The sequence below is a fragment of the Crinia signifera genome, chromosome 6 (genome assembly GCF_055691185.1).
Source record: "Crinia signifera chromosome 6, ASM5569118v1, whole genome shotgun sequence".
NCBI classification, from domain to species: Eukaryota; Metazoa; Chordata; class Amphibia; order Anura; family Myobatrachidae; genus Crinia; species Crinia signifera.
The window spans coordinates 208,313,636-208,449,124 of record NC_139222.1 but is presented as its reverse complement, the minus strand read 5'-3'; the positions used below and the strand labels follow the sequence as shown (position 1 = coordinate 208,449,124).

At 45.4% G+C, this 135,489-nt stretch overlaps 2 protein-coding genes and 1 pseudogene across 4 annotated transcripts in view; 1 reads left to right on the top strand and 2 right to left on the bottom strand.

The window, feature by feature from the left end:
* Positions 1-14,869: 14,869 nt before the first annotated feature.
* KIF19 (kinesin family member 19) lies at positions 14,870-120,943 on the top strand. 3 transcript variants are annotated; one of them, XM_083148735.1, is made up of 20 exons: positions 14,870-15,218; positions 17,833-17,913; positions 31,869-31,979; positions 54,987-55,074; positions 57,135-57,271; positions 65,382-65,507; positions 68,726-68,920; positions 71,637-71,783; positions 78,981-79,103; positions 79,200-79,356; positions 84,411-84,585; positions 85,604-85,802; positions 87,627-87,897; positions 88,586-88,707; positions 91,376-91,545; positions 98,992-99,097; positions 100,298-100,385; positions 105,408-105,811; positions 113,430-113,586; positions 117,068-120,943. In XM_083148735.1, the coding sequence occupies exons 1-20, from the start codon at positions 15,180-15,182 to the stop codon at positions 117,229-117,231; spliced, it is 3,060 nt and encodes a 1,019-aa protein (XP_083004861.1). In that variant the 5' UTR covers positions 14,870-15,179; the 3' UTR covers positions 117,232-120,943. The 3 variants fall into 3 exon arrangements, with proteins under 3 accessions (XP_083004861.1, XP_083004860.1, XP_083004862.1); XM_083148734.1 differs by having other exon boundaries at positions 98,989-99,097; XM_083148736.1 differs by lacking the exon at positions 14,870-15,218 and having other exon boundaries at positions 54,962-55,074; positions 98,989-99,097.
* LOC146012771 (U2 spliceosomal RNA) lies at positions 95,081-95,286 on the bottom strand (annotated as a pseudogene).
* A 1,218-nt stretch (positions 120,944-122,161) lies between the features above and the next one.
* Positions 122,162-135,489, bottom strand: part of BTBD17 (BTB domain containing 17) — a 22,542-nt gene continuing 9,214 nt past the window's right edge. The window contains exons 2-4 of the mRNA XM_083148733.1: positions 127,761-128,020; positions 125,638-125,911; positions 122,162-123,748 (exon numbers count right to left, since the gene is read on the bottom strand). Coding sequence (XP_083004859.1) covers positions 122,668-123,748; positions 125,638-125,911; positions 127,761-127,845 — 1,440 coding nt within the window. The 5' untranslated portion in view covers positions 127,846-128,020 and the 3' untranslated portion in view covers positions 122,162-122,667. The remainder of the gene's footprint in view (positions 123,749-125,637; positions 125,912-127,760; positions 128,021-135,489) is intronic.

The window sequence follows — 135,489 nt, the reverse complement described above, 5'->3', positions numbered from 1 at the left end:
GGCTCCTTCAATCAGCTGAACTATTAGTGTCTCATCCACATTCCTCATTTCTTCTGGGTCGAGGGCTTGTATCGCCTTACTCATTTCTAGTAGGCTGAGAGCATAGTCCCTCAACGTCTCGCCCGCTCGTTGTTTTCTTCCGTAAAACTTCAATTTTAGTTCTGGGAGGCTTCGCGTCTCGAAGGTGGCGGATAGCTTCTTTAGTATCTGTGCTACCGTTGTCTTGTGTTCGGGTGCCCATGACCTCACTTCACGGAGGGCAGATCCGGTCAGTTGTCCTATTAGGATCTGAATCTTCTGTTGTTCCTGCAGGGTATACAGTAGGCATGTCGACTCCATTCCCCTCTTGAACTCCGCAAATGTGGTTCCCGGTGCCTTCTTTTTGTCTCCGCTGTAGCTGGGCAACCATGATGCCCCGAAGTAGTAAGGGAGCGTGATTTGGGTGGTTGGTGCAGCGGCGGCTTGTCCTTGTTGTTCATCCCCGGGTGCTGGTATCTCTCTGCCTTGCGCTGGCGCAGCTGGTTGCGCCGGTGCTTGTACCGCCGGTTGTGCAGCTTGTTGCTCCATCTTCCCTGCTTGGTTGTCCTCAGCCGACTCGTATCCTGTTCGGTTTGACGCCAAGTGTGATACGCCGCCGGTGGGGATAGATAAATACCTCGAGTCGCTGGATACTCCTGGTTCCACACCGGTTCTTCACCGCGTCGGCTATTGAGAATGCACCTCCCCAGGAACTCAAGCAAGGCGCCCAGAAGGTACAACCGCTTACGTTTTATTTGGTGAAAAAGGGTGAACAAACAATTGTCATAATATTTCAATGCGGTAACCGGCCTAATCAGCCTAGCACTACAATACTGACCTTACACCCGCCTAGCAGGTTACTATTTCAAATGAATATCAAAATCCCCATTTAAATACACTACGGTCTCCCCGCGTCACTGGAGAGTGGGAGCGTATTTCCCGCAGACCGACAACCTGGGTTGGGGAAATAATGCCCTCACTCGGCAATACTAATAACCCTATGTGATCACAATATACACGGCATATAACACATACAAAATACAAATATTAACAGGACATGCAATATGACCTTACAACGTATTTTACTAGCACTATCTTCAATGTGTCCCTCCTAGGTGTACACCTTAGGCTGATGTCCCTGGGCGAAGGGCGAATACTGTAAACTTAAAGATAGAACCTTGATCCTGGCGATATGAAATTGGGCCACAAGGGGGCAGTGTGTTCCCTTTTTGTGGACCTAATAATAGCAGCGTTTCTACACTTCACATTAACTTTTCAGGTAAGTATCCTGGATGGGAACTAATTCCCCGTATTTACTGGGGCTAACGTGGGGCTCCTCAGTAATGTAGGCAATAGGAAGGGCTGTCCTTACCCTGCAATGGGCCCCCTTTGATGTCCGGAACTCTGGTGCTCCAGGGCTTTACGCCCACTTGTCCTCCTGGTCGGGGCTGAGAGTGGCGTGAGGCCCGGGTGCCCGGGAGGGGATGCATAGGGGTAGTGGCACTCTGGGGGAAGTGGTGCAGTGTCCTGCGTGACGTGCGGGGTCAGCCGGGCTGAATGGGCAATGGCGTGAAGGCAGTACCTGATGCAGGAACATGATGCAAGCTCCTGCCCGTCACTCCTCCGTCCACACGTAGTCTGGCCGCCTGTCTGCCGGGTACCAGGTCTCCGTCTCAGGGTCTGCGCAGCTCTCTCCTTCCCCAGCCAGCGGGTGTACTAGTGCGGGCGCCGGAGCGTTGCCGCACTCAGTCACACCTCCGGTCACTGGTTCTTGCCCAGGCGGCGTCTTCTCTCTCCCTTCAGCTATCCCGGGGTGAGTAGCTTCCCCTCTCTGGTCGGGTCAGTCTTCTTCTTGGGCCACGCACGCTGCTCCGTCCTCCGGTCACACACGCTGCTCCCTTCTCCTTCCTTACTTCTGCGCTCCCCACATGCTGGGACCTCTGACCTCTCTCTTCCGCCCTCCTCACTTCCTCCTTTGCTCATACGTTCCCCAGGCTGTCACTCAGCCTGAGGACACTTTCCTCGCGCCCTCAGTCCTCAGGGTATTAACCCCTTGAAGTCTGCGGTCTGGGCGGCATTATCAAACAGGTCGGGGTGCCACAGATGTACTTCCCGACACATGACGTATATATACGTCATGACTTTAAACTGTCCCCGCGTCTATAGACGCGGGGACAGTTTAAACATGTCTGCTGTCCCTGACAGCAGACATGTCCCTGCATGCCCAGGGGGGGTGGCGATGCCTCCCCCCCGTCGGCGATCGCTGTGATTGGCTGTTCAATGTGAACAGCCAGTCGCAGCGTTTTCCTGTGTTACCGGCGAATCAGACGCTCGGTAACACAGGTGTCAATCACCGCCGGGTGTGAGGGGGCATGAGGGGGTCACCGGTGATGACCACACCTCACCCCACCTGCCCCCAAGGCTGTGATTGGTCCGTCGGACCGACGGACCAATCACAGCCAAGGCGCGTCATTTAAACTAATGGTGACTGCGCTGCAGACGCCATTCCGGTCTGGAATTGCGTGCAGAGCGGTCACCGGCCACTCTGTCGTGCTATACATACCTGAACCTTGCCTGATACTTACCTGATCACCGCTGATCACCGCTGGTAGCGTGCTGCCAGCAGCTGGATGCTTCCTGGATCTTGTGACTTCCTGTGTCCTGCTGCTGCAGTGTCATAGAGTCACAGATCGTGAGAGATAGTGACAGATAGTGACAGAGAGTGACAGAGAGTGATAGAGAGTGATAGAGAGTGTTATATTTTGTGTCTGCTGCACCCCTTTTGTGCTGATCAGTATATCTGTGCTGATCAGCAACTTTTGGTTTTTTTTTTTTTTTATATATATACCTGTCAGTTGCACCAAAGGTTGTGCTGCCTGTGCAACTGACTGCTGCCCCCCCCTTTTGTGCTGATCAGTTTAAATTAATTAACTGATCAGCAACTTTTTGGGGGTCCAGGTTTTTTTTTTTATATATACCCTGTCAGGTTGCACCCACAGTTGTCTGCCTGCTGCCCCTCACTGCTAATCAGTGTCGCATCACTGCATCACTGATCTGCAGTTTTTTTTTGGGGGGGGGGGATTGCAGTGGGGTTTTGTTTTTACACCCACGTTGCTTTTGTGGGTGCTTTTGTGGGTGTCCTGTGGCCGCTGATCAGTGACGTACATCACTGAACAGCATTTTTGGCACAGGGTTGATATCATTTTTTTTCTGCAGTTTTTTTAAATTGTTTTTTTTTTGGAGAGTGCTGTGGTTTATTACACCCACGTTGCTTTTGCGGGTGTCCTGTGGCCGCTGATCAGTGACGTACATCACTGAACAGCATTTTTGGCACAGGGTTGATATAATTTTTTTTCTGCAGTTTTTTCAAATTGTTTTTTTTTTTGGAGAGTGCTGTGGTATTTTTTTTTTTTAAATTGTTTTTACACCCACGTTGCTTTTGTGGGTGTCCTGTTGCCTTTGAGCGCTGTTCAGTGACGGACGTTACTGACCAACATCTGTGCTCAATTTTTGGCGCAGGACCTTTTTTTTTTTTTTTTTAACCCCTTCATTTTTTTTTTTTTTTTATTGGGATCAAATTCCTGTATAAAGTATTTTTTTTTCTGCACTACATACACACTACACACTACATACCCCCCGTGTTGAAATAAAGTTTGTACCCCCCCTACACTATACACGTGTTGAAACATTACACTTACAGAAACACAAAAATAAAAATGGCATCCCAAATGTCATCCCAAATGTCATCCCAGTCATCCAGAAGAATGTATTCAGCGGAGGAGGCATATGCCATGCTTGCCTCTGACTCTGACACAGCCAGTGATGCAAGCGGGGAATTTGAAGGATTCGTCTTAAGCTCCACTTCCTCCTCTAGTGATGAGGGACCCCCTCAAAGACGCCCCCGTAGAGCAGCTGAGACCCCCCCCCAAATGATTGATCCCGTATGGACCCCACCACCAGACAATTTTGAGCCCCAGGTTCCTGAGTTTTTGGCCATCCCAGGAATCCAATTTGATTCAACAGGTCTCAGAGAAATTGACTTTTTCAAATTATTTTTCTCTGATGATTTTATAAATTTAATGGTGGACCAAAGTAATTTATATGCCCAGCAGTTTATTGCTCAAAACCCCACGTCATCATTTGCTAGGTGGACCCCTGTAGATGCAGTAGAGATGATGACGTTTTGGGGTCTGGTGTTATATATGGGCATAGTAAAAAAGCCAGAAATTAGGCAATATTGGAGTACAGATGTTCTGTACAGCACCCCATTTTACCGTATGGCCATGACTCGGACTCGTTTTGAGACAATCCTTAAATTTTTACATTACACCGATAATGCACAGTGCCCACCCAGAGATGATCCCACCTTTGACCGGCTATTCAAAGTCAGGCCGGTCATTGATCATTTCAGTGCCAAATTTGCAGAGATGTACATCCCTGAAAAATTTATTTGTATCGACGAGTCCCTTATACATTTTAAAGGAAGGGTTAAATTCCGCCAGTACCTTCCCAGTAAGAGGGCAAGGTATGGCATAAAAATGTATAAACTGTGTGAAAGCACCTCAGGGTACACCCACAGGTTTAGGGTATATGAAGGGATGGATTCAAGAATTGAACCGCCAGAATGCCCCCCTCCCTCGTAGGTGTTAGTGGAAAAATTGTCTGGGATTTAGTGCACCCCTTCCTGGATAAAGGTTATCACCTCTATGTGGATAACTTTTACACTAGCATCCCCCTGTTTAAGGCCCTTGGTTCAAGAGGTACAGCAGCTTGCGGTACTGTGCGCAAGAACCAAAGAGGCCTCCCAAAAACGCACGTTGCCCAATTACTGAGAAGGGGTGAAAGCAGGGGAATATGCACCGAAAATATGTTGTTGGTCAAATATAAGGACAAGAGGGATGTCCTTATACTGACAACAATTCATGGAGACAGTACCACCTCCATCCCTGTACGAGGTACCAGTACCCACACCTCAAAACCTAATTGTATCCTAGATTACAATAAGTACATGGGCGGAGTGGATCTTTCAGATCAGGTACTGAAGCCGTACAGTCCCCTGCGGAAAACAAAAATCTGGTACAAGAAGCTGGCCGTGTATATCATCCAGATGGCACTGTATAACGCTTACGTGCTATTCCGTTCTACCAGCCAGAGGGGGACATTTATGCACTTTCAAGAGGAAGTCATAAAGGGCCTAATATTTGGGAACCAGCAGGCAGAGGGCCCCAGTACTTCTAGTACTGGCCCCCGTATTGTACCAGGGCAGCATTTTCCTAACGAAATCCCCTCCACTGCAAGAAAGGGCAGGACACAAAAAAGGTGCAAAGTTTGCTATAAAAAGGGAATAAGAAAGGATACTATTTTCCACTGTGAAACTTGCCCCGACAAATCCGGCCTATGTATAAAGGAGTGTTTTAAAATATACCACACATCTATGGATTATTAGGTTCATCATTTCACCGTGCTTCGGGGGTCTTGCTAATGCCACATAGCACCCACCATTCATTCCACCAGAATCTGAGCTGCAAAATCCAAAAATCACTCCTTCCCTTCTGAGTCCTGCCATGCACCCAACTGGTATTTTTTGGTCACATATGAGGCATTGCCATACTCGGGAGAAATTGGGGTACAGATTTTGGGGTGCTTTGTCTCCTTCATTCCTTGTGAAAATGAAAAATTTGGAGCCAGAACTGCATTTTTGTGTAAATGTACACTATACCCCTAGATGAATTCCCTGAGGGGTGTAGTTTGCAAAATGGGGTCACTTGTGGGGGGGGGTTCCACTGTATTGGTGCTTCGGGGGTCTTGCTAATGCGACATAGCACCCACCAACATTCCACCAGAATCTGTGCTGCAAAATCCAAATATCACTCCTTCCCTTCTGAGTCCTGCCATTTTTTGGTCACACATGAGGCATTGCCGTACTCGGGAGAAATTGGGGCACAGATTTTGGGGTGCGTTGTCTCCTTCATTCCTTGTGAAAATGAAAAATTTTGAGCCAGAACTGCATTTTTGTGTAAAAAATGTAATTTTTCATTTGAACAGCCCAGTTGTATCAAAATTGGTGAAACCCCTGGGGGTTTGAAATGTACACTATACCCAGAGGCGTAACTAGATAATCGTGGGCCCCATAGCAAAAGTTTGTAAGGGCCCCCATTTAGCAACTGATGGTGATAAATGTATGTAAAACATATACTTAGACAGCAAAGATGGGCCCCCTTCAGCTCTGGGCCCCATAGCAGCTGCACCCCTTGCACCTATGGTAGTTACGCCCTTGACTATACCCCTAGATGAATTCCCTGAGGGGTGTAGTTTGCAAAATGGGGTCACTTGTGGGGGGGTTCCACTGTATTGGTGCTTCGGGGGTCTTGCTAATGCGACATAGCACCCACCAACATTCCACCAGAATCTGAGCTGCAAAATCCAAAAATCACTCCTTCCCTTCTGAGTCCTGCCATGCACCCAAATGGTATTTTTTGGTCACATGTGAGGCATTGCCGTACTCGGGAGAAATTGGGGCACAGATTTTGGGGTGCTTTGTCTCCTTCATTCCTTGTGAAAATGAAAAATTTTGAGCCAGAACTGCATTTTTGTGTAAAAAATGTAATTTTTCATTTGCACAGCCCAGTTGTATCAAAATTGGTAAAACCCCTGGGGGTTTGAAATGTACACTATACCCCTAGATGAATTCCCTGAGGGGTGTAGTTTGCAAAATGGGGTCACTTGTGGGGGGGTTTCACTGTATTGGTGCTTCGGGGGTCTTGCTAATGCGACATAGCACCCACCAACATTCCACCAGAATCTGAGCTGCAAAATCCAAAAATCACTCCTTCCCTTCTGAGTCCTGCCATGCACCCAAATGGTATTTTTTGGTCACATGTGAGGCATTGCCGTACTCGGGAGAAATTGGGGCACAGATTTTGGGGTGCTTTGTCTCCTTCATTCCTTGTGAAAATGAAAAATTTTGAGCCAGAACTGCATTTTTGTGTAAAAAATGTAATTTTTCATTTGCACAGCCCAGTTGTATCAAAATTGGTGAAACCCCTGGGGGTTTGAAATGTACACTATACCCCTAGATGAATTCCCTGAGGGGTGTAGTTTGCAAAATGGGGTCACTTGTGGGGGGGTTCCACTGTATTGGTGCTTCGGGGGTCTTGCTAATGCGACATAGCACCCACCAACATTCCACCAGAATCTGAGCTGCAAAATCCAAAAATCACTCCTTCCCTTCTGAGTCCTGCCATGCACCCAAATGGTATTTTTTGGTCACATGTGAGGCATTGCCGTACTCGGGAGAAATTGGGGCACAGATTTTGGGGTGCTTTGTCTCCTTCATTCCTTGTGAAAATGAAAAATTTGGAGCCAGAACTGCATTTTTGTGTAAAAAAATTAATTTTTCATTTTCACTGCCCAGTTGTACCACAATTGGTGAAACCCCTGGGGGTTTGAAATGTACACTATACCCCTAGATGAATTCCCTGAGGGGTGTAGTTTGCAAAATGGGGTCACTTGTGGGTGGGTTCCTAACTTTTAGCATCTTATGGTGCCTAGAAACCTACATGGTGCCTAAAAAATAATCTCATAAAAAGGAGGCTCCAAAATCAAGTAGGTGCTCCTTCTATTATGAAGCCTGTGGTTTGGTCAACGTGCACACTAGGGCCACATATAGGATATTTATGAAAACAAAAGAATTGGGGGAATCAATTTTTAGTCACATTTCTCTAGTAAAATCTACTGTGTTCCTTAGAAAAATGTATTAAAATTGCAAATCTGCAAACAAAAAGAAATTTTGAAATTTCACCTACACTTTGTTTTAATTCCTGTGAAACACCTAAAGGGTTAACAAACTTCCAAAATGCTGTTTTGAATACTGTGAGGGGTGCAGTTTTTGAAATGGCATAATTTATGGGGGTGTCTCACATACAAGTCCCTCAAAGTCACATCAGAACTGAACTGGTCCCTAAAAAAATCAGTGTTTGAAATTTTCTTGAAAATTTGAGAATTTGCTATTCATATTTTAAGCCTCCTAGTGTCCAAAAAAATTAAAAGGATGTTGAAATAATGATGGAAACATAAAGTAGACATATGGTCTATGTTAGTTATTAACTATTTTGAGTGGTATGATTATTTGTCTCACAAGCAGAAAATTTAACATTTTGAAAATTGCTAAATTTTCCATTTTTTTACGACATTTTGGTATTTTTCACAAAAAAACACAGACTGTATCGACCCAAATTTACCACTAACTTGAAGTACAATGTGTCACGAGAAAATAATCTCAAAATCACTGGGATAAGTAAAAGCAAAAAAAAGTTATCCCCACTTAAGTGATACATGTCAGATTTGAAAAAAAGGGCTCTGTCAGGAAGGCAAAAACATGCTGCGTCAGGAAGGGGTTAATGACAGGGGAGGCACTGCCTCATCTGACTGCACATAACTGACCGGTAGGGCATAATGTCTAAACTAGGGAGAGAAACCAGAAGCCAGAGATATAATTTTACATAATCATACATTAAGTTAGTCATATAGTGAGTGAGAAGTCCAAGATCAGAGCATTTTTCCTCCTCCTGAAATGGGTTCATGATTTTTAGGGTATTCCCCGCAGCTCCGAAAGGGTAGGTGACTCTGCCACAAATTGCCGCTTCCTAGTGAAGCCAGCAGGATGGGGATAAACCCAGTACACCCTCAGCGGCTGTATGAAAGAAGCGTAACTAAATGATGCAATCACGTCATTTACCCTACCTGAGAATCATGGCACTTCATCATCTTGGGGATTGGGGCCTATTGAAATCACTTATTCACATAGATATTTCACAACAGTCTCATATGTTTTTATGGCCAGGTTATTAACCCTTTGAGTGCCAACGTTGTTGTGAGAGATGTGCAAAATATCTCCTAAAAATGCCAGCATCGCTCGCAGCGATTGTTCTGTTTTTGGGGTGCAATATTTAACTAAACTTCCATTCGTTGACTTTGCTGTATTTGTACTAAAACAACAGTCGCTGTGAGGGATGCTGACATTTTTAGCAGATATTTTGAGGATCTCTCACCACAACGCTGGACCTCAATGGGTTAACCAGGCAGGTACAGAACTGGCCTTCAGGACAAGGATTGTTACTCCAGTAGCAACCAAAATAAACTCCAAATAATAGGCTGAGAGCTGTGTTTTATTGTGATGGGGCTATGCCACACCCTTACTATCACCACCTTATTGTGTAAGAATAGTATTGCTCACATACAGTATGTTAATGATTTATTGCTAATATAATTTGTGGAGCTTTTTAGGAAACTGGGGACCACAGTAAATCTCTGAACAGCCTTATCTAGACTGCAGGTCAACAGCCTGTATTACTCCGAATTAAAGTATTACTGACAGCATGTTCTCTACAGAGCATTATGTGCGCAGAGTTCAGGACAATCTTAAACAGAATACAATTGGCTAGCTCAGATCTCTCATATGGATAACTGTAATCTAGGCTGTGATCTACTGTATTATGCCCTAAGAGAAACTCAATCCCCTTGGGGTCACAACCCTCAAACAGAGATAGTTGTCAGATGATAGACCAATTGTTCTGCAATAGCCACTTTCTGTAGGTGCCACAGAAAGTGACCACTATTACTATATTTGAGCAGTTATACTGTGACAATGGTGTAATGCATAGGATCTGGCTAATTGGTATCACTGCATGGCTGTTATGTCTGTCCAATGTGTGAGGCCAAATGAAAAACCCAGAGCTGTATGGTACTAAAAATTGTATTTTTATTGCTAGGCACGTCTGATCTTGTCAAATAATCTAGATAATTGCGCTGTGTAATCATGTGACCTATCCCAAAATATCGATCAGAAATGCACAATCATTCTACATGTTTCTGGAGCTGCAAGCGTGCACAGGGGTGCCGAGAGGGGGGGGGGAGCAGGTACAGTTTACCCGGGCCCGGGCCTGTCAGGGGGGCCCTGGTCTGGACACACAGTTTTTTTTAATTTGGTGGCGAGTGCGCCGGGTCTGAGTGCGCCGGAGTCAGCTGTTCAGCAGCGGCATTGGGAGTGTGGATGTGGGCGAACGTGGACAGGCGTGGGGGCAGCAGCATCACAGAGATCCTTCTGAGTGTCGTTCCACTCTCCGACTCCAGGGCGTAACTTGGGAGTTTACCGTGGCTCAGTGACATGAGAATACTTAGGGTAGGTAGTCCCTGGGTGCTGGGAGGAACTGGGTCAGAGAGAGGCCACCTCCCGCGGGAGTACCACCCACTCCGCAGAATCCAGCCCGCCCCGCTCCCCACCCCAACTGAAACAAGCAGCAGGTGCCAGTGCCATATCTCCAGCCCTGCAGTCCTAGACCTGGTTCCCCACCTATGTCCAGGTCACTGTGTTCCAAGGTGGAAGGTGGGTGGCTGGGTGCTCTGTGTCTGCTGCCTCTCTGCATGCTGCTGGGGCTGACATCCGATTCTGGAAGTCAGCATCTAACCCCTGGCATAGCATGTACTGTAACTCCATGACAACAAGCAAGTTAACCCCTGGCAAAGCATGTAACCCATGTCAGAGCATGTAAATCCATGGCAAAGAGCATGTTAACCCCTGGCAGAGCATGTAACTCTTGGCAGAGCAGGTTAATCCCATGGCAATGAGCATGTTAATCCACTAGTTTGCAATGAGCATTACGGTGTGTGGAATAGGGTGTAATGGGCATTATGGCATGTGGTAAAATATGTAATAGGTATTACGGTGTATGGCATAATGTGTACTTCCCACTACGGTGTGTGGCATAATATGTAATGAGCATTATGGCATGTGGTATAATATGTAATAGAATAGAATCAACTTTATTGGCCATGTATGCTTGCGCACACTAGGAATTTTTTGTGGATTTACAGTGCAGCATCAAGCAGGGATGAAGGGGGGGGGGGGGAGGCATTACATACATTACATTAACACATTACATGTGGGGAACACATGCCCACCGAGTTGCACAGTGTCTAGGCAGCCATCAGTGGCGCCACTGGTCACTGCTACAGCCAGGTAGGTAACATTAAGCAGATACAGTACAGTTATCACACAGGGAACACATACCCACTGAGCTGAACAGCGCCTAGGCAGCCATCAGTGGCGCCACTGGTCGCCGAAACAACCAGGTAGGTAACAATACAAGCAGAGACAGTACAGTTATCACACAGGGAACATATTTGGCTGAGTTGCACAGCTCCTAGGCAGCCATCAGTGGCGCCATCTTGATCATGCTGCTCAGAGGCAGCAGTAATAATATTTTTATTTATGTAGCACTGTTCTTCCAAAGCTGGCACACCCTGCCAGCTTGTTGCTGGCAGGGTGTGCAACCAGTGAATGTACAGCATACAGGCTTTGCATACAGTGGGGGCAGAGGTATATGATGAAGATCATGGTAAAGAAACAGTAACAAAGAGTAATACATAGCTTTCCTCAGAGGCTGAGATAGATGGTATCTTGGGAAAAGCAAAAATAAAACATGGCAGTGTTTCGGTTTATGTCCAAATCCAGTCCAAACTCCAGTTCTAACTAATGGGTGCAGTGGCGTAACAACGGGTATGCAGAGTGTGCGGGAAGCTACATCCGTGGGGGCCCCAGGAAGTTGTTGTACCGGGGCCCAGGATTTCTCTTGGCGGCCCTGAGCGTGCATTAGCGCTCATCGCTCATTACTGCCCGTACATACTGGGTGGCTATTTAGCTGAAAGCAACTCAAACGACAAAACATCGCCCAGTGTGTATGGGCATTTAGAGGAACCTTGAACCATAATTGTGAGGGGGTGAAAATGTGACCTGAAGGACATCGGTTAATAACCTCAATCTGTAAAACAAAATCCAGATATCCATTTGTCATTACCTGCTGCTTATTCATCTACAATAAAATGTATTTATCTGGAGCTTTCTAGAGCTGCAGTAACATAGTGTTGTGTAAAACCCTTTCAGACGTGTATTAAGCCCATGATTTTGCATGACATAAGCATCCCATCTGGCATGACCCTAACACTTAATCTGTGCACTTCCAATTACATTAATATCCTACATTTTGGCAGGATGTTAATCCCCAGTGCATGTCCGACAATTCTGTGTCATACAGAATCTTATAATACCATTCACACACTTCTGATAATAACATCACCTATCCCTTCACTCACATCTGTTTCTCTTAGTCATTGACTTCCAACATTTTATTTTAAACTTGATATAACCATATTCTGCCTGTGCAATATTGTACACTTTACTACAACTAATAAGTAATCAGTAATTGTGAGACATATTTATCAAACCTTTTTTAGGTGCCTTTACACGCCCAGGACTTTTAACTTGTGGACATTTGGCCCATTGTGGATGACTCTGGCTCCAGCGATTTACCAACCTCTCTTCTTCTGCAATTGGTTCTGGCAGACACCGCTCCTTGGACCCCTCCCATGGCACAAATATACAATCAGCCATCTGTGCGAGAAGTTACCGGTCCTTACAAGCGGAAGCCAAAAAAAGAACCACCTCCAGCGGCTGCTCAAAGCTCCGTACCATTAGTGAGGACATTCACAGGATAATACAGCAGAGCATCTTCAACTACCTCCAAACTGGTAAAGTGCACTTACCTTGGGGACTATTTATCCCACTTGGGCCTATACCCACACCCAACTATCCAACTGCGGCGTGTCATATTGTTTTTATTGTATGTAATTTTATGCATGATATATATGTGTTTTTTCATGTGGTCATATAAGTAAAACATAATGCTATTCAGTGTTAATTTGTACCAGCGCTGCTCATATGCCTTGTGCATAACTGTTGGTGTGGCATATAAAGGGAATCAATCGGTGGCATGCACAGTGTGGAATATAACAGGAATTGTTAGCATGCACGGTGTGGAATGGCAAGGAAAGAGTGGGGAAAATAATAGGAATTAGTGGCATACAGGGTGTGACATATAATGTGATTGGTGGCATGCACAGTCTGGAATATAATAGGAATTGGTGGCATGCAGGGTGTGGCATATAATTGGAACTAGTGGCATGCACCGTGTGGCATAGAATGGGAAATGGCAGCTTACACAGTGTGGAATATAATGGAAATTTGATGGCATGCAGAGTGTGGTATATAATGGCAATTGGTGACATGCCGGGTGTGGCATACAATGGAAATTGGTGGCATATAATGGACATTAGTGGCATTCAGGGTGTGGCATATAATGGGAATTGGTAGCATGCACAGTGTGGCATATACTGGGAAATAGCAGCATGCATATAGTGGGAAATTGTCAGGACGCACATTGTGGCATATAATGTGACATTGTTAAGTGGGGTAACATTGCAATTGCAGTCTCAGTTGATGGAGTTTTAAGAAAATCATCTGAAATTTTTTCACAAAATTGTCTTGGGCCACAGCAGCCTACCCTACAGGCCGCCAGCACTCACTTCTAATCCCACTGTGGCAATCACTTCATGGAGCTTATTCAATTGCAGTGAGTTGGGTGAACATTTCTTAATGTGAATACAAAAGTTACCACAGGTCTCAGCGGGAGTTCAAGGGGAATTTAGAGCCTAATTTAGACCTGTTCACAGCAGAAATGCGGACTCGAAATATGTGTTCTCAAAATAGGCCAAACCATGTGCACTGCAAGGAGGAGGGGGGTGGAGATGTAATGTGCAGAGAGAGCTAGATTTGGGTGAGTTATTTTGTTTCTGTGCAGGGTAAATACCGGCTGCTTTATACCCATTTTAAACATACTACCTGGGATTTCACTCCCGGGTTTGATCCCGGGATTTAAGTGACCCCGGTCCATTGCAGGTGCTTTGGATCCGGGAGTGAAATCCTGGGAGTACCCTTTCAGACATACCCTAGTCACAGGTTGATGCACATTCATGTGAAAAAAAAACCTGGATTTTCACGTATGTCTGATAGGGGTATTAGATTTTAGTTTGAACACACCCCACCCAATTCTAACTCTCTCTGCACCTGTTACATCTTCCCCACCTGCAGTGCAGCATGGTTTTACCAATTTTGAGAAGAAATTTCCTTGCACTCCTGCTGAGAAAGAAGGGTACCATACCCTAAACCGTCAAGTCACACACACACGCACGCACGCACGCACACACACAAACAAACATATCTATGGGACGCAAGATTGGGTGCCGTTGCCTGCTCCTTGCACCCTTTACATATAAATAGAGTAAATACATTTTTACAACAAGAAAAAAGTGAAACAAAAACACACAAACTAGTCATCTAAATGTGACAGAGATTACAGTAAACTTGTGATGCTTTTTAAATAAAAGAGAGTAATATTAAGGACGATTAAATAGTAAATAATCTCACACTATTCGTATTATCAGACAACCCATTCATTTAATACACCTTTTAATCAGGGGCGGATTTAGGGATGAGGGCGCCCCTAGGCACAACAATAATGTTTACACCCCCCCCCCACCCCCCGCCGCCCAATTGTATTATTTTTATAGATTACTTATAAGCCATATTTACTAAGTAGGACAGGTTACAGGGGCAGTACTGTATCTGCTTGTCCTATCCATTTACACTATTTAAGATGGAATATAGTACAGTACAGTGGATATTTTGGGCTGACAGTACTATCAGAGGCATCCAAGTGCCACCCCCAAACATGTGCTGCCCCTAGGCACGTGCCTCACGTGCCTAATGGGAAATTCGGCTCTGCTTTTAATCATATACATAGTACCATCCTCCAATTGTCCTGTATATTTGGTTCTCTCAATATTTTCTTTTAGTATTTTTATTTATTTTACTATGACAGTTTATTATACAGAAAGCCCACAAGAGGGCGCGAGTGAGACCTGCAGTGACAGCTGGGGTTGGTTTGTTGTGTTGGGTTTCCAAATCTCCAGGGAATCCATGAGAGAGCAGAGATAAAGGAGACGGAGCTGCGCGAGTCTGTCCCTGACATCGCTCTCCTCCCTGCGCTTCCCAGCAGCCTGACACACACATGACTGGAACACACCTGCCTGTCCCACCTGCCTCTCCGTGCCTCTGCTTCCCTGGCAAATATGTGTCCCATAGGACTGGCAGCTTCAGTGTTCTGGTAGATCCGGCTGAGCAGCCCTCTGACTGCAGACCCCTGTGGTGGTGCGACATGTACGGATAAACCAGCGTTGCTTCCCCCACTGTGCTGCAGCATCCAGCTATGAAGGACGGAGGAGAGTCAAAAGACCAGCAGCTCACGGTAAGTCCCCCCATGTCCTCACCTTATATATATATATATATATATATATATATATATATATATATATATATATATATATATAATAAATAAATATATATATATATATGTGTCACTGTCTGTCTTCCCACCGATATACTAGAGACAGGTCTCTATCTGTCTGTCTCTCTTTCTGTCTATTTGTGTTTAACACCCCATATAATAAAAGACTAACACTGCCCCTCACCTCTATGGGGGAATTCAGGTGTTATGTGTGCTGGCAGTCACTAGACAGTTCCATCAGATGGACTTAAAACTAACGTGTATGTGTGTATGCATGCATGCGTGTGTATGTATGTATGTATGTGTGTGTGTGTGTGTGTGTGTATATATATATATATATATATATATATATATATATATATATATATTATACACACACATACATACATACATACATACATACATACATACATACATACATACATACATACACACACACACACACACACACACACACACACATACTCATACATAAATACCAGACACATACACACACACCTCACACAGGTGTTGTATTGTATTTTATTTAAAGCAATTCAAATGTGTGTCAAGATGTATACATATGTGTGTGTGTGTGTGTGTGTGTGTGTGTGTGTGTGTGTGTATACATATATATATATATATTATTAATTATTATTATTCATTTCTATATTTTTCATTGATGACACCCCTGGTAATTCAGTGAATGTCCGCAGCATGTCACACTTTGAATCCAGCTAATTGTGATGTAGCAGGGGCTGTGCGCGCTAATACTTTGTTGTCAGTATTATTCTTCCTGTTGGCGTGTGTAATGTGAAGTGTCTGACAGGCTGAGCGGTGTTTCTGTGACATGTCTCAGCATAGTTCTGTTCACACTGCACTGCACAGTAATTGTGTGATGATTACACGTTAATCCCCTGCTGGGGGTCTCAAGCAAAGGATTACAATGGACCAATAATGACATAATTACTGTGACATAACAGTGTCCAAATCAAACTTCAGCTGAGCAGATACAGAGAGCTGCTAACAATGCTGTGTAAACAGTGTAGTGCGAGAACGACCTAATGGTAGAGTTCAATCTATGAAGTGACCTTTATACAATAAGACTAATATCATATTGTCCGCAAAGAGGTAACACTCACTTAAGTTGGGCTAGGCTGGGATTCAAAAGACATTATCAGATTGCACATATTGATTGTGTGTGTGCTGTACTGTACCAGGTTATACTGCGGAACGTGAAATCATTAAAGAGAAAACTTGAAGGGTGTTTGAGCTCCTTCCGCGTATACATTATCCTCACCCAATGTATCATCATACTATTATTACCATGCTTTACTGATTGTGTACCTTTTCCAAACTTTATTTTGGACTATTGTTCCCTTTCCTTTGGAGCTTAAAATCTGTTGTATCAACCACAGACACATACAAATAAACACTGTGGACAAATTAGTCAGAAAGCAAATGAAACCACCAATATGTGTCTGAACCGTCAGAGGAATCCCGAGTACAATAAGTGTAGAAGAATTCGTGATTTAACCAAATAGTCTGAACAGGAGGTTTGTCCATCTTCCAGAGCAAGTGGTCCATTGTCATTTGTTACTATATTTATTTTTAGTTGTTTTTAGCTAAACTAGCCATACTTGGAAGAAGGTCTGCCAGATAATTGTATAGTGTATGCCCAGCTTTAATACCTAGACCCCATAATTAGTAGGTGCCCTTATATCTGTAGGACTCAGAGAGAGATATACCTGCTTAGACCCGGTATTTGAAGCGTTTCTTAAAATTAAAAATTAAAAGAGAAAAAGAAAAACTTCTGAATTTTATTAAATAAGAAATTAAATGAAAACTGCAAAAAAAAAATATTTAAAGGTGATTTGGGGGTGATTTATGGCGATTTACCAAAAAAAAAAAAAAAGGAAAGATACGAAGCAATTATTTTTTGGCTAAAATAACTACTGTCATTAAATGTTTGGTGTATAATGTATTGAAAAAGTTGATTTTGGGATAATTTTAGGTCATTTATTTGTTAACCCCAAAATGGCATGTGATTATTAGCCCAATTAAGCTAATTGAAAACCTAGTCATTAGGGAAGATGTCCAAGGAGTTCTAAAGCAAGTCTGGTCTGGACAGTTTAACCTTAAAACTAAAGGTGGCCATACACATGCAGATTTATCTTCTGATCTGGCTGGTTGGAACAAAAACATGGTTATGGATGAGAGCAAATGACAGTTGACCATTTGCTTGGAAATGCTGGAAAACTGACAAACTGTCACTCATCCATAACCATGTTTTTGTTCCAACCAGCCAGATCTGAAGATAAATCTTACTAGTGTATGGGCACCTAAACATTCCCCCTCCTCATATCTCACCCTCAGGGGGTAGCGACAGTTTACTGTGACTGCTTCATTGCCAGTTTATAATTCGATTGCACAGTAAATTTGCATTGTGAATTTTCTGTGAAAATTGCAACTCGCAGCGCGCACAAGGAAACACACACCTAATTGAATTGACCCATATGAATGATAAGTAAAATATGATTTGACCCTTGGCAAATTTAATATGCTCCCTCCTAACATCTCTCTTTTATCTGGACAGGTTGCTTTGCGCATCCGGCCAATTAATGAGACCGAGCTAGTTGAAGGAGCCACCATCATTGCACACAAGGTGGATGAACAGGTATGGTCCATTTGAACAAAAAGAAAGTTCGGTACTCTTTACCTAGCACGGCGCCCACGATCTCCATCGCGGGCGTCGTGGGTAAAGAAATCGTGGGGATCGCGGGCATCGCGGTCAGTACATTAACGGCCGCGACGCGATGCCCGCGATCCCCACGATTTCCCATAGGGTTCAATGTTAAATTTAGTGCTGCCCGCGATTTTACATTCAATGCTTCAATGGCCGCGATTTGGCCATAGGAATCAATGTTAAATGGGCCACAGAGCCCAAATAGGCACAATTAACACTTAAATGTCCCCCCAAATTTGTAACGCCACCCCACGATCCACGCCAACCCGAAGCGTGGCGAGCGCAGCGAGCCCGCGAGGGGCGGCGGTACGCGTCCTCCGACCTTTTCATACCCCCACTATCCACGTCGGCGTGGAGTTGAGAATAGAATAGTGTGGCGAGCGCAGCGAGCCACCGAGCCCGAAGCGTGGCGAGCGGACGCGGATACCTTCACAGGTAAACGTGGCCCTACGCGGGCTTCACAGGTATCCGCGTCCGCTCGCCACGCTTCGGGCTCGGTGGCTCGCTGCGCTCGCCACACTATTCTATTCTCAACTCCACGCCGACGTGGATAGTGGGGGTATGAAAAGGTCGGAGGACGCGTACCGCCGCCCCTCGCGGGCTCGCTGCGCTCGCCACGCTTCGGGTTGCCGTGGATCGTGGGGTGGCATTACAAATTTGGGGGGACATTTAAGTGTTAATTGTGCCTATTTGGGCTCTGTGGCCCATTTAACATTAATTCCTATGGCCAAATCGCGGCCATTGAAGCATTGAATGTAAAATCGCGGCCAGCACTAAATTTAACATTGAACCCTATGGGAAATCGTGGGGATCGCGGGCATCGCGTCGCGGCCGTTAATGTACTGACCGCGATGCCCGCGATCCCCACGATGGGCGCCGTGCTAGGTAAAGAGTACCGAAAGTTCTACTACTCATTGTGCAATGGAGTTTATACATTATAGTAAATCTATGCAGGTTATGTTTTATTGCTGGTTTTATACTTCACCTTTGTGTTTATACAGATGAAAAGCTATTAGATTCCTCTGCATTCTGCATTAAAGCTTGCATACATGGCACACAGCTGCTATATATTACATTTATTTTTTGGTCAGAAGTAGTTTTGCAACAATGAGGTCTATTCAATTAGAGTCGTAAACTGCAGTTTTTTAAAAAAAAATTTCAGTTTCCGACTTTTTTTTTTTTTTTTTTAGTTGAATCCATGAATCGACTTATTCAATTGTTTTGAATAGCCACCAATCAAAATACTTTTGTCAGAAATAGGGTCAAATTCAACCGGTTTGAGGAGATGAGGCGCAGAGGACAAGGAGCAGCAGCAGCAGTGATGTTACTGCTGCTCACCCTGCACTGTGCTCCAGCTGCTGCTGCTCACCCGATCCCGGCGCCTAGACTGGGCGAGCAGCAGCAGCAGCACCATCGGGAGGACGGCGCTGGGTGAGCAGCAGCAACAGCAGTGCTGCTGCTGCTCACCCCTGCGCCGTCCTCCCGCTGCTGCTGCTTCAGTCGGATTTGGTTTAAATCCAACAGTCGGATTTGGCCGCACAATTGAATTGGCATTGTTGAATTGAATGTAAGGGTTGGAAAAATTTAATTATGAAGACAGATTGGACAATTTAGGATTGTTTACACTGGAAATGAGACGTTTACATGCTTAATATGTATAAATATATCAGGGCCAATATAATGAACTGTCAGGCGCCCTCTTTGCTTTGAGGAAGGACTTTAGGACATGTGGGTATGAGTTTAGGCTAGACGAGAGATTTCTTACCCTTAAAAGAAATAACTTTTATTATGATCAGGGCAGTAAAATGGTGGAACTCTCTTCCTGGAGAAGTGGTGTCGGCAGAGACAATAAATTCTTTTAAAATAAGGTTGGACAATCATCTATTGAGCAAAAACATCCAGGAGAACAAATAACAATTAAAATCTGTATATAATTAAATCAGATTTCAATTCTATAAGGAATCAAGCAAATAGATTGTGCAATTTAATAATGAAGGTTGAACTTGATGGACGCAAGTCTTTATTCAGCCTTAACTACTATGTAACTAAGTACTTGCCACCGCATTGAGCCATTTGCCTGGAGTCAGGCTGTTCTGCTTTTCCAGGCCTACAAATACACTCAACATGTTTGTGGTAATGGCATAAGGGAGCTTTTCACTCCCCCATTAATCTGAGGCTACACATGACTATATGGGACCTATTTCTCAAGTCTTACACTTTGCAGAAACATTTGCTTTCTCATACTTGTTTAGACTAATTGAAGTATTACAAATAGCTAAATGAAGCTTAAAGACTTTTATGCAGAATCTCTTTACATATTTGTCATCTATTATTTGTCTGTCTGGTATGATTCGGACACTGTTGGACTGATTTTGATTAAACCAATGCGAGGTGACTTGATTGGGCCAAGATTAGGTTCACGGCCACTAAGACCTTTTTGAGCCCACTGGGGGCCCAAAACGGAGTACAGCCACTACACAAAGTGGGTCAGGAAAGTAAGACATGGAAAAGTTGCATAACATAAGAAAAAAAAAATTGGAGCCGACCACAGCGAGGTGTATGCTGGTCACGCATTAGGACACCGCTTTTGATGAAACCAGATTGAGGTTAGCTTGATTGGGTCAAAATTAGGTTCACGGCCACTAAGATCCCCAATCCCGACACCTGGGGGGTACCAGGGGCCCAAAAAAGGGGTCTGGTCAATGCACAAACTGGGATAGGAAGAAAAATATGGCAAAGTTGCATAACATAGAGGGGATTGAGGATGGGGTTTAAGAAAAAAAATTGGTGAGATGTATGCCGGGCACACCATGGGCATGGGTCCGGTATGCATTTGGACACTGACCGATTTGGAAGGACCCAATGCGAGGTGCTTGATTGGATCTAGATTAGGTTTATGACCACTACGACGCCCAATCCTGACTCCGTGGGCCCAAAAAAGGGTTTGGCTACTACATAAAGGGGGTTATTCTGATTCACTCAGAAAGGTACAATAACTCTCTAATGGACAAAACAATATGCACTGCAGGTGGGGCTGATGTAACGTGTAGAGAGAGTTAGATTTGGTGGGGCTTTGTACTTCAAACTGATATCTATATTGCAGTGTAAAAATCAAGCAGCCAGTAATTACCCTGCACAGAAACACCCAAATCTCTCTCTGCACATGTTACATCAGCCCCACCTGCAGTGCCCATGGTTTTGTCCATTAGAGAGTGATTGTGCCTTTCCGAGTGAATCAGAATAACCCCCAAAGTGTGTCTGGAAAGCAAGATATGGTGAAGTTAGTTGGGGTAGATGACATGTGGTTTAGGAAAAAAATATGGTCGGGAGACTATGCACATGCGCACGCCCACACCATCAACTGAATTCGGGACAGACGGGGCATGCCCAAAAATAGGGTGCCTATTCGGGGCGGACAGATGACGTAAACCAAACTGTACAATGAAAAGTAGTACAGTCCAGTGGTTCCCAAACATGGTCTCCATACTTGACTAAATAAATATCTCAGTCAGTCTGATAATGCCATCTGTGCACAAGCAGGAACATCTCTAAAACCTAGACATTTGGAGTGCCTTGAGGATCACGTTTGGGAATCACTGGTTTAGGCGTTTTTTTTTTTTTTTATGAAAAAAAAAACCTAAAGTGGAGAAAGTAGAACTATTAAAAAATTGAAAAAAAAAAAAAAAGGTAAAGATACCTACCAAACCTTTCCCCTGTAGTCTCTCAGGCGGACGGCTTGGCTGCCTGAATGACATACAGCAGGTCTATTACATAAGGACACACATTAGGACAGAGAAGCACAGATGGTGGCTGATAACATGCTGTTTATGATGCATCCACTACCCACTTTTCTTTAGAGAACAGTGTTACCATAGCAGCCACCTGGACAGACAGGAGCCGGCAGAGGATAGCATGCATTGGCAGAAGAATAACAAGATGGTAAGATAGGGGAAGGACAGTATGTGCAGCACCTGCAGCAGGTGTCACCCCGACTCCTCCTCCCTCATGCTGAGAGAACAGATACAGCTCTCGTGCTCTAGTCTATACTAACTGTACCTGTACAATGTATACTTGCATTCCTCACAGCCCATTGAACCTCATCTGCTACATTATTTCTGTATTTCTTTTTATACAAAGGTTTGTGCAGTACAGCTGTGCCCTTTTTTGCTACATTTTATAAGGGAACATAATGTGGAGGGGCATATTTATCAAGGTATATAAGATTCGGGTTGGGATCGTTGGGTCTACAGCAAGCGTTAGGTCGACCTCGGTCTCGGTCAACATGGGTCTAGGTTGACATGGCCTTAGGTCGACAGGTCAATAAGTCGACACAAGCAATGGATCGACAGGGTCTAGGTTGAGAGTGAAAAGGTCAACAACGGGTTTTTCACTGTTGACATGGACACAGTTTCCAGTGCACCGCAACACCTCGCATCGCTCGCTGCACTCGCCATGCTTCGGGCACGGTGCCTCGCTGCACTCGACACACTATTTTATTCTCCCACCACGCACTAATGGATGTTAGGGCATGAAACACCTCCTGTCGGCACATGTCGGCTCAAAAAACAGTGAAAAACCCCATTTCGACCTTTTGACTGTTGACCTAGACCCTGACGGCCTAATGCTTGTGTCAACCTAATGACCTGTTGGCCTAAATCCATGTCAACCTAGTCCCATGTTGAACTTGACCCATGTCGACCTATCCCCATGTCAACCTAACGGTGTCGACCCAACGCTTTTCGACCAACTTACTGTATCCCTAGGATTCAATGATCAGAAAATAATCACAAACAACATAGCTTTAAACGTATCAGCGATACATGTTGAGTTAAAAGAAGAAAATGATCATTCACTAAATATATAGTTCTTGAAATATTTCCATTCTGGGCTTTTAGTAACACTGCAAGTGTACTAACCGGGTAGGCTGTTTGTGCATTCGCTTATCCCCGAGATCTGTCCAGCACAGTAATGGGGCCTACACAAGTAGCGATTTGGTCGCATTTTCTAAGCGTTCTCACTTGCTCGCTTAAGAGGTACTGTATACACACTGGACCCTGTGTGTATCGCACGGCTAAATAGTGCAGGCAAGAATATTCTTGTTACACTGTTTATTTGGCGTCGGCTCCCGGGGTTGGTAGGATGTAGGTAGCCATCTGTCAGACGGCTTATCTACATCTTTATACACACAGGGCTCAGCCGAAATCGCCGGGGCTGAGTCCCGTGCGTACACGGCTTTAGAAAAGCGATGTCAAGTTTATTATTATCAGCAGAAAGAGAAACTCTCTCTACTGACGAAATTGTAACGTACATAAAATACCAGTACAATAAATGCAATATCCGTATATGACATACATGAAAATGTAAAAATACACAACAAAACGACATCTAAGCATTCAACATACATACGTACAGCTGATGGTAGGAAGATATGATGCAAACGGCTTGTGCGTGCCCTCAAAGTTCTAAACCTTTTATGCGAGGGTAATTTCTCAAAAATACTATAAAAGGGATGACTCAAATCTGCTCAAATATTTGTAGTTCTCTTTGAGATACTGGAACAATAAAGCTCCAGAATGGTTGGCAACTGTACTCCAATGATTTTACAATACGTTCTAAATTAGAACACTCCCTAGTGCAATTGCCAAACCAAACGATAATACCGAAGGTCAAGATGCTTTCAATCGAACATCTATAAACAAAATTTCATAATGTTACACCAGCAGCCTTTAACCGCCTCAACAAAAAAAGAGACGCGGTTGGGATTTTTTTATTTGTGTCAGTACATTGCCAGACCATGTCAGGATTGCAGACACCTAGAAATTACGCCTAGAAATTTTACCAACTCTGTTTCTACATCTGCGCTGCGTGTCACTATCGCCCTGTCGATTAATATCCAGCATGCTGGATAAATCTAGTTAATCGTCAGGGCCAGTGTTCTCATTGGAGAACACTGGCCATGACAGATTGCTCAGCACACAGCGCTAACACATTGCTGTGTGCTGAGCGATCTTGCTGAGTGTTCTGAGCGATCTAGCATCTCTCAGAATGCTCAGCAGTGCGCTACATGTGTAGACCCCATTCGTTTCCGGCACTGTACCTCTCCATTAAAGGTGTTTTTATAAATAGTTGTGACAACAGATACTCTATCACTATGCCATTGCTGCTTCTTCATAGTAGGCCTGTTAGTATCTCTGATGACAGAAGTTGAGCTGATCTCTTCATAAATAACAGTTAGGTTCATGAACAGGCGAATTTTACACCTACCAGATGTAATTCATATAGTTAAGGACATATCTGGGATCAGTATGAGCAATGTAGTAAAACATTTCAAACAGACACATGAGGGGAAATTTACTAAGATGGGAGTTCTTTTACACATGGGATGTTGCTATGGGTAACCATTCAGAATCTACTTCTTATTTATTTATCACCTTCTAGAAGATAATAGAACCGATTGGTTGCTAATAGCAACTCTCATCTTAGTATATTTCCCCCATGGTATTAGTCATACCTACCAACTTTCAATACAACTAAGGAGGGAATTTAGGGGGTGTGACAAGGGGCATGACCTACAAAATTGCACCATTTTGCGAAGCCACACCCCCGTTTTTTGCCGCAGTGGGGGAATGGCTAGAGCATAGTTGCCTACCATTCCTGCATTCTGCCTGGGACTCCCTGAAATAGCAGAAATCTCCCTCATTAGTCTAGCAATCTCCCTCATGTCACTTAGCCCACATTACACTGTTACATTTTTTGGGGAAAAAAGGAATGAGAGAGAGATACATTTACATTGAATCATCAGCACCATTCCCCAGCACTTTACCAAGTATAGTAGCTCTTACTAACTGCTTTGGGCTAATCTACATTTGGATATAAGTCAGTTTCCACTCATATATAGCCGTATACACCTACGATTCGTTGACAATCTCTCCATATATGGAAATACACACGCCCTTTGGGTGGAGCATGACACGCCCCCTCAATAGGGCGCTGTGCAAAATTCTATTACCAACTATAATCTCCCTGAAACTCTTTTTCAAAAGTAGGCAGGTATGGGCTAGCAGCTCTGTAAGCTGCTGGCCAGCCCCCAGCCCCTCTGCTTGCTGGAATAGATGCTGTGCATGCGCACAGTGTCTATTCACCGGGTGACAGGGGAAGACACCCAACTGCGCACCCCCCTCCCCCCACCTCGGGACACTGCCTGCCCTGGGCAGGAGGTACAAAGCCCCCTGCCTTTGTAGTGAATTACATGCAACTTTATTAATGATCTTTGCTTGCAGTTCATATGTCCCAGGCTGCATACACATATTTGCAATTCTTCCCACAATTTAGACTTAGTTGGTGGATGCTCTCAGGTGGCAGCTAGGCGTAACAATACATCACACATGTGCGTTTTGGTCACCAAATTCACATACATTTCATGCACCTAGCATGTGGTAAGTGGCGATGATCATTATGGCTGCTGCTCTGGCCTACGGACATCAGCGGGGTGGTGCGACCTTATAGATGTGTGTGCCATAGGACGTGCAAATAGTCACTGGCATGGAGAATGTGGCCACATGCCACCCAGAATCCGGCCACGGAATTCTTGCTGTAGGCAGATTTATTCACTAGGAGTTCACATAACAAAGGTCTTTCTAGTTCCTAGTAAATGTGTTGGTTCAGCCCGAACATTTGTTTCATCCTTCCATGTAGCTGATTGATCTACTTTAATATAATTTAATCATTTTAAAATGATTACTTTGGTAATTTTTATCTTCCTCAGGAAATAAGGTTTAGGATTGATTATCTGATGTCTTAAAAAGAGAATGTCTACATTTAACCCGAGCAGGTCTCTCTGCTGTCACTGCCAACTTGCTCTAATGCCCCCACTACAGCTCCATAACATATGGAATGTGGGTGATACCCTTAACGTTTAAAGCTCCAGACAGATTAGCCAACCTCTGATACATCAACCAGATGGTTTCTAGCGACACCTTATAGCCATAGTTCATTCCTCGCAGAGTAGTCTGGAAACGATAGCGTTAAAAGGAACCTTTTTTTTTATTTTTTTTTATTGTGCATATTTGCTAACAGGAAAACAGATTATAGGGACTTACTCATGAGTTTGGGTGAATAATCAATATGTAAAACTCCAGGAGGATTTGCAGTCCAGACTGTGCAACAATACTGTAAGTATAACTGAATAGTTGTGTGATCTGTGAAGAAGAACATTATTACAGGTTACGTATCAAAATGTTCGCTACCAGAAGCATTTTAGATAATGGATTATTCCGTAGTTTGGAATAGTTTTATATTTCAATGAGGTATCTTGAGGACGGGACCCATGTGCAAACACAAAATGCATTTATGTTGTTTAAACATAACAAACGCCTAAAACACACATATATATTTTATTTGTGCATGAAACAGGGGGGGGGGGGGGGGCGTTATTGTACTTTAATCGGTCCCCCGCACGAGGGAATGGTTTTTAGCACTTTCGCATTTATCCACATGTGCAGACTCTTGGTGCAAACGGGCACGGTGAACTGCATGATCGCCATCCCGCTCACACCTAACAGTGCGGACGGGGGGGTGTAGGCGGCATCGGGGGAAGAGCCCTTGGGGATGCCCATAAAACGCTGGGTGTTCCCATGCAAATGGCCCGGTGACGCAGGTGCGGAGGGCAGGCGGCTGACGTCAGCCGATGTCAGCTGTCCGTCCGCTTCCCGCACTAGGCACTTGCAAATGTAAGACACCATAGAGGTGTCTTACATCTGCGAGCACTGGAGAAATCATTCGATGGTTGCTGACCATTGAATCATTTCTCTCCCGCGAATGGAGGTTTATACTAAACCTCCATTCGCAGCCGTGTGGGGGATCGCGGCGTGTGAGGGGAGTGGGTGGACCTGCAGGTGCCGTAACATCCACACATAATGCTACAAAATAAGAATAAGGTCCAAGGTTTCCAAACAAGCAACAAAAAGTTTGTGTACTATCTCAGGCACTGCTCATATTTAGAGCTAAACAATCATTTTCTTGCACATATTTAGTTCTAGTTACATATCTTGTCCCTAGTAATGCCAGTTACAGATGTCCCCAATAGTGTCTTTAGCAAAAAAAGAGAACATTCCAGAAACTGCTTTTCAAAATAATTTGGATAACAGAATCTGGAATAAGCCTACAATCTGCAACTATACAAGTAATTGCCCCCCTACACCTTCCAGCTGTGGTTGAACTACACATCCCAGCATGCCCTGCTACCTTTTGGCTATTTGGGCACACTTAAACTGCTGCAGGGCATGCACGAATTTGTAGTTCATCATCAGTTGTAGGGCCAAAGGTTCCCCAGCCATGCTGTAGAAGGTAATATACTACAGCTCACTTTTTTAACTTCCAAAATAAAACTGAAATTAAAAATTTAGTATGTTAAGAGAGATATTTGATTACTGTCCTGATAGGACTTCATACCTACTACCAGACATCAATGATTTGTTATATTATTATAATATTTTTGTAAGCACCGTACATGACATTGGCAAAGTTTTTTTTTCCCATTGTTTTATTCAATTATGTATTGCGAACAGGTTGAGCTATTTAGCATGCCATTTTATTGCAGCTGAATAATGTTGTTTCAGCCTTCCGAGTTACATGCTAACTTGAAAGAAAACCACAAAACATTCCTCTCAGAAGAAGTACACTCTTATCTTCTGCACTAACAGTTGGTGCTGAGTTATACGGTTGTTCTTGTTCCAGGTAACACTGTGGTAATACCATCTGGTTATGGAGAAGGTGGTCATTGTCCGGTAATCTGTTTTGTGGGGGAGCAGTACATTGTCTGGCACAGAATTGTGTCTCTTCAGGTTGGCGTAGTCTCTGCAATCATACCCTTATCTGATTTTGAAGAATTCAGAGTGACTTGAGCTCAAGGACGTATGTTTATAAAGCTCTGCTTGCCCATGAACATGTTAGTTCTTTACAGTCATTTTACTCTGTATTGGCCTAAATGCATGGCTTAAACATGGAACATGTTAGTTTTTTTAGTACACCATGCAATTAAAATAGGAGAATGGGCAATAATCCTTGAGTTAATGGTTCTAATTTGGATGGACCAGTAAATAGCTATAACATCTCGTTCGAACAGCGTTGTCCACAGATATATCATACTGACCCTGCAGCACAGCAGATGGGCAATATATTGGCGCATTGTGCAGACCACCCATACACTTGATGCAGAGCTTGCTGATGGCTTATAGGCCCTTTTTCTAGTTGAATAGGATGGATGTGTATTTTCGGACGGCCACCGAGTGTTCTTAGCCCCGCCTACCGTACGGATCGCTCACAGCGTCCGAATGCACTAAAACGCAGAGTGAAGGGATCAGCAAGCGGATGTTTCATGCGAACACCTCCCCTATCTGTGGAAACCTCCCCCATCCTCCGATGGTCACCGAGTGCTCCAGACCACACAGACATTTTTCCAAAAGAAAGCAGGGATATGGGCGGGCAGCTGACATCTGGCTATGTCAGTTGTCCGCCCCCCACACGTGCGTCACGGACGCATTACCATACGTACGCCGAGCGTTTTCATGTGAACGCCTATGAAATGCAGGGCGTACACATATGGTAATGAGCCTAAACAGTCCTTCACGCCCCTCTCCACCCCCTGATCGGATGGTTCCGTATGATCATTTTCTGTACGGAACTCAAGGCCGTGTTCGTACGTGTGAGGCGTACACACATGCGCAGATACGCCTCCGCACATGCACAAACACCAACCATCGGCCATCCGTCCGCATTCGGAGCCATCCGACTCAACCAGAATAAGGCCCATAGTACAACTGGGAGGGCACATTACATTAATTGCCCACGCAGTTGTGACATCAGTCACAATACATCCGGCCCAAGATCTGTAAGTGTGCATCATCAGATACTGTAGATTGGCGCACCGGACGATCTGTCGGCCTATTGTGTACTCATCTTAAGAGTGTAGATGTTAGCGATATCCAGGCTTCAGTACTCATGGTTAAATCAAAATGCCTGAGTGACTAATTAAGCCCCCTGTGATCAAGTGTATATATATCACTAAAACCTAAACTGTCATGCTGGATACACACCGGCCGATACACACTGTTCAATGTTCCAGTGATATATCAGCGATATGTCTCTAAATTATGTGGCTCACAGACGTATTGCGTCGGCTATGGAACACAGCTGATGCCCAATATCTAGGTGCATTTTGCTGTGTTTATAGGCGATCCGTAGACCACCCGTACGTACGCACCTGGGGCCAGTGATGATTGACAGCTCAACTGGGCTTTACATGCGCCCGCCCAGTTTTGACGTCAGCGAGCTTGTGTATGGAGAGCACCCTGCCCGATCCAACGAGATATATATCAATTGAATTTGAAAAACCATGCAGTACGCGGGTTTTCCAATTCAATTGCAGCACTGAAAACTAAACCGTTATTTCTTTAGAATTTCTATAGAAATCACTGCATTCTTTTTTTTCCAGCAAGTCTGAGTGATTCTTCCTAAAATTGTCAAAATTAAGAAGACTCTTCAGGACTTGCTAATTCATGCAACCCCCCTCCAGGAATCCTAATTAATCATTTGGAAGCAGCAGGATGATTATACATTACTTTAGTTTGATTGTTAACATATTTTGATACATATGTTAACATATTTTGGATGTAGATGTATTCATACAGGGTACATCATACTAATACACACATGTCAGTTTTCCAAAAGGTGCCTCTGGTCCCTGTATGGCTTTCCTCCCCAGTGTAACCTTCATACTGCTCCCAACATGGCTGCCTCACCTAGTACAACTGTGGATAAGATGAAATATACATGAACCTGACAGCAGGACTGCAGTAGAAATTGTGGGGCCCTGGACTGACAAAATAGGCAGGGCCCCCTTTCCCCTCTTGAACCCCTGGTTTGCCTGGTGAGACATCTGGTATTGGCAGCGCTGACTGCACTACTCAACCTTTACATAGCTTTAAGGGAAATGTGAACTTTGTTTATGACAAATTATACTTGATAGACTCCAGTCCTGGGCCCCCTTTCTGTCTGAGCCTGGAGACCGTGCAGACACCTCCCCACCCCCTGATGGCTGTCCTGCCTGACAGTTATGTTGGGACCCTACCAGGGGTGGATTGGTCATTGACCTTACAGGGAGGATTCCCGGGAGGCCGACGCACCTATGAAGCCACTGCAAATACTAATCTATGGCGGGTGACCATCTATATCCATTGTGACATCTGTTAAAGGGACAGGAGTGGGTGCTATCTGGAAGTTTAACAGTTTCTGGGGTGTTTCTGGGCTCCACTAGAGGAGGGGATATTTGTGATTTTCAGAGGTTATGGTAACGAGCTGTTTGCTTGATGGAGATGTTGGGGTCTGTAGTCAGTCTCAGTGGGAGGAAGTGGGGGGGTATTATGAGAAATGTAGAGGTTTGTAGTTTGTCAGAGCAGCTAGAAGTCTGGGTGCCAGAACACTACCAACGGCTTCCACACAGGTGTAATGATGTATTATTCCTTTTCTATTTTGGTGCTGGAACCACCTATATTTGATTTAGTGCCGCCCACGTGAGACCACTTCTAGTACTTTTTCCATGGCCAGTTTTTATTCCCAAATTGCCCCTAGACCCTTCTTCTGTTGGGACTATAGTAATTTACCATGAGCTACAAAGTAATTGAAGATACAGTAAATGTTAGAAACCATGCTGTACTTGCCTACCCTCTTGGAACAGCCGCGGGGCCTCCAAAAATTGAATGGCCCTCCCAGTCCCCTGGAATGGAGGGCAAGCCTCCCGCAGGAACCTCTCCGCCTGTAAAATACTGACAATCCACAGCTCTTCCAGAATATTCAGGGCTACAATGGAACAAATAGTGTAATCAAGCCCCACCCCCTCCTTGGGGTTGGACTTAGTGATGTCAGGCTCTTGCCTGGAGCCAAACTCAGAGGCTATTACATTTGGATGTATAATTTGATGAATGTTTTCCTAATGTCTAATAAGTAATGTGTTACTGTAACTCAGTGATGTTACCAGGGGGCCCTCCAAGCCTGCATTTGATGCCCCTGGTCCTTCCTACTTTGTTGTCATATTTGTTTATTATAGCTTGCAATGAGATTGAAGTTTTAGAAAGCCTGCTGACATATTATCATTACAAATAGGAGGAATATTAATAATTAATAAAATGTATCAATTCAATTTGAGATAGTAATGTGTATATCTTCTGTAGATTAGAGGGTTACAACGTGCAGCTCACAAACTGTATCACATTGTCTGTCACTCCCAACCAGTCCTGTCTCTGCTCTGCACAGTGGACCTAATTCAGGTTGGCTCTCTCCCTGGCGCCTGAATCCCCTCCCTGCCATGCGAGGGGATGTGTTCGCTAACACATCCCCTCGTATTATCGATTGCAGGAGAAATCATTTCATGGTCACCGACTATCGAACGATTTCTCCTGCCTTCGGAAATAAAAGTCAGTCTAAACTGACTTTTATTTCCTTGCAGATTGCCGAAGACGGGGCAGGCGATAATGCCATGTGAGGTCAACCACGCACCCCGAGCAGGCATCGGCTGGTCTGCATTCACTGGGGAACGCACAGCGTTTTAATGGGGATGCCCATACAACACTGGGTGTTCCCATGCTCCAGGCCAGTGTCCACATGTGCAGACCCTCCTCCACCACCACCATTGGAACAGGGCCGAATTCAGCCCCACTCCACTCTATCACTATTGAATCATCCCCAGTGTTGGCTGCCTAGGGCCATGCCATACTGCACCAATGTTTATGAGACCGCAAAGAATAGTCTATTCATTATTATGAATTAATGATATCACTGAGGTACAAGGTATTACATTAAGCTCTACAAATGTATTTAATGACTCCCTACAGATGGTGGTTCTTATGGACCCAATGGAGGACCCAGATGACATTTTGAGAGCCAACCGCTCCCGGGAGAAGACCTACATGTTTGATGTGGCTTTTGATTACACTGCAACACAGGTAATGTATAATTTTCTAACACATTAAGACAGTATGGGGGAAATTTACTAAGATGTGTATTCTACTTCACATGTGATGTTGCTATGGCTAACCAATCAGATCCTGTCTACTATCTTCTAGAGCAGTGTTTTTCAACCACTGTGCCGTGGCACACTAGTGTGCCTTGAGCTGTTCTTAGGTGTGCCCCCAGATCTAGAGATGCCCAAACCAGTTTACAGCCACCACCAGTTCAACTGTAAAGGGCCAATGTATTTTATTTTTGTTACCTGTGGGGACCAGTGTGATTTATTTATTTTTTTATATGGGGGTCAATTGTTTTTGTTTTTTTTTCTGTGGGGGCCAATGTGTTTTTCCCTGTGGGGTTCTCATGGTGTGCCTTGGCAATTTTAAAATTTTATTTAGTGTGCCACATGGTAAAAAGGTAAAAAATCGCTGTTCTAGAGGGTGCTAAATAATACCACTTTTACACCACCGAAAAATCCGGGTCATCGGCGGGTCAGACCCGGATCATCGGCGGTGTAAATGGAGTATATCCGTGTCCATTTACACGGGTCCTCTACCCAGGTCCTGCTGGTGAATCAGGCCCAATAGCATACAACTGTGGGCTGCGGGGGATGATGGTCGGAGCTGGAGGGGATGATGTGCGCCGCTGCTGTACCTCCCCCCGCAGCCGCGAAGTTACTGCGGCGAATGGACAGTCAGCATCGGGGGTCCCTCCTGTGCATAGGAACTAGTACTAATTCCCATGCCCCGGAGGGACCCCCGATGCTGACTGTCCATTCGCCGCAGGAACTTCGCGGCTGCGGGGGGAGGTACAGCAGCAGCGGCGCACATCATCTCATCTGGCTCCGACCATCATCCCCCGCAGCCCGCAGTTGTATGCTATTGGGCCTGATTCACCAGCAGCAGCGGCGGTGCACATCATCCCCTCCGGCTCCGACCATCATCCCCTGCAGTTGTATGATATTGGGTCTGATTCAGCAGCAGCGGCGGCGCACATCATCCTCTACGGCTCTGACCTCAGGCTGACAGCCAGGTACCCCCACCTCCCCTCAGCAGCCGCAGAAACCCCCCTTCTCCCAGCACCCGGGGACAGCTTCCCCCCTCTACCCCTTCAGAATTTTTATTTAAGTAGTAGTGTGTGTGTATATGTATGTATATATATATGTGTATGTGTGTGTATGTATGTATATATATATATATACTGTATGAGCATCTGTGCACACTCCTAATCTGGAGGGGGGGGATGCTCAAGCCACAAAAATGGTAATATATGGAGCAATTAGAAGCAAGCACACCAGTCTTTTAGTAGAAGATGAAAAAACTTTATATGAAAAAAGGAGTCAAAAGTCCATACTTAACATGTAATGAGAGGACTGCAAGGACGCCATGTTCGAGCTCTACAGCTGTTTCGGTGCAGGTATCACCGTCATCAGGAGCACATATGTCCTTTGGCGGCACTCCAAATTGAAAGGCAAATGGTTCCTAATGTAATAAACTGGTGCCCTCCGATGTGCTGTCTCAATGTAGAGTCCTGGAGGGTATGACGGCACTCAATAATCCACACGTAGGCAAAGTTACATATATATATATATATATATATATATATATATATATATATATATATATCATATTTATTTATATAAATATGATATATATATGTGTTGCCTCCTGGCAACAAGCAATTTCACCCCCTTGGCTACAAGCAAGCATTTTTAACGACATCCATAAGGAAAGGCAGTGCTGACCCAGGTTCAGTGTAAATGGTGCAGACCCAGGTCTGCATAACTCCCAACATGACCCTCTCCAGAAGGGACACATTGCTCTGTTTCTGGACTTCTCTCTTATACCCCTTTTACACCAAAATCCCTGGTCGGACCCTGGTCTTTGAACACGGAAGTTTTCAGGGTCGGACCCTGCTTCATACCCCATTTACACAGCACTTCAACCTGGGTCGGACCTGGGTCTGCACCATTTACACTGAACCTGGGTCAGCCCTGCTTTTCCCTATGGATGACATTAAAAATTTCAATTTTAGGACTGATAAACTGCCAGCCAACCTTCCCTCAATGATTTAAATAAAAATTAAAAGACATGAAAAGTTAGCATTGAAAAATGTTGGTTTGTTTATTTAGCAAAATATTTTGTCAAAAAGTTATATTCAGTCCTCTGCCCCTGCAGCAGCAGTCAGTTGGTCGACCTAAAGATGGTCGACAGTCATTAGGTCGACACCACTAGGTCGACCTACTGCAAGGTCCACATGGGACAAGGTCAACAGGTCATTAGGTCGACACAAGCATTAGGTCGGCATAGGATTTTTCACTGTTTAATGAGCCGACATATACCGACAGGCGGTGTTTCATGCCCTAATATCCACTAGGGCAGTGATGGCTAACCTTGACACTCCAGCTGTTATTGAACTACACATCCCAGCATGCCCTGCTACAGTTTTACTATTTGGCCATGCTAAAACTGATGCAAGGCATGCTGGGATGTGTAGTTCAACAACAGCTGGAGTGTCAAGGTTAGCCATCACTGCACTGGGGCATTGTGGGAGAATAAAATAGTGTGCCGAGTGCATGGACACTTAAAACTGTGTCCATGTCGACTATGTCGACAATCGGGTTAAAAAAAACAGTGAAAAACCCCATGTTGACCTTTTGACTGTCGACCTAGACCATGTCGACCTAATGCTTGTGTCGACCTGATGACCTGTCGATCTTATCCCATGTCGACCTAGACACCTGTTGACCTTGCAGTATGTCGACCTTATGACTGTGGACAATCTTTAGGTCGACCATACAATCCATACCCTTCCCCCCAGCCCCCCCAAAACAAACACAAATGATTTCTGTAGGTAGAGTATATATCCCTTAAAAAATGGAGTCACTGGAGTGGGAGGCACATCATGCACCCTCCTCTAAGCTCTTGGTCCCACTACTGCCTGACAGCGCTGCATCCTAGTGCCAGATAGGGTTGTGGCAGGTCCACCTGTGGAGTGCCAGGTAGCAGCCTGTGTGCACTGTCCGCACGGGTTGCTGTCTTCTGCTGCTGCAATGCACTGTGGAACGCATGGTACTGACTTACGGAAAGGAGTCCCATGCTTCTGGTATCCTTTCAACACTACCCAGATGTCCCGACCTGGGTTGGGACCATTTACACCGCTCACGACCCAGGTCCGACCAGTGTTCAACCCTGGTCAGGACCTGGGTAGGAGACCAGTGTCAATGGACCTGGGTTGGTCCCATTTACACCAACACTGACCTGGGTCCGACCTGGGTTTTTCGTTGGTGTAAAAGGGGTATTAGTGTATGATTGATATTACCTGTGTGGAAACATCTTTCTTACCCATTTACCTGTTTAAAACAGGTGACAGCAATCATACATTAAGAGGGAAGTCCAGAAACAGAGCAAAGTGTCCCTCCTGGAGAGGGTCATGTTGGGAGGTATGGGTCTGACCCAGGTCGAACTGCTGTGTAAATGGGGTATAAAGCAGGGTCAGACCCTGGAAACTCCAGCGTTCAAAGACCAGGGTTTTTGGTGTAAAAGGGGTATAAATAAGAAGTTGCTTCTGATTGATTGGAGTGAACCTGCACATGCGCATTGCGAATGGTACGCATGCGCAGTAGGCTAAAACCTGTGCTCCGAGCGAAGTTGTATCCGAGTGAGTCAATCAGAATAACCTCCATAGTGAATTGTTGCTAGGAGACAGAAATATATTATCGGGGATATCCTATTATACCTGATAACATATCGCAATTCCCAATGTTTTTTCTTGGGCTATACAATATGGATCGCGTTGATAAAAAACGGGACTATGTAAAAACCGGACCCGGACTACACTCCGGACCGCCGGACAGGACATCAAAATCTGCAGTCCGGAGCTTGTAGGGTCCGGGGGGTTCTTGTCCGGGGGGGTCCCTGTTATAGCTATCACCGGGGACATGGGGGAGGGGAGATTACAGCCTCCCCGGGCAGTCCGGACCGTCCGGTTTTTGCTGCATGCCCGGACCATACAGGGAGGCTTTATTCTACCCCTCCTCCTCTACCTGGTGACAGGTGTGACAGGCAGCCCCCCGGACAGGACACCCCCGGACAGGACACCCCCCGGACCGGAGGCTACAAGCTACAAAATGCAGAGTTTGATGTCCGGTCCGGCGGTTTTGTCCTGGTCCAGTTTTTACTAATACCCATAAAAAACCATGAAAATGAAATCAGGCTTCAGTGAAAAGTGTTTTCTGCCTTTCCAGCCACATTTTAGTCTGTTTTGGGGGATTTTGCTTCCTTTGCTGGAGGCTGGCAATATAAGTCATGATACGGACGGCTTTTCAGGGATAATTAGATGTAACATGTACAGAGAGCAGTGGCAAATGCATGATTTTCAGAAGGGGGTTTCCAGAGGGGCGGAGCAGAGCACGGAAATGGACACTTAGGTGACCCAGTATTTGCCGGGTCAGTTAAAGTATTATAGATAGACCAAATGTATATAAATAATAAAAACAAATAAATATATATATATATATATATATATATATATATATATATATATACATACATACAGGGGTGTAGGCCCCTGGGCATAGCAATGTATTGGGGCCCCTACCGATCCTCCAGCGGTAAGGGTGGGGGAAGCTTTGATGTCCCGCAGGTGGTAGGGGGTATTATATCAACTGCTCAGCATGTAGGGCCTGGATCAGTAATTTCCATTAATTACCCCTTTACTGCACAGATGGTGGGAGATATGGTGGGAGAAGGGGGCACTGGGCTGAATGAAGGGGCCCTGATACATAACTTCCAGGGTGGTAGAGGATGTTTAATACGCAGAGCAGGGGTGTATAGTGGAGTGGGCTTATTATTCATAATTTTCTGGTGGGAGGACAACTTGCTTGACTGCAGATATTTCCAGTTCCCGGAAATAGATTTCTTAGATTGTAATGGAATTAAAAACTAGAGAATCCCACCTACCAAATAGTACTGGGGACTAGGGGATCAGAGTTCAGGAGGCAGAGCAATCTGCCAATGAGCATTTAAAACTACATACCAGGTGTGTGGAGCTGGAGCAGTAACCAGCTGCTGGAAGGCTGATATCTCTGGTTCTGGGAACAGGAGAGACAAGCTACTAGTGTCCATCAAAGGGGGAGAGTCCCAGCTTTTGGAATATACCCTCAGAAAAACTCTAAAGGGGCCCATACACGGTCCGGTAAACGGATCCGTTTGGGTCTTAATTAGCACGCTTCGCATCGGAATGCATGCCTAGTGCATGCGGTGTGCATGCAATGCGATCCGATGCGAAGTTTAGCTAGTACAAAAAGTATGTGCAGCACATACTTTTTGTACCGTACTATGTACCGTACTATGCAAAGTACAAAGCGGACGGTCCGGGAACGGACCGTCTATGGGCACCTTTAGTCAGACAGAACCTGAAATATCTGACTGGGAAGAGCAATTAACAGGCTTGGATGGGGACCACTGATTTGAAGTCATATATCTGGTTCCCAAGGGCCGATTTTTAAAATTCTTGTACCCATGGAAAGAGGGGACCCTCAGCTTTCAGCCCAGGGCCCTTGGACTTCTGGGGGGATTTCTGGGTACTCGGAAACCCCCCCCCCTGCGTGCGCTACTGGAGAGAGTTAGATTTGGGTGAGTTATTTTGTTTCTGTGCAGGGAAAATACTGACTGCTTTATTTGTACACGGCAATATAGATCTCACTTTGAAGTAAAACCCCACCCAAATCTAATTCTCTCTGCACAGTAACATCTACCCCACCTGCAGTGCACATGGTTTTGTCAATTTGCCAGAAGGAGTGAACCAGAATAGCAATGTGTGCTTATTACACAATGTTATTTTTTTTATTTGAAATGCTTTTCAATCGAATTGACCCTTTAAAGTTCAATAAATATATATATATATATATATATATATATATATATATATATATATATATATATATATATATATATATATATATATATATATAGTGGAGGTAGGGTCTGGCACTCCTGTAGAATAGATAAACTGCAGCCGGTGCCCTCACAGTCTGGTAGAGACGAATATAGATGTGGAGGGTGCTTATTTATTACGCCGTGAGTGCCGCACCCTCCACATCTATATATATATATATATATATATATATATATATATATATATATATCATTCTGCAATCAAATCTGTCCTGCCTTGGTAACCTCTGTATGCTTTATGGACCTTATTCGGGTCGTTCCTTTTAGTGCATATGCGTTCGCACATGGGCGGTGTTTAGCGTCTGCGCATGCACAGATGCATTTCTGCGCATGTGCAGACGCTGGGTACATGTGCCCGCGGCAAACAAACTGTTTGCTGGGTGCACGCACCCAACCTTGCGGACATTATACCGTAATTATGGCTGACTCACTGCATAGATGACATTCTAGTGTAGCTATATGGTGCTCAGGTGGCACATCCGGAGAGAGTAACCATTAGCTGTGTTTTCTAGGAACATTATCTCCATTGCGGAGTCCCCGGTGTCGCTGTTACTAATAATTATTAACTGCTCCAGCGCTGGTGCTGTTGTGCTTACTAGAATACATCCGTTATCAAATCTGGTTGAGGATATGCTCAAAAATGTTTGTAAGGTGTCTTGTATTAAGTAATGAAAATACGTTTGCTGATAATTTTATTTAATTATACATTAATTTTTATCCTATTACATATAGGGAGAAATGTTAATTAAAAATTTGCACCAGACCTCAAAAGGTATTCACAGAGCTTCCTGCACTCCAGTAACATGCACCCTATCTACTGGATTTAATCCATCCTTAGAAAATAATATGAAACAGTTTATGATCAATACATGTACATTGGCAAAGGTATGCATTGCTCAAAAATGGTTAGCAAAGGAAGGTCCTGAGGTGGGGGCATGGAAAAATCTAGTGAAGACCACTATAAAACACGAGAAATACGTATAATCAGCAAGAGGGGCAGATAAAAAATTCCATCAAATATGGGACAGGTGGGAAAAGCAGTAGAAGCTTAGGAACATAACTATAAAATAAAGCGGATGAATAAGTAACCTAACAGGGATGGGGTAGGGGGAGGGGAAGGTAATAGGGGGGGAGACAGGAGGGAATAATAGATCGAATGGGATACATTACCAATAATGACCAAATAGAGAGAACGCAAACTTGAATATTGTTAAATGGCCTTATGGACCAACTTGGAAAGTAGAGAACTAAGGAAAGTGAGTGTAAAAGCTACATGAAGGAAACTCGCAAACCTAGCTCCAGTATTTCGGGTAATAGGAGATAAGAGGTTAAATAGAGATATATTGTATAAGTACACATAATGGAAAAGATTTGCACAGGCATATAGTATATCACTCTTTGAGACAGAAAATAAATATAATATTATGGACATGAAAGAGGCTCGCAAGAGATAGAAGAAGTAATAAGAATTAATATGCACAGAAATGACACATAGGTAAAAAATATAAAATTTTACACATTTCTATTTAGTCTTATAAATTTAAACTTGGAATACATTACAAATAGGGATTAGTAAGAGGGTGTAAGAATTAGAATAATTAACAAGAAGTACACGAGAAGGAACCCTACTTAGGTAATATAAATACACTTTTTATGGAAGTCTGTAAAGAGGAATAACTAAGACAGTAAATTCACCAGTAAATAAGTGTGATAATATAAACACAAATAATATAGACACGTGGAGGAGTTTAGATTAAGTGAAAAGGATGCTGGAGCTGGGTAGGCGATAGAGGAGCAAAATGTAATTATTTGTGTTTGAAGGCCAATATATTTCAGTAATTGTAGATGAAATTCGTGTTGATAAATGTATAGAAAAACTGTATGTCGATTACCGGAATGTACCTGACACAATGTATGTAATACTATTAACCTCCTGAATTTTTTTTAAAAAGATGTTGTGAAAATAAAATAAAGTATAAATAAAAAAAAAAAAAAAAAAAAAATTTGCACCAAGTCGCACTTGTCACTTGTAATAGGGTGCGATTTTTGAGAACAAGCCAGATATCACTTGCGATTTTTTAGTAACAGGAGTGTGCGTTTTTTTAGTACAAGTAAAAAAAAAAAAGAAATGTTGTGGAGTCTCCAACCCCTGACTATAACCAGCCCTGGGCTCTTTGAGCCGGTTTTGTTTTGAGAAAGCTGAAGCCCAAGGCTAGCCCCGGCACCTTTGGGTGGTGGGTGCCGAGTTGATAGTTTGTGTAAAAAGATTAAATAAAATAACATTCGGTACTGGTATGAAACAACAAATCCCAGCAACCCTCTCCTCATGCAGGGACTTGGAGAGCCACAAGACTCAACATGTGGGGTATTAAAGGGCCCACTTGACCTTGTAGTTCCACAGCAGGACCAATGGTAAAATAAACACACCATTGTGGTCCTCCTCTAATTAACAGTGGTTCCAGTTGATAGATATACAGCAGAGATGGGGAACCTTTGGCCCTGAAGCTGTTGTTGAACTACACATCCCAGCATTCCCTGCTGACGGTTTGCTATTGGCCCTCCTAAAACTGTTGCAAGGAATGCTGGGATATGAAGTTCAACAACAGCTGGAGGGACGAAGGTTCCCCATCCCTGATCTACAGTGTCTAGATAAACAGTCAATAGTTGAATACTAAAAGGCCATGATGCAATACAGTAGGTCGGCAGGGTCAATATGTTGACATGAAAAAGGGTTGACCTGCAATAGGTCGACATGAAAAGGTAGACACGTAAGTTTTTTCCAATTTCTTCGTAAATTTTTGGACTTATCAAACTTTACCATCCACGTGGACTACAATTGAGTAAAGTGTGCTGTGCAAAGTGTGACACCAAGCCCAAAGCATGGTGAGTGAAGTGAACCGTGCGAGGGGACGCGTTATGCTACTTAGGTGTCCAAGTTGACATGTGTCAACATTGACATAACATTTTTATGAAACATTTATGTCGACTTTTTACTGTGTCTATTTTCTGAACATGTCGACCTTTTAACCCTGTTGACTCTTTGACCCTGTCAACCTATTGCATGTTGACCTTTTGGGGTCGACCTATTGACTGTCTACTAGACACTACCTATATAATAACCCACACCCAATAAACAGTTATATACCTGTACATGCTGTAGAACATTGCTGTGCTAATTAAGGCCTTAAACAGGGGTGGCCAACGGTCAGAGGTAAAGAGCCGAAAAATATCGGTAGTCAAGCTAAAGAGCCGACATCATGAGCGCGCCGAAGACGCATGCGCCAAAAAAAGGGGGGTAGTCTATTTTGACCCCTTGGGTGGGTGTGATACAAATATGCCTCCAATAGTGCAGTGCCATATATACATATGCCCCCCACACGGTGCCAGGTATGCCCCTATGGTGCCAGAAAGCTGGTATGCCCCCACAGTGCCACAAACTGCTATGCCCCCACAGTGCCACAAACTGATATGCCCCCACAGTGCAAATTTCCCTGCAGCAGCACTCACCGTTGTTGCTGCTGCTGCCGGGCGGGGAGAGGACAGTCTGGCATCCCCCTGCAGTCCTGTGATGTCACCGAGGGGAGGAAAGCACAGCACACCGCGCGTCTCCTTCCCCCTCACTTCCCTGTGACTGGGCCGTCCACCAATCAAAGCTCGCTGGCCGGCTCCTGATTGGCTGCTGGCCCGCGAGCTCTAATTGGCAGACGGCCCAGTCACAAGGATGCACAGTAAGGGGTAGGAGAGATGCGCGATGCGCACTCTCTTCCCCTCAAAAGGAGAAGGGATTCAGGGAACCGGCAACAGGGGGGACTGGGACGGATGGTGGGCGGCGGGCAGCAGTGGAAGCAGGAGCCACACTTTACAAGGGGGAGAGCTGCATGAGGCTCAAGAGCCACGGGTTGGCCACCACTGGTCTTGAACAATGTTTGCATTGAGGCATTTGCATATATTGCTCCGTAAGATGGTGCCTGAATAGCAGGCACCACAGGTATAGGAAATCTTCTGCAACTGTACGTCCTAATGATGTTGATATTAAGGTCCATTGTAAAATAAAGCCCATCAGTTGGAGTGATGCTCTCAAAAAGTGCGATTTTGTTGTTTTATGTCATATTTTTCCCGGAGACGCTTAAGGTAGTCAAGTATGTTTTATGTTAATTCATTAAATAACAGAGGCATTTAGCGCGATGATAGATCGCTCAAAACGCTCAGCAAGATCTCTCAGCACACAGTGATGTGTCAGCGCTCTGTGCTGTGCAATCTGTCAGGACCAGATATTAATCGCCGGGCAATAGCGACGTGTGGGGCCGCGCATCCCTATCGCTATGGCCCCTGCACACGGAGCGATGTTGGGGCATTTTCTAACTCACCGGTTCTCAAACTCAGTCCTCAGGACCCCACACAGTGCACGTTTTGCAGGTCTCCTCACAGAAATAATTAGCTCCACCTGTGGATATTTTAAAATGTGTCAATGAGTAATGAATGCACCTGTGCACCTGCCGGGTGACCTAGAAAATGTGGACTATGTGGGGTCCCAAGAAATGATTTAGTGATTTGGCACCTAATTCGCTACACGTGTAGGCCCCATTAGTTTACAGTCTCAGCTCCATTCATCTCCTGGTATTTTACTCTCAGATCCATCATTGTCCCTTTTCTATTGTTCTTCTTGTGTACCCACTCTGTTTCCTTAATGCCTGTTTACTCTCAGATGCCCTATGTCTTTGCAGTCTGCTTCCTTCTCCATAGCACTTTTACTTTACCTAGTTCCTCCTTGTCTAGCTAGAAATCTTTGCCCTTGATAAAAATGCTCTCAGCTCAGAAGAGAACAGAGGAAACAGAAGTCTGCTTGAGGATAGAGTTACCTCCTTTGCAGGATCATGTTGCCTCTTTGTATTCTGGGTTGTGTTACAACTTCACTTGCATTACTCTCCAGCACCTTGACCTATGTGTGACGCTTGCTCTTGTCACTCGTATGATGTTACCCAGGGAAAAGGACTATCCCAGCACCAAATGTATGCTCTGCTCAGTCGTCATGTGCGGTAACCTGAGGGACTGCGTGTGAAGATGTTTAACTATTTGACACTCAGCACTGGTTGGTCTTATGCAGTCTTATGTGTTAGGTCAGTGGTCAGGGAACTCGGTCCTCATTACCCCACGCAGTGCATGTGTTGCAGGTCTCCTCACAGAATCACAAGTGAAATAATTAACTCCACCTGCGGACCTGCTGGGTTACCAGCAAAACATGCACTGTGTGGGGTAATGAGGACCGAGTTCCCTGACCACTGTGTTAGGCATACCTCCCAACAGTCCCGATTTTAGCGGAACAGTCCCGATTATCAGGGCCTATCCCGCTGTCCCACCCACGGGCGGCAGTGTCCCGCGGTGTGGGGGGGCTGTTGGGAGTCCCCCCTGTCAGCTGCTAAGCACCGGGGAATAAACGCTGTGCGCATGCGCACAGCATCTATTCCCGCAGCCAGGGGGCTGGGGGCATGGCTAGAGGCTCACAGAGCCTCTGGGTCATGCCCCCATAGCGGCAAAATGGGGGCGTGGCATCGCGGGAGAGCTGCGAGTATAGGCCACGCCCCCGAATTAGGCCACGCCCTGAAAATTTCGAAGCGCCGTTGGCGCGCAGCAGCAGCGGCCCGCCTGCTGAACTGGCAAAGTTGGGAGGTATGTGTTAGGTATAATGGGCGTAATTCATGACGATTCATTCTGCCATTCTTCGCAAGTATAGCAGCATTTATTAACACTGAATGTTTGAAAAACATCACATAGGGCTTATTGTAGTTCACTCTTAGAGGCAAATTCCTTCTTAGCTAGACAAAACCATGTGCACTGCAGGTGGGGCAGATGTAACATGTGCAGAGATAATTAGATTTGGAATTTGCCCAACTAGAATAAGGCCCATAGTGTTTCTCTTCCGGTAAACAACAGAAGGGATTCATTTACAACAGAAGGGATTCTGGATTTAAGACCACATAGTCATTGTGCACGCTGCTGCTGTGGGGAGTGCTGTGAAGAATCCAGTTGGATCCCTCCCACGGTAAGTCACACAAAAGCTTCTTTAGGGCAACATCATCTAAAGTTGGCGTAGTACCACATAAAGCCCAGGTATTCCAGAGCTTGGTGCATATGCAGTAAATTGACAAACGTCAGAAAACAGCATTTTGGGCTGTTTGTGATGCATTTTTAGTATTGATTTATCCCGACCTTGGTTCTTCTGTGAGTTGGCTATCCCTTAAACCAGGCATGTTCAAAGTCCGGCCCGGGGGCCAATTGCTGCCCGTGCCATCATTTCAAGTGGCCCGCAGCCTCCAGCCAGAAGAGGGCGGAGCATTAGATGAAGGATACACAGGACACTAAAGGTGGTGTCCCGGCGAGTCCACCTTTACCTTGCTGTCTGCAGCAGTGAGGAGGTGTCGGCGGCCACAGTGAGATGTTTGTCGGCTTTCGGGAGAGTGAGCGTCCAACACCTGGACATTCACAGAAGGGGGGGGGGGGGGCAAGCTACGGGTCAGAGTTAATGGGTGCAGAGTGGGGAACATACAGTGAATGGGGGGCATACAGTGAAGGAGGGGCAGGCTGGGGACATACAGAGAAGGATGGTCAGGCGGGAATATAATGTGAAGGGTGCAAGACATACAGTGAATGGGGGCAGGCTGGAGGAAATACAGAGGAGGGGGGCAGGCAGGGGAATATACAGTGAAGGGGCAGGCTGGGGGACATACAGGGAATGGGGGCATGCTGGGGGACATAAAGTGAATGGGGGCAGAGTGTGGGACCATTCTGATGTGATTAATGATTCAAAGAATGGCAGGCTGAATGGTCGGCCCCCCACACATTTTCACCTCACCAAATCTGGCCCTCCTCGCAAAAAGTTTGGACACCCCTGCCTTAAACCATGGGTCTTCAAACTGTGGCCCTCCAGATGTTTTGAAACTACAAATCCCAGCATGCCTTGCCACAGTTTTAACACTCCCTTATAGCAAAACTGTGGCAAGGCATGCTAGGATTTGTAGTTTCACAACATCTGGAGGGTCACAGTTTGAAGACCCATGCCTTAAACAAACAACTGGAAAGCCAATATGTAATAAGCATGCTTTTGCAAGCACAAATGCCATTTTGGCAAGATAGCTGCTAGATTTAAAGCATCAATTAGATTCAAAGCAGAAATAAATCTAGCAGCTATCACTTGGATTTTGCGCAGGTGGATGCAATCTGCATGCGCTTGTATCTGGGCCCAAATGGGAGATGTATCCAGCAGTGTAAAGAGTGGAGAAATTGCCCATACCAGTATTCGTTCAGTAGGTCGGCAAGCATTAGGTCAACCATTAATGGTCGATGGGCCATATGGTGACACCTGAAAAAGGTTGACGTCGTCAAACGGTCGACACAAGCAATAGGTCCACATGAAAAAGGTTGACATGAGTTTTTCATGATTTTTTTGCAAAAACGGACTTGTTCATACTTTTCCATCCCAGTGGGCATAGAGGGAGAATAAAATAGTGTGCGGGGCACAGAAAAGCACAGTGACTGAAGACAACAACAACAAAAACCTGAAAAACTCATGTCGACCTTTACTTGTGTCGACATTTTGACCCTGTAGACTTTAAGCATGTTTACCTTTTCAGTTGTCGACCTATGTCCTGTTGACCATTAGTGGTAGACCTAATGAGTAATGACCTAAATCTTGTTAGCCCTATAACCCATACCCTGGCAACCAACCAACTTTCACCTATCATTTCATAGACTGGACTTGGTAAATTCTACCTCAAATCTGATTGGTTGCTGCTGCCACTTTTACTTCATGATAAATTTCTTCCCAAGTGTTCAATAGGGACATTTGTCTTTGTAATACGTATATATACACACACAGGATACATACAAAGATTCTAGTGAGTTCAATACACAACACAACCTTGGTCAACAGAGCTATATTCAGAGAATCCCTTGCAACTCTGTCCACTAGTCGGTCCTTTCTGATCTCACCTTGAGGAGGCTTGCAGTCATTTGGGATTCATTCCTCTGGAAGAGGTTGCACTACAGAGACTGCACCAGCAGCTGGGAGCTTTAGAACTAGTTTTCTGCTTCTTTCTGCCCATCTTTTACACTTCACTTCTGCCTTCTACCGCTGTTTTGTAGAACATTCACCCTATCCGTTTTTTGCTGCACCAGGTTGTCAAACCCCACAACATAGCAGAATCATGGACCTTTTGTCAGAATGGCAAAACCAAATCTACAGTAGGACACATTGCTAGCAAATCTCTTCTGGCCAGTCTGTGGAGACATGCTGACAAGCTGAGCGGCTGGAAAGTCCCCTAAAATTGTGATGGTCACATCTAAGCCTAAAAAATAAATGTGAGACATGTTATATTTGGCTTGTGCACACTGGACAAGTATATTCCTGCAACCCATCTGATCATACCCCGTTCTCAACAACCCTCCTCTATTATGTTTATGTAAATTAACTAAGTCCGTGGTTCCCAACCTGGGGTACTTGCTCTGCAGACCAGTTGGGGGTACTTGAAAGTACTATTGGTAATAGCAAAAGAAGAAGTCTCCGGGTGGAGTATAATCATGTTGCGTCACTGTCGGATCAGTCTGCAGCGTCATCAGCGTCTCCACGTGCTTTTGCAACAATCCACTGGGAGCTACCTGCGCTACCCTCATACATCAGCATTCATCTGTACCCCATGCTCAAGGGTGGAGGTAGCAGCATTAATCCTACAGTTCATAGCTCAAACCCCGGAGACAGTACACAGCCAGCGGCCTGACCGCACACTACTACATAATATAATGTATACGCATGCCACTCACTTCCACTCTACTTCTAAGTACTGTGGATATTTCAAATTGAGAGGAGGGGGTACTCATAAACGAAAAAGCCTAGTCAAGGGGTACAGGGGAGAAAAAAGGTTGTGAACTGCTGAATTAAGGGGCTGATTCAGAATCGCTTGCTAAGCAGCGTTCTTTCGCTGCCTGCCACCCCACCAAACACGCTCGCCAAAGGTGATCGCACAGGGGGACTGCACATGCACAAATACGCGCATGAGAATGCGAAAACCCCCCACCATCGAAATGTGGCCCGATATCGGCTCCTTACAATCCAAGCTGAATCACCCCCTAAGTGCAATGGACAGCAACGCTTTACTATACTGTGCGTGACATGGAAATAAATGTTGTGATACTGTATGGCTCCTGTTTTATCATGGATTCCTTTTCATCAGCTAGAATTATGCTATTATCACTGTAAAGTTCTTTGCATAATCTAAGCGCAGACAACCCCTGTTATATATCACTTGACACTTAACACAGTGTGTAGATGTTGAGATATGTTGGCGAGTATAATGGCTCTTACAAGCAAATTGGATAAACCTAGAATATCATCTAAAGCAGATAATTGCTCTGCAATTACTTTCTTCTTTCCTTTCAAGGAGACTTATTTTGTCAATTGGCAATTACTAACTAGCATAAGCATTTACAGTGTCCTGTTATTCTACATATCTTCTAACAATAGCACAATGCGTGACAGCACGAAGAAAGGGGCATAGAATTATAAATGCATTATGTAGCCGCACTTCCTGGTTTTCAAGATGCAAAGTAAATTATTATCATCATCATCATCATCATATTTGTATAAAATTGTGTGATTTCACAGTTCTTTTTTTAAATTGGGATTAGTAGATAAGATTAATGTGGATTATGGTTCGGTATGTCGTATTTGTTGCACACAAGAAATACCAAATAGCTGCAGAAAACTGTTACCATCCCTTGCTGTCTGTGATGCACTATAATGCAATCTGCTTTGTGCTATACTGCACTGTTACAGTATAGTGTATTATAGTGAGCAGGGCAGCCGAGAGGAATGCCGGGCCCTGGTAAAATTTTGGAGGCGTGGCCTAAGTGTGTTGTGGGAACCTCCCACACTTAGGCCACGCCCCCAAAATGTTTAGAGGAGGGTGAAAGAAAACTCTAAAAACTGTAATCTCAGAAGCAGCACACACCTACAGCATGTGCTGTGCTGACTGCAGGCTCAGCATGACCTCTCACGCTGTCAGTGAGACACTCATGCTGAGCCTGCTGTCAGCACAGCACATGCTGTAGAAGTGTGTGCTACTGTTGCTACCCGGGAGGGATGGAGAGGGAAGGGAGGGGTCAGACCAGGGCCCCTGCGGGGCCCCTTCAGCAAGTGTGGGCCCGGGTAATTAGTACCCGCTCCCCCCCTCTCTCGGCTCCCCTGATAGTGAGACGGGATGGCAGCCTTTCTGCCTTATTCATGGTGCTAGGAGCTCAGAGCAGTGCATTTTATAAAGAGGGTAACACTGGATCCTGTAACATCATGCAAGTATTCATGTTAACTACAGTAATTCAAGATATATGCCAGGGGAATTAATAATAAGGTTAGATAGATATAGAATTATTTTTTAATATTTGTGTAGAATGCTAATCTCCTGCAATTTAGCACAAAATAGGAAAACACATGTGCAGCCTTCCTAATATCTCCTCTCCTTCTGTCCTCTTACACCTACTCCTCCTACCTCATCCCCTATTGCCCCACCACATGCTCCTTCTACATCATCTCCTAATAGGAAATCCTACAGTCTCTCATCCGCTACTACATCTGCACTTACTTCATCTGTAACTTGTTCCCTAGCTTCTCCTACCGCTTCCCCAACCGCAACACACCTACGCCTACTACTTTATTCCCTATTGCCCCACCCCACTTGTTCCTTCTATTTCATCCCCTACTGACCCTCTATGCACTCCTACAGTAACCTAGTAGCATAGTTAATGAGGTTGAAAAAATACATCAGTCCATTAAGTTCAATCTATATATATTTTAGAATAGTTAAGAGAGGCCCTGCTGAAGTATCTATCTTTCTGTATTGAGCAAGTATTTTGAAGTTAGAATTCCCAGTGACCCAACAACTGTGCAGTACTTACTTTATCTTTTATTTATTTATTTACAGTTTCTTATATAGTGCAGCATATTCCGTTGTGCTTTACAATTGGAAACAACACTTATTAAACAAACTGGGTAGATACAAACCAACATGGAGGTAGCAGGTCCCATCTCTTGCTGCCCTACCACATCTGCTCCTTCTACTTCATCACCTACAGCCCCCAGCTACTCCAACATAATCTCCTTCTGCCCGCCCACACCTACTCCTACCTAATCCCCTGCTGTCCAACCACAGCTGCTACTTCTACTTTAGCCCCTACTACCCCCACAAGCTACTCCTACCTTATCTCTTTCTGCACTCCCACACCTACTACTCCTACCTCATCCACTACCGACCAACCTCAACTGCTCCTTCTGATTCACCTGTCAACTGCCCCCAGCTGCTCCTACCACATCCTCTACTGCCCCCTCACACTTACTTCTTCTAATTCATCCTTTACAAACCACCATACTTATTTCTAGTAATCTGACACCATTTACTTCTCCCCACACCTAATTATTTTGCCTCACCCCACAACCCATTCCTCATAACAAATCTCCTACAGCCCATCCACTTTCTCCTCCTAATTAAAACCCTGTTGCCCATCCACACATACTCCTCTTACTCATTCCCTACTGCCCCTCAAGATCTACTCCTCTTAACTCATTCCCTGTTGCCTCCACACCTTGGGACTTATTTTGGTTCATTCTTTCTGACAAAATCCTTCTTAGATGGGCAAAACCATGTGCACTGCAGGTGGGGCAGATGTAACATGTGCAGAGAGAATTAGATTTGGGTGGGGTTTTACTTCAAAGTGAGATCTATATTGCAGTGTAAAAATAAAGCAGTCAGTATTTTCCCTGCACAGAAACAAAATTACTCACCCAAATCTAATTCTCTCTGCACAAGTAACATCTGCCCCCCCCCCCCCCTGCAGTGCACATGGTTTTGTCCATCTAAGAAGGATTTTGTCAGAAAGAATGAACCAAAATAAGGCCCCTACTCCTCCTATCTTACCCCTACTGCAGAATAAAACTTTGCCATCCATGGAGTTATTATTATTATAATTTTATTTATAAGGCGCCACAAGTGTTTCGCAGCGCCGTACAAAGGAACAATACAGGGAGACAAAACTTGGCATAACATTGAATAAATAACAAAAATACAGTACAAATAAAGAGCACCACAGTTCAATACACATTACAGCTTAAATGTAAGTAGTGAGGACCCAATCAACATACAACTAGAGGCTTGAGGCCAATGATGGAGATGAGTATGAAGATGGTCACTGAGTGTTGGAGTAAAGGAGAGCTGTGAGTGAAATGTGAAGAGAAGTGGGCTTTGACAACAGGAGGGAAGAGGGCCCTACTCGGAGGAGCTTACAATCTAGTAGGAAGGGGAGACAGACAGATTACAAGAGGTGCAAGCGAGGGGGTGGTGGTTAGATAGCAGGATGTAAACAGGAAACAGGCAAGGGGTCGGAGAACCAGCTGGTTTATGCAGTGGAAGGGTACGCTTTGATGAATAGGTGAGTTTTCAGTGCCCGTTTGAAGCTTTGCAAGGTCGGGGAGAGTCTAATGGAGCGAGGGAGTGCGTTCCACTGAAGGGGTGCAGCACGGGCAAAGTCCTGTACTCTAGCATGGGAAGCAGTGATCAGGGTGGAGGAGAGACGACAGTCGTCAGCTGACCGTAGAGGGCGGGAGGGTGTATGAATGGAGATGAGGTTAGAGATATATGGAGCAATGGAATTAGAGATGGCCCTGTATGTGAGTGTGAGGTGTTTGAAGAGGATTCTGTAGGGGAATGGAAGCCAGTGCAGATTTTGTTGAAGGGGAGTAGCAGAGTTAGAGCGGCGGGAGAGGAAGATAAGCCTGGCTGCAGCATTGAGGACAGATTGGAGAGGAGCTAGTTGGGATTGAGCGAGGCCAGTGAGAAGAGCATTACAGTAGTCAAGCCGTGAGATGACTAATGAGTGGATGATCAGCTTAGTTGCACTCTGTGAGAGAAAGGGCCTGATGCGAGCAATGTTGCGTAACTGGAACCGGCAAGAATGGGCCAGGGCTTGGATGTGGGGTGCAAAGGAGAGGGAGGAGTCAAGTGTGACACCCAGGCAGCGGAGTTGGGGAACAGGGGAGATGATGGTGTTGTTAACAGTGATAGAGATATTAGTAGGGGGCATAGCTCTGGGTGGGGGAAAGATAATAAGTTCGGTTTTGTCCATATTCAGCTTCAGAAATCGCTCAGACATCCAGGTAGAGATGGCAGCGAGGCAGTTGGAAACTTGAGAGAAAACAGTGGGGGACAGATCAGGAGAGGAGAGGTAGATTTGGGTGTCATCTGCATAGAGGTGATATTGGAAGCCAAAGGAGTTAATGAGTGCACCCAGAGAGGAGGTGTATAGAGAGAACAGAATGGGGCCAAGGACGGAACCCTGAGGGACCCCGACAGGAAGGATAGAAGGTGGTGAGGTAGAGCCAGAGGCAGAGACTGAGAAGGAACGGTTGAAGAGGTAAGAGGAAAACCAGTTGAAGACTGTGCCAGAGAGGCCAATGTTTTGGAGTGTGTGGAGGAGGAGAGGGTGATCCACAGTGTCAAAGGCAGCAGATAGGTCCAAAAGGATAAGCAGGGAGAAGTGACCCTTGGATTTGGCTGACAGCAGGTCATTGGTGACTTTCACTAGGGCAGTCTCAGTGGAGTGAAGTGGGCGAAAGCCAGATTGAAGGGGATCTAGGATGGAGTGGTCAGACAGGTAGCTTGTGAGACGCCTGTAAACCAGCCGTTCTAGTATTTTAGAGGCAAATGGGAGAAGAGAGATAGGGCGGTAGCTTGTGGGAGATAAAGGGTCCAGGTTAGGTTTTTTAAGAATAGGCGAGACCAGAGCGTGTTTGAAGGGTGAGGGAAAGATGCCAGTAGAAAGAGATAGGTTAAAGAGGTGAGCAAGGTGGGAGCAGCCAGTGGGGGAGAGGGAACTGAGGAGACGGGAGGGGAGAGGGTCCAAGGGACAGGTAGAGGGGGGAGAGGATGAGATGAGTGAGCGGACTTCCTCAGCTGTAGTAGGGCAGAAGGATGACGAGTGGGGTAGTTGGTAGGGGAGGATGATTGGGGTGGGTGGGCTGCAGAGGGGGTATGGAAGGAGATATCATGTCGGATTACCTCAATTTTAGAGAGGAAGAAGGAGGCAAAGTCAGTGGCAGTGAGGGATGAAGGGAGGAGGGGTGGTGCAGGGCGAAGTAGAGTGTTGAAAGTATCAAAGAGACGTCGGGGATTGGAGGAATGGGAAGAGATGAGAGATTTGAAGAAAGATTGTTTGGTATAGGAGAGAGCAGCGCTGTAGGAGGAGAGAATAAACTTGAAATGGAGGAAGTCTTCCAGAGAGTGAGATTTTCTCCAGAGGCGTTCAGCAGAGCGTGCACATTTTTGCAAGAATCTAGTTATTTTGTTGTGCCAGGGTTGTGGTTTAGAGAGTCGAAGGGGAACAGTGTGGAGGGGGGCTACAGAGTCGAGAGCAGAGGTGAGAGAAGAATAATAGAAAGAGGCAGCCTGGTTGGGGCAAGTCATGGTTGAGAGAGGAGAGAGGAAAGTCTCCAGGGAAGACAGGACAGTGGGGTCAAGAGATCCGAGGTTACGTCTGGTGACTGTGGGTCTGGGCAATGAGGGGAGAGGGGAGGATGAGAGGGTGAAAGAGAGCAGATTGTGGTCAGAGAGTGGGAAGGAAGAATTAGAGAAATCAGAGAGATTACAATGGTGGGTGAAGACTAGGTCAAGGGAGTGTCCAAGATTATGAGTGGGGGTGGAGGTCCATTGAGAAAGTCCAAAGGAGGTGGTAAGGTCAAGAAGGTTAGAGGAGGCAGCATTATTGATGTCAATAGGAATGTTAAAGTCACCGAGGATGATAGAGGGGAGGTCAGAGGCAAGAAAGTGTGGAAGCCACGCAGCAAAGTTATCAAGGAAAGGGGAGCAGGGGCCAGGGGGGCGGTAGATTACAGCCACAAGGAGGTGAATGGGGTAGAAGAGGCGGATAGTGTGTACCTCAAAGGTGGAGAATGTGAGGGAGGGCTCAGGTGGGATGGCGCGGAAGGTGCAGTTGGGGGAGAGGAGGATGCCCACTCCTCCACCCTGGCGGCCATCCGGTCTGACCGAGTGTGTGAAGGAGAGGCCTCCATAAGAGAGGGCAGCAGGGGAGGTAGTGTCAGATGCGGACAGCCAGGTTTCAGTGATGGCAAGAAGGTTAAAAAAGTGGGAGATAAAGAGGTCGTGGATAATTGGGAGCTTGTTGCAGACTGATCTAGCATTCCAGAGAGCACAGGAGAAAGGAAGGGAGGGGACAGGTGAGATAGTAATTAGGTTGTGTGGGTTGTGGGTGCGTGTGAAAGGTGTGGAAGTTGAGAGGGGGCGAGACCTGGCAGCAAGGACTGGTATGGGACTGGATCTAGGAGCCATATTTCTGTGTAAAGTTGGTCAGAGTAGTGATAGAGTGAGATTGGAGTGGCCTAGAATGAGCAGTGAGAAGGTGGAGTACTGGAAGTGTGGAGAGCCTACAGGAAGTATAGTGAATGTATAAGTGAGACAGAGGCAGTGCGTGACAGCATTTAGTTCAGCATGGAGATCAGTGTCCAGGTTGTGCAGACTGTAGGTGATGATGAGGCTGGTAACTCACTGCAGTATGTTGATTGCTGGGGTTGCAGATGGAGGACGAAGTGTTCTTTGTTCTCCTGTTCATCTCCTGTATATCTCCTATGTTATATTACTATAGTCTGCATACTTGACACTAGAATACTTCACAGCCAGAAGGCCTAACAGCCTAGCATATAGTGAATAAATAGCAGCACAGGTCCTAGTGATCCCCACCCCCTAACTCCACCCACACCTAATTGAATTATCAAGGTGTGATCAAAGACAGACCACTGCCCCCGCTAATACACAGACATTTCTTGTTTACTATATATTCCAAAGGGAATAATAAAAACAAAGGTTTGTGGAATTGTCAATACCTAACAGAATTTAGTAGCCATAGGGAGCAAAAAGTGGAGAGATACAATTTGCAGCAGATTAAAGCCCATACCTAACAGAATTTAGTAGCCATAGGGAGCAAAAAGTGGAGAGATACAATTTGCAGCAGATTAAAGCCCATACCTAACAGAATTTAGTAGCCATAGGGAGTTAACCAAGTATCATCCAAAGAAGGGTGTTACACCACAGACTCTCGTAGGAAGTCTGGGTCTCTTTGTTATATTGGGGACCTGTGAAGATCCATGTTCCCTTGTTACTATTATAAGGATGTGACAGTTGCAATGGATAGTATCACTCCTGTTTATATATGACAAAAAGATGTTTAGAAGGCTGAAAATATTATGGGAAAGGCTGTTGGTAGAATATAAGCTACAACTAATCAAGCATTTTAAGGAAAATCAATCCACAATCACCAATAATTCAAGTCAAGTGAGATCATGGCATCACTCAACAGGCCAGCACAGATTTCCCTGTAGTGGGAAACCAGCATGTCTGCAGCCTAATCCAATCTTCTCCCAATCAGTGAGTTACTTTTTTGCAGATAAGGTATCCGCCATCCAGGCTGGAATCCCTATGTGCCATTAAATGTGTGCCAAGCATGCAAGTTACGAATGTAATACTTTTTGCTTCTTGAACTAGTATTCTTATATACATTCTGGGATGTATGATGTTGTTGAAATTAATTCCCAACTGCCGGGACAGCGAGCGCAAAGAAGCCACTTGCAGGCTCGGTGGCCTGTCACAGGCAGAATAGCCTCAGTAACTCGAGATCCCGAATGTCTGGCTTTTATTAGTGACTATTCTGACTTTGGTCTACTGACCCTCAGAATCCTGACTGCTGGGAGGTCATCTGGCACCCAGAGGAATTAGGTAACAGAGGAAAATTAGTTTTCAGGAACACTTAAAGCCCTTATAAAGTCTATAAGTTTTGCAATTGTTGTAGTTTAATCCACATGGACACATGTTAGGAGTTTGTAAACAATTGTAGTAGATAACATGAAGTATACATATTGTTTTTTCTTATATACTGTTACAACAGGAAGCAAAGTAAATGTCTTATGTCAATTCTAGGGGAACGTGTTTTTCTATCTTTCAGGACACTGTGTACCGTCTCACCACCAAAGGTCTGATTGAAGGAGTCATCTCAGGTTACAATGCCACAGTATTTGCCTATGGTCCAACAGGTGAGTTACAGAAGTGGACATAAAAATGTTGCAAAATGAGTCAGTTTTGTGGTGGAAAACAGATCCAAGAATTCACTATGAACTAATATACTTTGGGAAACAGATGCATTAACTTATTAACTTCATCCCTGACTCCCCAGAATAATAAAAAAATATATATATGTATGTATGTGTGTGTATATATATATATATATATATATATATATATATATATATATATATATATATAAACAGCGCATAAACTGATTGCACTGCAAATGGCCTCAGTGCGGGTTCATTGTCTGCATTATAATCAGCCTTGCCTTGTATAATTTATATACAGTGTAACCCACTAAGCTTACCATCTAGCATAAAGCAGTATTGGGTACTTGTTTCCTAGCACGGCCACAATCGCGGGCATCGGGTGTCATTTTTAGTGGTCTACGACGCGACGGACGCGATGCCCCCGATTTTCCCATTGAAATGCATTGAAAAAAGTCAATATCGCGTCAGTCGCGTCGTATGCGGCTAAAAAAGGCTTAAATGGTCCAGACGCGATGCCCCCGATTTCCCCATAGGGAACAATGTTAAATGCCTCAATTTACTCGCGATGCACCCGATTTCCCATAGGAATCAATGTTAAATGGCTCAATTGACCCAAATCATCATAGTGAACAATGGTAAATGGGCCAGAAAACCCAAAAAACACCCCTGAACAGTGAAATGTCCCCCCAAAAGTAGTTGACGCCACCCCACGATCAACGCGAACCCGAAGCGTGGTGAGCCCGCGAGGGGCGGCGGTACGCGTCCTCCGACCTTTTCATACCCCCACTATCCACGTCAGCGTGGAGTTGAGAATAGAATAGTGTGGCGAGCGCAGCGAGCCACCGAGCCCGAAGCGTGGCGAGCGGACGCGGATACCTTCACAGGTAAACGCGTCCCTTCGCGGGCTTCACAGGTATCCGCGTCCCCTCGCTGCGCTCGCCACGCTTCGGGCTCGGTGGCTCGCTGCACTCGCCACACTATTCTATTCTCAACTCCACGCCGACGTGGATAGTGGGGGTATGAAAAGGTCGGAGGACGCGTACCGCCGCCCCTCGCGGGCTCGCTGCGCTCGCCACACTTCGGGTCCGCGTTGATCGTGGGGTGGCGTAAACTACTTTTGGGGGGACATTTCACTGTTCAGCGGTGTTTTTTGGGTTTCTGGCCCATTTACCAGTGTTCCCTATGATGATTTGGGTCAATTTAGCCATTTAACAGTGATTCCTATGGGAAATCGGGGGCATCGCGGGTAAATTGATGCATTTAACATTGTTCCCTATGGGGAAATCGGGGGCATCGGTACCATCGCACCCGATTTTTTAGTGCATGCGATGGCCGCGATGCCCCCGAATTTTCCTCACGATGCCCACGATCATGATCGTTGTGGCCGTGCTAGGAAACAAGTACCCAGTATTGCACTGATAACATAAGCAAGGTTAAGCAAGAGGCTCATTCATGTGTGAACAGGTTGTTGTCCTCAGTAGATTGCCTGCATCTTCTGTTACTAAGGCGACATGACAGGTGGTTCCATGGGGACCATTATTTTGGGCTTGAAAAAATCAGCTGTTTATATTATAGAATATTCTATGGCAGAGTCAGTTTTCTTCTCTGCCTTCTAATATATTTAGCAGTAGGTGTAGCTGGCACGTGAATCAGCACGAGTTTGTGTTTCATTGCTGAGATAGAAGTCAGGATGGTTACTGATGCAGCCATATTGTTGTCTAAGCCAGTATGCTGTCTGCCAATTTGCTAAGAACTAGTGTCCTCACTGAGGCACCAGCAGCATTTTAAGTAAATTATTTGTAGCCACAAAGTTACATTTGCCGTATTAATCCCCCATACACATGTAGTAAGTATCCCTAGGCCATGGTGGGCTTCATAAATTGCTAAACAAGAACTTATATTTGCAATCTGATAGCTACAATCTGAGCATTATAAATAGTATATGTTTTCAGGTCCTATAGAGAAACTCATATATTTTGTCATCAGGTTGTGTTTTGTTTTAATTACACCCATTTTTTTCATCGTTGTCACCCTAGGATGCGGCAAGACGTACACTATGCTGGGCACAGACCGTGAGCCTGGAATATATATAAGGACTCTTAATGACCTCTTCAGAGCCATCGAAGAGACCAGTGATGATATGGAATATGAGGTCCTCATGTCTTACTTAGAGGTGAGTAGTGATAGTGGTGGTGGAAAATAACAGGGAGAAGTACATGCTTATACTCACTACTGTAACTAGTAATAAAGGGGCCCCATAGCAAAGGAGAGAACCTCAAGGTTGGTTTACACGAGGAGACCACTCCAAATACCATACTTGCATACTTTATACTTTTTTTTTTATATATTCTTTATTTGTAGTTTTCAATTATAAGAAAAAGGCATTACAAACTTTGGAAAACATTTTTGAAGCAATTGTAACAATTCAAAACAGTGAACATTGGAATTGCATTTAAAGTGTTATCTTATGGGTACACCGTTATTTATTGAAATATAGAGGATCTGTAACAATTGTGATAGATTGCGTAGTCGGTTTGTGAATTGCAACATAATTCTTAACTAGGTAAGAAATACAGTTGTGGAGGGGGGAGGGTGTAGGATTGGTGTAATGGGGGGAGGGGGGGGGATGTAGGGTTTGGGGACCAAGGTAGAGATAGGAATATGAACACACTGTCTGTATGTTATAATATTTCACTGGCTTAGTATTTTCCCGTCCTGAGTCAGGGTGCATCTGGATCAACTGAGATAGGCCTCTTAGGAGGTGCTTGGCATGTGGCTTCTGTATGTGTTTGAGGATTGAAACTCAAGCCACGGTAGCCATGTGGCTACATAGTCGGAGTGTCTGTCTAGTACCGAGAAGTAGACATCCTCCATAGCTCTATAGAAGTCCACTCTCTGGAACCACTCCCACATGGTTGGGATGGAGGTTGACCTCCAATGTACTGGTACCACAGCTCTAGCTGCATTGTTGAGATGTTTCAGAAGCAAGTGTCTGTATTTACTAAAAGGCATGGAGGAGTGGGATAGCAACCAGAAGTCGAGTTTCTCTGGAGTTTGGAAACCCAAGATCTCCGACGAGATCCGTATCACGCTTTCCCAGAATTTCGTTATCTTTGGGCAGTCCCACCATATATGTACCAGTGTTCCTGTCTGAGAATGGCATCTCCAACACATGGGTGAAACCGATGGGAGGAATTTGTGTATCTGGGGCGGACACCTATACCATCTGGTTAAGAGCTTATATTGCGTTTCTACTACTTCTAGGCTAGATGAACAACGGGACATATTTTCGCAGTGTTTCTCCCATTTTATGTGTATGCCTCTCAGTGATCGCGAAAACCCCCCAAAATGATGGGTCCCTGGGACCCCTCACGTGCAAAAATCGGGGTCCTACTTGACCTTTTCTGGGTCCCAACGGAATAAAGCCTCCTCTCCCCTTCCCCAGCATGGCACATACAGAAGCCTCCTCCTCTCTTCCATATGGCATATACCCTGAGCCAAGGGCCAGCCTGAGCCTATTTTTTTTTTTTTTTGGTAAGCAAACATAGATTTGGGCACCCCAAAACTGTGGCTATTGTGGGTTGGGGGGGGGGGGGTAATCAATTGGCAATTTGCCTACTCACATAAAGCAAGATACACATAAACTAGAAAGGAATAGGGACACCTGTGCTGCACCAATCAGGATTGTAAAAAAAAATGGCAGCAGGAAAAGGAGGGATAGGGTGAGTGAAATTCCAGCACAGTCTATAGGCTCCTCTCCTACAGGCAGCTCTGCCTGTTAAGAGTTAATTGGTGAGCTGCAGCCTCTCTGCCAGCCGTGCAGTGAGGGGAGGAGGGGACAAGTGGGCCATTAACAGCCAGCACTCAGAGCCTGGAGGAGGTGACAGTGACACACAAGAGAGCAGCACCACGAGGTAGGAGAGGAGGAGGGAAGTCTGCAGCCCGAGTCCTGCTAGCAATAAATCCCCTTACATGACACAGCCAAGCAGCCTGCTAAATGGACCATGCACCCCTCTTACCTCTACTTCCTGCCCGGGTCTGCTCCGTCCTCACTGTCACACCTCCCTGGTTCTGGCCCCCAATGCTGGTTTTAGTTCCTCGTGCTCCGTCCTCACACCAGCCGCAGCTCTGTTCCCCTGCTGAGCAGCTGCTTCTGGTGTTGGCTCCAGCCATCTGTTGTTGAGGCACAGTGCAGGAGCCAGCTTACGCGGCTTCCATGCACTGCTGCCTATGACTGCGGTGACAGGGACCCTTTCATTTTCGCGCCCAGCAGATGTATGAAGCGGCTGTAAATCACGCTGTGTCTTCTCCACAGTCGCATCACAACTAAGGGGGAAACAGATCCCTCCGCCCTTGTCACACATATTAACACGGCATGCACGCCGAAATGGCTGGGTCCCAGGGGACCCAGCCATTCATGAAAGATGAGTCCCTGGTGCTCCAAAGTGGGTAAAATACTCGCTATAGCGAGTATTTGCGAACCCTGCCTCTCTTGGAGAGATCCTCGTCCCAGGCCTTGCAGAAGGCGGGGGTATCAGTTGTATGTGCCTGCACTATGATTTTGTAGATGGCTGATACTGTGTGGCTTGGTTCCGAAGTCTGTGCGCACAACACCTCAAATGGGTAGGGGTTTTTTACAAGGGTGGGGGAGGCTCTCTGCGATTGAATAAAATGTCTTACTTGAAAGTAAAACCATAAATCTGACTGTGGTAACGTCTTATCTTCTTTTAAGTCATTAAAGGATTTAACTGTACCTCCTGTTATCAGGTCTAGAATCCTGAACAACCCTCCCTGATACCACCTGCGTGCTATGCTTCCCTCGGTCCCCGGCTCAAAGTCTAGATTGTTAATTATCGGAAGGAGTAGGGAGTCCGGCGATGTGAGGCCCAACTTATATCGCACTGATTTCCAGAGATTCAAAGTTGGTTCTACCGTCGGGTGTGTTGAGTGGGCTATTCTGGGGAGCCAGGGGATCGCCCTAAGGTCCAGTCCCGAGGAGTATTTTTCTATTGCTATCCATTGTTTCTCATTGGTGTCAGGTCTAGTCCAGTCCATGATTCTGTGTAGTGTGGTTGCCTGGTGATACGCTAGCAGCCAGGGGAGCTGTTGGCCTCCATGTGCTTTCTTACGGAATAAGTATTTATGTTTGAATCTGGGTTTTTTGCCGCCCCATACGAATCTACTGATGATCCCTTGCATTTCTACTATGTATTTTAACGGGAGCTTTAGCGGGATAGTCTGGAACAAGTAGAGAAACCTAGGCAGAACATTCATTTTTATAATGTTCATCCTACCTATCCATGAGAACTTTTGGGATGCCCATTGTGCTAGCTCCGAGCGCACTTTTTGTATTATAGGTGTATAGTTAATTTTCGCGGTCGTCTGGAGAGAGGTAGGGATAAGTACCCCTAAGTACTTAATATGTGAGGGGTGCCAGGTGAACGGGAACTGGTGAGCTAGCAATTCTACCGTGTCGAGTGGGAGGGTGATGTTAAGGGCTGTTGATTTTGAGTAGTTGATTTTAAAGTTGGACAGTTTCCCGAATCGTGTAAATTCTTTTATAATGTTCGGGAGAGATATCATGGGTTTTGTAATGATTGCCAACAGGTCATCAGCGAAGAGTGCGAGTCTATGTTTTACTCCACCAACTTCTAAACCACTGATGTCTGGGTTAGCCCTGATGGCCCTAGCCAGAGCCTCCATGCATATCACATAAAGCAGAGGTGATAGTGGGCACCCCTGCCTGGTCCCATTGGCAATCAGCACGGGGTCGGACAGCATGCCGTTGACTCGTACTCGAGCCGTTGGTTTCTGGTATTGTGCAAGTATTTTCCCTATGAATTGTTCTCCCACCCCTGCGTGCCGGAGGGCCTCCCCCATAAATGACCAGTCTACCCGGTCGAATGCCTTTTCGGCATCTGTGGAGAGTAGCATACTTGGGGTCCCAGTTGTGTGGGCATGTGCTACCAGGTCAATAACTCTCATTGTGTTGTCCCTTGCCTCTCTCCCGCGTACGAATCCCACCTGGTCAGGATGGACCAGGTGCGGTACCAACATGGATAGACGGTTAGCTAGTAATTTTGCGTATAGTTTAACGTCGACATTAAGTAATGAGATGGGGCGGTAGCTGGAGGGGAGTGAAGGGTCTTTGCCTTCTTTTGGTTGGACCGTGATGTGGGCTTCAAGAGACTGGGCAGATAAAGGTGAGGTCTTAGAGATCCCATTGCACGCCTTTGTGAGGAGAGGGATCAGGCGGTCTTGGAATGCTTTGTAGTAAGTTATGGGGAAGCCGTCCGGACCCGGACTCTTTCCGGAGGGCGAGGTCTTAATTGCTAAACGTAATTCAGCTTCCGTGAAGGGATCGTTTAAGGTTGCTGTTAGATTGTGAGGCAGTATGGGATAATTTATGTCATTCAGGTATGTTTTAATTGCGTTCTCATGGGCTACTTGATCTCGCGGTGGTCCCTGGGAAGATAGATTATAGAGACCAGTATAATAGTTTTGGAAGATCTCCGCTATTTTGTTGTTTTTAGTATGGAGTGCACCTGAAGTGTCTTTCATCTCATTGATGTATGTTAACGATCTCTGTGCCCGCAGAGCCCTAGCCAGCTGTTTACCTGGTTTATTACCCCATCTGAAATACCTATGGCGGCAGCATCGGAGAGCCCTGCGGGTGCCCTCGTTTAACAGGCTATGTAGCGCAGCCCTAGCATCTTGTAGTTCCAAGAGGACTTCTGGGGTCAGTGAGGATTTGTGTAGAGATTCTAATTTTTTGATTTTATCTAATAGGGCTTCCTTACACTCCGTTTTTTTCTTCTTGAGATAAGATCCGATTTTAATACACCTACCCCGGATCACGCATTTGTGGGCTTCCCACAATGTAACAGGTGATATTTCGTCGTTTGAGTTCAATAATATATATTCATCTATTTCTTCCTCTATTTGTTTCCTACAATCATCTTCACGGAGAAATTGTTCATTGAAACGCCACTGCCAGTGGCGTGTGGGGGGGTGTAGCAGTGACAGCTCTAATGTTATGGGGGCATGGTCTGATCCCACTATCTGTCCTATTGAGGTGTTGATCAGGAGGTCAAGTGATCTATGATTTAAGTAAAAATAATCTATGCGGGTATATGAATTGTGTGGGTGCGAGTAGAAGGTGTAATCGTGATCTTTGGGGTGCATTAGCCTCCATGTGTCTATGAGTTGGAAATCGTGTATAAGCTTTTTGAACCGTCTCTGGTCATTGAGTGAGGAGGAGGTCGAAGCGCTAGTTGAGTCTATTGATACTTTATACTTTTGAGCAGCACTGGAGTTCGGAATTGGAGATTTGTCTTGGGAAGTGAGTGGACATCAGAACAGAATGTGCTTTGGAACCATAGACTGCCCCACATCATTCTGTGCCTTTAAGTGCCCTACTATGTTGGCCTTTAAACATAAAATGATACAATTAAATGTATCCATTTCTAGACATAGGCAGAGAAGAATGCGGTACCTTCTGTGGAACCATAAGTAAGTCAGTAATTAGAATAATATCATGCACCCCATGAACAGGGTATAGGTGCACTGATCACAATATGCAAATGTACTTCATTGGGAGGAACATTGTGTGCCCATACAGTGTCTTGTGTCTCCATAAACACTTATCTCCATAGTGTGTGAGGCTCACAATATCTATTCTTGTTGCTTCCTGCTCCTCATGTTTCACTAGAAGCCCTGATAACACTTGCTGCCGGCTGGGCTGCACCATCCTTGGATCAGGGCAGATAATCTCCATGGTGATAGATAGAGGCTTTACATACTTTCCTCCTGAAGAACCGAGATGGTGATGATAATATAGACTGTGTAATATTTGCACATTACACACACTGGAGAAACCAAGTATGCAAACAGGCAGCTGGGAAACCACAACAAATCTATGTAGAATGACAATTTAATTACCACAGAAGTGTTATTTATCTAATCATAATACAGAACTGAGATTGTATTACTGAATAAGTACTGTATACAATTAAAGCACTGACCTGTAATCTATGTATTGTAAAACAAATATTACTTTGTGAAATGACTCATGTAATAGGATTTTATTTTTTAATTTTTATTAGCATTTATTTATATAGTGTCACCCTCGGTACTATGCAGTTCTGCATGAGCACAGCATAGAGCCGAAATTTTCGTGGGGACGTGGCCTAATTCAGGGGCGTGGCCTATACTTGCGGCTCTCACGCGAGGCCACGCCCCCATTTTGCCGCTATGGGGGCATAACCCAGAGGCTCTGTGAGCCTCTAGCCATGCCCCCAGCCCCCTGGCTGCGGGAATAGACGCTGTGCGCATGCGCACAGCGTTTATTCCCCGCTGCTTAGCAGCTGACAGGGGGGGACTCCCAACAGCCCCCCCACACCGCAGGACACTGCCGCCCGCGGGTGGGACAGCGGGACAGGCCCTGATAATCGGGACTGTCCCTAAAATTGCAGGGGTAAAATAGTGGTGGCATTACAGTGTGGCAGCCTGTATTAACCCTGTACCTGCTGTTACCAATAAACCTAGTACCCTGGTTAAGGACTTTTAGTGCGGCGTGACAATCACTTTCACATCTAGAGACTTACTGTGAAGCAGTGGTGATATAAAGAAGATTGGCAGCCCAATGCTTGTAGCAGGGCCCACTGGGTGTATCCATATACATAGGACGCCACAGAAGAACAGTCTCTTACTTTCAACAACCTCCTCACAGCATCTAACCCCCACCCCGCTTCTCCAGTGTACACTTCGCAGATCCCCACCTCACTCTAATGTATTCATCAAAGCACTTCACCCTCCTTCAATGCCCACCTCACACCACTCCTCTGCTTCAAAGTCCACCTAACAGCACTTGCTCCCCTTCAATGCACTCTCCTATATGTAATAACCACCTAACAGCACCCACCTTCTCCTGCCCCCTTCATATCCAAATCACAATATCCCCCTAGCCCCTCCCAAAAATAACATCCCACAGCACTTACCCCCTGGCCCCATCAATATCCACATTACAACCCATAACTCCCCCCCCCCCCCCCCCCATCCCCACACCTTGAATGTCCACATTACAGCAAACCCCCCCCCCCCCCTTTTTCAATGTCCGTGCCACGGCACTCTCCCACTGACAGCAACATTAATCTTATTAACCAACTTTACTTCAGGACAGACTTGCGGTGAGAGACGCAGTGGGTCTAGTGCACGCCGACTCTATAAAGCCTAATAAAGCCAGAACAGGTTCAGTGCGCTGCTGCAGATATCCCCCAGAGGGAGGGGCAGGGGCAAAGCTACCTAATAAAGTTTATGAAGGACATAGAATTGGATGTATAGATACTTGGCATATGCCATGGCAGCCCAAGGGGAAATGAGCAAGAACATCCAATATTCATCTAACAAAACATCCAGCCCCCATTAAGATAGCCCAAAGCTATGACAAATAAGAGGGGTATGTCTGGAAATGGACAGGGGTATCCTTTCCCGCCACTGTGAACAGACATTTAAATATTAATAATAGTATATTTGACTGCACGCTTGTGTCTCAGAGATGTTGCTAGTTTCTTGTTTTGCAAAACCTAGTAAAAAAAAAAAAGTAATTCACCATTACCAAATTGGTCACTGAGAGACCTATTGCTTCGGTGTCTATAAATAACATAATCTAGGCAGAAGCTCTAGACTTTGTGCAAGTGCACCTAGATTTTTGATAAATTGCAAAGGTTTATTGAACATAATGATAGATCCTAAGATTACAGCACCCAGTGGGAGGAATCGGATCTACTTTGCAAAGTACCCAGCGCTGCTAGATCTGTGACACCAGTGCATTTCAGTTCCATAAGAGGATTCTTCTTGCACTTCTAGTATTTCCTGAGAGAGGAGAGCAGGCATGAATTTTGATGTCAGGATGAACAGGTGGAAAACAGAAATGGGTACTTGTGTATTAGGAGGGCGCCCATTACGTAGTTTGCATAGTGGTGTATTGAGAATACCAATACACCACTATGCTGGCTACGTAAACTACGTAACTTATGTAAACTATGTAACTCTTCTCATCAAGTGTATGTTGTCCAAGAAATTTTTGTTCAGAACCAACATTTGTTATGTAATACAGAATATTGTTAATTCACTAGAAACTAACAACACCACCGTCTGGAAGCAAGGAGGCTGTGTATACTTATTTACCCGTAGGCTGTCTTGTTTAATGGACAAACCATACCAGTGCAGGCCAGGGTAACAGATTTCTACCTCATGCCAAACATTTTTTGTTCACATCACAGATCTATAATGAGATGATTCGGGACTTGCTGAATCCAGCGCTGGGCTACCTTGACCTGCGGGAGGACTCGAAGGGAGTAATTCAAGTAGCCGGGATTACAGAGGTGTCTACCATCAATGCTAAAGAGGTACTATGGTAGTGCATAATTGTGGGGTCATCTACTTATTGTCTAAAGTTGTTACAAGTGGGTTTCAGCAAACATTACATTACACACAACACAGTACATGTCCTGTGCTCCCATTATTCACTGTTTCTGCTCTTATTAATCACATTGGTTGTATGTAATTTTAAAGTGTGAGCCCACTTTCCCAGGTTCTAGAGCTGTGGGTTGCCAGCCATGCTCTGTGGCGGTATCCGGACTGATAGATTGACTCTAGGTCGACAGTCATAAGGTTGACCACTATTGGTCGACAGTCAAAAGGTCGACAGGGTCTAAAGGTTGATAATCAAAAGGTCGACAGGTTCCAAAGGTCGACAGGGTCCAAAGGTTGACAGTCAAAGGTCGACAGGGTTTAAAGGTCGACAGACAATAGGTTGACATGGTCAATAGGTCGACAGCCAAAAGGTCGACGTGGTCAAAAGGATGACATGAAAAGGGTTGACATGCATTTTTTTACAAAAATTTGAGCCGACATGTGCCGACAGGCAGTATTTCATGCCCTACCATCCACTACAGCGTGGAGGGAGAATATAATAGTGTGTCGATTGCAGCAAGGGACCAAGCTTGATGCATGGCGAGCATAGCGAGCCGTGCAAGGGGACGTGGTACACTTAGACAGTGTCCATGTTGACCTATGTCGACATATACACACAAAATAGAGAAAAAAAAACAAAACTCATGTCCACCTTTTCCATGTCCACCTTTTCCATGTCGACATTTTAACCATGTCAACCTTTTGGCTGTCGACATATTGACCCTGTTGACCTATTGTCTGTCAACCTTCAAAACCTGTCTGCCTTTTGAATGTCAACCTTTGGACCCTGTCAACCTTTTCATTGTCGACCTTTAGACTCTGTCGACCTTTAGACGCTGCTCATTTGACTGTAGACCATATGACTGTAGACCTAGACATTGTAGATCTAATATACCATAACCCTCTGTGGCACTGCTAGGTGGATGAAAGATTTTAGATTTTGGTTCTACCTTGTCCTAAGGACAAGTTGGACCTGATTTCCCCCTGCAGCTCCCCGGGAGGGGGACACACTATTAAGCACTTGATGTGCCAAGTTTTGCATATGATACATCGCATGCAATGTATCGTATGCAACTCCCGGGGAGCTGCAAGGCGGAGGGAGCAGGGGGGCGGGGGACATCGAGGTGGCGGGCGGGGGCCACTGCGAGGCGGCTGGCGTGGGACGCTGCTAGTACTGCAGAGGCAGCAGGCAGGGGACGCTGCGAGGGACAGTGACACAGAGGCGGCTGTAAGGTAAAGTCGGGCAGGGCCCAGGGGGAGCCGGGAGCTGTCAGTACTGAAAAAAAAAAAGCTCATACAGTGCTCTCTCAGCCAATTGCTGACTGGCTGAGAGAGCGCGCATCCAATTACAGGCTGCCCATTCATTGTATGCCCTGTTCTCTGTTACTGCCACCTCTGTGTCCTCCGCAGCGTCCGCTACCTCTGCCCTTCAAGCAGCATCCCCCGCCAGCCGCCTCGCAGCGTCCCCCGCCCCCCTGGTCCCTCCACCTGCCTGGAGCACTGACAGCTCCCTGCTCCAGCTCCCCCTGCCCGTCTCCCTCGCCAGCGTCCGCCGCCTCTGTGTCCCTCACCAGCCACCTCAGAGTCACCTGCCCGGCTGCACATAACATTTAGCAAATCTTATGTGCAGCCGGTCCGACCTCCCCGATTCCGACCGTGTCTAAACATGCGATTTGGCCCGATTTCACTGCCCGATCCATCTTAATCGGGTGAAATCGGGACCAAATCGCATAGTGTATGGGGCTGAGAGGGGTTACTGGCGTTACGGGGCCCTTCTCCTTTGGGAGAGGGTCCATTTGAACGCACAACCCCCTATGCACGTGTTTAGGCACAGCACTGGTGGTGGGAGCACACCTCGGGCTCCCTGAGTTTCTTCAAACTCATGGTGCCTTAAGACTAGCTCTGAAAGCACATAACTGGGAATTAGAACATGTACTGAGCATACTTGCCGACTTCTATGCTGCCCTCTCCGGGAGAGGGCAGCCAGCTCACTGGAGTATGGGGCGTGGCCATCGCCGGGAGGGGCGGTCCGGGGGCGGAGCAATGGATGGGCTGCTCTATTGGGACTGTGGCTATAGCAAACGCGTCATTTTAGCCCCGCCCCCGGCAGTGCAATGTTGGTATTTCAGTCATTGCACTGCGGGGGCGGGGCTAAAAATGACAAAAGCGTAATTTAACCCGCGGACCCCCCCGCCGTGTGGGGGGTCCTGGGTGATGGATGGAAATGCGGGAGGGTTGACCCCCTTTCCGGGGGGCCAGGAGGGGGACCCGATTTCCGGGACCCTCCCGGCCTTTCCGGGAGGGTTAGCAACCCTGGTACTGAGGACCCAAGAAATGTGTGTAATAAAGGCATATTCATATCAGAGGACTATACATCAGATACAAAAATTCTGCATCTTCACCCAAGACAATTGGCCATGTTACTGTCTGTGCAGGAATGTAGGAGGTAGGAATAACCAGGTCACATTCAGCAGCCATGTTGCAATGTTCTGTTAAGCACCTTCACTTTGTCTGTCTATACCGACATGAGCTTATGGTAAATAGGCGGCTTGACTCATAGAGATAAAGGTGTATAGTCATGATGACTCATTTGTAGGATGATAACACTGTGTTTATAGAGACATTTGGTTTCTGCCACTAATTGGCAATGAGTACAGGTGACAACCGCAATGCGTCTCATAAGTGGATCACCAGTATCCAGACTGGAAATTGGAAACCAACGGCCTGACTCTAGTTCACTTTCAAAAGCAAATTCTCTCTCTAATGGACAAAACCTTTCCTCCCACAATCTAAAAATATTTTAGTAGGTTCATTGGCTCCCAACAAAATGTGTGGGCGTGTACATGTAGTAGGGAATATTGATTGTAAGCTCCACTGGGGCAGGGACTGATGTAAATGTTCAAATATTCTCTGTAAAGAGCTGCGGAATATGTGTATATACAAATATGGGTTAATTTAGTGGACTGCTATTGCTATTGCTGAATGCTGACATTTTATATTAAAATTTCATGCAAGTTTCTTAGTTTGTATTAATAGTGATAAAATATCACAAATACGTCTTTTTTTCACTGTGCTGAATTATTGTTTCACTAAAACCACATGGTATATTTATAGGATGGCACGTAAGACCTTATCTCTCTGTGTCCCGTAGATCATGCAGCTGCTAATGAAAGGAAACAAACAAAGAACACAAGAACCCACAGCAGCCAATAAAACCTCGTCCCGCTCTCACGCCATCCTTCAAGTCACTGTTAGGCAGAAGAACCGCATTAAGAACATCACTCAGGAGGTCCGTGTAGGGAGGCTCTTCATGATAGACCTGGCTGGATCTGAGAGGGCTTCCCAGGTATGGAGAGGAAACCTTGAGCTACAGTTATAATATCACCTTACATATAGCATCCTGAAGGACCGTATCCACTATCCAAAGCTGAGGGGTTTTTTTATTTGTTTTACTTTGCTAAGTAATGGGACAGCTTCCAGCGTCTATATATGAGAGCTATCTAAAAAAGTGGACTTGTTGAACGTGGGTTAGAATGTGTTCTATAAAAATGAGGCCCCTGATCTAGGTTTATGTTACCCCAAAGTTTGTAGATACAGGACATTTAGTTATGCACTTTTTCACACCCAGTGTCACTGTATGGTCCATTTATATAACGTTTCCTAAAGTATTTGCTAAGCATTCACAAAATCTTCCAAAATGGAAAAAAAGTAGTAGTAGTACTTATAGCTTATTGCAACAGGGTCCACCTATGGGCTGGAAAGCCGTACCATCTCCTGGCCTTTAGCTTTGCAGAAGAGTGACTGGGATCATAACTATAATATTGCATGTTAGCTGTAGCTATCGTGATCCCCATCGCCCCCTTGTGGCCTGTAGACAGACATATCGAAGTATACATATTTGTGCATTGAATTATTTCCATGAAAATAGATAAAGGAATAAGCATCTGAGTTAGTTTTATTTTTTTCTTCCTTAAAACATCTCATCTCAACATTTTATACAAGTTCCTTCAGAGGAGAGACCGGACAAAAGTGGACTCAGTGAAGAAAATGGAATACACCACACAAATGGGGAAATGATAGGCTACGCAAAGTGCAGTTACATATATTCTGTAGCGTAGGGTTAAAATTGACAATAAAGATTTTCAGTCCTGGATCACCCTGATTTCTAATCTGACTCTGCTGCATTGTAACATGTTAAGATACAATTACAGAGTTAAAACGTGTGTACTAATGTAATAATTGGATCAGGTTTTGTAAAGCATTTTAAGCATATTGTTACATATCATTCCTGGCCATGAATAGGCTTTACTGAATTTGTTCTCTGTTTATCCTTAACAAGGGCCTTCAAGGCGTTTAATGAACCTGCTGTTTTATTTGAAACCTGATACCTAGCTCAGGACAAAGACACTTTCACTGCATAGCTTCTATTAGAGAGCGCAGCGATGACATTTAGAGTCGGATATAGCGCCATCTGGTGGATACAGGAGTTTATTCATATGAATTGATTGATACAATAAAGGGGATGCTGTCAGTAGATCGACAATAAATAGGTTGACAGTCAATAGACCTGGGGTAGCCAACCCTAGTCCTCGAGCGCTACCAACAGTGCATGTTTTGCAGGTCTCCTCACAGAATCACAAGTGAGCTAATTAGCTCCATCTGTGTATCTTTTAAAATGTGTCAGTGATTAATGAGTGCAGCTGTGCAGCAGCTAGGTTGTCTGGAAAATGTGAACTGTTGGTAGCTCTCGAGGGCTAGGGTTGGCTGCCACTGCAATAGACCAACCACTATTGACACATGAAATATATCGACATACCTTAGGTCGACATGGTCGAAAAGACAACACATACAAGAGGTCCAAGAGGTCAAAATTAGTTTTTCACGTTTTTTTTCATACTTCAACTATCCATGTGGACATAGAGGGAAAATATAATAGTGTGGGGAAGATAGCGAGGGGACACTGTACACTTTTACAGTGTCCATGTAGACGTAATCAAAAAGTCAACCTATTGCTCTTGTCGATATTTTGACCCTGTCAGCCTAAGCCATGTTGACCCTTTAATGTGTCGACATATGGTCTGTCTGTCGGTCGACCTAATGACTGTCAACCTTAATTGGGTCTACTGTATGACCCATACCCCAATAAAGGTGGTATAACGATGATTTACAGACTGTAAGATATGCAGATATTCAGCATATTTTCCAGCTTTACCCATTCCAGGACTCTGTTTCAATTACGTCACCCAATAATATCAGAATTTTATCCACGGTACCCCTAGGCCAAAAGTTTATTTTGGAAAAATTCAATACTTTGTTTATTTAATTAAATAAATTGTGTTTATATAACATCTTTAGGTTTATTTATGTAGTGAGGGACATTTGCTTCTGTTTGAACACATATGTTATGATTGGCAGCCACAACCACTGGTTTTACTTATTACTATGACAATAATTCAAATGAATTGGTCCTGGTCCACCAACCCAAGGCACCCAGTTTGGGAACCACTGGTCTAAACACTGACCACCTAGATGAACCCATATTTGCATATAGTGGTCCATGCACAGAGCCACCTGTCAGCAAAGAGTATTGGTAAATTGTGTTCAAATTATGGCAATGATGTAGTGACAAACTGTGGGCTGTTGAATAAGTAATTGCCAGCACTTATTTCCTATATTAAGATGTGCACTGTATATCTATTTCAGTAGATAATACAGTACAGACGAACTCCACTTATAACACACAAAGTACCCTTTTAGAGACCAGCTAAATATTTGGCATTGTCTCAAGATGGGGAGAAATTTGACAAAGCGCCGCGTAACATTTATATTTGGATTGCAGGATGCAAAGCAATACATATACACCAATGTGGGCACTAATAAGGTGATTGTTTATGTCAGAGGTTTTCATTGGAATGTACAGTGAGGAAATTCTAAGTTAATTTCACAATGAACAAAGCTGTAAATATGTTCTCATGATTTGTGAGACATTTTAATCTTTAGTGTACAGATTTACCACCCACTGAAGCACATTTATATCTGAGCTATACTGTTGTGTACTGCAGACTCAGAACCGAGGTCAGCGGATGAAGGAGGGAGCTCACATCAACCGCTCACTGCTGGCTCTAGGCAACTGTATCAATGCCCTAAGTGACAGAGGAGGCAATAAGTATGTCAACTACAGAGACAGCAAACTGACACGGCTTCTGAAGGTACAGCACAAATTCATCACCCTCTGACATGTCTGTGCTAAAGTCTAATTATTTACTAGTATTTGTTTACTAAACCATAACAACCAATTAAACCTCATCAACCAGTGCAAAGCTGTGAGTTATTGCACATGTATCGGCTGTGAGTTATTGCACATGTATTGGCTGTGAGTTACTGCACATGTATTGGCTGTGAGTTATTGCACATGTACTGATTGTGAGTTACTGCACATGTAATGGTTGTGAGTTACTACACATGTATAAGCTGTGAGTCACTGCACATGTATTGGTTGTAAGTTACTGCACGTATATATTGGCTGTGAGTTATTTCACATGTATTGGCTGTGAGTTATTGCACATTTACTGGTTTTGAGTCACTGCACATGTACTGGTTGTGAGTTACTGTACATATATTTACTGCTAATTGTCAGTCAGGTGTTGTCTAATGCCAGCGTTAATTAAAGAGATCAGCCTACTGTTGCTATGGCAAATGGGGTCTTTTTGTGGTTTGGGAATCACACTAGACTTCAAGGAATCATGAAAACAATTACCTTCTAGAATCTTGTTGAATAGATGAGTTCACGTTGTAAATACAGGTCGAGTATCCCGTATCCGAATATCCGTTATCCGAATTATTCCGAAATACGGACATTCCAGAAAGTGAAAATTTTTTTTTTTTTTGCTAAAAACTCATTGGGGACATTTGTAACAGCATCACTGGGGACATGATATGTAACTGGCACTATATATGTACAAGAAAATGATTGCTTGGCATTCAAATTCAGTGCTGAGATAGTACACACATTTTGTTTCACGTTTTGAAACCTTGTTTTTTGAACAAATAAAATATATTTGTGTGTATTTTATGTGGTAATAAAATATATTTGTGTGTATATTATGTGTTTATACAGCATAAATGCAAGATACTTCAAAATACATCATTGAAATATAAAAATATTCCGAAATACGGAATAATCCGTTATCCAAAATTCTCCTGGTCCCGAGCATTTTGGATACGGGATACTCAACCTGTAGCAGACCTCCACAACTTAGAAAGGTTGCATGTTTTAAAATACTCCTGAGACAGCATTGAAAGGGAAAGCTGTGTATGCTGAGGTCCAGGCAAAATATATAAGGCTTTGTAACAATTTACAGCTTCCGGGTCATAGTTTAGTACATCTCAATCATCTCTTGGCTGCAATGGTTTGAGATTCCTGTTTAGCTTTTGATGCCAACACAGTATCAGACTCATTGCCTTTTCCATAAAATCTTTGATTGGCCCATTGTGCAGTCTGTTTTGTCAAAATGGATTAAAGCTCACCCTTGACATTTAAGTTGCTGAAACAGTGACCAGGAATGGTCTTCCTTGTGAGCACGTTCTAACAGTTCCAGTTGGTTAGACAGTTCTGTAATACGTTTGGTCTTTAGTTTTTTTTTCTGTGGGAGGCATATTTAATCACTGCACCTCTAATGACGGCCTTTTGAGTTCCCCAGAACGTAGGGTAAGGGAGCTCTGCAGGAACATAAGGATTCAAATAATCTTTAATTTGAGTGCTTAGCAACTTCCTTAAACTAAGTAATTTGAAGAAGCGTTTTATTTAATCTCCAGGACGGGCGACCCTAACTAGTTTGTAATGGGTCTACTCTGGCTAATACCATTGATGATCAAACCTTACTACAGAAACAATTATTATTATTGGTACTTGTTTCCTAGCACGGCCACAATCTTAAGTAATCGTGTCCCTTAATTAAGGGACACGATTACCCCCGATGGACCCGATTTCTTTTGAAATCAGGTCCATTTTGCCGGCTAGGAGACAATATCGGGGGCATCGCGTCGGTCGGGACCATTAACATTGGTCCCGACGCGACCGACGCGATGCCCCCGATATTTCCATAGACTTCAATGTTAAAAAATATTTTAACATTGAAATCTTGTCGGGAAAGGTAAAATATCGGGGGCATCGCGTCGGTCGGGACCATTAACATTGGTCCCGACGCGATGCGACGCGATGCACCCGATTTTTGCATAGGCTTCAATGTTAAAATATTTTTTAACATTGAAATGCTGTAAAAATGTGAAAAAATGTGAAATGGGCCAATATGACCCATTTCACATTATAGATGTCCCCGTCGTCACCCCACGATAGACGCCAACCCGAAGCGTGGCGAGCGCAGCGAGCCCGCGAGGGGCGGCGGTACGCGTCCTCCGACCTTTTCATGCCCTACTATCCACGTCGGCGCGGAGTGAGAATAGAATAGTGTGGCGAGCGCAGCGAGCCACCGAGCCCGAAGCGTGGCGAGGGGACGCGGATACCTTCACAGTTATACGCGTCCCCTTGCGGGCTTCACAGGTGTCCGTGGCGACGCGGACACCTGTGAAGCCCGCGAAGGGACGCGTTTACCTGTGAAGGTATCCGCGTCCCCTCGCGGGGCTCGCTGCGCTCGCCACGCTTCGGGCTCGGTGGCTCGCTGCGCTCGCCACACTATTCTATTCTCACTCCACGCCGACGTGGATAGTAGGGCATGAAAAGGTCGGAGGACGCGTACCGCCGCCCCTCGCGGGCTCGCTGCGCTCGCCACGCTTCGGGTTGGCGTCTATCGTGGGCTGGGGTTAACGCGCTTAAATTTGGGGGGGTTGGGAATTTTTTTCATTGAATCCAATGTAAAATTGGGTCCCAGGGACCCAATTTACATTGGATTCAATGAAAAAAATCGGGTCAAAAATCGGTCGGTCGCGTCGATCGCATCGCATGCGACCAAATCGCATGCGATGCGATCGACCCGATTTTTCCGACACGACCACCCCGATCTGAATCGGTGTGGCCGTGCTAGGAAACAAGTACCTTATTATTATTATTATTATTATTATTATAATTTTATTTATAAGGCACCACAAGTGTTTCGCAGCGCCGTACAAAGGAACAATACAGGGAGACAAAACTTGGCATAACATTGAATAAATAACAAAAATACAGTACAAATAAAGAGTACCACAGTTCAATACACATTACAGCTTAAATGTAAGTAGTGAGGACCCAATCAACATACAACTAGAGGCTAGATGCCAATGATGGAGATGAGTATGCGGACAAAGATGGTCACTGAGTGTTGAAGTATAGGAGAGCTGTGAGTGACATGTGAAGAGAAGTGGGCTTTGACAACAGGAGGGAAGAGGGCCCTACTCGGAGGAGCTTATAATCTAGTAGGAAGGGGAGACAGACAAATTACAAGAGGTGCAAGCGAGGGGGTGGTGGTTAGATAGCAGGATGTAAACAGCCAAGGGGTCGGAGAACCATCTGATTTATGCAGTGGAAGGGTATGCTTTGATGAATAGGTGAGTTTTCAGTGCCCGTTTGAAGCTTTGCAAGGTCGGGGAGAGTCTAATGGAGCGAGGGAGTGCGTTCCACTGAAGGGGTGCAGCACGGGCAAAGTCCTGTACTCTAGCATGGGAAGCAGTGATCAGGGTGGAGGAGAGACGACAGTCGTCAGCTGACCGTAGAGGGCGGGAGGGTGTATGAATGGAGATGAGGTTAGAGATATATGGAGCAATGGAATTAGAGATGGCCCTGTATGTGAGTGTGAGGTGTTTGAAGAGGATTCTGTAGGGGAATGGAAGCCAGTGCAGATTTTGTTGAAGGGGAGTAGCAGAATTAGAGCAGCTGGAGAGGAAGATAAGCCTGGCTGCAGCATTGAGGACAGATTGGAGAGGAGCTAGTTGGGATTGAGCGAGGCCGGTGAGAAGAGCATTACAGTAGTCAAGCCGTGAGATGACCAATGAGTGGATGATCAGCTTAGTTGCACTCTGTGAGAGAAAGGGCCTGATGCGAGCAATGTTGCGTAACTGGAACCGGCAAGAATGGGCCAGAGATTGGATGTGGGGTGCAAAGGAGAGGGAGGAGTCAAGAGTGACACCCAGGCAGCGGAGTTGGGGAACAGGGGAGATGATGGTGTTGTTAACAGTGATAGAGATATTAGTAGGGGGCATAGCTCTGGGTGGGGGAAAGATAATAAGTTCGGTTTTGTCCATATTCAGCTTCAGAAATCGCTCAGACATCCAGGTAGAGATGGCAGCGAGGCAGTTGGAAACTTGAGAGAAAACAGTGGGGGACAGATCAGGAGAGGTAGATTTGGGTGTCATCTGCATAGAGGTGATATTGGAAGCCAAAGGAGTTAATGAGTGCACCCAGAGAGGAGGTGTACAGAGAGAACAGAATGGGGCCAAGGACGGAACCCTGAGGGACCCCGACAGGAAGGATAGAAGGTGGTGAGGTAGAGCCAGAGGCAGAGACTGAGAAGGAACGGTTGAAGAGGTAAGAGGAAAACCAGTTGAAGACTGTACCAGATACAGTAGGCCAATGTTTTGGAGTGTGTGGAGGAGGAGAGGGTGATCCACAGTGTCAAAGGCAGCAGATAGGTCCAAAAGGATAAGCAGGGAGAAGTGACCCTTGGATTTGGCTGACAGCAGGTCATTGGTGACTCTCACTAGGGCAGTCTCAGTGGAATGAAGTGGGCGAAAGCCAGATTGAAGGGGATCTAGGATGGAGTGGTCAGACAGGTAGCTGGTGAGATGCCTGTAAACCAGCCGTTCTAGTATTTTAGAGGCAAATGGGAGAAGAGAGATAGGGCGGTAGCTTGTGGGAGATAAAGGGTCCAGGTTAGGTTTTTTAAGAATAGGCGAGACCAGAGCGTGTTTGAAGGGTGAGGGAAAGATGCCAGTAGAAAGAGATAGGTTAAAGAGGTGAGCAAGGTGGGAGCAGCCAGTGGGGGAGAGGGAACTGAGGAGACGGGAGGGGAGAGGGTCCAAGGGACAGGTAGAGGGGGAGAGGATGAGATGAGGGAGTGGACTTCCTCAGCTGTAGTAGGGCAGAAGGATGACAGAGTGGGGTAGTTGGTAGGGGAGGATGATTGGGGTGGGTGGGCAGCAGAGGGGGTATGGAAGGAGATATGTCGGATTACCTCAATTTTAGAGAGGAAGAAGGAGGCAAAGTCAGTGGCAGTGAGAGATGAAGGGAGGAGGGGTGGTGCAGGGCGAAGTAGAGTGTTGAAAGTTTCAAAGAGATGCCGGGGATTGGAGGAATGGGAAGAGATGAGAGATTTGAAGAAAGATTGTTTGGTATAGGAGAGAGCAGCGCTGTAGGAGGTGAGAATAAACTTGAAATGGAGGAAGTCTTCCAAAGAGTGAGATTTCCTCCAGAGGCATTCAGCAGAGCGTGCAAACAATAGCAACTTTCACTAAAACATTCAATTTTTGGGAAAATTCGACTCACCCTATTTAATCCCAGTGCTGATTTTTCACCTGGGCGAAAAATCCAGCATTGGCTAAAACCGCATGTATCGGCAAATTGCCTCAAATTCACATACTTTGGTGAATTTGCAGCCGTTTCGACCATTTTTGCAGCCATTTACAAACATCCTGATGACCCTATTAATCCCAGTGTGCAGCAATCAAACACCTCTCAAACCCCATAAAATCCTGACCGATATCCCAGGCACAGGACACATGTTCAAACTGGGGCTTCTCCACCTATTCTAACATGAACCTGAGTGTCTTTTTGGGACCCTACTCTACACTGCAATCACCACATTTTGTGTCAATTCTTCTAGTGGTAACCTATTCCACCCAGTGTAATCCTGCGCTATGCGCCCAAGATGGCTGCCTCCCCTAGTACCTTGTTAGGGTGGAATACACAATTTATGGAAGTTATTATCTAAAATGCCTGCACCAACACTACATTGTGCCTACTGTGCTATCACTACTTTCTTTTATGTCTGTGTGACTTATCTATTGCTGTACTTCACAGATCCTATGTATTGTTTGCATAGTTTTTATTAGGGATGCCAATCCCGGGGCATTTTTTCAATCCCAGGATTCGGGATTGAAAAATGCTCAATCCCGGGATCCCGGGATTGGCCTCCCTAATAAAAAAAAACGCAACAGATCCCAATTAATACCCCCCCAATCTCCCCATCCCCCCTGCCCTGCACTGTCACTTACACATTGTTGGTGACAGGCAGCAGGACCATCTCTTCTCTTCACAGCAGGCTGCGTCGGGTGTCTGGAAGCGGCACAGCACGGGGGGCATGGCGACACTGAATATTACAGCAGAGCAGACACACAGCATCCCAGCGGCTGGGCTGCGCAGCGTGACACTTGACATCACGCTGCGCTGCTCTCTGTGCACAGCGACACAGTCTGAATAGGCATCCCGGCAGCTGGGCTGGGCTGCGCAGCGCAGCGTGACACTTGACCTCACATCACGCTGCGCTACTCTGTGCACACTCAGCCGTACCACCGGGGGGTCACTAATAGCAGCCGGTCAGCACATCTGAGCTATGTAAGGTGCTCAGCGCTGCCCGGCTTTTAAAAAATAACTTAAAAATGTATTGCCGCAGTAATCCCGGGATTAAGAGATCCAATCCCGGGATTCAAATCCCGCCTATTTTAGGCCAAAATCCCGGGATCCCGCCGATCCCGATCCCGGGATTGGCCTCCCTAGTTTTTATGTCTGTAAAATGCATCGAGTCCTGTTGGAGAAAATGCACTATATAAATTAAATTTACTAATGTAGGATGGATAGGTGGCGGTATAATTGGATTCAGGAATAATTATTGAAAAAAAATAATAAATGCATACCATAATAATTTAAATTAATTAGCTAAATAAGTGGGTAGAGGCAATTCAAGTACACATCGGCATCCACAGTTATGCTAATACTAATGGATCTGCAAGTCTCTGCATATATCTTGGTCCCACTTATAGGCCTTTATTCAGATCTGATCGCAGTACAAATTTTTTGGAAAATGGGCAAAACCATGTGCACTGCAGGTGGGGCAGATGTAACATGTGTAGAGAGAGTTAGATTTGGGTGAGTTATTTTGTTTCTGTGCAGGGTAAATACTGGCTGCATTATTTTTACACTGCAATTTAGATTTCAGTTTCAACACACCCCTCCCAAATCTTACTCTCTCTGCATATGTTACATCTGCCCCACCTGCAGTGCACATGGTTTTGCCCATGTTCCAAACAAATTTGTACTGCAATCAGATCTGAATAAGGGCCATAGTGCAAATGTTGCTTGGAATGTCAGTTCTGACTGAGATGGGCCACTTTATGTCTGGGTAGTAGTATTCACCATCTGAACAAATGATGCATTTATAGTATCTTCATCATCAGACTTAATCTTTTTTCTTAAACAGGATTCTTTGGGTGGAAACAGTCGAACAGTGATGATTGCTCACATCAGTCCTGCCAGCAGTGCCTTTGAGGAGTCCCGAAACACTCTGGCCTATGCCGACCGTGCCAAAAACATCAAGACTCGGGTATGTGTATAAGAGCATTGTATTAATAATAGAGCTTACATAAAAGGAAAGGCTACATTATCACATTACCTCACTAACTTTCTTGCTGCCCACCAGGTGAAACGGAACCTTCTCAATGTCTCCTATCACATCGCCCAGTATACCAGTATCATATCAGACCTCAGAAAGGAGATCCAAAGACTCAAGGAGAAGATTGACGAGCAGGGGCTAAAGCATATGAGGAGTGAGAAGAGTGATATTCGTAACATTCAGGGTAACTCAAATTAGCAGGTTTCTGTTATACTAATTTGTAGAGAAGTGTCTAGGCCAGTGGTTTCCAAGCTGTGTGCTGTGGCACCCTGGTGTGCCTCGGGACACTTGCAGGGGTGCTCTGGGTTGATGGTCCAAGACCAATTCATAATATAGTCAATGAAGTAGACAAAACCAGGGTTTCAGACGTATCTTATGTGGACAAACAGAAGTGAATCCTGTCCATCACCATATAACTGACCTTAATGATGACATATAGACACACTTTACTTTATCTTCATTTTTTTTTTTTAAATAAGAAACTTTTGGCCTAGGGGTGCTATGAAAAAGATTATGATAATCTAGGGCAGGGGTGTCAAACTCAGGGGCCGCATCAGCAGTTTGGTCACCCTCAAAGGGCCGGTCCCCCAAAAAGTACAAATGACAGAAAACTTGTACAAGGTGTAATTTAAAGCAGTATGAAACAGGACATGCATATAACAATAATGCGATAACAAAAATGGTGGGCCATCAAACACAGAGCTATGTTGCAGAAATTTAATTCCACATCCAGTACTAATTATATTGAGGTGCAGGGTTCAGTGGTAGACAGGGACAGAAGGTACAGAGCTGCTAGAGGAGGTGACACCATTTTGGGAAAGACATTTTTATGTGGGCTAGCAAGATAGACACGCATGATGGAATGTGTAGTTTCACAACAGCTGGAGGGCCATAATTTGGACATGCCTGCCTAGGGTGTCATGATTAAAAAACGTTTGGGAACCCCTTGTCTAGGCGAATGTATCTTGAAGATCACAATGGGTGTAATTGTTTATGTTGAGTGTCAAAGTGCCACTGGTCAAGTAGAAATTTTGGGCACATCCAGGACTGTAATCAAAATAATGGTGAATGAGGTAAACAAGTGAATCATCAGCATTCAGTGAGGGGACGATTTGAAATCGGGTAAGCTAATACAGTGCCCAATATGAGGGCAGAGAAATATTACTTGTTATCAGTGGTGGTTTTTACCTATGGGCTACAGGGCTGCAGCCCCCCTCCCCACCCCAGGTAAAATCCGCCACTGTTCTCTGCCTAAGTGAAGCCAGATGCAGTGTGTAAGACTGCTCTGGCTTCACTGTGACTGGTAGTGACTTCCTATTGGAATTCCAACCTGCCAGTCGCTCAAAGCAGTCCCATTGGGAGGTACCACTGATGATACTGCGCATTGGCCGACCCGGGACCCTGAATATGCCTCCGGGTGCTGCTGCAAAAGCAGCCCATAGAGGCTGGGTCCAGCACATTTGCAGTATGTAAGAAGCTACTGTGCATGCGTTGGCCCGGGATTTGCAGCGGCAGCAGCGGGGACCAAGAGCACAGCAGCTGTGGCAGCGGAGGAGGCCCGCATCGTGGCAGCCCCCCTCCTCCGCAGAGGTGAGAGCCACCGCTGCTTTTTATACTTCACACTCTTTCAGAAGTGCAAGCAAACAACAAGTGAAATTTCTGTAGCGTGACGGCAGGAAATGTGCACAGTGCAGACTCTGACGGAACATTGCCCTGAATTGACCGGCCCTTAACCCCTTCCCGACATATGACGTACATTTACGTCATATGTCGGTTGAGGGGGAATCAAGCCAGCTCACGGAGTGAGCTGGCTTGAAAGAGAGCAGGTAATGGCTGTATATTACAGCCAGGTCCCTGCTCTCACGGCCACGAGCGGCGAGTTCGCCGATCGTGGCCGTTTAACCCTTTAAGCACCGCGGGCAACGCGACCGCAGTGCTTAAATAGCTGATCGGAGGGGGGGCGCCCCCCTCCGGCGCCGATCGGGGCCCCCCGCGGCGATATCGGAGGGTGCCGATCGGTTGCCATGGTAGCCAGGGGTCTAATGTAGACCCCTGTGCTGGCCGTGTCAGTATTCCTATTACATCCTGCCTGAGGCAGGATGTAATAGAAAGTGCTGAAAATCACTACGTTCAGCCATAGAGCTCTATGGCTGAACCTAGTACAGGCGATCGCGCCCCCTAGTGGTCAAGTACACTAGGGGGCCTTGTAGTAAACGTAAAAAAAAAAAAATAAATAAGTTTAAAAAAAAAAAAAAAAAAAAAAAATATTAAAAGTTCAAATCACCCCCCTTTCCCCATTTCACAAATAAAAATAAATAAAAAATAAAAAAAATAAACATATTTGGTATCGCCGCGTTCCTAAAAGTCCGATCTATTAAAATATAACATTAGTTATCCCGCACGGTTAAAGGCGTAAACGGAAAATAATTCCAAACGCCAAAACTACGTTTTTTGGTCGCATCGCGTACCCAAAAAAAAATAACTAAAAGAGATCAGAAAGTCGCCCATATCCCATAATTAAATTAATTAAAAAGTACACTTCAGCCCGCAAAAAATGAGCCCTCACCCAGGTCCGTAGGTGGAAAAATAAAAAAGTTATAAGCCGCAGAACATGGCGACGCGACGCAAATTAGAAAAACCGTAAAAGTTGCGATTTTTTTTTTTTAGTGGTAAAACATAACGAAAACTATATAAGTTTGGTATCACCAGAATCGTAACGACCCATAGAATAAAGATAACCCATCATTTTAAACGAACTATGAACTCCAAAAAAAACGTAACCAGCGCAAAATTGTGGAATGGCGTTTTTTTTTTTTTTTACCCCACATTGAATTATTTCCTGATTCCCCAGAATATTATACGGTATAGTAAATGGTACCATTACAAAGTACAACTTGTCCCGCAAAAAAAAAGCCCTCATGTGTCTATATAGCCGGAAAATTAAAAAAGTTACGCTTATTTGAACGCAAGGAGGAAAAAAAAAAAAAAATAACATAAAAGGCAATGTCGGGAAGGGGTTAAAACTGTAATGCTAGCTGTACCTGTATTTTCCTTATATCTTTTCTGCAACCAACTTCCATGGAGGAGTTGGTGCTTGATGTATATATTGACCTGAGCATCATTTCTAATTCATGGTGCAGAGTCTAGGGTAGAATAAAGGAAAAATTTGGTTTTGGCGTATTAGCATTTCTTTAGTAGTACAATTAAATTACATATACTGGAACAAATGAAAGTTTAAAGCTTGAAACAAACATTTGTTTTTCTCATGTTTTTCCTTTTGTTTTTTCATATTGACAAATGAACATTTCTTCTTTTATGAATATAATTAGTTAAAAGCCTGTAGTTGAGTGGCCTCTAGTGGTCGCCTTTTATATATATATATATATATATATATATATATATATATATATATATATATATATATATATATATATATATATATATATATATATATATATTGATGTAGCTATATAAAGACACTCGAAATGTTAAATGCTACTTTTGCCAGTACTTCCAAACAAGTGCTTTGATGTCCCCTCTGGCATGGAACACTCTCCTTTTTAATTTCCTTCAGGCATCAGTTGACAAAAAAAACCTCTAACACTGACAGACCCGTATAGAATGAGTACTCTACATTACTGGGAACAGTATTGGGTGATATCCTGCACAGGACAGAAAAAGGGGGGTTACCGGTACACTCCCCATGCGACCAGGGAGCTGCTGTAGCCTATACAGCGTCAGTAACACAGCTCACAGCGCTGTCCCCGCACCTTTCTCCTTACCTTCCTCCAGCAGCACGCCGACTCACTCACTCATATTTCCCGTCCGCTCACTGAAGACGGGTTTTCAGTGATTTACCCCGGCATTTAGTACTGTTGTTTTTCTTTACCCCCCCACTCTTGGCTACCTGTTGGTTTAACTACATCTATACCTATAGACCCATTTAGATTGTGTATACGTAAAATTGTTACATTGGCAGATATATGTTTGGTGCTAGTCACCTATGTGCAACCTACAATATAGAATTTTCCTCTGTCAGGTGTGACAATATTATGATTATGTGCGAATACACAATTGATATTAATTACCAGTAGTGCATGTGTTCACCAGACATATCAACCACCTGTGCGGGTTTTTTTGTAATATACCAGCCAATCCTGTGATTTATTTAAATGCAGCTATTTATTATTCCTACAATTGTGCATTAATGATCAGAAAATCCAATCACAGTATGCACACTTTTCTTTAGTGTGATGTTTAATCAAATCACAGTGATTATTAACATCACACATGTTTTCAGATTCATCACTTACTGCCAACTTTCCCTCCCTTGTGTTTTTTCCATGTAAGAGAGACTTTCTGGTGGCGAATTTTGGCCCTGCAATACCCAGTTATCAGGGCTGACCTAACACCACTTACAGAAGTGTCCTCGCTACATCTTGCTATTTTTCTATCAGTGTATCAATCTCTTCTCTCACCACCCGTCCGCTCATTTCTTTATGAAGACGGCCGGCAGCAGAAAGAGTTGATTCCAACACACTGTACTCGCTCTCTTCCCATCCCCTCCAGGATACCTGCGGTATTTTACATTTCAGATATACTCTGCAATTAACGGCTAATTACCATTTACGGGTGTTGTGACTATCTGTATTATACTTCTATAATAATTTTTTTCATACATAAGTGTAACGTATCCTATTTATTATGAGTTATACAGATTTGTCACTTCTCTCTGGATGTGTCATCAGCTGTCCTATCTAAGGACCATTAATTATAAATACATACCAATGTTATATACGTATCTTGAATAACACCACCTACTGCCACTATATTAGATATTGTGTGTCAGTGGCAATATATATTACTCTTTGTTCACTTAAGTAAGATTAATTTTTAAGAATAACTCTTTGTTGCCATCTAAAGGCTAATCATGTTCTCTATTTTTTCATAAGAGTTATAACTATCTTAGACTATTTGGAATTAAAAGTTAAGTTTTAACATAATCATTATACATTTCATTTGCTATTTCAAAAGTGTGCCTCCAAAAAGGAATCCTTTCTGCGAACGGTTGTCCACGTCTTGTGGATCACCGTCTCTCTATTTCTAAGTATACTCTACATTACTCTAAGCTCTAATGTGTAGTAGAAATCTATATATATTTTTTAATGATCCATCATCAAACTTACTTTTTGCCATTCTAGTCATTCTAACGCCTCTTGTGCTCTATCTACCATCCAGCCGAGGTTCAGCTACATACGTCACCCTATGACCGGCATGAGATGGATCAGCTGAGGGAGCAGCTTATAAGGGCCTTTAGAGAACAGATGGACATCCGGAGACAGCTAATGGAACTGGAAAACAACCACATGGAAATACAGATGGAAACGTCCCAACACTTTCTCGTCATTGCCGAGTAGGTGGACCATGACATGTATATGTAATGAGTATGTGTTCTATACATACTGCGAAAGGCCGCTATTTGTGCTCTGCACCAGTATTCCAGTGATGTCATACTTTCATACAGAATTGATACTCGTTAATGCTCGTTCAGACTGCAAAATAGCCGTTTTCACTGTGTGTAGATGACAGGTGGAATTGAAAAGAGATGCACAGTAGGGATCATAGCTAAATATTCTGTGTAATCCAATTTTCTGTACACGCAGACTTTATAGCACCCACAATAAAATAAATGATACTGGCTGCTTATAGATAGCAACTGCATAGAATGTACAGTATAAGATAATTATTTAGCACTTTGACACATAAGAAATGTGACTGTGCAGCCGCAGCTAGGAGATATCTCTAGTCACACAGGTAACAAAAGTGACATCACTTGCCAAAACAGAACCGTAAAGCATAATGCCACCCTCTAATGACTGACACCAGCTGGATGTGTTTAGGAGCAGCCCACAAACAAGGCACATGCATACAATATAGCACACCACTATCCAGCAGTAAGGGTTAATGCGCAGCACTAACTTAATACAAGGTTTTGCTCACTGCATTTAAATGGGTCATAAAATATTTCAAAATAGAACATTGCATCTTAGAATATTACACCTTCCTATCATTCTCTGTAAAACAATGTAGAGTAAATAAAGTGAATTATAGTGGACATCAAACGTTATATACAGTATGATGGCATCAAAGGACTGATGGACGAGAGGTCTTTCAGTGCTGTAATCTGGCACACTCAGTATGGTATGGGTAGTGTATGGTAGGCTTAAGTTCCAGTCTGTTGGGCTTCACAAGCCCAGACAATCATTATGTAGAAGCGTCTCCCTTATAGGGCCTTAGCTGTTGTCATATTATTAATTGCTTCTTTTGTATAAATAAGCTCCCATAGTAGCATATATACCTATGGGCTAACCATTCACTAACCAATTGTTGGCTAGATCCCTGAGTTTTGTTTTATTATATTGTGATTCTAGCTGGGAGCAGGAAAAAACACGGCAAGTCCGTAAGTGGAGGGAAGAACTGAGGAAAGAGTCGTATGGCAAAGACGATAGCGAGAAGGACTCGGACACTGGAGATGACCAATCCGACACCATGGAACCCCCAGAAGTGACCACAGCCAGAGAGAACATTCATGCGTTGGTTGGAGACCAGAACAAACTGCGGCGACAAAAGGTAGAAATAGGAACGTGACACTTTGACATCTTTATGATAGTTAGAGAACGGTTCATAGTGCAGAACAATATGAACCCCATGTAGTGCTCTAAGGGTGAAATTCCTAAGGCGTTTGAAATATATCTTAGAAAACTCACTATTCTTAAGACATCTGACCACTGAGTGAAGGATGAGCCATTCACAGATCTCTAGAAACAGCTTCTCCATACAAGATGCTCACCAACGGAAGGCAGGTCATCGTCATAGGCATTCTTAATTAATTCTGTTGTACTTCCTTATTTACTGTGGCTATATAGTTGTATACTGTATATGTTGGTCTCAATCACAAATGACACTTGCACATATTGTTACTTGGATAAATTGGTTGACTTTTTAGGGTGTTGAGTACTTTTGGATGGGGCTGTACTGTTTATTCGTATTTATTCTTTTATTTATAGTTTTAAAGATGAACAGTTAATGGTAAAGGTGCAAATTGTTTTTCAGACTGGTTACTGCACAATGAATGCATGGGTCCAACATGAGGAACTGGTCATAGCACAATCTCATCGTAATAGTAGTCATTTTTAATAAGGCCAGTTAGTGACCCTGGTGCCCGTTGACTGCATTGGCCTAAGTGTTCAGTCACATGGGGCAGTTTGGTTAAAGTGAATCCTGACCATTTCCCCGACTGCAGCCCATATAGGTGAGCAGAAAAATGTGCAGTGTAGCTTTCGGTCCCATCGCAGAGAATTGAATAAGGTGCCTACGGAGGTTATTCAGACCTGATCGAATGGCTGTGAATTCGCAGACCGTGCGATTAGCGTTAAACTGCACATACGTACGGATCGTAGCAAGCATGTGCGAGGCCGTCCAGTGATAAAGTCCTGCCACCTTTTTGTTCGATAGCAGTATGAAAGTTGATTGACATGAATCGGGCATTTGTGGGTGGAAACCAGCCATTTTCTGGGAATGTCAGGGCGTGTCCAGGTATATGAATAGAAGCCGTGTGATGTCAGTTTTGGCTCTGATCGAGTTAGTCCTGGGCTACGCACAGACTGCAAATACTGGAAAAATCATTCAGTGTAGAACGGCTTGCGTATGGTTTCGCTGCTAATCGTAGGGCTGCAATATTTTTGCAAGCCTTGCACATCAATTTGCAGACTGGCACATAGTGGGATTTTACTCTTGCAGGGCACTGTTTACCTGATCGCAAGGCTCTGCAAATTAGCAGCCCAGTGATCAGATCTGAATAACCCGCTAAATCAGCATGGATTACTAATCAGCAAATTCGCAAATCGAGAGATTATTGGACAGCTGCGCATGTGTACTGTATGCATCATGCATGTGCGAGGGTGAATAGTGACAGAAAATGAGTATGGATTGGAAATGCAATCCCCTTGCAATTTCACTGACGGGAAGCTAGCATTTGTGGGTGGAAACCTGGCGTTTTCTGGGTGTGTCAGAAAAAAGCAGGCGTGCCCAGGCATTTTCTGTATGGGTCCCAGAAGTAAGAGCTGGCCTTGTTCAGCCCATCACAGATTAGCCTCAAAGATACTCAGATTTGCAAAGACTGAAACACTTGGGAATTGCGTATAGATTTGCGAGTGGTCTGCGAAAGTTCCGGAATTTATTAACAAATTTGCACGGGCGTTTTTTTCTTTCTGTCTGGGCAGCAGCTATCTACTCACAGACAACTTTAACTTCTCAGATTAGCGATCCGTTCGGAATTAGGCCCTGCTGATCTGTGTTTCACATAAAACAGAATTTGGCACATGACATTGCCAGTCTGTACTATTTGGGTACGGTACAGTTTCCATTGTTTTATTTATTATGTCTTATTTTCAGATGGAGTTGGAGAAGCGGTTTAAGGATATCCGGCAGCGTGCAAGAAGGCTGGAGGAGATCCTTCCCAAACGAATCAGCTCAGAGGAGCAGAGAGAAGTCCTAAGTCTGCTATGTAAAGTGCATGAACTGGAGATTGAAAATACTGAGATGCAGTCGCACGCCTTGCTGAAGGACAACATGATCCGACAGAAGAACTACATGGTGCAGAAATTTGAGCAGCATCGCTGTCTCTGTGATGAGATCATCAAGCAGCAGAGGCGGATTATCACTGGTACAAATAATCACCAGGGGCCTTAATCAGGGGAAAAGAGCTTGGTGTTCAGTCAGGAGGCAAAACTGCAGTAGGTTAAAGAGAGATAACAAAAGTGGGAAGTGTGATGGATTGTAGTTATGGGTTTGTGTACTGAGGGGTGTACACATGGGCAATTCTTCTAAGTAATTTTGACTACATCGTCAAAATCGCTAAGAAATGTTTGCCTGAATCGTCCCGTGTGTGCACAGTGGGTGATAGTGGTTCTTGGCTCTGGAGCGTCACTATTGCCCAGCCAAATAGGCAGCACAGACAAGAATATTCTTGCTACACTGTGTATTTGGCCGCGGCTTCCGGGACTGACAGGATGTAGTTAGCTGTCTCTCTGACGGCTTAACTACATCTTGATACACACGGGGCTCAGCCAAAATTGATGGGGTTTAGGCCAGTCTGAAACAGGACTTGTTCCTTTTCCATGCAGCTGAGTATACTACATTGTGCTCTGCAGAGCATTTGCAATGAGTATTGTTAGGTGTATGATGCCATATTATGATAGATTTATGGCCTTCATACAGGACACAGGAAACATTTACAAGTAAAAATGAAGATATTTTGAATGAAGTATGTACATCCAATGAGCGGCTTGGGCAGGTTTTATATGTCATTAGAGTTTTTCTGCTTATTGTTTCCACTTATGATGCATTTACAGACCATAACCTAAGTGTTCCTCACCGCCTGGAGGACCTGTATGAGCTCTACCTCCGAGAGCTGGAAGAGGGTACTCTGGCGCGCATTAGCATAATTGACCGAGCTTCAGTTATGGCCCTTAAGGTATGTACCACCAAAGCCTGACCACTTATACAGGGATAGTACTGCAAAGCTGGCTATTCCCCTCATTTCCCTTATCCCAACATCACTTATATGATGCCATGAGGGTTCATAGTACATGGATAACTTTTTTATACTTTATCCCCTACATCAAAAATAGTTTTTTTCCAGGTGCGAGTAGATTTCTGTGTTACCAGTAAGGGGTAAGTTTACTTAGGTCAGCCATAAACAGACAATCCCGTTACTAACGTGTACGAACAGGATCGGGCAGTGAACAGCCAGACAATACGGCAAATTTACAGTCCTGCCGTATACTCGGGATTCATATTTGCTGATGTCGTATTATCTGTCAGGTCCGTGCAATGCTGGCCTGTGTAAAAAAAATAGAATAAATAATTAAAAAACCCGACGTGCGATCCCCCCGCCAAGCAATAACCAGTACATTGAGCCGGTCCTGGTTGCAGAAATACAAGGGGGAAAAAAAGATGGGATCCTCTGTATTTCTATAAAAAGCACCAAGCTCATGTTCTGGGTCCCAAAAGACAGGGGACAAAATGAGTAGGGGTCCCCTGTATCTTGGCAAACAGCACTGGGCACAAACAGCCAGCATGCTAATGCCACAGCCGGGGTAAACTTTTCATACAAGGTCCCCTGGCCAAAGCATCAACCTGTGGGTTGTCAGCACGGGCTGGGAGCCTCCCGGGTGTTAGGCCCGGGCTGAAGCCAGGGGCTGTGCCTGGAGCATCTGGGCGGTGGGTAACCGGGCTGATGGAATAAAAGTGTAAAACATAGACCAATAAACATTAGGTTTTGTTGTGGAAGTATAAGTCCCAGCAAACCTTCCCCGCATGCAGGGACTTGGAGACCACAAGTCCCAGCATGGAGGGAATGAATAGGCCCACTGGGTCTTGTAGTTCTACAACAAAACCAATGTCCAAATAGATGACACACACACACCCAGAAAAATAAAACTTTAATACATCCATACATACATACAATCACCCATACATACCTACTTATAGAGTCCACTGTAGGCCTGTCCACTTCTCCCGTAGAATCCATAGGGCAGCGGCGTAACTATAGCACCGCAGCCCCCGCCACCGCAGGGGGGCGCTGTGCATGTGGGGGCTCCGGGGGCTGCGGTGCTATAGTTAAACACCCCCCCCCCCAATCCCCTGCAGACTTACCTATCTCGCTGGTCCCGGCGGCTCCGTTCTTCTGCTGAGGACCATCACAAAATGGCCGCCCCCATATAGCACACAGTTCTCTAAAACTGTCTGCTGTATGGGGGCGGCCATTTTCTGGTGGTCCTCAGCAGAAGAACGGAGCCGCCGGGACCAGCGCAATAGGTAAGGCTGTGGGGGATTGAGGGGGGGTTTGCATGGGCGGTGGGGGGGGAGGGGGGGTGCTTGCCGGGGCGGCGGCGGGGGGGCGCCCAAAACGTAGCTACGCCACTGCCATAGGGGTACCTGTGAAAAGAAATTATACTCACCAGCTTTTCCAGCATAGATCGCGTTCTCTTCGCTCCCGACCCCACATGAACTGAGGAGCTGCAAGTGTGTTTACACTTGTAGCTCGTCCCCTGAACTGAAGGGGTTTGTAGGTGGAGGAAGCAGAAGGCATTGTTTCTATAATAGCTTGCAACAGGGTCGCCAGGAAGTGGAAGCCATATGCAAAGTACTTGGGTCTGTCTGGCAGCCAGGCCTGCTAGCAGAGGAACAGCAACTCCCGTTCAGCAGTACACCACATGTAAAGAGAGCCCTGATAGTCATAATGTAGTATGGCCAGTTGGACACAGGCAGATGTGTTATAAGCCTCTGTTACACATGGGGCTTGATTCTGGTTGAGCCAACTAACGCCGCCCACCGGGCGTGTGAATGTCCACCCTCCCGGGATGCTGAATGTCCCACAGGCCTGCGAATGGATGTTTTGCATTAACATCCATTCACAGCCTTGTTTGCAGGCCCAAAATCATTCCATGGTCGAAGACTGATACAAAGATTTCATTTGACAGGATGACATCCTCTTTTGAATGTCACGGATTGAATTCCGTGAAGTCTGTGGCTCCGTATCTACCTTCTTCACCCTCCTGACATTACAACACTGCACCTGTTAAATGCAGTCCATTTTTCTAAAATAATCATACATGGGGCATATACATGGGGCGATTTTCACACAGTTTCTAAGCAATCTGTCTAGATTACGAGACATGGAGCACTGATTGCTCCATTGGCCTGATTCTGGTTGATACGGTCCCATGCGAATTTGCACGGGAGCGCAATGTTTTTATTCTGCACATGCGCATTTCTGTGCATGTGCTGTGCGCGAGTAGTCATGGCGAATAGTGTTCGGGCTTAAAGAGACACGGTGGGCGGGCTTAAAGAGACACGCTGCGTGTCAACCAGAATAAGGTCCCATGTGTATAGCCCCGTCTATAGCCCGACCCCCCACCAATAGGTCTGAAATGGCTTATATATTTCAACCCATACATTTGGGACATGTATCTGATGCGTGACCACCAAAATTCACCAATCTTACAGGGGTTAAATACATTCTGTGCAATATAAATAGCTTAGCTTGCATTTAAATATTGCAATTAACCAGTTGGTCTTGCCACTTGAACTGTTCGTATATTCCACGGAGTTTCAGACATGATGTTAATTGTTTGCAGGATAGCCAAAACTCGCTGCCAAAGCTTCCGCAAATCACAGCGGAAGAGAACTCCCAGGAGCCCGACTCAGACCAAGAGAGTGTGAGGACGTTTGGATCAGACAATAGGAATCTGAATCATAAAGAGTCGTATAGGAGAATACTTCCACGGCTTCTGTCTGAGGCAGACAGGTGAGAATCTGGGGAAGGGATGTTTCCAAAGCACAGCTGAGAATTTGAGCCACTAGGACAGTGATGGCTAACCTTGACACTCCAGCTGTTGTGGAACTACACATCCCAGCATGCCCTGCATCAGTTTCAGCATGTCTAAATAGTAAAACTGTAGCAGGGCATGCTGGGATGTGTAGTTCAACAACCGCTGGAGTGTCAAGTTTAGCCATCACTGCACTAGGAAAAGAAGGGGTCTAGCAACTGGGGACGTAGCCAAATCCAGGAGGCTTACCATGCGCACTCTTTGCACTTCAGAAGAGGACATTTGTTCTCACCAATTGAAAAACAAATAAAAGAAGAAATTATGTTTACAGAATTTTTTTTTTAAATGATTAATATAATAAATAGAAAAGAGTAGTTGAATCAGACTTTGTAAAGAAATCTTTATACTCAATGCACAGACTTTGTAAAGAAATCTTTATACTCAATGCACAGCTTGTCTACAGATCATGTCGACCTTTTTCATGTTTCGACCTTCTGTCTCTAGACCATTAGTGGTCGGCTTAGTGACTCTTGTCCTAGACACTGCCAACCATTCATACCATAACCAGATGACAGATCCACTATCAGGGCTGTAATGAGGAGTGTGAGACTGATGTTGCTGCCCTGAGCCCAAGACCAAGCGGGAGGCATTGCATTTCGCCACCAAGTTCACCATGCAGAGAGCATAGAGATGGTGCATGGGGCAGACACCTTCCCGCTGCTTGTCTGGTACTTGTAATGTCATGACATCACTTGTGTGGCATGCTGCAACTGCCTCTTAATATTGGGGTAATTCAGGCCTGATTGTATAGCAGCAAATTTGCACGGTCAGAGTTCAGTTAAGGCACCTCCCCAGCCGAGCGAATATGTCCAAAACCCATTGTAACAGGCTCACCATCAAATGATGGTTGGTTTGCCTTAAAAGTAATTGCCACTTAAAATCTAGCAGTCTAAGGTATGATAGCTTGCATCAACAACTTCACAAAGTGCAAGGAGTAAGATGTGTAACCAGGGACACTAGGAGCCAGCAAGCAGGAGGAGGAGTTTGCAAGTGCACACTAAATATATATGCTAGACCTTTTAATATCTTGCTATATTGCATTTGAGGTTATTAGCATAGTAATGGCCATTAGTATGGGCTTGTCCACCGCATCCAGGTTACCTCAATAGGACAAGTCCCTAACACTACTCTGGGACAGGTCCAGGGCACAGGCCCCCCCAGGCCAGCCCAGCAGAACCACCCCATGGCATCACATTAGTGTGAAATTAAAGTGATAGTAAAAGGGATAGGGGAAATTATATGTGATATGACTTACCTAGGTAAGAAGTAATAATAAATGTGAAGGGTGCTACATATATATTAAACAAACTAAAGGGGTGATTGAAAGTGTACGACACTAGGAGCCAGGGCCGGACTGGGACCAAGAATCGGCCCTGGCATTTTGAGCACACAGGCCCACCTGCTGTCCCCACACAGGCCCACTTGTTTGTGATGTCCATTCATAATATTGTGGCACGCAGATGGGGCAGTGTGGGAACTGGCAAATTTAGAAATATGGTAATGTGTGGTTGCAGGTCAAACTTCTGTAGTTGGTGTACCCATGCGTGGCAAAAAAGGGGGAGTCTGCACTGCAGTGCAGTCTGCAGCAGCCACACAGCAGAGACAAGTCAGAGGGGTGTAGGGTAGGGGCAGGAGTCGGACTCAGTACAAAAGGAGCGCTGGACACTCACTAGTACTCTTGCAGCAGGGAGCCCAGGACGGATCTAACCATATAACACAACACGTAATGACTGCGACTGCTGGCTCTGCTCTGCTCCCCGCCACTCAGCTTCTCCCGCCCGCGGGAAATTAATGATGTGGTCGCATCGCGGTCACATGGACGGAGCCTCAGCACCCCTCACCCGCGCTGCTCAGACTGGAGGGCAGTGGATTAGATGTGCGGCAGTCGCGTCATGACGCTGCTGCGTTATAACATCAATATACAAATTACAGGGCCGTCCGGTGCTCAGCACAGAAGGCTGAAAAACGGCTGCAGAAAATAGGCCCACAAGGCCATCGGCCCTTCTGGCATTTGCCAGAAGTGCCAGATCATGGCCAGTCCGGCCCTGCTAGAAGCCTTCAACTACACTCCTGAGATACCGGTATGAGAACAGCTATGAGAAAAATTGTTTCCGGCTCTATCTTAAATTTCTTGTGATGATTTCCTTGGAGGGTCTTCAACTGGATATCCTGATCATGTATAAAAGAAAAGAAGATGGCAATATACACTGTACACTGAGGGTGATTCAGATGTGGCCTGATTATTGATGCTTACTTGGAAGCGGCAGCAGCAATGTCATTTACATCTCATTTATATTTTATTTTATTTTTTTTATTAAATAATTGTTTCAATGTTTAATGTACATTACTTTGCAATGTGACATTTGTTACAGATGTCCTTGAGTTTGAAAAAACTCAGGAGCCCGAGGTGTGCTCCCTACCACCAGTGCTGTGCCTAAACACGTGCAAAGGGGGCAGTGCGATCGAATTGGGCCATCTCCCGAAGGAGACGGGCCCCGTTTTTCCCCTAACCCCTCTCAACCATAAGGCCGAAAGGGGGAAAATAGGGAACGGTGGGTCCTCTTCGCGAAGCTTAGAGAGACCCTCATTCCTCAACCCCCGGAAGGGTTAGGACGGTGGGTCCTCCGCACCCGAAGCTTTGAAGAGACCCTCAGTAGACTTCCCTCCGCCTTGCGGCTCGGGGTCGTCCTCGGGGGACCGAAGCTCTCCCCAAAAAGCGAGAGCTTCGGCACATTGGGGAAATGGAAGGCCCCAAAGGGCCGACCACACTACCGAAAAGAACGTGACACACTACAGAAAACATAAAACGTGTAAAAGTGCACGAACGTGAAGAGAGGAAAAGAAATAAATAATAAAGAGGACCCCAGCCAGAAGGCCGGGGTGGGGGTGTGAAAAATTGTCCTACCCCATCCAAAAGGACGAGGTAAGGACGTGCAGCCTAACCTAAGGGGAAGTGCGCAGTACTAGTGCTTACTTGTGCAAGGTGATTTTTGGGATCACCCGTGCAGGTTCAGCACCCCCGAGTTTCCCCGGGGGCACAGTGCAGCCTCGGGCCCTAGGCAGCCGACCGATCAGCGTCCGACCAAGTGTTTCTCTGCTCCCATCGTAGGGCACTTTCCAGCCCCTGGCATGGGAATGGGTACTCCACTGGGCATTTCGACTGACTCCCTTAGGGGCTGCAACCCCCTCGGAAGAGCAATCTACTCAGTCTCAGTGTTTCTCTGATCCCAAGGTTAAGGTACTAAGCTGGGCCTTTCGCGGTCTCCCCATCAGAGGCTACGAACCTCTGGAACAGGAGCCATCTACTCAGTCCCAGCCTTTCTCCGCTCCTTGGGAATGGATACTAGACTGAGCCTTTCGCTGTCTCATCCTTGGGGGGCTACGAACCCCGTCAAGAGAGCCAAACTAATAGGCCCAGTGTTTCTCCCCCCCTCTTACCAGTGGATTTACGGAAACAACACCTCCTACCAAAGGCAGAGGTGAAGGTACTCAGCCAGACTTTTCACCACTCCCAGGCAAAAAAGAGGGGACCCACACCCTCCGCCCATCAGAGAAGCTACTCAGTCCAGCCTTTCTCTATTCTCTGCCAGAGGCCAGTCCATACCCACTGATAAGAACAGATACTACACTTGATCTTAGCCAAAAGGCCGAGAAGCGACATTTGTTACAGATGTCCTTAATGTTGCAGTCATTCTGATTTAATAAACTAGTGTGCTTAAGATCCTATAACATGTTTCCTGACCACTATGACCTTGTCTGACCTGGCTTGAGGAGACCCTTACATATATTCCCCAGACTTGTTGGTGCAGTCAGGAGTAAATGTATTCATTGCTCACATGCCGGCCAACATACAGGGCCATATTAATAGTATTTTGGGCCCAGGGCAAAGCAGTGCAGAGTGCCCCCTACCTACACAAGTGCACCTCTTACTGATAGCACCTAACAGTCAGGCCACTGGAGGAGGATGTAAGGAGGAGGGATGTCGGCCAGCGCTAATGGGATTTCCATAAGCAACATGTTATTTAAAAAAATTTATATGCCCTGCATGGTTGCTCCATATTAAATAGGCAGTGTCAGATAAACAGTCAATAGGTCTACCCCAAAATGTCTACATGCAATATATAGACATGCAATAGGTCGACAGGGTCAAAATGTCAACAAGAAAAAGGTAGACACATGAAAAGGAAGACATGAGGTTTTCATATTTTTTTGGTGTCAATGTCGACAACTGTTGACATAGACCCCCTATTACTGTAACGCATACCTACACATTGCTCACCATGCTTCGGGCACACTATTATATCCTCCCTCTATGCCGACATGGATGGTGAAGTACGACCCAGCCGGTTTAAAAAAAAAACATTATGAAAAATTCATGTGTCTAGCTTTTTCATGTCGACATTTAGACCCTGTCTACATTTTGACCCTGTCGACATATTGCATGTCGACCATTGAGCCTTTCAACTTATTGTATGTCAACCTTTTGGGGTAGACCTACTAACTATCTAGACACTGTAGATCCATCAACCGGAACCAGCCCTGTTTGAGGCTGCTCTGGGGGCCTGATGCTTGATGCCCACCCAGCCCAGCGGGAAAGGTGGTCCTGCCATCATATTGTTCATAGTGATTTCAAAGAGACCCATATCTCAGGGCCGTAACTAGGGGGGGGCTGGGGGGTCACGCGCACAGGGCGCTGGAGGGGGGGGGGGCGCTGTCAGGTCCGGGAGAGTGACAGCCAGCGGGGTTTCGGGGACTGATGTAGCCCGAGTCCTGCTGCTGTTAGCTAACCCGTCGCTTGCGAGCGACGGGTAGCTCGCCAGGTGCTCAGTGGCTCGGCGCTTACTTTAGGGCAGAGGTGGGCAACAGGCGGCCCGCGGGCCGGATGCGGCCCGTTAGTGCCCGTCTGTGCCTGTCGCGCACAGCATTACTGGGAGCTTGGGAGGGGACGTGATGACGCGGCAGCCGCCTCCTCGCCATTGGTTGGCACAGCCGCGTCCCCTCCCACGCTCCCAGAAATGCTGTGTGCGGCAAACACAGACGGGCATTAATGGCAGCGGCAGCAGTGAAAAACTAAGCCTAATGCAAAGCTTATGATGTCTAGACCTCATCAATAGAGAGGCAGGGGGAGGCTGGATGTTTCACACGATGAGGGAACATTAAATCTCCCACCACCCGTCTCCACTCTGATTCTCCCTACTTGTTGCCTTTATACAGTGCAGCACAACTTCCTTTGGTAAAACATCTCCACCCATGATCATTTATTGATTTTTCATTTGAGCTATGATGCTTTTGTGAAAAAACATATTTGCCGGTGTGTGAGGTGTTGGTTGTGTATTTGAACTTCAGTGGCAATGTGCTGCCGCCCTCACCACAAAACTAAAACACGTACAATGTTCTCCATTGGTATACTTTTGGTTGGGTGCTGTCATGGCCAGAGTGGTCTATTGCACTTGCCTATGTTTATGTAACTGCAGTCTGTTTTCAGGGTAAAGTTTACCTCCTGCCGGGCTGCCGCTCTGTAGCGGTTCCTCGCTTGGCGGCAGGAGGTCAAATAGTGACCTCCTGCCGCCAAGCGATGACGCGCTTCCCGACGGCGGAGAGGCAGGAGGTCACTATCTGACCTCCTGCCGCCAAGTGAGGGAACCGCACACAGCACACAGCACAGCAGCACTTGCCTTCCCATCCCCAGCGCTAGAAATCGCGCTTTATTCCTCCTCCTTCCCTCATGCCTCATGACATGCCGTCAACGCCGCTGCTCCTCCCAATCATCTCCCTGCATCTGGTAATCGATGTTTAATTTTTAAACTGTGTCTGACTCCAGCCTGCATACCTACTGGTATAATGGATATCATGTGTGCACTGTGGCAAATGTTTAATGACTCATTAAAGTTTAATGAGTCATTAAACATGTCATATGCCACACACATGATGCCCATTATACATATGCCCCACACCTTGATGCTCATTAATAAGGAGCATCAAGGTGTGTGGCATATGTATAATGGGCATCATGTGTGTGACATATATGTTTAATGGAGCATCACGCTGTGGGGCATATGTATAATGGGCATCACAGTGTGCGTCATATGTATAATGGGCATCACGGTGTGTGGCATATGTATAATGGAGCATCACGGTGTGTGTCATGTATAATGGGCATCACAGTGTGCGGCATATGTATAATGGGCATCACAGTGTGCGGCATATGTATAATGGGCATCACGCTGTGTGGCATATGTATAATGGAGCGTCACGGTGTGTGTCATGTATAATGGGCATCACAGTGTGCGGCATATGTATAATGGGCATCACAGTGTGCGGAATATGTATAATGGGCATCACGGTGTGCTGCATATGTATAATGGGCATCACGGTGTGCGGCATATGTATAATGGGCATCACGGTGTGCGGCATATGTATAATGGAGCATCACGTTGTGGGGCATATGTATAATGGACATCATGGTGCGGATCATATTTATAATGGGCATCACAGTATGCGGCATAGGTATATTGGGCATCACGGACTGCACTTTTGGGGTCATGTGTATCTGGCACTGTACTATTGTGGGCATATGTGTATCACACCTCCATTTTCTATGGCCGCACCCCATGTGGCTACAGCTCTTAGAGAGCTGACCATGCCCTCATAGCGGAAAAAATGGGGGATGTAGTCTCGCAGGAGTACCACGGTAGTAGGTGAACGCTCTAATTTTGGGCGCGCAGATGTCTCCTCTACTCTGCCTCCTCTCCTCTGCCTCCAGTGTTGGGAGGTATGTTTGTGACATATTGGACATTGCAGTGTGTGGCACATTGTGTATCATTCAGGGACAGTGTTCTATCCAGTGGCAGCAGCAATTAACCATTGCTTATAATGTGTACTGGGGGGGCATTACGGTTTGTGGTGTAATGTGCTCTGGGCATTACGGTGTGTGCTGGAATGTGTACTGGGCATTACGGTGTGTGCTGGAATGTGTACTGGGCATAACGGTGTGTGCTGTAATGTGTACTGGGCATTACGGTGTGTGCTATAATGTGAATTGATACTACTATGTGACCACACCACTTCTCCCCCCCCCCCCCCCCCCCAAAAAAAAAAAAACATGCTCTAAATTTTTAGCGCGCGCCTTCGGGGCACACTGTCCCTGTTTTCAGGTTCATATAGTTTCTAGAGGGATCATTTATAAATATATATTTCATTTCAGAATACAGTGTATATATAATATATGATATATTGTCTTGTTTGTTGGTTTAATATCACCCTTCTGTTGTCTGTAAATGAATGTCTAAATGAATGTCTTGCCCCGGGCACCAGAAACCCTAGTTTCGGCCCTGCATATCTGATACACTATTTTTCCCCAGCAGTGATACAAACAAGGTATTTAAAACCAGTCCCCATGCTCGGTATTTGAAGAACTCCACAGTGGTGACTCCTCCTCCAATACATATGAATGGGATGGTCAGAAAGGAGGTAAGTGATGGTTCTCACATCTACTGGTGCTCTGTCAGCCTTGGTAGTTGTGTCGGGAGTCTACCATGAGGCTGAAAAGGCAATTACAAAGAAATATATTTATTGTTTTCCATTTTATGTCAGAACTATGAACCCATTTTTTTTTTAAATATGGTCTTACCTCAGGGAAGCCCGGAGAGGAGACTTTCTTTACCCGGTCGGGGGCGGGACTTGACTGTGACGTCATTAAGCCCCACCCCCATTACGGGAAATAGGAGAAATGACTGATCTCTATGGAGGGGGCAGGGCTAAAATGACACAATTGTGCCATTTTAGCCCCGCCCCCTCCTCTGAGACCTGCGGATTGTGGCATTTACATGCCGCGATTTGGGGGGGTCCCCCAGATTCCGGGAGGGTTGCCCACCCTTCCGGGGGGCCGGGAGGGGGACCCGATTTTCGGGAGACTCCCGGGAATTCCAGGAGGGTCGGCAACCCTGTCTTACCTGGCATTCTGATTAGAAATGCAAAAAATATGCCTTGAGCAAATATGAAGAAGCATCTTGCCTTAGTTACATCAACAGCAGTGATGTTATGCACAATTCAGGAAAGCTGACATTGCATCCCCCTTTTTGCGCGCTAATAACTACACTTATATAAGGCATATCATTTTCGTTTTACAACTTCTACTACTTGCCAAATATACATATAATGAATAACTATATGGTAATATTGTTACTTGTGAATGTTATATATTATACAGTTTGTTTTTAATACGCACCGTACGCTGCGCGCATGTGCAGGGTCCCCTTGCAAATGGACCATGCAAAGGCTAGCCTTCACTGTCTGCTTGCAGGGTGATTGACTGGCGGCCATTGGGATGGAGGGTCGCTGACCTCAGCGCTGCGAGCAGGGTAAAAATCATTCGATGGTGAATGATTTTCCCTCATGTGCACAGCTGCTTATGCATTTTGCAGCCGTACACAGTGGCGGGGGAGTGTGGGTTGTGTGCGTTCGGCAGGGCGGGGGCTACCTGCTTGCTGGGTTCCAAACACTCTCAGCCCTGCGAGTAGGTCTGAATCGGACCCAATAGAAAGTATTTGCTTGGTTGCCCATAGCAACATCCCATTTGAAACAGAACTCCAATTTTACGTAAATTTCCTGCAATGTCTGTTATCACAGTGATGTGGTTTTCTACAAATAATTCATCTTGTAATCCATCAGTCCTTTCCACGTGACAACCTGGCAAGCATAAGTGGCCACATCACCTCCTCCCCTGACAGCAGCGACAAAGTGGCTTTAACACGCAAAGGTAAGTGTCACGTGCTATGCGTGGTGCCCATAATGTATTCGTTTGGAGTGTACTCTGGGCACTATGGGGGTTATTTTGGTTCACTCTTTCTGACAAAATCCTTCTTAAATGGACAAAACCATGTGCAATGCAGGTGGGGCAGATGTAAAATGTGCAGAGAGAATTCGATTTGGGTGAGTTATTTTGTTTCTGTGCAGGGTAAATACTGACTGCTTTATTTTTACACTGCAATATAGATCTCACTTTGAAGTAAAACCCCACCCAAATCTAATTCTCTCTGCACAAGTAACATCTGCCCCACCTGCAGTGCACATGGTTTTGTCCATCTAAGAAGGATTTTGTCAGAAAGAGTGACCCAGAATAACCCCCTATGTGAGTAAATGTCTCTGCTACGGTGAGCATTATGTGCGTAAGTGGTGCTACTTTTTTGGTCATTATGGCCCCCATTCTGGTTGACTCAGAAAGCTTCGAAGCTCAAAGCTTACCGAGTCACAGAGTGCCCACCCTTCGCAACCATGTGAAGGGAATTTGTCACAAAGACATATCCCCTCGCATGTGCCCACAGCAGGAGAAACCATTTGATGGTTGCCAGCCATCTAAGGATTTCTCCTGCCTTCACAAATATAAGTCAGTGGAGTAAAATAAAAGCAAAAAAAATAAAATGAGGAAAATAAAAAATGTAAACTAAATATGCAATATCAGTTTGAATGTTTACACTGTTTTCACATAGGGGGTTATTCTAGTTCACTCGCAAAGGCACAATCACTCTCTTATGGACAAAACCAAGTGCACTACAGGTGGGACTGATGTAACGGGTGCAGAGAGAGTTAGATTTGGGTGTTTTATTGTTTCTGTGCAGGGTCAATACTGGCTGCTTTATTTTTACACTGCAATATAGATATCAGTTTGAAGTACAAACCCCACCCAAATCTAACTCTCTCTGCACATGTTACATCTGCCCCACCTGCAGTGCACATGGTTTTGTCCATAAGAGAGTGATTGTGCCTTTGCAAGTGAACTAGAATAACCCCTATAGTTCGTTGTGGTAAACGGATGCTGTATAATATAAGTTCATTTTACCATAGTGCAGCGGCAGTGAACCGTATTGTGAGGTAGCTCTATCTGTCCCTAACTAGTTACTTTATGGGACAGCAGCTTTTCTCCTCCGTGTGCCCTTGATTGCGGCTTCAGCTCCGTGCACATCTGTGGCAACCTCCGGTATTCAGGTCCGTACTTCTGGTCCCCGTCCAAAACATTTCGAGGCTGTGTTGCTAGGTTGAGGAAGAGTTTGACGGAAGTATGCCAGGGAGTGGAGTCATCGTCTTCAGCAGGTTGTGGCAGCCGGCATTAAGAAGCCCACAGACGGCCTGCTTTTATGCTAAATGGGAAATCTACACTCTAACTCTGGATACTGCAATGCAAACAACCATACAGAATGTGTTTGAAAACACAACCTGGTTCCTGATAAGTCAAATTGCTCTCCCACCTGGCCTCACTTAACTTCACCAACACCACCCCATAACCATTTGGGCATATAAAGATGATGCTGCGCTACTCCATGAAGCTTGCTTGGTTTGATCAACTTGATGTGCCAGATCCAAGGTGTTGCTAGCTGTCAATGTCTTGTCTTGTCTCCCCCACCCTTCCCTCCCCCTCTCTTTTACTTATTTAACCCCCCCCTGCTTTCTTATTTCTTTGTTGTCAAGTTTATTAGGTCAGAGTTTTATGTTTTTGTAACATTGATAGTGTGTTGCTGCACTTTATATTTCAAGTCATGTGATTTTTCTACTGTATGAAAGACAGTGATGAATACTGAACCGCTGCATAAGCATATGGTTTCCGTACACTGTAGTGCATACTACAGCGCCCTTGTTAGCCACTTAGTAACAAATGAAAAACTACAGAGCAAGCCAGGAAGCAGTTGCCATCTGCCCACCCACCATACCCACAACCCTGACTCCAGTGCGCTACTTTGAACAGTGTGCACAATTTACAGTATTTGTAAACATAGGCTACTTGCTAATGAATTTCTATTTGCATTACTCTAAAGGGCAAAATTGGGGAGAGAGAAAAGTAGACTCTTTTTGTGGGGCACTCTTTTGTTTCTGATTCTAATAAAACTTAGCTTTTAATATATTCAAATAAGATAAAGTAGACATACATACACAGACAAACAAACAAACAAACAATCAATCCGAATCTGGGCAGATAAGGATACACTTTGATTTTGCAGTGAGCTTTTAAACTATAGGCTATGCAAGGATTTTTATGAAAGTCAATCTTATATCTGAACAGAACATGTATGATTTATCCGCACAGCTAATTGCTTATTTATGCTGGAAATTGCAGTGAGCTTATAAAGATTGCTATGCAAATAACAAGATTGGGTTCTGTGTCAGTACAAAAGATATAAATGTTGTGATATGTCTAGCAGAGCTAATTGCTATTTTTGCTAGAGATCGTCTGAAGGTTTTTATTTGAAGAGTATTTTGTCGGGAAAATTTCCCTGCTTAGACTGCGCATTTAATCCTAACTGCTACTGAGCGTTTATAGTGATGTGTCAGAATTTTGGAATAATTTGTCTGATAATATACTCTATCAGGCAGTGCCTGCTAAGAGTTTCTTATATCAGAAATGTCCAAAAACACATCAGTATTCGCTCATGGTCTCAAAAAACTCATTTTCCACATAGATAGTTATAGTAACAGTGAGGGATTACTTAGTATCATAGAGTTGTTACACTCTTGGTGAGAGATGCTGATACAAATAGTTTTTTATACACATAGATTCTTATATGTCACACAAATCTGATCTGTCTCCGTTTACCAATGTCTTCCACTATCAGTGAAAAAGTTGTGGTACAGGGATAGATCGTTGGTACAGGGATAGATCATTGCAAAACCAAACAAATGACCAATTCTTGCTATAAAGCAGACAATAATTGATTCCTATATCGCAGAGCACCTTTGGCTCACACCATTGCACAGAGGAAAAGAGTCTGGTCTATTGTTATGCCACAAGAGAAATAATAATCAGCATACTTAAGGAAAAATAACCATCAAGAAGGTTTACATTTGTAATGATAAATAGTGTGATAGATTGTTGCAATAAGTTGTATCAAAAATCTCTGTGTTTGTAGATTGTTGCAATCAATTGTAGTCACACAAATTGTACAGTAATCCTGATCTCACAATAGTGACCTTCTAGCGAGTCAGATTGGACCTGCTACTGTCTCTGAGTCTTGCATATGTGCATAGGGCTCAGGATGAGAGAGTCCGTCTCTGTGCTATAGGGTCAGGGAGAGATAAAGTAATGGCACTTCTGCTGTTGGAAAAATTGCGGGAGAATTGCCTTGTTATACTGACATTGCAATGCAATAAGCCACGCAGTATCACCAATGAGAGAGTGTCAGAAATATAGATGATGACAGTTAAAGAGTCCAAAGTAACAGTATTGATGTGGAAAGGATATTTAAAGTAGCCCACATGGAACGGGTGCCACCTTCTGCTTTTAGAAAAGTCTTGCTCCTGCAGCGGACTTAAATAATGAGAGGGGATAGACACAGGTTCACAGTATGGTATAAAAAAGTTAAAGACACCGCTCTTTGCTTGTGCTGTTAGATGACAACTGCTGCCATGGTGTTTGTGCAACAGAGCATGGCAGCCTGTGTAAATCAGCAGGGAGAGAGCGGTGGGATACCTGAATAAGGACGGGTGCCTGATGTGGAGAGAGAGAGGAGTAGAAGTTCTCCGTGCTCAGTGTAGAGTCTCTGTCGCAGGATTTCAGGTCCTTGGTAGTGCGGCTAATTGCCTGGCAGTCTAAGGTGCACTGTCCCGCCGGCGCCGACGGGCAGTGTGGGGGATGACGCGCGTTTCGCCTTCCAACGGCTTGATCATATCTAAAACATTACTCTAAAGGGCCCCTAATGCGGGGTACACACCAGGACGACCCGCTCACGATGCACATCGTGAGCGGGTCGTCAGTGTCTCGTCCGACCCGCTCACGGTGACGCGGGGGGCACAACCCGCTCACGATGTGCACCGTGAGCGGGTCCGATCCGATGGCGACCCGCACCCGGCTGTATGGTCGTCATTGAGATCCTACCTGCAGCAGGTAGGATCTCAATAACGACCGACCGACCCGCGGGACCTCGCATCGGATCGGTATCGGTCCACACCAGGTCAGAAACGGGCCCAATCAGCACACAATCTACATCCAATTGATCGGAATTGGATCTAGATTGTGGGGATCGGGCCCTAGTCGTCCTGGTGTGTACCCAGCATTACACTTGTGAGATTTTGTCAGATTTGACCCAATTCAGATGGATTGGGCCAATTTATCTGACAAAATCTGATGTGCCTGATGTGTAGGACCATATGCACAATCCCGTGCGCAGTCTAACCAAGAGATTGATCCTCCTGCACATAGGATAAATCTCAAGTCAATCAGGTACAATTTGTTGGACAACAAGTTGGACAAGTGTAAGGGGGCCTTAAGACACAGATTGGACAGGATCAAGGCTGGTGGGTACCCGGGGACAATTACTATGTCGGGCCCCTACAAGTGAAATAGCTCACCTACATAAGCAATACCCACAGTAGAAGTGTCTACACCCGCAATGCCCACAGTAGTAGTGTTGTCTACACCCACAATGCCCACAGTAGTAGAGTCGCATGACATACAATGCTGACCATTGTAGTGTCGCTTCCACATGCAATGCCCACAGTAGTGTTGCCTACACACACAGAGGGATTGGGTGGGAGAGAGTTATATGGAATAGTGGATGAAGCGGTTAAGCTGGAGAGGACAGAAAGGTACAGGGATTGGAGAAGGAGGATAAAAAAAATCTTCTTCCTAAATCTTTAGGCTTGGAGCAGTCTTTTGGAAACGTGCACTTACACAGCTACAACACCATAAATGTCTTAACTGGTTTGCATGGATGAAACTGTTTAATAAGATGTTTAGTGATAAGAGTTTGGGAGTTGATTTTGTGTTAGTTTGATCATTTTTTTTATTATTCAGAGAAGAAAGAGATTCTGAGCAGCATAAAAAACATTTCAGTGAAGGCGGCTCGTAGACGTTCCCGAGTAATTGATGGTGACCGTCTACATCTGCTGCAGCCCATGAAAGAGAGGAGTAACTTATCTGTTCATTCAATGAGTGAAAATGAGGACAATCCATTTAGAGATCAACAACTACCGGGCTCTCCACTCCACCACGCAGCCAGTGATGATAACCTCTCCACCAGCACTGGGGAGATGGTAACGGCCCTAGGAGGAAGAACAGGCAATCACCGGAGAGATTCTCCAGTCCTGTGGCAGCAGGCCCCAAAGAAAACCTCTCAGAAGGTGGAGAAAAGGGAGGAGTCTTTAGAAGTAAAACGTAGAAAGAAGAGGTCAAGGTCCTTCGAGGTCACTGGACAAGGGGTGAGCGAACAAATATCTATGTATGCTATCTGCTATTTCATAACTCAGTAGTTTCATAGCTCTACAACGTTGTGCTGGTTAGAACTCTCAGCGATGGCAGATGTCCAATAGAAGATTATTGCACACGATAAGCCATCAATAGTTTTGTAATGGTGCTTAGAATTTGTTGACTAGTGATGGCAGAACATTTGATGTGGCAACCCTAGTACTAATGCAGAATCTGAGCTGGACATCATAACAATTCTTGGGGAATGTAGATACTATGTTCATTCTCACTGAATTTAAAACCGCAAATGCCACACACACACGGTTTTGCTCTTAATAGTATTCCTGTTTTAAATTCTTCCTGCAAAATGCTAATTGTAGCTTTCAAAAGCCACTGTTCAGGAAACAAAACCCTGCGAGATGCATGCTGTACAGGAATTCTGGCAAGTACATCTGTATTTTTAAAGTGGCAATCATTTATAAGGCAAAAAGTAAATTGGGCTTACCTGTTATCCATGGGTTCACTTATCTGTACTGGACAGGGTTGTGCTTTTGTTTGACCACATAGATTATGATTGGCAGCCACTTGCATTGGTTTTGCCTATTACACTGACCAAATATAATTTGATTTAGTTGGAAACCACCAACCTGTGGCACTGCTGCTAGTGCCCTAGTGCCCCTACTGACGCTCTTCACACCGTCGTAAGAAGCTCCGCCCCCTTAACCTGTGGAGACTTTTTTGTGTGAAATATGCTTACCGTGCACATGTACCCCTACCCTGCACCTAGCAGTATCCCTTATACACCTGTACCCCTACCCTGCACCCAGCAATATCCCTTACACACCTGTACCCCTACCCTGCACCTAGCAGTATCCCTCAGGCACCTGTATCCCTACCTTATACACCTGTACCCCTACCCTGCACCCAGCAATATCCCTTACACATCTGTACCCCTACCCTGCACCCAGCCACCTGCATCACACACCTGTACCCCTACCCTGCACCCAGCCACCTCCATTACACACTTGTGCCCCTACCCTGCACCCGGCAGTATCCCTTACACACCTGTATCCCTACCCTGCACCCAGCCACCTCCGTCACACACCTTGGCCCCCTACCCTGCACCCATCAGTATCCCTTACACACCTGTATCCCTACCCTGCACCCAGCCACCTCCGTCACACACCTGTACCCCTACCCTGCACCCAGCAGTATCCCTGACACACCTGTATCCCTACCCTGCACCCAGCCACCTCCATCACACACCTGTACCCCTACCCTGCACCCAGCAGTATCCCTTACACACCTGTTTCCCTAACCTGCACCCAACCACCTCCATCACACACCTGTATCCCTACCCTGCACCCAGCAGTATCCCTTACACACCTGTTTCCCTAACCTGCACCCAGCCACCTGCCTCACACACCTGTACCCCTAACCTGCACCCATCCACCTCCGTCACACACCTGTACCCCTACCCTGCACCCAGCAGTATCCCTTACACACCTGTATCCCTACCCTGCACCCAGCCACCTCCATTACACACCTGTGCCCCTTCCCTGCACCCAGCAGTATCCCTTACACACCTGTATCCCTACCCTGCACCCAACCACCTCCAACACACACCTGTATCCCTACCCAGCAGTATCCCTTACACACCTGTATCCCTACCCTACCCTGCACCCAGCCACCTCCGTCACACACCTGTACCCCTACCATGCACCCAGCAGTATCCCTTACACACCTGTATCCCTGTACCCCTACCCTGCACCCAGCCACCTCCATCACACACCTGTACCCCTACCCTGCACCCAGCAGTATCCCTTACACACCTGTTTCCCTAACCTGCACCCAGCCACCTCCCTCACACACCTGTACCCCTAACCTGCACCCATCCACCTCCGTCACACACCTGTACCCCTACCCTGCACCCAGCAGTATCCCTTACACACCTGTATCCCTACCCTGCACCCAGCCACCTCCATTACACACCTGTACCCCTACCCTGCACCCAGCAGTATCCCTTACACACCTGTATCCCTACCATGCACCCAGCCACCTCCATCACACACTTGTACCCCTACCCTGCACCCAGCAGTATCCCTTACACACCTGTTTCCCTAACCTGCACCCAACCACCTCCATCACACACCTGTATCCCTACCCTACACCCAGCAGTATCCCTTACACACCTGTATCCCTACCCTGCACCCAGCTGCCTCCATCACACACCTATACCTCTACCCTTACCTCTACCCTGCACCCAGCAGTATCCCTGACACACCTGTATCCCTACCCTGCACCCAGCCACCTCCGTCACACACCTGTACCCCTACCCTGCACCCAGCAGTATCCCTTACACACCTGTATCCCTACCCTGCACCCAGCCACCTCCATCACACACCTGTACCCCTACCCTGCACCCAGCAGTATCCCTTACACACCTGTTTCCCTAACCTGCACCCAACCACCTCCATCACACACCTGTATCCCTACCCTGCACCCAGCAGTATCCCTTACACACCTGTTTCCCTAACCTGCACCCAACCACCTCCATCACACACCTGTATCCCTACCCTACACCCAGCAGTATCCCTTACACACCTGTATCCCTACCCTGCACCCAGCTGCCTCCATCACACACCTATACCTCTACCCTGCACCCAGCAGTATCCCTGACACACCTGTACCCCTACCCTGCACCCAGCCACCTCCGTCACACACCTGTACCCCTACCCTGCACCCAGCAGTATCCCTTACACACCTGTATCCCTACCCTGCACCCAGCCACCTCCGTCACACACCTGTACCCCTACCCTACACCTAGCAGTATCCCTTACACACCTGTACCCTTACCCTGCACACAGCAGTATCCCTTACACACCTATACCCCTACCCTGCACCCAGCATGATCCCTTACACACCTGTACCCCTACCCTGCACCCAGCAGTATCCCTTACTCACCTGTAGCTTTACCCTGCACCCAGCCACCTCCATCACACACCTGTACCCCTACCCTGCACCCAGCAGTATCCCTTACACACCTGTACTCTGCCACCTCCCTCACACACATGTCCTCCAGCCCTGTACCCAGCCTCATCCCTAACACACATCCCCCCCAGCCCTGCGCTCTCCCCAACACACATTTCCCAGCCCTGCACTTTTCCCAACATACAGATAAAACCAACCCTGCACATAGCCACCTCCTTCAAGTACATACAGAATGTCCCAGCATAGGCGAATCTAGGGGGTGGTCCGGGGGTGCACAGGACCACCCATTAGCCCATGTTGTAGCTGAGGACCAGGGCTTTCCAACGAGCCCAGCCCCGTGTCTCTAGCCCCCTGGGAACCGGAGATACGGCCAGGCAAAGCTGGAACGTTTTCCCTATAGGATAACATGGGACACGCTAATTCCGACCCCCACCCAGTTCAACGGCTACCTGTTCCCCCTTCGGCATCACTGAAGCTCGAGGTTAATCTTAGTCAAACCCAAATCGCTGGGCCTTCAATCTGATACCAGGCTGGATTCATATGGGTTAATTGGTTCCAGGGATATTGAGGTTAAACCGTTTTTTTTTCATTTCTTAAATGTAATTTCATGGCTGTTTATGTTCTTTGAGGGCAGATTTCTCTGGAACCAAACAGCCCAGTTTCACGGGACCAAAATCATTCGAAGCCAACTCAAAAGTTCTTCAATATGATACTGGTCTCATGTAAATGGGTCAGTTGGTTCCGAAGATATAGCTGGTTGGTTAAAGGGGGGTAGGGAGAGGGGAGTGGTTGTCTCTCCCCCTCGCACCAGAAAATGCAGGGACTAGGCTGGTGTATAAGGGGTCAGCGTGGGAATGTCCCTGCATGATCCTGGGACCATATTCCCGGGTAAATCCCTGCATTTTCTGTTGTGAAAGGGGTATTATTTCAAACAGCCGTGACCTGCAGTGCTCTGAATACAGCCGGGCAGCCCCCTGCTCTCTGCCCAACTGTCAATGACTGTCACCCCTGCAGCTTCACGCACAACAACAGCGCGCACAATATTTAAAATGTCCTCTCGGCTAGAGGGGACACCAGGAGGGGAGTGGGAGCATGCTCTGCGCTGCGCTCTGCTCCTCTCCCCATAGAAGCAGCTGCACCGCTCTCCATCTCTCCCTGCAGCAGCAGTGAAGGCTCATATAAAAATTTACAGTAAGTGGCACTTTTGGGGGCATTGCTTAAGGGACGCTACAAGTGGCATTATGTGGGGGCATTACGCATAATGTGTGGCTTAATGTGTAAGGGGCATTACGGTGTGCAGCATCATGTGTAAGCGGCATTATGTGTGCAGCATCATGTGTAATGGGTACTATTGTGCGCGGCATCATGTTTAATGGGTACTATGGTGTGTGTCATCATGTATAATGGGTACTATGGTGTGCGGCATCATGTGTAATGGGTACTATGGTGTGCGGCATCATGTGTAATGGGTACTATAGTGCCATCAAGCAAGAACCCCCTAGCAATGAGCACGTAGGTAAGCAGCACTTATGTGGCAAATATGTAATGGGCATTAAGGCTTGTTATATAGTATGTAATGGGCATCATGATGTGTGGCACAATGTGTAATGGGCATTATGGTGTGTGGCCTTATGTGTAATTGGCATTACGGCATGTGGCTTTATGTGTAATGGGTATTACGGAGTTTGCTAAAATGTGTAATGGGCATTACTGTGTATGGTCTAAAGTGTAATACCACACCCCTTTTTGTGCTGCCACGCCTCCTTTCCATGAGGCCACGCCCATTTTTTTGCGCGCGGCTACGCCGCGCAAAGGTCCCCCATCTGTTATATCTAGATCTGGGACCGCCCATTACCATAATTCTAGATTCGCCTATGTGTCCCAGTCACCTTTTCTGTATGTCTGGCTGCTGGCAGGGTCTCTTTGGGAGCTTGTACTGGAGGGGGCGGAGCTACCAGCTGATCTCTGAGTGAACTGTGATGAGCAGCAGGGAGTGGGACACAAGCCTCATGACTGCTGGCTGCTGCTGCTGAAAAACCTATGCGCATACGCAGTCACAAACAATCAGACCCCCTTGCGGGGGGGGGGGGGTGGTAACAGTTGAATCAGAATGCCTATTACAAATTGTGCCACACACCGTAATGCTTATTAGATATGATGAAACACACAGTTATGGCGCTGACACCATAATGCTCCCACTAGTGCTGCTTTAATACATAATGCCCCCACTAGTGCCACATACACACTTAATGCCCTCTGAAGTGCCCCTTACCTACATGCTCATTGCCAGGAGTTTTATGCTCTTTACCAGGGGTTACATGCCCATTGCCAAGGGAGGTACATGCTCATTGCTGGGGGGTTACATGCTTTTTGCCAGGGGGGATTACAGGCTCGTTGCCAGGGGGGTTACATGCTTGTTACCAGGGGGGGGGTTTACATGCCTTATTGCCAGGGGGATAACATGCTCGATGCTAGGGGGTTTACATGCTGATTGCCAGGAGGTATTACATGCTGGTTGCCAGGAGGCTGCAGACACACAGGGCACCTAGAATCCGCAACAAGGTGGCTGCCCTCTTTGGAGGGGTGCATGGTCTAAAACTGTATGCTGACAGAGACTCTGTTGCCTCGCGGCATACCGCACCCCCCCCTCCCCCGCCCGCTTGTCTAGGCTCCTGTCGTCAGGCCGGCGGTGCACTCACTGTCCTTCTTGGGTCCTGGAGCACCAAGTTTGGTAATCTTGCATTGACAGGACCTGCAGCAATGTCCTTGAGAGTTCTCTCAAAGACATTGCTGCAGGTCCAGTCAATACACTTGGATAACCACAACAACCTACCTTGTCAAGACACACAACTGGGAAGTACAGATGGAGCGGGTCTCATCTTGCCAGGGGCTGGCGAAACTATCGCCAGCTCCTGCCAGGGGGTGCGCGCGTACAAGACGCTCGCACGCCCCATGGCAACAGAGTTCCCCCGGGTCCCTGCCACCACTGACGGTCCCCCTCATCTCCACCCCCAACCCTGCCCGTCTCCCTGAAGCGGAGACGGGCAAGGTCCCAGCGCCCAGCCGCTGAGAGACGGGGACCAGGGGTGCCGAGAGGGAAGGGGAGCAGGTACAATTTATCCGGGCCCAGGCCTGTCAGGGGGGCCCGGGTCTGGACACACAGTGTTTTTTTTTTATTTGCTGGCGAGTGCGCTGGGTCTTAGTGCGCCATAGTCAACTTTTCAGCAGCGGCATTGGGAGTGCGGAAGTGGGCGGACATGGGCCAGCATGGGGGCAGCAGCATCACAGAGGTCCTTCCGCTCTCCGACTCCAGGGCCTGCTGAGAGCCTGCCACATGATTTGGGAGTTTACCCCTGGCAGAGCATGTAACCCCTGGCAGAGCAGGTTAATCCCATGGCAAAGAGCATGTTAACCACTGGCAGAGCACAACGGTAGTTACGCCAGTGTCCTAGGCCCCCACTTCCAATATGTAACTCTCCCCTCCCCCCCCCCCTAGCAGTGTACTCAGCCCCCTGAGCCATACTCCTCATACACCGTTTTTTTTTTAATTTGGTGGCGAGTGCGCTGGGTCTGAGTGCGCCATAGTCTACTTTTCGGCGGCGGCATTGGGATTGCGGAAGTGGGCGGACATGGGCCGGCGTGGGGGCAGCAGCATGACAGAGGTCCTTCCGCTCTCCGACTCCAGGGCCTGCTGAGAGCCCGCCACATGATTTGGGAGTTTACTCCTGGCAGAGCATGTTAACCCCTGGCAGAGCATGTAACCTGTCCTTGGGGGCGCCAGGAAGTTGTTGTACCGGGGCCCGGATTTCTCTTGGCGGCCCTGACGGGGACGCATGCGTGTCCCAGTTTAATGGCGACACTGTTTGCCGGTGCTCACCAGGCGGGCGCCAATACTGAATGAAGCCCGCTCCATCTGTAACATATAATAAATAAGTGACAAAAGAAAAATCAGAAGAGCCTATCCTGGATTCCTGTCTTCCCTCCCTCCTCCTATTATGGCCTGGTGCTTTGAAGACCCATTGAATTAATTAAAGAATTAAAGGTTGTGTTCTTTCTGTTTGTTATCAAACACTTATGCGCCATTTGTGTCATTATATTTTTTTGGATAATGGCCGACACATGAATATTTGGACAATTTTTGTAAATATTATTTTCATACTTTACCATCCACATGGACAACAGTTGGAAATGGTAAAGTGTGCAGAGCAAAGCGAAACACCAGGCTTGAAGTGCGAGCCTTGCAAGTGTACAGGCTACACTAACTGGCGGTCCATCTCAACAGGTGTCAACATTGACAAAAAAAAATCCTGAGTGTGTCGACATTTCCATGTCAACATGTATCAACCATTATCGAACTACTGTATTGCATGTCAACCTTTTTTATATCTACCCTTTCCATGTCTATCTCTTGCACGGTGACCTTTTGCTGTTGACTTATTGACTTTCTAACTAGACAGAGTAGACATTTCTCACCCCTATAATGTTTATAATAGAAAAACTGTTATATTTAGGGAACAGGCAGGTTAAAAATCCAAAATAAAAAACATGGAGAGAATAGTAGTCATCATATGGTCATCTATTTTATATATTGTCAACCTGAAAAATTTTAATTCACATAACAGGTGATTTCTGTTTCTGCAGCTGGTCAGACCAAGGAATCATCTGTCTCGAAACAAGGCGCTCGATAGCAGCTCGGACCACAAGATCCAAACTAACATCCCTCAGAGTCTAAACAGCCGAACACCTGGGAAAATTGTGCTGCCTATAGCACAGGTTAAACTTCCACAGAACCAGGCTGGTGGGTTTCCTTTTCCTTAACGTACTTTACCTTTATACAGCAGAGGCATTTATTTTATTTATTTATTTTTTATTAACAGTTTATTTTATAGCACAGCATATTCCGTTGCGCTTTACAATAGGAGACAGTGATCAAACAAACTGGGTATTTACAGACAGTCAAAGTTATGAGGGCCTTGCTCGCAAGCTGACAATCTATTGGGAGATAGGCATTGATACAAAAGGATAGATATTCTTTATTGCATAAACTCCACCAGAATGCAAAGGTTCCTGGTGTGCAGTGGCGTAACTATAGAGGGTGCAGGGGATGCAGCTGCTATGGGGCCCGGTGGCTTGGGGGCACGAGGACTTAGCAGCCCATCCCCTGCACCCTCTAAAAATGTTTTCCTCATTTTTTTATTTCTAATAATCACCCGGATATACGTCGCGCACAGCCGCACTTACACGGAGGGAGAGGGGAGGAGGGAACTGTCTTCTGCTGCAGATTCTGTCAGTGTGTGTAGCTGAGTCTGCAGTAGCGGAGCCGGGGATGCCACTGTATCAGTCAGTGTCCGTCATCCAAGCAGCCCTGGCTCCGCTACTGCAGGCTCAGCTACAGACAGAATCTGCAGAAGACGCAGCTCCCTGCTCCTGCCTCCGCCCCCCCCCCCCCCCCCCGTACACTGCCGTGTAGCCATCCCTGTGCAGCAGTGCAGACAACTGTCTGTATCCCCATTAAACAAAGCAGAGTGACGTTCTTTATGCGGCTTCCTCCTTTCGTCTACCTCCCATGTAAGTACAATGCGGCTGTGTGCGACATAAATCTGGCGATTATTACAAATAAAAATTGAGTAAAACATTTTATTAGAGGGTGCAGGGGATAGCCTGCTGGGGCCTCAGCCCTCCCAAGTCGCACCCTCTATTTTTATGCCACTGCCCATCACTTCCGCTTTCACTGCCCCAATTACTCCTATTACCCCATCACTGCTGCTATTACTGCCCCTATCACTAGCCACTATTACTACGGCCATCATTTCTCCTATTACTACCCCCATCACTGCCCCTGTTACTACAACCATCACTGCCCCTATTTCTACCCCATCACTGCCCCTATTACTACCCCTGTTACTACCCCCATCACTGCCCCTATTACTACCCCTGTTACTACCCCCATCACTGCCCCTATTACTACCCCCAACAGTGCCCCTATTATTACCCCTGTTACTACAACCATCACTGCCCCTATTACTATCCCCCATCACTGCCACTATTCCTACCCCCATCACTGCCCCTATTACTACCCCTGTTACTACAACCATCACTGTCCCTATTACTATCCCCCATCACAGTCACTATCACTGCTACCGTACTATCACTACCTCCATCACTTCCCCTATCACAGCCGCTATCACTGCTGCCATCACTAACCCTGTCACTGCCCCTATCATTGCTGTTATCACTACCCCCATTACTGTCACTATCACTGCCACCATCACTACCCCTGATCACAACCCCCTCACTTCCACAATCACTTCCGCTATCACTGCCACCATCACTGCTGCTATCCTTGCTACCGTCACTACCTCTGTCACTGCCCCTAATACACCTGTTATTATTGCCCCTATGTAGCCGTGTAGTGTGTGTGTGTGTGTGTGTATATATATATACTGTATATATACAAATATAAATATTAGTACTGTAGAACTGACACCTCCATGTTCACCCTCCACTGTCACGCCTCGCCCCCTATATGCTGTTCTGACAACCATCACCTCCATCCCCACTCCTCCCCACTATTGCGAAGCACAGGGTGCCCCATTCAGAATTTTGCTATGGGGCGCACAAAGGTCTAGTTACGCCTCTGCTGGTGTGCTGTATGATACGGTGACCCAGCAGTTTGACCAGGGGTCAGGAGGATGGAAAATGTGAAAAAGAAAGAGAAAGGATGTGCTTGGCCTGTACAGTGGGGATGTGATTGGATAGGAATGGTATATGAAGGTTAAGTGGCTGGTTCTGGAATTTGATAAGCTTGCCTGAAGAGGTGAATTTTCAGGGAACGCTTGTGGGTTTGGAGACTGTAGGAGAGTCTTATTGTGTGTGTGAGAGCATTCCACAGAGTGGGTGCAGCTTGAAGAAAGTCCTGCAATTGGGAATGGGAGTGAAGGCCCCCTTACACTTGTCAACTTATTGTCTCAACAAATTGAACCTGATTGACTCGAGATTTATCCTATGTGCAGGAGGTTCAATCTCTTCCAATCTCTTGGTTATACTCAATGGCACAGGATTGTAGATTGTGTCCTACACATCAGGCACATAAGATTTTGTCAGACGGCACATCAGATCTCGTCAGATAAATTGACTCAAATTGGATGAAATCTCACAAAATCTCACAAGTGTAAGGGGCCCTTAAGTAATGAGTGTGGATGAGAGACGTAGATCTTGTGAGGAGCGAAGAGGTCGGGTTGGAAGATATTTTGAGATAAGAGAAGAGATGTAAGTTGGAGTAGTTTGGTTTATGGTCTTGTGTGTAAGTAAAAGTATTTTGTATTTAATACGGTAAATACAGGTAACCAATGAAGTGACTGACAGAGTAGCTTTTCAGAAGATGAACGTCTGGCTAGGAAGATTATCCTCGCTGCTGCATTTGTGATTGATTGTAGTGGCGAGAGACTGTATTGGGGAAGGCCAATAAGGAAACTATTGCAATAATCAATGTGTGAGATGATGAGAGCATGGATTAGAGTTTTAGCAGTGTAACGGGCAAATTTTTTATATTTTTTTTACGTGCATGTGGCATGATTCGAGACAGATTGAATGTGGGGAACAAAAGAAAGTTCAGAGTCAAGGATGACACTAGACAGCGAGCTTGAATGGTAGGAGTGATTGTCATATTCTCAACAGAGATTGAGATATTTGGTTGGTAACTACTATTTATTGGTGGAAATATAATTAATTCTGTTTTTTAAACATTCCGTTTGAGGTGGCGAGGTGACATCCAAAATTAAACAGGACTGGGGAAGATAGGTAGAGTTGAGTATCATACACATACAGATGATACTGAAATCCAAAAGAGCTGATTAGTTTGCAAAGAAATGAGGTATAGACTGAGAAAAGCAGAGGTCCTAAGACTGAACCCTGAGGTACTCCAACTGATATAGGTAGCGAAGAGAAGGTTGAATGAGAGAAACGAACACTGAAGAACCGGTTAGATAGGTAGGATGAGAACCAAGAAAGGGCTGTCTTTAAAACCTATTTTGCAGGTAGAATCAAACTTCATGAGAAAGTAGCTAATGTGGCAGCTACCACAATGTGTAGGGAGCAGATACATTCTAATGTCTGGCTGATGAATAAACTATTTTAGAAGTAAAATTGCTTGTTTTGTATCTATGAACCATAAATATAATTTTAAAGCTATTTATAGCTTTATCCTTTATATTTAAAAAAAATACATAATGATACAATATTATTTTATAACTATTTATTATTTTTTCAAATCTGCACAGGAAATATGGTTAAATCGGGGGACCACCAAGGAGTGGGACCCCAGCTCAACCAACCTGCTAATGCGAAGAAGCAAATTTCTACCAATCAACGACCACGATTCAACTACATTACTGCAAATGCAGGTGGTGTAAATGGCAAGGAAATAAAGGTACGAAAACACTAAAGGACACGAAACATATCCCACAACTCGATACAGCCAAGCACATGGACTCTGTGATAATAGTGTGACATCATTGGGAATACCGGAACGCTTTTGCTGAAGAGCTTCTGCTAAAAACAATTCAGAAGCTGCGAGAGGCATTTTCTCACCAGTATAAATAAAATATATACTCTCTTTATTGAGAAAGGTATTTTCATCATTACTCAACCTTTGGCAAATGTATTACAACTGTTGTCTCCTGCTTTTGGGATATCATTGCAGGGACATACAGTAGCCACTAGGGCTCCAGGATAATTTAATGTGCTGCTATGTACATTTGATGACTGTTCCTTTCCATAGAGTGCCTGGTCTTCGATGGTTGTATCAATGATTTTTAAGTGAAAAGCAACGTTTTAACTTTCATTGCGGACTATTTCGATACAACCGCTGCAATTCATTTATTCAGTTTTCGGTCTGATCTTTTTTTTATTTTTGTCTTTTTGTAGCAGCTTTCTTGTCCAGTTTGTGTATTTTTTATCAAATGTCACTGGAATAATCAAAGATAAATGTTGTATTATGCCAGCTGGTGAAGGACATTGGCAGTGATCTGCATAGCTGGACACATATTTCTAGGTATAATGGGCATTATGGTTTTGATATGAGAAACATCCTTTTCCTGCTATGTGTCTCTGTGCCAACGTGTGTAGGAGATAAAGGAATCCCAGATGAGGGAATGTCATAGCATTGAGCTAAATATTTCAATATTATATATGCAATGTGCAAAGGCCCGAAGAGCATATTAAAATACCTATCACTGAATCAACAGAGAATGATTGAACTCTTGACTATAATACAGGCAGTCTTTGTATAGGATAAATACCTCTGCATTATACACGTAACCTTGTTACTATGCAATTTCATCATGTCCTCACTTCTTAGCTCAGACGCTAGACAGTGGCAAAATGTCAAGGTAACTTTGCACTGATCCCAATAAGAGGACTGGAAGGGTTCGTACACTGGAGTGGTACTGAATGGAAAAGGGCTGTGAGCACTGGCCACACTGTATGTCTCACTCTTACCTGAATTTGCCCTTTTTTTTTTATTATTATTTTAAAAGTGCTGTGTCTGTCTATACCAGGCATAGGCAACCTGTGGACAAGCCAGCTGTTGTGAAACTACAAGTTCCAGCATGCCTTGCCACAGTTTATGCCAGGCATGTCCAAACTATGGCCCTCCAGATGTTGTGAAACTACAAGTCCCATCATGCCTTGCCACAGCTTTACTATTAGGGAATGCTAAAACAATGGCAAGGCTTGATGGGATGTGTAGTTTCACAACAGCTGGAGTGCCACAGTTTGGATATGCCTGGTTTATGCTATTAGGGAGTTCTAAAACTGTGGCAAGGCATGCTGGGACTTGTAGTTTCACAACAGCTGGAGAGGCACAGGTTGCCTCTACAGGAACACTGCTTTATGTTCACATGTATGCTCCTAATATTCATGTTTAGCTTTACTATTAAACAAACAGATCCAATACAAAAGGCTTTTTATAAAATTCCCAGACATCTGGCTAAAAGGTAGCTTATGTCACATGCTATGTAGTTACAATCTAGCCACTTGGGACATTTTCACTGCTTGTTCTATGTGGAATTGCACTTGATAGGCCACTATCTTTATTAAATTGTTATATTTCTAGAGTTTTATTATTTTCATTATATTGATATTTGTAAGCATGTAAATGCACTTTCTGGTATAAAGTGTTCCTGAGTGTCCAATGTTTTGTCTCCCCCACTTCTGACATGTATAAATGCCAGGTAAAGTGTTCCTGGTGCACTATATGTACATTTAGGGGTTGTGGCCAATCATGTAAGAGTGTTACCAATCCTTGTTGTGTAAATAGGGGAACCCATTAAGATGCTATGCCAATGCAGATAATGGTGGAAGTTCTACACATTCATGTAAATGCTTATCAGATTGTTCATTGCTAAAGCAACCTATTGACCATGTGTGAGTGCTGCTGTTTTTGTAAGCTCCCAATGACTATTACCAACAAATTGTGACAGGCGAAATATAAAGTATAGGATTTATTACCACAGTGACCATTTAGGAGTGATTATGGGGAGTGGGGGCAAAAACATGGGCATTTCACAAGGGTAATGCTGGCCATACATCAGACCAACTTTCCTCCAACCATCCAACTAGTTGGAAGGAATAAAAATGTGGTACTGGATAGGAGCAAATGTAATTTGTAATTAAGTCATTTGTTTCCCAAATCTGAAAATGGACAACAACTGTCACTCAGACAATGTACTGTAGTTGGACCTTTTTGATTTCAACAATGTCACTGAATGTTTTTGTCCATTCTCCTGAGTTTGTGACCAAATTGCTTATTGGCATTTTGCCCCCATACAGTACCAGATTTTCAGGAAAGTTGTCTAGTGTAGGACCAGCATTACAGTGGCTCCAGTGTCTCAAGTTCTGATGCCACACTTCGTAACCATAGGCATACTCAGAAGGCCAATAATTGACTGACCCATGCCCGGTGCTGCTCCAGGGTCTGTAAAGCCACCTGTGGGCATCTCAATACAAATCCAGGTGGTTGCAGCATTTGCAGATTTTCGCACAGTATCTACGGACCATACTTTATTATACATCGTTGTATTAAGCAAATAGTCTAACAAGTAGTAATTCCTACGAAGCAAGAAATTAATGTTTTTTTTCCTTAATCACCCTATAGCAAGTCTTAATAAACCTGAAGAATATAATATGTATTAATTAATGCGGATTCACCCATATGCGCTGTAGTAATTATCCAGCTAAATGGATTAGATTGTCCTCCAAGTTCTTGTACACAACAGCAATTTTACAGAGCGCTACTAGTAAAGTGTTAAAAGTATGACTCTAATAGGTATAAATAGCATGTATGCTGTAGTAATCTAAGCATGTGTTCCAATGCGTACCTGGGATATCCATTGTGGTGAAACCCGCTTAGTGCTTGCTAAACGCAGGTACTAAGTGAGGGTTCCACTGAGCTGTGTAAGTGTAAATACAATAGAAAAATAGTCTTTTCAGGCAACATTATATAGTGCAGATCTGTACTACATAGTCAACATCTAATGTGAAAACTTTACCCAACCCAGATCCAGACCCAGACCGAATAGGGGTCGAATAGAAAGTGAAATCTCACTGTGTGTATGCATCTTAAGAGGTAAATTTACTAAGATGGAAGTTCTATTAAAGATGGGAAGTTGCCTATAGCAACCAATCAGATTCTACTTATTTATTTTGCAACTGGGCTACCATGGGCAACATCCCATCTTCAATAGAACTCCCGTATTAGTAAATTTACCCCTAATAGTGTACTGAAAGTGCTTTGGCAATGTATTGAGTCCCTAAATAATTGTTTGTATTCAAAAAGATGATTTTGAATGCTTCATTTTTCCTGCCCCCAGAAAAGCAGTGATACAGTCCATGTGTCTGAGAAGGTGACATTTATGCTATAAAAACACAGCAATCAAATGGCGGTATCTAATTAGATGCGGTAACTCACAGTGGTTAATTGACTCCTAGGGCTATCTGCACTTACAGTATCTGGAATTTGGGGAGGTGAAACCAAATCCCTGATAAAAAAAAGGCCACAGCTTTTCGCAGACCTTATGGGGGAAATTTACTAAAGGAAATTTGTAAAAAATAGGTGTATTTGTATCCAGAAATACACTTATTTTTGACATTTACTATCCCGAAAATATGGCAATTCATATTCGTATTGATAGCACATCAATACGAATACGAATTGCCGTATTTTCGGGATAGTAAATGTCAAAAATAAGTGTATTTCTGGATAGAAATACACCTTTTTTTTTTTACAAATTTCCTAATTCCCCACTATATGTTTATAGGGTAAAGGTGCCCATAGACGGTGCAACAGGGCAGTGCGATGAGATACGCGCTCCTGTGCACATCCCATCGCACAGCACATAAAGTCTTTGCAAAAAAGCACAATGCTGTACCACATTGTAAGCTTTTTGTACTAGATACTATGCGATCTAGTACTAAAAGCATGGAGTTCATCGCACCACGTATGGGCACCTTTAGTACCAAAGGGTGTTATGTAGATTTGGATGAAATTTGTGGCAAAAACATAGGCAGAAATATCCCCCCCCCCCCAAAAAAAAAAAAAAAAACACATAATAAACAAGAGTAGCATGAGCCAACTTCACGCTAAGAGACAACAGTGGTATATGCGCAGAGTTGACATGGCAGTGTCAGCAGTAAATACTAACATTGCAGTACCCGATTTGTACACCAAGGGGCCAACTCAAGCTGGATCGCTATATAGAGAAATGCAGTGGACTGCGAGTAAAAAGATGCTGCCCATAGGGAGAGAATAAACGCCCCTTGCAATAAAGCGAATGAATTGCAAATGCATTGCTAATCACCGTGCATTCACACTTTCTGGAACATTGAAGTTTACCTGCTGTTTGTGCAAATGTAAATCTGAGGTTTCCACTAATCTGTGATGAGACAGGCTGGAAGTGGTCATCGCTGACATCATAGACCCTCCTCAAAAATGCCTCAGCTAGCTTGCAATTTTTCAAACATACCCAGAAAACATCAAGTTCTCATCGCCAAATGGCAGTGTCTTGTCAGACAAACAGCAAATGGATTGCGATCACGTAACGTTCGCATTTTCAGTCACATGCTGCACAAGTGCAGTAATTCGATAATCGCTCAATTTGCAAATTCTCTAATTAGCGATCCATGCTGAAACCCCCATGTACTGTAGTACTTCTATGGAAGTACACAGTGTTTTGGCTGCATTTGCATGGACACTCCTTTAATGTACTGAGAAAACACACGATGACATTACATTTATCTGATACTGTGCGTCTTTGTTATATACCCTTTTATGTGTGGTCAGTTACTTAGTCCTTTGTCAAGAATGTACACCAATGTTAGACCATGTGCTTTATTATAAACAATATTACAAAAATGTCATTAAGATTTACATTAACCCACAACAAAAATCTTTCGAAACTTATCCCTTTTATTGCTCCCTGCTTGGAGGGAGAGAAGTGTCTAACATTTGTCCATGGATGGATTTCACACGTTCTTCTCCAGAATCTTTACCAATCTTTGTATGTTTTGTATTGATTTTTTTCTGCTGACTGTCTTTTTATATAAATGAATTGGAATAAAACTATCTTGGTGATTTCTTATTTTATAAAGTTATAATTATTTCTGCATGACACCTCAGGATCATGTGATTGCAGGACACAATATGCCCCATTGGACAATAACATAGGTGCTGCTAGCATGGTTGTGTTGTGGAAACTTCAGCTAGAACAGAACTATGGCAATGAAACCCATTCACTGCTATTCAGGCCACAAACATGGACATACTGTGATTTGTGAAACCATAACCAAGGATGATCTATTATTTGCTACTATCTCATCCATGTCACTTGGCCTTGATTAGAGAATGGTAGATAGGCTTAATGATAATATGAAGATGCAAGGAGTTATCAATGAGATATTCTGAGGTCCGTTTCTGTAGATCAGCATGAGCTAGGAAGTCAGCCACCTCATCTGTGCTTTGGTGAACATTGTAGACATGCTTCACAAACACCTTGCCTTGCTGTCTTCTTACTCCAACAAGCACAGTTTTCTGGAAGGTGACCCCTGCAAAATCTAGACCACTCATGGCTGAAGTGACCACCAAGCGTGGCTTTCCTTCATCAAGGCGGTTTGATTGGGAAGAACTGGACACAGACTCCGAGTACACAGGACGGAGGCTGGCAGGAAGCCATCGTGGAGAGAAAAGAGCATTCCATGTAATCTTCTTACTGGAGTCATGACTGCTTGGACCTAACTGTGTCTGGAAGCTGAGACTCCGGTCATCTCTAGCAGGGTTGTTAATGATCCACTGGGACCCCCATGGTGGGGATAGATAATTTCGAGGAACAAACATACTGCAGTTAACATCAAAATACTTAGCAAAATGTAGAGGGGAAGCAGAATGAAACTGGAATGCTTGAAACAGGAGATCCTGAACGACGTCATGGTTGGAGACGAGTATACCTGACTGTTTCTGGATTTGAAAGAGTTGACTTGGAGGGATCATGGGATACCTTATGGATCTCAGGATCTTCTCTATAATGGAGACATTTGGACTGTTCTTACTGACCCATTCTTCCACAGCACTAAACAGCTCTAGCTCACTCTGCAGCACTAGGTCAGAGCGTTTGAGAAGGGAAACCATGAGGTCGTTGCTTACAGTCACCCACTCACTGCTGCTTATAACAGTAGAAAGGTTCCAGGCCAAAAACTTCAAGCAGCTTTCTTGCAGGGTTTCATCGCCCATGCCTAAGGCATAGTGGTACCAACTCACAACATGGCCCTGAGATGACTCACTAGCCAGATGGGTCTTCATATACTCCGTAACGCCTCTCTGCAGTGCTGATACATGGTACTTGCTGGCCAAACGATGCAGCGACATCGCCTGGTTTAGGTGCACTGAAATCTCACCAGAGTAAAAGTACCTAGGAAACACAGATACAGGCTTAGAAAAGTAATACACCATTACATAGAGAATAATAATTACAGTGATTCCCCACTTAGGTGTGGGTATTTGTGTGTGTGAGAACACCAATGTCGTTGTGTCCAAGGAATTTGTAGGTATGTAAAAAAAATTAGAATAAATATAACCATATGGAATGATCTGATTATATAGCACTGTGGGCAATGTTGGCACTATATAATAGCTAATATTAATTTAGAATTTATGCAATTCATTCTTCTGTATGCATTTGGGTGGCGTATGTTCAATCTGAAATCTAAATTGCAGTGTTAAAATAAAGCAGCCAGTATTTACCCTGTAGAGATTAACACCCAAAATGTAACACTGTCTGCACATGTTACATCTGCCCCACCTGCAGTTCACATGGTTTTGTCCATTAAAGGAGTCTGCTTTTGCAAACCAACCTGAATCACCCCCATAATGTCCACAACAGTAGTAGTAGTAGTAGTAGTAGTAGTAGTGCTGCTTACACATATAGGGGGAAATTTACTAAGATGTGTATTCTACTTCACATGTGATGTTGCTATGGGCAACCAATCAGAATCTACTTCTTATTTATTTAGCACCCTCTAGAAGATAGTATACAGGATATGAGTGGTTGCCCATAGCGACATCACATGTGAAGTAGAATACTAGTAAATTTGGTACTTATGTAATATCTGGGCGCCCGATTGTTTCATCGCATCGCATCGCATGCAATATAGTGGCATACAATTCATGTGATGTGCCTTTTCATTGTAAAGACCCGATTTTTCATTGTATAGTCACCCATGGGTGATTTCATACCCCCACTATCCAACGCTGGGCGTTCCCATGGGATTGCAGGTGCAAGAAGGTATGCCGGGGGCATACGGCTGATGTCACATGACGTTAGCTGCCCACCCTGTATTTGGCCGGAAGCTTGCAAATATAAGTCAGTCTCCAACCTCACATTTGTTATCTAAATTCAAATAAAAAATGTTGTGTAAGAAAAGATTCTATTTCCTACATAAAAGGTAAACATTACAGGTTATAATGATGAATAAAAATGTTTTCTTGCCAATTTTCAGACCAATTTTGACAACATGGCACTCAAAGATAATATAGGATTGGACTGCAATATGGGGATGTGTCTGGCAGTGGAGCAGGAGGCATCACCGATTTCTGCTGCGGTTTCTCCCTGATAAATACGGAGTATACTTAAAATTTGCAGCTAACCCTAAAAAATATGTGTTTTCAGGGATTTAGACGCAAATGTTTAATAGTAAATGGGCCCCAAAGTGAGTGTCTGAGCGTCTTTGTACACAACCACTTTCCCTGACATGCCTGCGATACTCCCTTAACATACCCATAAAATGTGCCATCTCCAGGCATGTGCTAAGCTACCTTGCAATCATTAGGCTGCAGCCTAGGGTGCCAGGACAGCCGATGAATAAATTGATACCATGCTTGTTAGCTATCACCCATCCCGATGTACTGTGGGGGGTAAAGTTTGTAATGTGACTGCCAGATGACTCTACCAATGCAACTTACTGATGGAACCATTACTTTTGTACCTTGTGCTACAATGCCAGATGGGCAGCCTAAAGCCAAAGCCTCCTTCCCATGCCACAAGCGTTAGATCCTACATGCCAGTCGTATAACCTTTCTTACATGCACATGGGCAGTATGACTGGTGAGTCCTTGAGCGTCCATGCACACGTGTTTAACGGCATTACGAGGGGAGCTGCATGTGTAATTGCCTAGGGCACCTTTAATCAGGCCCTGGCTGCTGCACATAGGCAAACCCATATGGCCATATGGAAAGTGTGAGCAAGTAATCAATGACCAGGAATCGCCATACATAGTGATATATTTACATTATGTATTCACCTTACAAATTTCTCAAACAGAACGGCGCAGTCAGCCGGCTCCTGCAGCGTTACGATACTCTGATTCCGCAAGAGCCTCTCAAAGACATCACTTTGCAGGCTGAGGAGCAGCTGATGGGTATGGAACACCTTCACCTCATCCGAGTTGGCGGTGCGGACCCGGAGGGTGCTGTCACTGGCGTTGCTATTCTGCAGAAGGTCTTGCAGGCGATGGATGAGCATGGAGGAATGGTTAATAAGGGTGGATGAGGTATCGCCTGGATCAGATCTGTGCACTGCAGGAAAAAGAAGTCAGATGTGTGTTTCCTAGCTCTGAGCAGGGATGATTGACAACTTTTACAGACACATAGGGCCTTATTCTAGTTCACTCTTTCTGACAAATCCCTTCTTTGATGGACAAAACCATGTGCACTGCAGGGGGGCAGATTTAAAATGTGCAGAGAGAATTAGATTTGGGTGAGTTATTTTGTTTCTGTGCAGGGTAAATACTGGTTGCTTTATTTTTACACTGCAATATAGATCTCACTTTGAAGTAAAACCCCACCCAAATCTAATTCTCTCTGCACAAGTAACATCTGCCCCACCTGCAGTGCACATGGTTTTGTCCATCTAAGAAGGATTTTGTCAGAAAGAGTGAACTAGAATAAGGCCCATTGTACCAAAGGTCAAGGCAATCACAGCATCTACTTCAGTGGTTCCCAAACTTTCTTGACCAGGGCGTGCCAGAATATCAGCATTTGTTCAAGGCACCCCTAGTCTAAAAGTTTCTTATGGGAAAATAAAGTAAATTGTGCTTAACTGTCGCCGTCAGGTTCAGTTATGTGATGGGGAACATAGCTGCAGTTCTAATTGTCCATACATTTTATGATTGGCAGCCACCAGCACTGGATTTGCCTATCCCTTTGAGCATAAATAATTTTTTTGGTCATGGACCCCCAACTCGAGGCACCCCAGGGTGCCTAGACACACAGTTTGGGAACCACTGATCTACTGTATATGAGAAGGATGATTAGGGAACAAAATCAGAGCTAGCGGGGCCTTTGTCATACCTTTACTGTAAATCAATTATTTGGTACTTCCTTAGTACATCATAAAGGTGTCATTGTTACTGACATGACCGGCAATGTATCTATCAACATGCCTGGGCTTAATACAGTTCTTCTAAGAGGAGGAAGCTGCATGGTCTCTCACCCCATGCTACCAAGGCACTAGCACTGAATATTTAGCTTTATTGTGATCTGTGAACAATATTGCAGACCACACAAATCTTCTCTTTAGCCCCCTCTCTGCCAGAAGCTAATTTACATCTTATAAGTGACAGCATAAAAGAATTTTCCAGCCCAGCAACCGATAACATTGAATGCTTCCATCTCAGAGAAGCCGGAGCAGGATCCCGCTGTCTGCCTTGTTCCGCTCCACCACAATTTGGCTTTAGAAGTCAGCTGGACATGGTACAAAGGTTTATTTCACATCTTTTCACAAGAGGCCGAAAATAAAGTACTGAAGCTTTTACCAGATTCCTCGCTAAACCTTTTCACACTGCTGGTTATACAAGGTACTCATAGGATTAATTCCCCCTCCTTCCTGGTAACTCCTTCATTACCACATATAAAATGGGGAAAGTAACGCCCTATTTTGAAACAAACACTATTTATAAAATAGCCTTTTACAGATGGGCATATTAATGTACATTCAATAAGCAAATATCTATTCACGTTAGTGACATTGGCCGGAGGAGGACAACGGTCATCTCTTGTAACCACATGACATATAAAACTGTAACATAACACTATCAAATAGCAATTTGTTATACATTAATACTTATAATAATTTAACTGATACGATAATTGTATATATTTGCAAGCTATGCAATTATTACAGTTATCAATATTTTAGTAAAGCAATAAAATTAAACCGAGGAAAATAAAAAACGACCGGATTATAGCAACATATACCAAACAAGAGAGATTACTCAACATTCAGACAATGTCATTATCAAATAAAATAATACACTCCAAACTCTGTATGCCGGTTTGAAACAAACTGCCAGCAGCTGAAACTTGTAGTTCTACAACATCTGAAGAACAAGATACTGTACTGTACACTGTAACGTGGTTATCTCACCTGTTTTTGCTGTAATGAACAGCAAGGGAAGTACAGCCAGCCATTGTCCTGACAATGTAAGGCTAGGTCGGTTCCACCTCTCCATACTGCAACCTCTTCTTTGCTCATTTTCTGAATCAGACCTGGGCTCTCCCTCTTTATATAGGATGCTGGTCCTCTCGGGCTGTCAGTCCTCCCTCATTGGTGTATCTGGAAATCTGCCATTGTCATGGGAAACAGTGTTTGTGTTCAGGATGCTATGAAACTCCCATTATCACACTCTGTTGGGATACAAGAACCAAGTGAATGTAAAATAAGCCTTTCACCCGCTGCGTAGGGATTAACACTAATTAGCATTAAAGGGACCCAAATATTAAAATATAAATCCAGTTTCCATTTAAGAAATTAGAAATGGAATAAAGAAAATAATAATTTATCAATTATGTTAAATTGCAAATCCTCATTCAGATGGGCTAACTGCTCTGCTGCTTGGGATCCAGGATTATTGATCCCAAACTGCAGTGTAATATGTTATCTAGTCCAGTGGTAGTAAAACACCAGTAGCCAGAAGTGATGAGAATGATCTTTTTATTTCAAAGCATAGTATCAAACTTTTAACAATATAGGTTTCATTTGGATGGTGTAATCAGTGGTGCAAGTAGAAAAAATGTTTTAGTGGTACTGTGCTGCGCTGCGAAGGCGTGCGCCGAAAATGGGCGTGGTTAGGGGCGTGGTCATATGACATGAGGGGGAGTGGCTACATGACAACTTTAGAACACGATGACATTTCTGTTTGGACTTGTGCATTGCATCCTGCACAAAAAATGTAGGGGCCAGGATCAAAGTGCAGGAGCCAGATAAACTACAAACAGGGATATTGCACGCCGAAGGCGTGTGGCCAAAATTTACACAGTAATGCCTGCTACGCGTCACACACCCAAAACATATGACCCATGCCATAATGCCCGTTACACATTATGCCCTACACCATAATGCTCATTGCACCGCTGCCGCACAACTGATGCCCATTACTTATATGCCCCCACAGTGCCAGATATGCCCCCAGTGCCAGATATGCCCCCACAGTGCCACACATATGCCCCCACAGTGCCAAGTATGCCCCCACAGCCACACATATACCCCCACAGTGCTAGGTATGCCCCCAGTGCCACACATATGCCCCCAGTGCCACACATATGCCCCCACAGTACGTACCACACATAAGACCCCAGTGCCGGGTCTCTGAGGTCTCCTCTCCCCCCTCCAGTCACCCGCCGCCGCTACCTGCTTCCCTTCGGAGGAGAGCGCATTGCTGGGCCGTCAGCCAATCATATATCGTGGGCTGGCTGCTGATTGGCTGACTGGATTTACAATGTCCATATTACTACTGCCACCAACAATTGGGTCCAAAAAGGAATTATAATTCATTGTCATTACAGTCATTGTTTTGCCATAATAATACTGCTTACTCAGTAATATCAAGACGCTGCCTGGCAGAGACAGGGGGTAGGGGTGAGATCATGGAAGAGAGAACTAGAAAGGGGAGAGCCAACGGGACAGGGAGAGCTAGTAAGTGGATTCTAGCAATGTCGGGCAAAACAGTACTGTGAGAAAAACATATTACTTACCTTAGTCCTACGCAGTGTTGCCTGGTTTCATGGAGCATTCATTATCATACAGGAGGCAGAGCTCTCTGGCAGCAGGACTCCAATTAGTTTCTTCATTTAAAGAAGAAAAATAACATGAATGCTAATCACCAGTAATGGGGGGGGGAGGGCTAAAGAGAGGGGGGACAGAGGGCAAGAGGGGGTGAGGTGAGAGCACGGTCATCTTAACAGCATTATGGGCCTCCGGGCAAAGCAGTGCAGTGGGGCCCCTACGTACACAACTACTCACAGGAATGTAAAATCGGTAAAGTTTCAGGGGCACTGAAAAATTGCCAAGGGGGGCGGGGGGGGGGGCGAGGCAAGAGCGTGAGGTTATGGGGAGAGACGAAAGGTGGTGAGCCAAGAGGGTGTGAGATGATGGGGTGACACAAAAGGTGGTGAGGTGACGGGGTGAGGCAAGAGGGTGTGAGGTGACAGGGTGAGGAGAGAGGGGGTGAGGTGACCGGGTGAGGTGATGGGGGAGAGGCAAGAGGGTATGGTGGTGGTGTGAGAAGGGGGTGAGGTGACCAGGTGACGTGATGGGGGGTGAGCAAGAGGTTGAGGTGATGGAGTGAGATGAAAGGAGGTGAGGTAAGAGGGTGTGAGGTGACAGGGTGAGGAGAGAGGGGGTAAGGTGACTGAGTGAGCAGACAAGAGGGTGAGGTGATGGAGTGAGTCAAAAGGTGTTGAGGTGACGGGGAGGAGGGAGGGGGTGAGGTGACAGGGGGAGGAGAGAGGGGGAGTGAGGTGACCGGGGGGGGGGCAGGGGGAGTGAGGTGATGGGGAAACAAGCTGACAGGGGCTGAAGTGATGGGGGGGGGGGGGGTGAGGAGGGCCGGGGAGGTGATGGGGGCAAGGTGACAGGGGCCGAGAGGGGGTGAGATGACTGGAGTGAGAGACGGCAAGATGGAAGGGTGGGAGGAAATGAGGGGCAAGCAGAGAAGGGGTGAGTAAAGTTTATGGGGGGCGAGATAACAGGTGGAAGGAGAGGGTGGGGAGAGGAGACAGATCTCATTCTTATCTTACATCATCTGCAGGCCTCTCGTTCCCTGGCACCGGCCTTATGGTTTTCCTGCTCTCCTGCCTCCGGGTTCACCGTTGCTGCTGCTTGTCTAGGTCGTCGGCCACCAGCACCCATGCTGGCCGCTGCTGCTGCTTGTCTATGTCCCCTGACACCAGCACCGCTGCTGCTGTCCTCACTCCTCAGTCCCCGGCCGCCGCCGCTGCTGCTGTCAGCGTCAGTTAGTGTCAGTCAGTGCGGTGCTGCGCTGCCTGCCGGGGACCAGAGAGGAGGACGGAGCCGTGAGCTTCCACTCACGAGCTCCGCAAAGTACCATGGGAGGAGCTGCGTGCGGCCGCACATGCGCAGCAGCCCTCCCATGGCCATTTTGGATCTGGGCAGCATTATTGGCATAATGCTGCGGCCGCTGACCGCTGAGATCGCGGTTTGCAGTCAGGAGGGGGTGCGGGGGGGGGAGCGGCCAATCCGCCCCTGACTGTGTGTGTGACTGGGCTGTCAGTCAATCATATCTCGCGGGCTGGCTCCTGATTGGCTGCCAGCCCGCGAGCTCTGATTGGCTGACAGCCCAGTCAGTGACATAGGGAAGGGAAGGAGAGAGTCAATGCGCTCCCCTCCCCTCCCTTTAGAAAGAAATCAGCTGTGGCGGGGCGGCGGAGGCCACGCCCCCCGCCACTTACATATGCGCGCATGCGCATTGAGCACTTGGGGGAAGTATTTGTTATGGTGGTACGGGGTACCGGCGCAATATGTTTTACCGGTATGCCGTACCACCCCGTACCGCAGCCCTGGGTGTAATGGTTAGCATTACTGCCTCACAGCAATGAGGTCATGGGTTTGATCCCCACCATGGCCCTAACTGTGCGGAGTTTGTATATTCTCCCCGTGCCTGCGTGGGTTTCCACTGGGTACTCTGGTTTCCTTCCACAATCCAAAAATATACAGGTAGGCTAAGTGGCTCTCAACAAAATTAACCCTAAAATGAATGTGTGTGCATGTACATGTGGTAGGGAATATAGATTGTAAACTCCACTGGGGCAGGGGCTGATGTGAATGTGCAAATATTCTCTGTAAAGCGCTGCAGAATATGTATGTGCTATATAAGAAACTGTTAATAAATAAATACATTTGGATCCCTCAAACTGTATTACATGTTTAAGATGTCTTCTTCTGAAGTTCAAAAAGCATCAGTTTATAGATTTATTTTAAATAATTTGATTACAAATGGATTACTTACATTATGGGCTCAATTAGCCCTGATTAGGGATGGCCATCGTTGACATTGCCATCGATGGCAATTCTGCAACTGGCCATCAATAGTGCTTAACTGTGCAATGGATGACCATCAATATTTTTACATATCGATGGTCATCCATTGTTTTTGATTAATTGGCCTGTGGGACAATCAAAACACGGGGGCAGGGCTTCGCGGGTGTCGGGGGCGGAGCTATGCTCAGTGTTCCGGCACTTTGGGAAAAAAAAGCAAAACATTGTTTTGCTATTCCATCGATGGAGGGAAACCATCTGGTTCTCCCCCATCGATGGCAAAAGTATTCGTCATCGGCCATGAACCATCAATGATTTCGAATCATTGATGGTCAATGGCCATCCCTAGCCCTGATCACTGGGCTGCGAATTCGCGGCCTGAGCAATTAAAAAGCATAAAAGGGTGGTTTCCCAGCAGCTGCCTGACGTGTTTCGCCACTCCTGGTGGCTTTATCAATGGTGATAAAGCTACCAGGAGTGGCGAGACGCATCAGGTAGCTGCTGGGAAACCCCCCTTTTATGATTTTTAAATCTGGATCGCAGTCTAAACCAACCCCTGGATCTACAAATATTGCCTATACCAAGGATTTCATGCCCAAGTGCCTCCATTCCAGGTAAAGCCTTGGCATTACACCATCTGTGAACCATCCTTTGGGAAATGAACACCACCTACAGCAGACTGTCGTTAATTTGAGCCAACCTTGGGCGACCTGTGGACATTTGGTGGAGGACTCATATACCCTAATAAGGGTGGTAACTATCTCACATTCATTATGTTCCTCTAGGGCACGGGTGTCAAACACAAGGCCCGCGGGCCAAATCCGGCCCGACAGACCTCGTCATGTGGCCCGCGCAGCCGCCGCCAGCCTTCACCTTTTATTCTCTTTTTTTAGATCTTTTTTGAGAGGTTTTTTTTGCACTGCCGGCGGCCATGTTCCTGTGGTCTTTTAAGATGTCTGCGGCCACAGGAACATGGCCGCCGGCCTCCACGGCTACGTGGAGGAGGGCCCGGCAGCCTGTTCCCTCTTATCGAGGCAGTGGCAGACGCTGGGTGGGGACGTCATGACGATGACGCCTCCCACCCACGCGTCTGCAGAGAGGAAGGAAGGCAGGCCGAGTTGGGGGGCCGCAGCAGGACAGGCCGCGGTGCAGAGAGTGGAATTGAATTTACTGGAGCCGCAGCAGCAGCAGCAGCAGCAGTAAAGGAGCCTGAGGGATAAAATACAGTAAGTTACATAAAAAAACAATATATCTGGTGGTGGTGTCATGGCATTACTTTTATATTATAGAGGGGGAGCAGCCTGTGGTGTCATTATTATTGTACAGGGGGAGCAGCCTGTGGTGTCATGGCATTATGCCATGACACCACAGGCTGCTCCCCCTGTATAATATAAAAGTAATGCCATGACACCACAGGCTGCTCCCTCTGTCTAATAATAATGCAATGACACCACAGGTTGCTCCCCCTGTATAATAATTTGTGTCATAACTATTGTTATATTATACAGCGGGAGCAGCCTGTGCTCTCATTGCATTATTATTATACAGCGGGAGCAGCCTGTGGTGTCATTGCATTATTATTATACAGCGGGAGCAGCCTGTGGTGTCATTGCATTATTATTATACAGCGGCCCTTTGAGGGTGACCAAACTGCTGGTGCGGCCCCCGATGAATTTGAGTTTGACACCCCTGCTCTAGGGGTATTATAGGAACGGACTCTCCGATATACCTGCGACTCTAAAGGGGGTTCCCCATTGATTGCTTTCTATTGATTCTATTTCTATTTGTTTTATTACCATTGTTTTTATTGGTCATTAATTAAACTTTGTAAAAGACCATCCAGTCGTCTATTAAATATTTTATTCATTGATTCTCACTACATATGCCCTGTTCAAATCTATTTTATTCTTGCTTAGGGTCAGTGTTTAAGGTCAGCAAGGTCAAACTGACAATTGTCGACACACATGTTCAACAAAAGTTTGGTTGTTTATTATTTTGACATTTCCCAACTTTAGCCTGAGTTACCATCTACATTGACCACGATTGGGAATAGTAACCTGTGGTGAGAACCGCAGTAGTAGAGTGAGCCACGCTCCTAAAGCCAGCCATATTTAAAATGATCATGGTCAAATATGATGAAACATACAAAATGACCTTTTGACCCTGTAATCCTTTTTGTACATGTCAACCTTTTGGCCTGTTGACCTTCCACATGTCGACAACATGGGTTCGACACAATGACTGTGTATCTATTTACAGCGTATGCGGCTCCTGAACCAGCGAGACACGCGGCTAAATACAGCGAGTTTCCTTCATTAGCCGCGGGTCTCGCTGTTTTGGGGAATTCTCGCCGTCCTGTGACGGCGAGGATTTCCCCAGAACATTGAATAGAGTGAGCGGCCGGCTCGGGGGTTAAACAGCAAGGATCGCTGGTTTTCTGCAATCCTCGCTGTTTTTTTCTTTTTCCCATTATATTTCTGCACTATTGTAATTTTACTTGTGAAGAAATGTTATAAAAATTATAATAAAAAAAAAAAAAGAACATTGTTGGGAACAATTACCTGCACAAGACTTGGTAAACTACTGATAGTACATTGAAGTGTTATTCTTCTTCTTCACATGTATTTATATAGTTCCGGCATATTCCTTTTATAATTGGGACTATTTATGTGTCTAATGAAATCCTAACTACGTAACTTTGGATCAGTTGTTTTGGAGCACAGCTGCAGATTTTTCACATGGAGGCATTTGCAGATGGAGAATACACCCCAGGGGAAGTCTGGGTCAACCTAGGATCACACTCCTTAGGGAATGGGTTATCCACAGAGACAGTCAGCAGCACACTCTGCGGTGATGTGCCATGTCCCTAGCCAGGGGGAATGTCATAGAACAGCAGATATTCATTATACCATTAATGCTATCCAACAAGGCGTAAAAATCCAATCAGGTTTTCCCTACATGACAGGACTAATGGCACTGCAGGACAAAGGCATAATTCAACCCAATATATACCCCATCAATATTTTATCAACATTTCCAAGGCAATAGCATGTATTTATCATACTCATTACAGGTTTTACTGTCGATGAGTAATGCCCCGTGTACACGGAGCAAGGGAACCTCCGTGCTGAGTGATTCAGTGTCGCCCAGATTGTTCAGCACAAATTGCTCAGCACAATCAGCACCAGCGATGTCGGCTGAGCGATCTGTCATGGTCAGTGTTCTGGCTAGATTATACTGTATGCAGCATAAATCTAGTCAGGCAATAGCGACGTGCGGACTGTGCATTGCCGTCAACAGGGGCTATACACATGGATCAATCTGTGCTTCATTTCGAAGCAATCTAGTCACATCACTTAGAAATGGGGAGTTAGTAGCCCGTGTGTATGCCCCATAAGAATATAGTTCATACCACTACAAATTTAAACAAAGTTTGCATGTAAAGGAGCTCCAGGGAGCTGCCGGGGGAGTTCAAGGGGATCAGATGCAATACATTGCAGGTGTTAAAAAGCACTGTGCCGCAGATGATCCAATTCCGATAGATCATACAGGCTGCATGTAAGATCTACAGGATCCAATCCAATGCGCAGGGGAACACGCATCGGATCCAATCACGTCACACACCTCCGATTTGGGACGATTTCACCCAATATATCATCCCTATATATCATCCCTATCCTTTGGAATCCGGTGAAATTGGCTCAAATCGGACCTGTGTATAGGCACCTTAACAATACTGGACTTTCATAGTCACCTGTAATTCTGCTAACACCACTGCAGAATTACTGCAGATACCTCAGTGACTTTAAAAGATGGGAGG

What these genes read in the sequence shown, in the direction of transcription:
- KIF19 (XM_083148734.1), top strand. Translation starts at nt 15,180, where the DNA reads ATGAAGGACGGAGGAGAGTCAAAAGACCAGCAGCTCACG. An exon ending in GCAGAGGCGGATTATCACTG is followed by an intron (nt 87,898 to 88,585) that starts GTACAAATAATC and finishes ATGCATTTACAG; the next exon opens with ACCATAACCTAAGTGTTCCT. An exon ending in AGTGGCTTTAACACGCAAAG is followed by an intron (nt 100,386 to 105,407) that starts GTAAGTGTCACG and finishes TTTATTATTCAG; the next exon opens with AGAAGAAAGAGATTCTGAGC.